Here is a 138,728-nt window from a genome sequence, read left to right as displayed (position 1 = left end):
CATTATGCTGTAGACTGAATTATTTTAAAACAAATCTATAAAACAGTTACGGCCCTCTGCTTTTCTAATTGGAATCTGTCCACGCAAAATTGATTTCCTCAGTACAAATCCCACAAGAAAACGTGTTCTTATTAGAAGAATTCAACAATTTAAAAAGAATTCTAAGCCTTTAAATTGATATTGATACCAAATATTGATGTTCTACCAGTAGTTAGTGTTTCTTCCTGTTTGAAGCTGCTGCTGCTTCAAGCTTTAGAGGAGAGTTGAGAAGAGGCAGGTGAGAGTTGATACTCTGCCGTTTATTCATATATCATAAAGCTGAGGGGAGACTTGGTTTAAAGTTAGTGGTTTTCCACACACAACTTCTGTGTTTACTCACCAGTGATACTTACTGTCACACACACTGCTTTCTCCTGAAAATGTGACTGTTAATAGGGAATATTGTTACTAAAACAGAATACAGCAATGCTATTCCTTTGATATTGGGACAGTTTTACATTTTTGTGACTATAAAAAACTGTCTGTTAAAGTTAAAGACCAGAGAACTAAGTGTTCAAATCTGTTGTCAGCTGCTCACATGACAGTGAAGGAGCGGTTTCCTGGTGATTTAACGGGTTCAGGGGCGTAATTTTAGATTCATGACTGTTAGGATTACAAGGAAATAAAGCTATCATGGATGTAGAAACTGAAACGCGTCCATCACCCAGTTTGACAGTGGCACAGCTCCAGGTTTTCTTATTGCTTACGGTTGTGTTTTGAACACGGTTCTTCATGATTACAAATTGAACAGCTCAACATTATAGGAGTTACAGAAATTGTGTTTCAGTGTAGTTTTCTGCTTCATGTAGCTCAAACTTCAGAATGTGAACCCGTCTCATTTTGTCCTGTAATTGCTCTCTTGTTTCTTCCATTAAAACCCTTTCTTCTCTAAAAAATGAGTTTTTTGAGTTTTGTCAACAACAATTTCAGCCAGCGATACTGACTACAGTATATTAACATGCAGGCCACAAGTGGTTTACCCACTCAGCTGAACTGAAAAGTATTCAAAATGTCGCATTGAATTAAGTCACATTTGTTTGTGAAGCAGTTTTAACAGGTTTGCCCCAAATTGCTTACAAAGGACACAAATACAGACAAAAACAACAAGAACAAGCACAACTCAAACTCCGATATGGTGCCAGAACTTGAGTACTTGAGAGTGTGTGTGTGTTTATGGCTGTTACATTCCTTCTTTTGGAGCCCATCTATTCTATTCTAAAATTACAATAGTGACTAGTAGCTGACAGAAAAGTTACTGGTGAGGAAAAGATGATTACAAACAAATTTTTAGTGTCTAGTACTTTTTACAGAATAAAAGACAAAAGGGCAGCCATAGTAAACTATGTGAATGAATGCATAAACGTCTCTCTACATTGGTAACAGTAGTAGGGTTTCACTCTGAGTGGATTTTCCTGGTGAGCTCTGGAGCTGCTTTCCTGCTGGTTACAGTGGTTTGGTTTCTCCTATGTGCAGGCTGATGTTACCAAAAAAGTGATGTAGTGGTAACTATGGAGGGTAAACTATGACTACCAATATAACCACCAATATAAACAAAAAACAATCACATTTTCAGAAAAGTACTTTATTTTTTCCTCTTAAATACCCTATTTTCAGGTAACTTAAATAAGTTTGATCTCACTTACAATGATGTACACTAAGAATTCATACCATCAAGATTTTTGTGAGGCTAAAACGCAGCTAAACTGATTTCAGGTGGGTTTACCCTCCACTACATCCCCAGTTAAAATATCCAGACATACAAAAACGACTACACTGGGCACAATTACAGAGCGACACTCCTGTCTGGGTGTGATGATGTTGTGATAACACCAGACAGGACGTCCTGTACTATGATTCTGGGTAATGACGGAGGTGATACAGCGATTAAGTAGCATTTAAGTGACCATGATCACAGTGAGGAATGTCTTCTCTGATTTATACAATGGTTACCAATGCACTGCCTGAAAAAAAAAGCAATGTCCATACATAAAAATAAAAACTAAGAGAAAACAAAGAGGATCGCCAACTAGCTCCTACTAGCACTATTTACCTGATTAACACAGTATTATGAAGTATGGGTACAGGATAGTTGAAAGTTGTAGGAAAGTTAAACAGACTTGCAGTAGATGTTGAACATATTTTTTATGAGCAGAAGGCAGAACACAGTCTTACTCTGATACTGTCCTGTACATTCACACTGTCTGACGGATTCAGCTGCAGGATTGCCTGTCTTGTCATCAGCTGGTTGAACACATGAACTCTAACTCTAAATAAGGTCTAACAGTGAACGTGTAAAGCTTGCATGTAAACCTCACATCTGCAAAACTCAATAGTCATAGTCATTATACATCTGTTTTTCAACTTTTCTACACTTTAGGCGACTTTGAGCTCCTGAAAAATATGAAAACACAAGCTCATCAACACAGTGCGAACTCTCTGGGTCTGTTAGATGTTGCAGATCCTGTCCTGCACATTTCAAACACCCTACAGCTGCCCAAAGTGCCTGTTTACACATCATTAAGCATCACTTATGATAACTGCGCCAAACATCTTTTTTTTTTTGTTTTTTTACTCCCCAGCATGGAGAACTCGTCCTCTTTCTAGCCTCCAGCCCCTTAAAGTCCTCAAACCCCAACAGTATTCAGCTCCTACCATCTACCAAACTCCCAGTGGGTTTGCTGTTGTACATCTTTCTATGCTACACATAAATATTAATGTGTTTGTGTGTGAATGAGAAAAAGAGAGCAGACACTAAGTATAGAAATATTCAGAAAAATAGATGATTTACCCAAACAAACCCATATTTGGACTAAATGCGTTGGGGACAGTGTGTTTCTCCACAGAAGAAATGTGATAATCAGCTAAAGTTTGGTCAGAAATGGAAATTGGAATTAAACTTTAATTTGGAGGAAAGTTTCTGAAATGTCCAAAAAGTTTATGATGGAACTTTAGCGCTGAATTGAATTAAGTCTTTCCAGAGAAAACCTGGATCCCTGGAGGGCTTTTTGAAGCTTTTTCTGTGCTGCTCCTAAACTCATTTCACATTCACAAAACAATAAAACATATTCTTGGCTCCATGTTGGTTCTAGTTGCTTCAAATGGTTATTTATTGGATATGTGATGAATTTTGAAGCATTTGAAGGTAATACACAAATCCTTTTTTCTTTGCAAAACTGCACATTGCAGCTTGAATTTGTCTGGCATGTTTGCGCCGGGAAGAATACTAAGCTCCATTCAAGTATAAATCCATGTAATGTAACAACCGTTTTTCTCCCTGAAACAAATGAGAGATTATCCGTATGAATGATTTGGTGCGGAAAACCAATTATGTGCAATTACAGGAGAAATCATGATGAGAGATAGCGAGGTGGGAGAGTTTAAAAGAAACCAGCAGAGATAAGAGCCGCAGAAAAACACTGTTCTCTCTGAGCCAGGAGAGGTTTGCTGTTAAACACCATGTAATCTAATATGTAATCTAACAACATTTTTATCTTAAATCAGCACTAAAGGACCAAAAGAATAAGGAAGTTACTTTTCTATTTCCTGAGGTGATTAGAAACAGTATAAATAGCTTCTTAGATGGAAGGAAACTCTTGATGTACACTACAGGTCATGAAAATGTTCTCTCATAATGTTCCATGCAGCTGCTGCTTTTACCCACAGCAAACTACAGCGCAATAAACGCATCAATATGTTGCGTGGGCGGACTCAGAGGGAACTGAAGACTTTCTGTAGGGAGAGTGATGATGAATATTCATGAGGCTCCGTTCGGCTGATGCTTTGCCCACAGCGAACTGCAGCAGCAAGAAGACATGAACACATATTTGATGTTTTGTAATAAGAATGGTGAAGAAGTTCAGACTCAGCATCACATGATGGGCTGCAGGGTAGAGAGGCCGTCCCGTAACTCAGCGGTTCTCAACCTTTTTGGCTTGTGACCCTTAAAACAAAGTGATGCTCGTGACCCCCCCGACACAGGTGAAGAGTTCAAAGAATGATTTCCCCAAGCTGTTTCATTTGATTCATTATCAGAAGAGGCCTAGAGCCTTAAAACTATTCAGTATTTCACAAGAAAAAAAAAACAAAAATTAGAGAAAAATCAGACAAAATAGACATGATGATAAATTTGTATAGTAGAAATATGTTGTTTTCCTATCTTCTAAATCATCTCGCAACCCTGCAAAAATTATCTCGTGACCCCCTGGGGTGTCCCGAGCCCCAGTTTGAGAACCACTGCTGTTACTGAAAGGCCGCAGGTTTGAAGTCTTCAACAGCTGGTGCGTTCGGTCGAAATGTTCTTCAACAAAACCCTGAACCCTGAACAATAAACAAGAACATCAGCTAATCAGACTGATCCATACAGACCAGAGGGAACATCAAGGACTGAATTCAAGGTCCACATGTCAACTGTTCATTTAAAAAGGTAGTAATTAGACTGCTTGTCCAAACACATACACGTTAACACGAGTCAAATATATACATAGCAGTAGATGCCGTGCTACATGCTGGTGGGCTGGAGGTCTGGCCTGTGTGTGTGTGTGTGTGTGGGGGGGGGGGTTGCTAGCTGCAGGTCTGCACAGACAATGACCTTATCAACACACACATTAATTAATTAGTAATGTAATGAGTTGAGCTGTCATCATTCAGAAAGACAGACAATGTTGATGTTTCAATCTTTAATTTAATCTCCTGACAGACTGAGTGTGTTCGGCCCTGATAAAGATATTGATGAAGACCTGAGGGCCCAGAACCTTCTGGCCATCATCAGATTAAACTAAATATTGAAATATATTGTCTTTGTCAAGTGCGACCTCATGCCTTTGAATAAATGTTGTGCAGAAGGGCAACACACTGACTGAGTGCAGAGGCTTTTTCACAAATTTACTCAGACAGACAGAGAGGAAAAAGTACTCAAATCCTTAAATACTGTAATAGAAGAATACTGCATTAAAAGTAAAAAGTTCTGGATTCGAAAATGTACTTAAGTAAAACTATGGAAGTATTAGCAGTAAAATGTACTTCAGTATCAAAAGTCATTCTGAAGAACGGTCCCTTTCAGAGTGTTAAATTATTGATGCATTTTGTTGGTCTAACTGCTCCATTGGGGACTTTAAACTAACAATGCATCATATTTTATGAGCTTATTGTATGTTTTGCATGTAAAACCTTATTCTGCAAAGTAACTAGTAACTCCAGCCACCAGATAAATGTAGTGGAGGAAAAATAGAAAGTCTCACAAAATGGAAATACTCCAGTAAAGTGTCAGTACCTCAAAATTGTACTTAAGCGCAGCACTTAAGTAAATATACTTAGTTACTTTCCACTGTCCCCAGTCCAAACAGCTGCTGGTTTAGTGGATCCTCTGCTCACTATTACAACAATGCTTCCTCCAAGTGAAAGAAATGTATGAATAATGCAGCAGTATTATAACTCCATTTGGTGTTTGGTATGCAATGTTCAGGCAGGCAGCATGAAATTGTCTCTGCTGTACTGGAAAAACTGCTACAACAAATTTTGGTGTTTTTCTGTTTTTTCTTACTTGAATTTAAAGTTTGAGTGAGTTTCATGACTCTTAAAAAATATTGCATTCTTTTCTTCATTCCAGTAAAACTTTTCAGATAGGTGGTTTTGGTCCGACAACAACAAAGTGCTCATCATGTTTGGATCGGAGGGGCTGGAGGCTGTTCAGCAGGTAGAACACCACCGAAGAAGACTTTCACACCAAACACATCCACTAAAAGGCTCTGAATTCACACAACAGAAGTCTGAATCTGAAGCTTGGTGAGTCTATGCTGCCGTTATTTCTGCCTCATGCATCCAACTGATGAACAGATGAAGAAGAGGAGAACAGATGAAGAAGAGGAGAACAGAGTGAAGTGAGAGAACAGCGATCTGCTCCGACTTCTGTCTGTCTGTACTTTCAACTTTAGCTCACTCACCACTTCCATAGTACGATTACCTTGGTCAAAATTATCTCGATGTACGATATTATCCCAATAAACAATAAGATGAAAACCTTAAAAACAGTACTGTGACATCCTTCATTACTTAAAAACTAATTTATCATATGAAAGACATTTCTCTTTTTAAACATGTTTTAATGTTAAGACTGTAGGACATATGTAAAATATTTATGTAAAATGTTGACTTTTTGTGTTTGTTATTCAGCTTCCCAACAAGTCAGCGGTTAGCATGTTTTTTTTACTGCGATATTTACTAAAAACTGTTATTGTCCCTACTCACCACTATAGGTTACTACATGAATAAATACTGATCATCTTTAAAGATGAAGGAATAGAAAGCACAGAATGTCAAATATGTACCGAATCAGTTATTTTTATTGATACGATAAAGTTTTAAAAACCCACCTTCAGGACGACACATTTTCATCTGATCCACAAACCGGACGAGTCGATGTCTGCCGGAGCAAAACGAAGCACAAACAGCGACAGAACTGTAATAACGGAGTAATTAAAGATCATTTCACGCCCCTGCGGTTTGTGATGCAGCAGACGCAGAGAGCTATTAGTCAAAATTAGCCGGGATGCTCAGAGGCTCGTCAGACCTGTCAATCAACAGACGACCTTTCTGGTCGCTGATTGGCCCCGCTGATCAGCAATACTGATGCTGATGAAGGCTGGGTAGATGAAACAAGTTGATTGTGACTGCTGCTTAAAGACATAGTTCTTTTTTGTTTGGTTTTTTAACCGTACCTTTTTTTTTTTTTTTTTAACTCCTATTCTTGTGTCCCTGTATGATGTTTGGTTATGATTTTCTGTTACTGGCTGTCTTTTTCACTGTGTTTAAAGAGTAAATCAGAGTCACGTCACAATAGCTGGTGACATCACCTAGTACCAAAGATCAGCCAATAGCAGATGACAATTTCAGCATGCTTTTTACCATTAGATGTCAGGCTTTACATATATTTGAATTTGGGGTTTTAGTTGCTCTTTAACCAGATTTGTTAAGCACATTGTTGAATGAAATGTGCTATAAAAGTCAAATTTGAATTGATTTTTTTTTTTTTTTTTTTTTGGAGTGCTGGTTAATATTTCAGTTTTTGCAGGTTTTCACCTTACTTTTCTTTGGGTTGGGTTGAGCACCTCCAGCCTCTATTTGTATTGGCCCCTGATGGTCTCTGATGGCCCTTGATTTGGCCCCCATGTGTCTGTCAGCTGTGTCTATCCAGCCTCGGCCCTACGTTCACACATTATGTCAGATTGTTGTCTGGAAGAAATCATCATTTGGATGGGAGCGGACAACAGTTGCTGCTCATCTAGAGTTAGTAGGAAGAGTTGAGAGTATGGTCTGTCAGTCACACATCACAGAAATAAAAGACCAGATGGGTAGTCTGCCCCCCCCCCCCCTTTTTATTGTACCTTTTTCAGCACTGCCTGGCTCCAGCTTCCCAGTATGTTAAATGCCTTGCCCAATGTTGAGGGAGGGGAGAATGTTACTCATACACTTTATCTACCGAAATTTTCCCACTTGGTCTACACAGTTGAACCAGCAAACTTCCAGTCACAAGCCTTCCACTACAAACATGTATTGAAGGAAGACACTAAATAATAACTGGAGTCACCCTTCCTGCTCCTGGCCCGGCCTTGACCTCTGACCCCCTCTGATGAATGTGTATGTGTGTCTGAGAGGGATACGCAAAGAGACAAATGACTCCACACACTGTGGAGTTGAAGTGATATATTGAAGTGCTCTAAATTCCTGAAATCCTTCATTGTGATTAACACAGACGCTTCTCAGTCTCCTGAGGCGCCGGCCGGCGGTGAGAAGTCTGTTTAAGATGCCAGACAGCAGACAGACAGAGAGACGGAGGAGGATCCATCAGAGAAGAGTGAAAGCTCTTCATCTGTCAGACTGAGTGCGATCCTCATCAGTCATCCAGAGAGAAGAGAGTAATTACACAAAGCTGATCTGTCAGCTGAGTGCTGACTGTGGTCTGGACTAATAGAAAGTCAGCCCACTGAGGTTTAACTCAACCAATGAGATTATTTCTGCCTCCAGAGCAGCTCTGCCTCTGAGAAATGTTTGTGAAACTAAAATCTGCACATTGAGCTACACAGGATCACATCAGGGCTGACTGTCTGTCTTTAGTATTCCTGCTGTACAGCTCCATGTTGATTTGTTGTTGAAAGGTTCGTTCAGTCCAATAAAGCATAAAGCTCCATTTCATCCCTGAGTGAGAAACCTGAATGGTGTATTGACTGGATGGACATTAGAGGGGAAGAAACAAGATGGACATGACCTGCCTCTCTCTCTCTGTTTCTTTCTCCCCCACTTCTCTCTCATACCTGGCAAAAAAAAACGTCTCTAAAATTAGTTTAGTGAAATGACCTATGCTTCTCTCCATCTCCTTTCCTCCCTCTCATTTTTTCTCTCTATCTCATTCTCCATCTCATGCCTTTTCTCTATTTTTTCTTTTATTATGAACCGCTGACCTTTCATTCACACCTCTAATCAGAGGCAGGAAGATGGACTTTCTGCCTCTGTATAGATAATCCTCTCTGTTTTTATATCTCTGCAGTATTTTTCCCATTTGAAGACAACAGTAGAGTTGTATATTTTCCAGCAGGGAGCGGTGTTAGTGTGTGTGTGTGTGTGTGTGTGTGTGTGTGTGTGTGTGACGGCAGATGCCTGCTGAGGTTTGTCCCAGTGATTTGTTTGTCCTGCAGAATGAGTTTGCTGCCTGTCATTAAAGCAGCCAAACAGGGAGAAACCATCTGTCTGTCACACACCGCTCTGTGGCTGATCGGAGTTCAGCTCTCCCCCGGTTCTCTCTTTCTCTGGCTGTGTCTCTATCTGTCTGTGTTTGTCTTTGTCCGTCTCTCTCCGGTCGCCTCATCCATCACACTGCAGACAGCATCTTTCCATCTACATTTCAGGCATTTAGCTGATGCTCTCATCCACAGCAGCTTGTAAGCGCACCAGTGGAATCGGGGCTTAAATTCCTATTTCTCCAACTTTACAAGCAGCCAATACTGCAAGGAGTGCAAGGATCGAAACAGCAAAACAAAAGGTCAAAACGAATGATCTGTCCAAAGTGCTAGTGCAGCAGTTCTGTAAAGGGGCAATAAGTAAGACTTTTACTGTCCAATAGCACAAAATGACCACAATATATCTGTAGAGGGTTGATAAGGTCGCTGATCAATACCAATGACTCAACGATTACTCAATGACTCATTTTCTGGCCTTCAAAACTCACTTTCAAGCATATACACTCCTGTTTTGGAACCAAAACCTGCTTAAATTACTTAATGTTGTTTTTTATTATTATTTAGCGCTCATTGCTGTGGTGTTTCTGCACTGCATTTCCCAGAGATCAACTGTCAATCAAACAGTGTGGGCGGCACTTGGATTTTCTGTTGATGCAGCCATGGTGGCTATCGCTGCTCATGCTCATATATAAACTATATATATATATTTACTGCTCTATCTATATGGATCCTCAGCATTGTCTTTATCCAAATAGGCAGATAGTAGAAAAGCCACATCAACACACAGCGCTGCCTCAAACCGGTGACAGATTACTCATGCTGGTGTGAGAATGTGTTGGTGTGTGTGCGTGTGTCTAAGCGGACATGTATCCCTATGTGTGAGAGTGTGTGTGTCTGTTATTCCCCATTATCTGAGGCTCCCAGCTCTCCAGACATTTCATTTACAGTATATATGGATCATTGTCTGACAGCCCAGTCTATATTAAACCTGTTTATTTCCATCCGTCTCTCTGAATAATCCCTGAGCTGCAGCCACATCCTCACAGTCTCCTCTTCCATACATTTCCAGTGTAATGCTCTTTTCTTTTTATGGATGAGATGAGATCTGGGAACTTGTCTGCCATCCTGCAAAGCTAATCAAACTGGCTGTCTCTCTCTCTGTCTGTCTGTCTGTCTATCTGTCTGTCTGTCTGTCTTTTGCATTGCTGGTTTGGCAGGGTCTAAAATCAATTTCACGACAATTGCAGCAGGACAGTAAAAACAGCAGCAGATTGCTTTGCAGCCAACACCCAAAGAAATGAAATTCACCCACAACCATCAAGCCGATATTCTTCTCCTCTCCAGGAGAAAGAAGTGGAGATACTAGGAAGGAGAGGTCAGTGTTGACTCTTCATTTTGTACAAACTAATGCAACTCAGAGCACATAGCGCAAGAATACAAATGCCACAGAATAGTATGATATATAATGTAGGCTATTTTAAAAATTTCTGTACTTAGCCAAGACATTTAAGATATCAAGATACCACATGTGAATTCAAAGCACATGTGCTCTTTGGACACATGTTGGTTTTCATATGTGAGCAATTTTTCATCACATGGGGAAATTTTTACTTTTATTTCAGATGTGAAAATTTCAGTTCACAGGCGAAAAGCATTTTTCTACATGTGAACAGTTTTTTCATGTTTTCACCTGCGATGACATGACAATATTTGTTTTACATGTGAAAACTTAATTTTGCATGTTGACAGTTCACAGGTGAAAATGTCATTTTCACATGGGAAACTCGAAATTTCACATGTTCACATATGAAAAAAAATTACATGTGCCCAAAAAGCACATGTAATTCCAATTCACATGTGGGTTTTCACATGACTTTTTTGTAAGTGTAGTCTATTTAAAAGCCCAACTAGGGACTATAGGGTTGGAAATTAGCAGTAGCTACAAAATCCATGTGCGCAGATTTTTTATATTTCAGTTGAGAAGTGTAATTATGTTAACTGCACTGTCCCTATCAATTAAACTACTAAATAAATACATAAAAAATAGTGACATTATCCTGCATGCATCATACCCACCAGCGGTTTGTCTGTTTAGATGCAGCAGTGTGTTCAGTCTTTGTCCCTCCCAAGGACATTAGTGAAATTATTTGAATGGTACAAAATAGTGAAAACATTTCCAGAGGCTTATCTGTTTGGCTACAGTCGCATGAATCGTCTTTGTCCTTTACAAGGCGTCGAAAAAACACCCTTGAACCAGGACTGTGAGGCAGAAAAGGAGCGGATGTGCAAAGTTTCACGCTTTAAGACGATTTGAAGCGTTTTCGAAAGCAAAGCCTCCATTAGTATGCGTGGCAGCAAACTGTTTATTAGCCAATAAATGTTATTTAGAGGAGGCACAGGGGTAGAAAAATGGATCGCTGAGGAATAAAAAAAAAAAGAGGCTTGTCGCTTGTACTTTACAGATGGAGGGATTAAGCAGGGTGAGGAGCCGGAGTCTTGTAATAGCTCCCACTGGGCACAGGGCCTCGATTTGACCGAAGAGACAGAGGTCTTACTGTAGAATAGAAGGCTAGTTCTGACCAAATACATTATAGATTTTCACTGTGGGATACAGGGCCAGCCAGCTGTACAGCTTGATCCCAAATCTAAAGAATAAGGTAGAGTCAAAGGCTTCGTTACGCAGAGAGAGAGAGGATTAAAAACCTTAAAGAAACGGAGAGAGAGACCGGTACAGAGAGAAAGACAGGGCAAGAGAGAAATAGAAAGAGAAATATAGATCCATGTAGAATCAAAGGCAGCAATATTTCCTCCAATAGAGAGAGAGAGAGACAGAGAGAGAGGGGGGTTGGGAGAAACCACAGACAGAATCAGGCAGAATCAAAGCTTTCACCAGGTGTTTGGGAGTCAGCTAGGTGGGCAGAAGCTCCTAAGTTCCTGGGTGAAACATTATGCAGATACAAACCAGAACGGTGTGGAATAGTCCAGCGGAGCCGCCACCATCTCCACCGCCAGCAGCCCAGAGAGGGAAGCAGAGGAAGATAATTAAAGAGGTTTTGTTGCAGCGCTGCAGTGAAAACAGCCTCAGGTCGGTACACATGCTGCCGCCGCCACAGGGAGGCTTCAGCCAGCAGGGAGGAAGAGGAGGGAAGACCGACTGGAAGATAATCACATTATGATACCTACATCTGGATGAGCATGAGCACAGACTTTACAGGCTGAAGATCTGAAAGTTTTTTTTAACTTTCTTCTTAACTTTTTCTTATTTGACTGGCCTCAGGTCTGACTACTGTGAGCCGGGTGTGAAAGCCTCCACCCCCCCCCCCCGATCTGAACATGATTAATACTCTTTTAAAGCTTCATTAAACTGCATATGGCTTTTGTCGGACCGAAACTATAAGGGCTGTATAAAATGAAGTTGATTGACTTCAAAGCAAATAAATGTCATTAGTAAAAGTAATTACTAAGAGATGTAAGTAGTCTTTATTAAAAGTTTTCATTTAATATAACTCTTTAGTAATGGTTATAGGAAAAAGTCATTAATTTTAGTGCAAGACTTTAGCAGAAGTTAGAAGTAACCTCCATCTGATGCAATAATTTCACTTCAGTTGGGAAAAAGCTTCCTGAGGGTTTCATTTTCAAAGAGCCCGGTCTCCCAAAGTTTCATGGAATGAGCACAATTGTCTCTGAATGCAACTGAAGTGCTTTGTGCATGAAAAGTGAGAGAAATACATTTCCCACCACGAAAGGATTAACTGAAGGAGACATGACTAGAAACAGGAATGAAATGAGAGTGAAATAAAGCATCAGAGATTATGAGGATGAAGGTCGGGTTGGCGGATGGGCGGATACATTTGCCTTCAACTCCCACAACCAAGGTTCAGTTCCCAACTGATACCAATAAGTTTTTTTAATGTAAATTTTTCTTATTTAACCACGACCAACGCAACGCCTTACCCGAACCTTACCTTATTTGTTGCAGTGGCCTAACCTTAAAGTGATGTTGAACTTTGGCAGTACCTTGGGTTAAACCTTTCAGTGTAACACCGAAATATTTCTGCCCGGATTTCGGTGTTACACTTGTTGGTTTAATAACAAAAAGAAAGCAATTCACTTAAAAAATCAGCAGAGTGAGTAGTTTTTCCCACGGTGCAGCCGAGGGCATCATGAGGCAAATTCAGGTCATGCAGCCAGTCAGGCAGTCAGTCTCTGTAACGCTTAGTGAGACGTCGCTTCGTGAGATGGCCTCTAGAGGGCGTCTTTGACTAAGAGATGGCCTATAGGCTAAATGCCACATTCAGTCCCATACACTGATAATGCCGTATTGGATCTCACACAGAGCCACACTCTGCGCTGTCAATTTACAGACATCCACATCTTCTGCTGTCCTGCAAACCTTAACGGTAGGCGACGTTATTACCTGTGGTATGCGACGTTGGTGGAATAGGTCATTTAAAGGAATAGTTCACCCAAAAATGAAAATTCTGTCATCATCTACTCACCCTCATGCTAAATGAAACACAGGTGAAATTTGTTAGTCCATATAACACACAGGGAGGCTGCCAGCACAACTTGGTAGCAGCCTTCTCCAAAACAACTGAAGTCAATGGGGACCGGTTCTTTAGAGTTCCAAAACAAAAACAGCCAAACAATCACACTGAATAGAAAGACCTATACACCATTATTTGTTGCAAATCAATCAGCTGTAGTTAAGATTTGCACTAAATTATGGTGTAAATATACTGTAGGTCTTTTTGGAACTCTAAAGAACTGGTCCCCACTGACTTCAGTTGTTTTGGAGAAGGCTGCTATGGAGTTGTGCTGGCAACCTCCCTGTGTGTTATATGGACAAACTGGCATGAGGGTGAGTAGATGACAGAATTTTCATTTTTGGGTGAACTATTCCTTTAACCAATAAACATGTCGCGCTTGCCGAGCATTGCTCCCACACACAGTGAGCCCCACTCTCTGCCGTTAATTTACATACATCCTTGTCTTCCGTTGCCCTGTAAACTTTAATGTTAGGTAACGTTATTACCTGTGGTATCTAAGTGATGTTAGTGGAATTATTTAACCGGTAACCGTGTTGTTATGCTTCAGTGCATTGAATTGAACACACGCGCCGTGGGTCTGTACAGGATCATCTCTTTAACCAAAGTTCTTATACTTGCCTAAACTTAACCGTTAGCTAACTTTTTCACATGACAAACAGGTGAAAATGCCGTGTCCAGTTTGTGCTGTTGTCACATAATCCATATCGTGGTGGAGGAAGCTAATGTTCGCATTATTTTTGTCCACAGCACATAATCTGTGTTGGGTTCAAATGTGATTTTTATGCGTTGCACCAGACTTCCTCCTGCAAGTCCCCATCCATCAAATGCTTTCTGGATTCTTTCCCTCTGTCACTTTCTGACTCCGTCCCTCTTCATCCTTCATTTCCTTCCCACAACTCTTCTGCCTTCCTCCCTCCCAATCTCCATCCCTTGCATTCTTCTCTCCCTCCCACTCCCTCCCTCCCGCTCCTTGCCACTTGTATTTCCTCCAGTAGAATGATGATGAGTTGGCTCGGCTCCATCTCATTTTCCATGTCCTGCAGCCGTCAAACAGTAAGTCGGTCCTGTAAAGCGCTTGGTGTCTTAGTGTAATCCTCCATCCGCTCCCAGTGTTCGCTGTCACAGTTTGGCTTCTAACCGAAGGAAACGTCCAGGGTTTTTATTTTTAGAAATAGGAGTCAAACATTCTAGCGTCTGTTGTTTCAGTCTGTCGTTAAAGGGAAACTTCTCTGGGTTTTGTAACCAAAGTGAAAGTTGAGTGCTTTTTAGAGGAGAGTTGGATTATTTTAATATTCACCAGAACTCCCAACCTGTCTTTTACCTAGAGAGAAAGATTGATTGTGAATTAAATTCCTCCTCAACTCATCTTGTGATTAAAAGGTAAAGCTTAGTGCTTGTTAGGAGAGAGGATTAAAAATGTTCACTGTGTTATTCTGCCTTTTAACCGGAGGCAGAGTTTGTTTTTTAGAACAATGTATTGAATATTACAATGAAGCCTGAGGCAAGAGGAGAGAAGAGAGTGGAAAAGGTGGGAGAGCGATTTCTGGGGTTATAATGGACCTAAATCTAAGTTTAATAAGCATCACTGGTTCTGTAATTGAAAACAAGTAAAGACACGTTTTTTCTCCTCCCTGCTTTCCAACTGAACAATGAGGGGTTGAAATGATTTGGGCTTTTGGAGCCGAGCAAACACACACTTCAAAAGATGAGGAAAGAGAAGGGAAACAGCCTGACAGGGAGGAGGATGAGACAGAGGTCAGTCTGTATCTAAAAGCAGCATGGAGGGTCCAGAGTTGGTTTGTGGACAGAAAATCTCCTTTCCTTCCTCTCAGGGAGTCCAACCCCTGTTCTTCACCCTGGGAGACCCTGTCGATCACCGTCAGCTGGACCTGACAGCACTTCACCAGGTCAGAAACATGGCTGACTGGAAGTTCTTCTACAGGCCAAACATGGAGGAGAGAAAGACCTCAGACTGAAGACCTTTCCACCAGCCCAGACACTGTTGAGGAAAAGTCTTCTCAAGTCCTCTTCCTTAATTTTCACTGAAACACAATTGAGCTAAAGCTCTTCTCTAGCCCTCCCTTTGACCCTTCAGTGCCATTCCAGCACGTTAGGACGCTCTGTTGTTGAACCGTAGGAGGGAAATACAAACTACCATGCAACAGGCTGTAGCTTTACTTTTTTGACGAAAATGTCGAATTGGACAAGTGTGGAAATAAGCGAGATCCTCAGAGTCCGGGTGGACGGAGAGATTAGCCCGTCGTGTTTTCAAACAGCGACTCCGGCGGTTAAACGTAATTTCCGGGAAATGACAACAGTAGAATTTAACGGTATTGCCAGTATTGTGTGAATGGTAGCATTACGTTAAAAAGGCGGAAAGGCATGTCTTGTGTGAACAACAGAAACTGCCACCTTTACCGGAAAAATTAAAACGGCAATTTAACGGGTTTCATGTGTGTTGACACACTTACACAATTCGTGACGGCAGCTGGGAGAAATCGGAGCCCACAGAAAAGTCCTTTTTATCCTACTTGTAATTCCTACTAGGAGGCGGAGGTGAATGGGTTTTCCCAGTTGGCAGGTCGTACGGTAAATACAAAATGATATAAACAGCAGACCTGACCCAGCCAAATCACAGCTGAGATAAAAACCCTTCTCAACCTCAGACACCCCGGAGTGAGGAGGGTTCACAAGGAGACCCAGGCCTCGACCCCCCCTCAGCCTCCTCCATTACTCTGAGCTCCATCTCTCACCTCTGAACTGTCAATCACCTGCAGCTGCAGCCGTGGATCCAGCTGACCGCTCGCTCTGTTTTCCACCTCAGGCAGCAAAACCAATTAGAGTCTCTGACAGTCGGCCGCAGAGCCGCTCTGCTCCTGAAGTTTCCAAACTCTGTTGTTATTTTCTTCTCCCCGTGACCACGAAACAATCTCGTCCGTTGACCCTGTCAGCGCGGGTCGAGCAGAGAGGAGACGCTGCGTTTCCTTCGTCCCTGGACTGTCCACAGCAAACTGTTTGTCCTTGTTTGTGTTTTTAGAAAGGCTGTTCTGAGTCCCTCGTGTTGTTTAGTTTATCTGCACCTCTAAAGCATTTTCACATTCACTGACTTCATTTTCACACTGTAGCAGTCCCAGAGTGGGAATAACAATCACAGCAAAATTACCAACACAGTTTCTGTGAGCGTCCTAAATTGAGATGAGACCTGATACAAATGACCTTTGTGGAACTGCTAATTTCCTTTAGCTGCATGCGTCTGTTTTATTTGCATATGAAATGTGTTTTATTGTTCTCATGAGTCATTGGGCTCTTTGACATTTGGCAAACACAACGAGTTTCCATTTGGTTCCATTTGGCAAACACAACAGGACTAGCTGTCATTGTTCTCATTTGGAAAAGACAAAAGTGTTCAACTGTTTGTCTCCATTTAACAAATGTAGTAGTAACAATAAAGTATGGCAGCATCCATCACCTTTCTCTGAATCAACTCATCAGTGATTCCCACTCATCTTATTGTTGGGAAAACCAGTAATTAAGTTAAATCCATATCAGCGCTTTGTTGAAGCTTTTTAATAACAAAAGGCTGAGAGACGTCCTGCAGGGGTTTGTTCACTCAGAGTTTTGTTCTGAAACAAGATATCGACCCGCAAAGAAGTGATGGCTATGCAAACAGATTGCTAGGACAAAATTAAAACAAATTATGGTACTTTTTAAAGACTAGCAGGTAACTTAAAGTAATAATCTGCAAAATTTTTGTATAAATAAATGTCTGTTTTACTACACTATCTCTATACTCTATCTATTGATATAACACAATTGATAGAGTATTAAACCTATATCCAGTTCATGAAAACTAGAAAATCCAAGCTCCGCCCACACTGTTTGATTGACAGGTGATCTCTGGGAAGTGAAAAACACACAGTGATGAGCGCTTAGCAGCAAAGATGGAGACAAAATAAAAAAAACAAAACAAGGATCTTGCAGATTGCCTCTTAAACTCCCGGGCTGACAAAATGTTTTACAGACTGGATCCTCAAGGAATGATGAATTTCAGTCATTTAAAGGTTTTTTTTTTTCTAGATCAGATATGTACAGATTTGTGCCTCTTCATTTCTGCCATAATTTATCTCTCTGTCTCTACTTGACAGACTGGAGGTCCAGTTGAGCTGATTAATGAGAAGATGAATGGCCAATGCCTCTCAAGCAGCAGGAAAAAAAAGGAGGATTGGAGAAGATTCAGATATTATGAATCTCCTCCAATCCTCCTTTTTTTCCAAATGGTAGCTGAGCTGCTCTGCAGAATAATTACAGGCGTTCAGGGAGTCTGTTATCTTCTTGAATACGGTTAAACGTAACATTTGAAGTCTTAAATTCAGTTTTAGAAAATGAAAAATCTTGTGGTTTCTTGGTGCGTTGTTTTTCTGGCGAGAAATTAGCTCAGTCATGCAGATTATGTTCTGAAAAGTCTACAGTTGTTTTCATGTTCATATTATTTCAGTTGTGAAATTGGTCTTATAATTCATTCTACCTGGCATTAAACAGGTCTTAGAAAGAAAGAAAAATGTCATTTAAATTGATGAAACTTGCAAACACCCTGGTGATAACAGGTTTATGGTTAAAACAGGCAGTAACATTTACCAATACACAGGATCTGATGGAACTATGCACCGTGCTATTTGGAGTGAAAACCTACAAGCAATAACAGGTTTGTGGGAAGTAACAAAGTAAAAATACATTGTTACTGTACTTCAGTAAGATTCATGTGAACTTTACTGAAGTTTTTCTTTCACTTAAGACTTTTTACTTTTACTCACTCGATTTCAAAAAGAAAAATCTAAACTTTCTACTCACATTTTCAAAACAGACTTGGGAAATCAACTGATATTTGCACTTTTATTTGAGTAAAGAATTTGTCTACTTCTACCACCTCTGCATAATAACAGGTGATAACAGGCGATGACAGCTTCATGGTTTGGGAGTTTTCTGTGTGTCGTGACGGACAGATGAGTCACAGCGCCTGAGGAAGTTTGTTTCACCGAGGACAATCTATTTCTGACTAATCCTGCAGGAGGCATGAGATGGAGAGAGAAGAGGAGAGAGAGAGAGAGATGAATGCATCTAGCTGTCGGGGAAACGCTTCGTACGACTGCAGATTGGACTCTCTGATTGCATTGTACGTCGGCGAGGGAAATGACTAAAGAGAGACAAACAGCCAGAAAAAGAAAGAGAGAAAGGAAGAGAGGGAGGGGAGATACTGGCATGAGGCACAAACAGATAGGAGGACGCACCACACCCAGGCTCAGTTGGGATAAAGTGAACAATGTGGGCTTTCCAGCTTCTCCTCAGGCTTAAAATAAAAGCCGGATGAATCAGAAGGCTGAATCATCACCAGGGAATCTGTGTGTGATAGAGAGAGAGAGAGAGAGAGAGAGAGAGAGAGAGAGAGAGAGAGAGAGAGAGAGAGAGAGAGAGAGAGAGAGAGAGAGAGAGAGAGAGAGAGAGAGAGAGAGAGAGAGAGAGAGGTCCTCTAGGGAGCTAAAGGAAGGAAAAAGCAAATCTCTTCCTGTCAACTTTGTCTCCCTCCCTTCCTCTCTACTCTCTGTCTTCCACTTTCTTCAACTTCAACTCTTCCTCCTGTTTTCTCTCCTCTTCCTCACCTGCTTTTTTTCCATCCTTCCTCCTCCTCTGCCGTCTTGCCAGCTCTCCTCCTTTTCCATTTCTTTCCGCACAGAGATACATATAGACTGCCTCTCCAATAAAGACGGATTGTTGAAGATTTACTCAATCATGTTGCTGTAGCAGGAATATCGCTCTGTGTTTGTTTGTTGTTGTTTGTGTGTGTGTGCCTGTTTGTGGATGTGCATTTCTACATGGGTGTGTGTGTAATAAAGTGTTTAATTTGTGTATTTTAACAGCTCATTATCACAGTTACAGTCTCAAAGGGCTTCACAACGCCCGCGTTATGAAACAACAAATGAAAATGCTAAATGAAAACGACAGCCTCCAAACTCAGATGATCAATGAGAACAAAGAAAAACTCCCACGGGAATCCCAATTAGGGAAATAAAATGGAAGAAACCTTGAGAAGATACACAGAGAGAGGGATCTGGTAACATTTGGTAACATAGCATAAACAAAATAGACAAAATAAACAGAATAAGAGTGCTTTGGTGAAACGTCCCGGGTCTGGTGTGCACTTGAACATTAGGGATGGGACGATATATCAATGCAATACAAAAATGTGACAATACTTATCATGGGGCAGAAAATGAATGGTGATATTAGCTCCATTTTATTCTGCTGTAGTAATCACAAATGAGACGCTTGACCATCACAATTTCACAAGCTCTCCATCCAAATTCATTGTTTTCATCATCGAGGTCATCGCAGGAACGACAACAACTACCACCGGAGGAGAGAGAGAAAGAGAGAGAGATGAATGCATCTAGCTGTCGGGGGAAACGCTTTTTTTACGACTGCAGATTGGACTCTCTGATTGCACTGTACATCAGCGAGGGAAATGACAAAGAGGGAGAAACAGCCAGAAGAAGAAAGAAAGGAGGAGGGGAGTGAGATACAAAGACTGGTAAGAGGATTCAGCACCATGGACAGCAACACACACTAACTCTACCTCCTCCTTTTCTCCACTATCTCCTCCTTTCCTCCACTACCTCCTCCTTTTCTCCACTATCTCCTCCATTTCCACTCCCTTTCCTCCACTACCTCCTACTTTCCTCTATTTCCGTCTCCTTTCCTCCACTATCTCTTTCTTTCTTCCACCTCCTCCTCCTCTCCTCCACTACCTCCTCCTTTCCTCCACTACCTCCTCCTCTCCTCCACTACATCCTCCTTTCCTCCACTACCCCCTCCTCTCCTCCACTAGCGCCTCCTTTCCTTTACCACCTCCTTTCCTCCACTACCCCCTCCTCTCCTCCACTAGTGCCTCCTTTCCTTTACCTCCTCCTTTCCTCCACTACCTCCTCCTTTCCTCCACTTCCTCCTCCTCCTTTCCTCTATTCACTGTGGCCACACCTAGAAGGATGACATCATTCACAAAGACTTTAATAGCGGACTATTTAACCTATTGAAGACTGATTAAACCCCATTAACTGATGACTAAGAACAAGTAATTGACAAGTAACTACGACCAATTAACACATTTTTCTTCTAGAAGGGAAGCGTGGAGGATTTAAGTGATTGAAGTGTATTGCATTTGCTCCAGCAGAGCTGCTCAGTGGCCAACAGTAGTGTGGTTTTATTGTGCAGCACCCAGGTATGAATGTATTTAACTGTACAAATGTGAAGCAGAACGTGTTGCTGAAGAGGACCATGGAGCTCAGCTCTTTTTCCTGGATAAATAAGGTTAAAAAAACTCATGACTAAGACCAATTAACCGATGACAATGCAGACTTTTCTATTAGCTGTGTGAAAACAGAGAGCTGAGGAGAGCAGACCTTTCAGTTGGTTTACTCTTATTCTCTTTTAAAAACTATTTTAAGTCTTCTTATTTTGTCGTGAGTCCTAATTCTGCACAGCACTGCTCCAGATTGTGTCATTTGTAAGTGTGTGTGTATGTGTGTGTTTGTTTGTGCCTGAGTGTGTGCAGTAAAGTCAGACATCATCCCAGCTAATGTGCAGACAAACAGCTTTAGGCCATTGAACACAAGCCGCTCCACTCTCAGCTGCAACAGCGGCTTCCTGATGGATTCCCACTGAGGAGAAACAAGTCCAAAGCACCAAATACCAACTACCAGTCCAAACCTAATCAGCCGTTCAAACACCGATACACACACAGGAAGAAATGATTAATGGGACGCTGCTGTTTTCACTTGGAAATGTTTCACACCCCCAGACACACACAGTGAGAGAGTCAAAGTGAGAACGGTTAGAGGAAAAATTAAACGCATTATAGAAGTGAAAACAGTTTGTAGAAGAGGAGGAAGGGAGTCACACAGTGAGACGAGAAAAGATAAGCCGACAAAGAGAAACGCTGAAAGAAGGCATGGTGAGGATGGAGAGGAAGGATGAAAAGGAAGGGGATGGGAGGAGGAGGGGGGGTGACAGGAGAAAAGGAGGAGAGGTGAGGAGGAGGAAGAGGAGGAGAGACGCAGCTGGAAGTTCATTCATTCTTCTGTCAGCAGATAGAAACATCACAACTCTCTGCTCTCTGAATGAAGGACTGCTATCAGGCAGCTGCAGCTTGTTATGGGAGAGAGAGAGACAGACAGACAGACAGACAGACAGACAGACAGACAGACAGACAGAGAGAGAGTGACATATAGGGAAAGACAGCTTAAAAAAAAAGGAGAGAGAGAAACAGAGAAAAGAGAGAGAATGAGGGTCACACACTGGGTTCACCAACTTCAGGATCATTATGCAGATTGCAATGTTAAAATGCCTCCATTCTTTGAGTCTGACTCTTCTTCTACGGCCATATTGAGTGTAGAGACGATCCATTACAGGTTAGTAAAGAGCAGAGGGGTCAGCGCAATCAGATATCAATATCCGCCATTTAACACACACACACACACACACACACACACACACACACACACGTTCCTTTTTTTCTCCCATGCTTGAAAAGGGATATGGTGAACGGTGTGGTATATGGTAAACAAGCCCAAGGTCACACACACACACTCACACATATACAAATACTACTCACATTTCTCCTTATCTTAGTTTTACTGCGGTAGAAACTGTAATTTGAATCGTACTGGCTAATTAAAATCAGCATTTGCTCAAGCTTAAGGCAGTGTATCTGTGTACTAAATTAAATTATACTGATATGCAAAAGATTGTATACTTAATTTCTAAAGCTCTTTTCTGAGCAGCGTTCTACTTTACAGACAATAAAATAAAACAATGTGACTTTACTGTGTGGGAGTGAAATGAGCTGAACTGTAAAGAGGTCTGATGGGAATCTGGAAACTTTCTTTACCGCAGTAATCAAACGATATAGTGGGAAGTTGATGAATATTCAACAAAATATTTCAACCGCCAAGTATGATTTACAATTCTAATTAATAATCTCTGACTTGTTCCATATTACAGACAATATACTATACAGCTATACATACATGACTAATTTGCATATGTTTCATAATTAGAACAGAGGATGTCAGCACATGATATTTTTTCCTGCAATTACATGCATATCAATTAGCCAATTACAGTATAGTGAGTGGGCTGACAGGAAGGAGGATTCATGAGCAGAAAACCAAGAGAAGATTCTTTAACAGATGGATATACTGCAGGATGTTTACTGGAGGTTTTAACATTAAACCAATTCAAACGTGGCAAACTAATTAATAACACTTTCCATGCTGTCAGTGTGTCAGTGACAGGAACAACTTCTCCCAAACAGGAATACTAATTAGCCTGCATTTCCATATCATGATTATGGACACAAGGAAGAGGAGAGGAGAGGAGAGGAGGAGAGAAGGAGAGAGGAGAGAATGAGAGAGGAGCAGAGAGAAGGAGAGAGGAGAGGAAAGGACGAAAGGAGGAGATAAGGAGAGGAGAAGAGGAGAGAAGAGGAGAGGGGAGGACAGGAGAGAAGGAGAGGAGAGAAGGAGAGAGGAGGAGAGGAGAGAAGGAGAGGAGAGGAGATAGATTTTATTAATCCCAGAGGAAAATTCAGATGTGAAACCACAGCAAAGAGGTCAGAAAGTAACACGCTTCATACTAGGGTTTGACCAATATGGTATTTGAAGGCTGATACTGATATTTTTGTATTGAAGCTGCCGATTGCTGATATTTTGTGGCAATATTCAATATCTTAAAATCTGATTTTTTTCATCCACACAACTTCCAAGCATTCAGTGTTTCCTCCAGAATTGTATTCTTGTCAGGGTGGAAAAGCCTCTGAAACCGCATTTAGACTGTGGGACACTAAAACTCTCCACTGAAACCCAGACTGATGAAATTATTTTAGGGTTAGCAGCTCTTTAAGGCGGGGAGACCTAAACCACCTATTCAATGGTAGGGGAACTCTGGGATATATTACAGCTTTTAAATGAAGAATTCATTTCCGAAAAACATTATTTAACAATTGAATGAATAAATAAAATTTCATTGCCAGTTTTCCAGACTTGTTTTCATGTAGCTGTAGTCAGGGAGGAACCTGCATCATATCAGAGGTGGACAACATGACTAGCAGATATTTAATAAAAACCCAATATCGGCCTGATATATTGGGTCTACTCCTACTCCACACCAGTACACACAACCAGAAAAAACGACATCAAAAATTCCAACAAAAGCTGAAAAACTAACAACCATCACAAAAAAAAGCAAAGCGATTGTCCATATAATGTATGTATGTGTGTGTGTGTGTGTGTGTGTGTGTATGTGTGTGTGTGTGTTACAGGCTCACAGCTGAATCTCCTTCGGCGAATGAAAGTATTTGAAAGTATTTGATGTGTTCCCTCAGGAGGAGGTGAGGCATGAGAGCAGCAGGATGAAACAACAGAAACGTTGCTGGCAGCCTTTTTTACGACAGTATTGACTGACAGGCCGAACTGAGCTGATCAAATACTTCTTTTGACTTTTTTTTTCGGTCTTAACTGATCACACGCTTCTTTTGAACCTTCTGAGCCTCTGTAGCTCAATCTGTGGATGAAATCTATGAATCAGATCTAAGCCCGGCTGTTTGTACTCGTCTCTGTAGGATTCCTCTGAAGCCATCTTGTTGTGACACCGGACTCCCTGCATCTTTAAACAACTAATTGGCTTTTATTTTGTTTTTAATTGGTTTTGAGCAAGACACGCTCAAGGACACTTTGACAGGACATGTGGATATTGATCCAGACTTTGCTTGCTGCAGCGATCAAACCTTGTAACCTTTCAGTTACTCTGAAAATGTTTTCCATTACAGCTACTAGTTACCTCACACTCTCAGAAAATAAGGTGCAGAGTTGTACCTTTTGTTGCTGGGGCTTATTTTCTGACACTGCATCAAAATTGTAATGAACAACATCATCCTACTGATCACCCAAACTCACTAATGCATTCTGATTCCTTTCAGTTGCTTTCAGATTACTTTGTCATATCTGAGGTATAAAGGTGCGGATAAGAAAAAGTTACAAATGCAGGAGATTTATTTCAGGTTTGCATACACAAACGCAAAATTTTATTTTATTTCTGACGCATTTTATAAAGACCTAGAACACCTGGCACTGTTTAAACTTCCTTCTGAGTTTCTTGTTTTCATTTTAAAAGTATTCCCCCTATTGCAAATTTTTAACAAGTTGGGCCTCATTCACAAAAAACATGTATGATCATATGTACAATACGATACGACACAATAGATATAATAGATACGATACGATACAGTAGATATGATATGGTGCGATAGACTCGATATGATACGATAGACACAATATGACTCGATACGATAGATACAATATGATTCGATACTGTACGATAGATACGATATGATACGATAGAACTTTGTCAGATTTTGTCAAATTTATCATGCATCATAGCAGCAACACACATCATACACAGGGTGAACACACAATCACATTGCACATAAAACACATAGACACACTACATTCAATTACACATAAACATCAGAATAGCACAGGGATGTGATCTTAAAGGGTACTTACAGACGTTTCCATGAACATTTCAGCATTCATCATCCGGTACACCGGAGGTACGCACAAAATCGGAGGTCTCCACATGTTTCATGAATCCCATGGTGGTTTTTCGAAGGCACCTTTCTCAAGAACAAAAGAAGAATTTAAGAAAAGTTTTGTGAATAAGGCCCATTATTTTTAGGTAATATAACGGAATACAATTATATGTTTTTGTATTTAGATTGCTTACATCGTTACAAGTATTCCGTTCATTCCCAGCTCTGGTTACAGGACGGTCTGTATAGTCAGTCGGCCGTCCCGCCACCTCATATCTCAAATAACAATGAACCTTTTGAATTTGGATCCCACATCAGTACTGACAGGACACATTTCCTCCAGGAATCTCAGAAGATCTTGTGTGTGCAGCTGTTACAGGAAAAGAAGCGTTACCATGTTCATATCTGTTTTAATGTCGCTGCTAATTACCACATTCTGTATGGGTGACAATCTGATTGTGGAAAACACTTGGCTGAATTGATTAGCATCACTTCAGGCTGCTCAGATTCATTTGCACTCACAGCAGTATAAAGAGCCAATCTCCCTGTTTCTGCAGCATGCTTTGGGAGATTGGAAAGTGTTGATTGGATTCTCTCTCTCGAAATGTAATGTGGGTTTCAAAATTCAAGACATGAAGCAGACAGTGTGTGGAGTCAGGAGTCAGGACCGGCCTCAAAAACAAGAGTGTGGGCTTTTTAACACTGTGTGCTTTGTGATCCTGATGGAGGCTCTGTAATTAAAAGTCTAAATTTAACATTTTTAAAAGGACCTGACTCCTACACAATGAATGTGATTGACACAAATGTTGCTACACAAATCAGCTATCCTTATATTGATGGCCTAATGAGGGCGCTGTAATTAAAGGGCAAAATATTTAACTCTATCTTAGACACTACTGGTCCAATTTTGATCAAACTTGGAGAGATGATGCATTTTGTTCTTGTGTTTAAAAATTGCACTGATTGGCCTATAATTAAAGGTCAAAAATTCAAACTTTGAAAGGCCATAACTGCTATACCAGTGGTTTGATTCTGACAAAACTTGCTACCAAGAGCTACCTGCATGATTTGTTTGGGACAATATGTTTATTTGTTTTCTCCTGTTTTTTATATGTACACGTTTGAAGAGAATTTTCCAGACGGTGCCTGTGAGTTGGGAGCCGTGGTAGAAAACAACATTCATTCAAAAGAGTGTGAAAACACACACTTACATTGATGAGGTGCTGACAGTTGGGAAGTGAAACAGCATTGAAGGATATTGCCACACGCTCAACCGCACCGATGCAGATTATTTCTATATTTATATATCAAACCAAGACAACACTTCATCAGGGTGAAAGTGTGTGTGCAGTCTGGCTCCTTTTAAGCAGGTCATGCCAGGTGTCGACAATTACCATGATTGCGAAAGGCATTCAACATAGATACATACAATATAGGAACATCATAGAAATAGACGATGTAGAAAACCATCATTGAAAAATACATAGAAAAATACAAAATTCATGTAGGTAAAGTAGACAAAATTAGAAAGAAAAAATAAAAGACATAAATCTATGAAGAGAAATCACAGAAAGGGTCTGAGGTCATATTCTACATTGAGGAGAAAAGCCATTCATCACAACAGAACGCGCTCTCCAGTGTTAACGCTTCTGATCACCGGACCAGGAAGTGTTTGTTCGACGGCACACTGAGAAGACAACAGACTGAACCACAGCTTGGTTTCAGTCTCCTCAGTCCTTAAGACCTGGAGACATGGCAGTGCAATAATATGACAAATCAAACCTTGATATAATAAACATACAGCAGCTTGTTTATATCAGTCTGTGGCAGTGGATTCTCTGCACACTGCAGCAGAATCTGTATGGCTGAAGAAACACGTGATCAATTCATAATCAACTCTAAATAAACCGCATTTTAACAGCTTATTTGACTTAAGTTAAATTAGTTAAATCGTCTTTCTCACACTCACTTCAAAACCTCCTTAAGGAGTAATTATCATTAGGACAGTTATTTCCCCGCAGACTCCTGGCATGCTGCAGGCCTGCAAAGCGGTTTCTAATAACCATTTTGGCCAAATAGAGCAATGATTATGATATTAGCATTGTTCGCCCTGATTGTGAACACTTCATTAAGATTCAGTGGGAGCGGAGTTGAGTCTCGGCCAGCGAGGATGACAAATCAAAGGCCGGATAATGACACTTCTGTTTACACACAGACACTGGATGAAAGATTACCCATGAGCCTCTGGGGCCGGGCGGCTGTATGCAGACAGAGTCTCGGGCGGTCGGCGTGTCGACGCTGTAACAAGCTCTTAGCCAGCGGCCTGCTGGGAGGAGGCGGCCATGACAGACTGAGAGCTGAATGAGAAACAAACAGACACACTTTGCACTTTCACCTCATGATGAATGGCTGCTCATGGTGTTACAGCACTGGAAGAATGGAGGAGTAAATGGTATTATAGGAGTGGCATTATAACAAAACAGAGGAGAAGCTGGTATTATAGAGCAGAAAAATAACTGGCATTATAGGAGAGGTATTAGAGAAATAAATGGAGCTGCAGAATCATTTGTTGATCCATATGTTTTGGTATTGGGCAGCAGAGTAATGAGACGGCCTGAGAAACAGAACAGAAACGAGCCATAAGGGCCAAACCGGGGCGATGTGAGGCTCTGGGGAAATCAACATAATGAAACCTCCCTCACCCAAAAATATAGACTGCCAGGCCTCAGACTGATCGCCTTTCATTCTGGATCAGATGGAAAAATAAGCCAACGATGGTGCGGACAAACACAGAGGTTTCAGAGTGCGGAGGAATTCTCCTTTGGTTCAAATGGCTGTAAAGATCTGCCAATGTTATTATACAGTATGTATTATATTATGGCTGGTGACTTATGACTGTTCTGTTGCTCTCAGACAACAGAATAGACCCATATGTTGGGTATTGTACAGCGGAGTGACTGAAATAGACTTAAAAAAGGAGTAGAAATGACCCAACAAGGTTTATACTGGGGCAATGTGAGGCCCTGTCACTATAAATATAATGAAACAGCCATTTCCAACTAAATAAGGACATAAACTGAGTGACCAGGGTGTAGACCGGGTAGACTGGGCATAAAAACAGAGAAAACCAAGTAGCCGAACACAGAGGTTTGTTCCTGAGTTCCTGTCGGAGTTAAGTGGCTGATATAGATGACAGTCTGGCCCAGATCTAATATCCAGGTAATGGAATGACTTTTCACACATGATGAAAAGAGCCACCAATCTCCGACCGCTGCGAACGGGAGTAAACAACCAAATGATGTTGAAATGAATATGGATCAGATCTCATTACGGCTGCAGGTGCTTTCTTTCAGCCATGCGTGAATTTACTCCCTCTAATTAGCCTGTTGGGGAGGATGTGAGGAGATTCCAACTTGGTGTTAAATACATGACACTTTTCATCTGGGCAGAGAAAGTGGTTTGGTGTCAAACGCCTGGTGTTCCTGCTGAATATGATTATGAAATAATGTGCGTCCAGCCCTCTGCCATCTGCTCTGGTGGCTTCACTGGTTTTTATGGATCAGAGGAGGCAGAAATGAACCGAAGGATGAAAAATCGCGCTGTGGTCGAACCGCGTACGAGCGTGACTGCGGCGAGTCTGTGCATGCATGTGTGCACAGGCGCATGTGTTTGTCTTTGGGCGTATGAAAACAATGAATTCCCCTCCAAGCGGGCAATAAACTCTCTTCCTTCTTCTCAAAGGGAAGATGGACGAAGTAATTGAGGTAAAAGAACTGTAACAACTGCTACCTGGGGCTGCTCAGCGGCCAAAAGTAGAAGAGGTTGTGGTCGTACTGGGAAGCTCCCTGGTATGAACGTGTGACTGTGAAGCCGGGCGGTGCTGGAAATGAGCAGGTGTGTTCAGCAGGGCCGGACCTGGATCCTGGGGGGTCCTGAGCAGGATTTTGTTCAGGGGAACCTCTGACGATGAGTTTAGATGATGACTTGATTCAAGCTGTGCATTGCAGTTCTCTGGTTTCTAACTCTACACACAGAAAAATAAATGTGTGAACTGGAACTGAAAAATTCGGAGTGATGCCATATAAGAACCATTTCTGGTTCCACAAAGAACCTTTTCTGCACTCCTTTTATTTGTTTAGACACCTGCATTGTGTTTTTGATTATCTGCCCTTGTATAGCCTCATTTGCAATTGCACTATGGAGGGGTTTTTCCACATTTATGCCATCACCCACCATCTTGGATATGGTTCTTAAGTTTGTCTTGAAGTCACATATGGTTCTTTGGGGCATTAAAAGGTTCTTGGCCAGATTAGGTCAGTGAATGCATCATGGTGCCACCTTGCCAGAGGCCCTTCAGTGGCGGGCGGGGCCCTAAACAGCTGCGTATATTGCTTAATGGGTCGGGCCGACGCTGGTGCTCAGCCAACGCTCCCCCGATAAATAAAGGGGAAGAAACAGCTGAGTGCTTGTTGAATGTCACCGTCCTGCATCATCTGCCTGAGTCTAGCTTCAAGACAAACTCCTTCAACCACAGAAACACACCTGCCCTCTGCCTCTGACAGGGACTTTTGATTCATATCGAGCTCTATGTGTGTGTGTGTGTGTGTGTGTGTGTATTTCTATGTAAATGATCAATAAACTATCAGGAATTGTAGCATCTTTGCAGACGTTCTCCATCCTGTACTGTATTGCAGAGCTTTCCTTTAAGACAAGTTAGTGAAGTTAAAATCCCTTAACGTTTACAGCCATAAACTTTCTAGAAACCCGATATTCTTCCATTTCTGATCCTTGCAGTGGTTTTATGTTCGTATCAAACTGTTTTTAGAGCTGTGAAAAGCCCTGAGGAGCGCTGAGCGGTGCCAGCTCTCGTCAAAGCTCCTGAGACCGGCGTTGAAAACAACAAACCCAAACCGCAGCAAGGCCAGCGAACAAGGAGGCACGGTGGAGGTTGCCGTAACAAGCCGCTTTATTGTGTAGGTGTGTGTTCAGCCGAACCGTGACTGAACATAAAAAGCCCACAGCAAAACCAGGTTGTTGTTTTCCTTCCAAGGTGAATCCCCAGAGGTCTGAGACGCTCTTCACACAAAACAAGGCTGAACGGATGGTTATGTAGTTGAGAGCGAAGAGCAGCACAAACGAGAATCAAAGCGGATTTTCAGACATAACAAGGCTGAATTATTATTTAGTAATGAAAAAAGGGCAGCGCAGAGTAGAATCGCTATGGATGAGGTGCAGCAGCACTCCAGATATTCAACATCCTGAAGCGAACACTAAACGCGACCGTGAAATGTGAATGAAATGGGATTTACTATTCTTACACACCGAAGTCCCACTCATCAGCAGGCGGCGAGAGTTAAGACAATCCTGCTATTAGGTCAAAGCACCGCCTGTATTCCTGGAAACATCAAACAGTTCTAAATATGTTGTTCTTTAAAGTAATAATTCACAACTTTTTCATACAAATAAACGCCCGTTTTTCTACTCTTGCCGCCGATTGATACCATACAACAGTGATTCAACTTATAGTCAGTTCATAAAAGCTTTAACTTTTGCTGTTCTAAACACCAAACACTACCAGTCAAAAGTTTGGACACACCTGATTGAATGTACTATATTTTTCATTCTCTTAAAGCCATTTTGATCTAAAGGCTTATGCTTAAATGCTTGAAATGTGTTTCTTAGACAAATATAAATAGTGAACTTGATGCCCATGTATGAATTTCTTTCCAAAGCCTTTGCCTTTCCATCAAGTCTAAAAAGATGAAGCTAAAGGTTTAACACTTTTTTGGTCACTGCATAATTCCATTTGTGTTATTTCATAGTTTTGATGAAAAATAGTAAAAATAAAGAAAAATGTGGTGTGTCCAAACTTTTGACTGGTAGTGTATACTATGAATGTATGTCATAAAGATTTATGTCATCCTAAAAAGGAGGATAAACTGAGTTAAAGTGGGTTTACCCTCCACTACATTCTGCTTGTCTGTCATATATCTTGTCCTGTATGTGAGGTCCTGCTGGTCCTCCACCATACAGTATCTGTCAGCATGTCCAGTAAAACTCTGTAAGTTATCCATGTGTCTCTGCACCAGTGTCACCAAGACAAATCCCTCTACATTTGTTGACCATGCTGATCAAAGTGCTGCTGCTCCTGATCTGCTTCAGCTTCCCACTCAGGAAAACACACAGGCCATTTTTCATCCGGCCGCTCTGAGGCTTCACAGATCCCAGAGAAAACCGCCTTTCCTCGTTTTAGTGAAATCTGTCACTGTCTCACGCAGTTCAAAGCCTCGTAAACTAATAATCCATCACTGGGCTCTGACCTTGGGCCGTAAACGGCGTTACTGATGTGTTTCAGGAATAGAGACTGAATAATCACACAGAGGAGCGGAGGACCTTTAACACTCAGCCGGACCGGCCGCCCGCCCGCTGTCAGTCTGGATCCAGAGTGGGATTTGAATGTGGATGTGATTACAGTTGGGTTCCATGTAAAACCCAGTGTGGGTGGTGATCATGATGGAGCTGGGACTCTAAACTAGATTCACTGACGGATACACAGATACTCTGTCAGCGGTGTAGGTTTAACATGGTTTAATATGGTGCAGCCTGCTGTATATGGTGAATATGATTAAGAGAACAAATGAGATTACATGTAAATACACAGTGTGGGTGGTGACTATGATAGAGCTGGAACACAACAGACTGCTTTGATTACTGATACTGTAAGTAGATATCACTCTCGCTGATGACATCGATGTGTGGTTTAGTGAGGTAATGATTTTATAATCTTGTTTTTGGAGAATTTAATGCCATTAAACAATTTAAGAGTTTCATATTTTTTTCTGTGAGATGTAAAAACGCAGTGTGGGTGGAGCGGGGGCAAGATTAAATTAGATGGTTTCTGTTACTGATACACTGGTCAATGTCCCATCAGTGTATTGTGTATAATGAATAACAGGAATCATATTGGAAGAATCTTGTTGCTACAACTTGACACCATTTAAAATCAACTGTAAACGAACTGCAGCAGACATCACTTGCTTTTCGTTAGTAGACTTGATTGTATTACTATGACTACTTAACTATATAGATACCGTATTTCCTCTAATATTGGCCTGGGCCTTTATTTACCTCAACTGCAGAGGGTACCAGGCCTTTATTGGAAGCAGGCTTATATTAGAGACAGGCCTTTATTTCTAATTCCCTCTGTTTGATAAGTATATTTGCTCATATTTTAGTATGAAGTTTGATTTTCTGATCTGCTTCTGTTGGGGTACGTTAGGTAGCCATTTTTTTGTTACTGCAACGCATTACGATAATTCCGGTAATCGACGACAGCATGCTCCAGAGACTTCTGCCGGCCGAGCCATCTTGTGGCACTTGTACGTTACTACAAACTACAGTTACATGTATAACAGGCGCCAGGAGTTTACCGGTATCCACCGTTATTTGCATGTAAGCTGAAGCTAACTGAAGCTAACTGAAGCTAAAGTAGAATCTATACAATTATATCATATCGCCATTTATTAGGCACTGGCCGGTTCCGGCCAGTGCCAATAGCTGGGCGCCCGCCGAGATTTCGGCGGGGTCCCGACGCCGATGCGTCACCAGGTGTCCCCAATAGATACGGGCCGTGGGTGCGGTGGAGAGGACAGTGGCGGAGAGAGGAGACGGACACGGTCCAGCCATATACTAGGTTTTGACCTAGTCTTGTTTTCTTTGTTTTTTTCCCTGGCCTGTATTTGAGGCCGGCCTTTATTTGTTCGTGTCGACCACGCCCCCGGCCATTATCGGAGACCCGGCTTTTAATTGACTACAGGCCACTATTAAAGGAAATACGGCATTCACTGAAGTGTTTCTGCTTCTGCAATTCATGACGCTAAGTGGGAGATATCAGAGTCTACAAAAAATCCCATATTTCCTACTTGTACTTTGAGATTTTGAATGATATTTTTACAAAAACATCTTGCCTGGTGCAGCTTTAAACTCGCTATATACTGTATATCCTGCAAGTCAAGCCAATTTTATTTGTAGAGCCCTATAGGTGTCATTTACACTGGGGACACTGGGGACATGTCCCCACCACTTTTCAACACAAAGTGACTCCCTTGCCTACAGTTACAGTCTCAAAGGGCTTCACAACGCCCACATTATGAAACTATAAATGAAAACGATGCTTTCTAAAAAACCCTAATTTCAACAGGGCCAGAATCTGCCTGGTGGGGAAATTAAACTGTAGCTGTCAGCTCCGCCTCGGCTCTGCTGCTGCCTGTCTGAACAAACACAGCAAACCAATCTCGATTTAAATACATCCATTTGTAAATACATTATTCATGTTATCGTGGTAACCACTAACAAGTGTACTTCTCTTAACCGGCTCTATGTTTAATTCATTACCAGCAAATGTTTCTCTCGCCTCCTCACTGCTGGGTGAATTCGTTGCCCTTTTGCAGAGTTTTGTCCGATTGTCTCACACCGCTGGGCAGCGCTGGCTCTAATGATTCCTCCAGCGCTTCACCATCATCTACTTCACTGTACTGCAGGATGGACGGACGTATCCCACAGTCACAGCAGACAAATGTGTTTACTACAGCGGACGAAATCTGCGGCCGTATTGACAGAGCAGCTTCCCTCTGGAGCTTTAGCTTCATAAAACCGTTTTCTGAACGTCTTAGACGGCAACAAAACACACATCACAGGACAGATGTCACACTAATGCTGTATCCTCGACTTAATACACCGCCAAGCTACTGTCAAAGCATCTTTATGTTTGGTTCGTTATCACCGTCCCTCTGCTTTTCAGCCGGATTAAAGGTAAATTGAAGGTAAACTGAACAATATACACCGTTGTGCCTGGTATGAAGTGTCATTTTAATCTTTTTTAAGCGTTTTAATCTTGTGAAACTGGTGCACAAAAAAGAAAAAAGAAAAGTTGAAGAAGTTGAGAGTGTGAGAGAGACAGACAGCAAAAGACAGCGGTGCAGGAAAACAATACAGCAAATTGAAGATGGAAAAGACAGCGAAAAACAAGCAGAGACGGTAATTTGAGAGAGAATGAGACTGAAGCCCCCGCTGAGCAGAAAATAGCTTACTGTACCGTCTCTGTGTGTGAGATAACAACAAATAGGAGACTTATGTAAATGTCAGGCTGTAGGTGTATGTGATGGGAGGCGTGCCATGGGGTAAATGAGAGACTTCAGCGAGACAAAGCCTCTTGATATCGACCACAATGGGACAGCTTAGAGGGGACCTGGAGAAAAATAGAGCTTTCCTGCTGGGATAATTGTGTATAATTGAAAACACGGACGATTTTCATGTCTATGTTACGCACTCAAGTTCAGTTCGAGTTCAGCACACAGTGCATATGATCTCAGCACACAAGTCCACAACTCGTTTTGGCCTATTCTAGGACAAAGGAGATTGGCATAAGGGGAGGATATAAGTGATGGGAACTTTGTTATATTATCACAGAGCTGGAGGAGCTGATGGTTTAAAGAAGCTGAGGCTGCAAACAAGTAGGGGAACTTTGAAATGAGCTGGGGGTCCTGGAGGCAGAGTGGTGGTTTCTCTACGATAAAAAGTTTTCTTCATGTACGTGTAGTCCGTTAATAACGCTCACTCAGTCCTTTCCTCATTAGTGATGAGTCATTTTGCAGTTTTCCATCATAACCTTGCCATTGTTCTGCTGCTAGCTGGACAGCTAGCTTTGTTGTTGTTGTTGTTGTTGCACGTTGTTGTGGCATTTTGAAAGAGGTAACACACAAAGGAGAAGGAGCCAGCCAAAAACCGCCGGAGCCAATGAGAGGATTATCCAAGCGACCAACATCCGCTAAACTAGACTAGTACTCGAGTCTAATTTAACCTAGTTTAGACTAGCTCACTTGCTGTAGCAGACTCAACAAATTGTTCAGTCTCGTAGGTCATGACACATTTTGGTCAAAATGCACGGTGCAAATGTGAGCGATTTGTTAGTTCACTTAATGAACCAATTCTGTATATCAGTCAATGAGACAATTTAATTGACACGACAGCAAGCTGGTGATGGCCCTTGAATCAGACAGACCCCTAATTGGCCAAAGTGTCAAGTATGTACAGCTGTAAAGACATAGTTTACCAAATTTATCATAATTTTCCAGCCCAAAGTGCAGTGAAACTGTCAGGTGAATCAAATGACCCAGCCCTGAATCGATTTGCTGTCGGACAGCCGGAAATGTTTACTCTCAACTCTGTTGTGGAGCTAACAAATGATTAGATATTTTGACAAACCCCGTTTGGACTCATTGTTAGCAGCAAGAGGCCTAGCAACAGAGTTCGCTGACAGCTGACTCAATGTGGCCTGTTGTCTTCCTTTTCATTTTCCTCACATTTCGGTTCAGTATGTGTGTGATAGGATGGACTACTGCTAGGGCACCCAAACATAACTGGTACCCTTTGAAAGGATGCTGTCAGGGTTAAATGCTAGTTTTTGGACACTGCACTCATGCACATATAGGACTACTTTTACTCAGTATTACAGTGGAAAACCAAAGGGTGCTGATACTGTCCCATAACCTTAGCAGGGCCAATATAGGTGCTGGAAGGTACTGATACAAAGGAAAAATCCTATAACTGTTTGGAACATCAATAAAGATGAGGTGTGTCTGCCAGATCGCTGTTATTTATGGAGCCTCCTCTGCATAACGCTGAAGATGTAATCGGCACAGCAGCAAATCCAAATGATCTATGTCTCTCCTCCTATCAGATTTAAGTCTTTACCTGCTTATCAGCGGGGTTTAAAGCTGGCAGGGGGGGAGACAGAAACGTTGGTCTTAATTAATAGTCGAGGTCGTCTGGATGCCGCCGTGTCGAAGCCCTGCAGCCTCTTCCTCACAGCTATCTACCAGCCTGATAAGAGAATGCAGAGGTGATACTGAAAAATGTTTGGAGGAAATCAATTTATTATTGGATAGCCAGGCCCGAAGGTGGCTCGGCCGTGATAACCGATACGTATCAGGACGAACGCCGACTCCTCTTGGTGGAGGCAGACGGAGAGGAGACGCTTCAAATGTTTAGGAGAGAGCAGGTGAGGAGTGTGAGGATAATCCTTTAAAAGTACCTGTCGTCTCAAGGCAGCCATGTTTTAAAAGTTGTCCTCCACAGCTGTTATTTCTCCATCACAGATTAGCTCAGTGTTGTTTTTCCATTAGAGATTAGCCCACTGTTATCTGCTATTAAGAGGTAAAGGTAGTAGGAGTCAAGGTGCTCTCAAGCCAAGGTGGTGAGACTGTAGTGCAATCTGATAAATATTCCCCACAGACCCAGAAGATCTGCTCTATTAAACTTTCTCTTTACTTGTCTTCTCTCATTTCCTTTTGCTTTGTCCTACCTCCTCCTCTCCTGTCTTGTCTGGTCTTGTCTTCTCTGCTTGTCTCTTCTCTTCACCTCACATCTCTCTCTCTCTGTCTTCCATCTGTTTTAACGTTTTGAAGTGTAAGACCATGCAGAGATCCACTGAGAAGAAACAGCATGAAGGAAATAAAGCCGTCTTCAGTACATTTCAGACAGACATTTCTGACAAAGTCTTACAGGCATTTCACTGTAAACAGACTGTGTTGGTTTAGTCTTACTTCATAATAACCCCAAACTCTTGATAATCTCAAATCTCCCTGCAACTACATCTGGCGCCACCATGGGAGTCCAATTGGCTATGTGCAAATAATTGCTAAAAGTCTAACAACAGGATAGAAAAAGAGATATCTGAAAAAGTTTGTTGTGTTGTGGCTGTAGGTCAGTTCAGTAATGTTATTAGTAAAAGTGAAAGGTCCGAGGTGATTTGTTTCCAAATAAGGTTACTGTGACACAGTGAACTGTCTTGTCTTTAGCCCTAGTCTCTACTGAACAAACTGTTGGTTTTTGGCTTTGTTAGCTAGCTAACTTGCCAGCAGGCTAATTTAGCAAAGCAACCAATGTTGATGTTAAGTTAACATGCTACTACCCACTGCTAAAGTTAGCTTCTACTACATATGTTAGCTCTTGTGCAAATCAACAAGACAGTGATGATTATAGCTGACAAGATACTATCGTTAGCTATAACAAGCTGACATTATCTAAACACAAAATCGGTGTATCATAAGCAATGATGTTCCCAGTCAAAACCAGCACAGAAATGAACCATGTCTATTCAATTCTGTTGAGATGGCAAAGCCGTAAGGTATGCTACTTAAGAGCTGAGGACCTCCAAAATGTTACGTCACCTGAAAGCCCATTGTTGCAATATTTTTGTTTGTTAAACTGTACATTATTTTAAGTGTTTGCATACAGTAGAATGCATGATGTTACAATGTCTGTCAAACAATCATAAAGTCCCAAACTCCATAGCTTCAACTATAGCAGTTTTGATTGGTTACATCAATAGATTGTATGAACTTTAGTCACATTCAGATTAGTCCTCACCTCAGATGTCAGACTGCTGAATGTTAATTGACTGTAATGAGCTGCTCAGTCGAGGCAGGTGTCAGGTTTCCTGAGTGTTGTGAATTAACATGCTGACACATGAATGAAGTGCGCCTGTTAGATCTTCAGCAGATGAATGAAACAGGAGAGAGGAGAGGAGAGGGAACAGAGATGAGAGGAACAGAGGAACGAGGAGAGAAGGGGAGCGATAGTGGACTGACTCTGTTCTCCTCTCCTACATGCTGCGGGTGGGCTGGATAATTAGCAGGATAATTCCTGCGATCTAATCACTGATCTGATTGAATTCCAGCTCTACAATGAGAAACATCTCCCCAGCCCAGCAGATTATAAACAGTAGGTGGGCTGGTTAATCACCAGCGGCCTGCTGTGTGAGTCGAGATCTTTTCCTTCCAGCGGAGCGTCATGACAAAGAGTCCAGGACTGAACCAGAGAAAAGGCTCCGCTGTTCCTGTGACTGCTGTATAATGAGATGAGACCCTTCTTCATCCCACCTGGACAACCTCAGCCAATTTGTCATGAGCTAAAGTCAACTCTCTCGGAGTTCTGCGTGACTTTTGACCCCATGCCAGTGACTCCTTACGACCGCACTGGGCTCTGTCGTCATAGAAACAACACGAATCTACATCCTGTCAGCTCGTCTCTAACAGCGCTGACTGGTTCATTGGTGGGAGGGCAGGAGCTTGACGCCGACACAGTGAACAGTAGCAATCAAGAAGTCTTTTGGCATCAATAAATGTCGCATTGCATAACAGATAGGAGGCTGGAAAGCTTCTTTTGGTGAATGCAGACTGTGTCAGGCAAATTTTTCAGGTCTGGGAAAAATCGTTTGTCGTGAACGATGGTCGGCAGTCTTTGTTTGTTCAGTGTGACGAGGTCAAGGACAGACGATCCATGGAGTCTAAGGCTCTGACAAAGTTCTGGCAGTGTCAGAAATTTGGGCCCATATTCATGTAGTATGTCCTGTACCACCACAGTGACCAATGGAAGCACAGTAGGAGATTACAGCATATTAGCGTGCCAGCTGTATAAAATGTCAACAAAACCATGTCCACCTCAGAAAGAATGTGTGACGAAGGAACCAAAATCCATTGGGATATAATAAAAGAGGGTAGACTCCTCGAGGCAAAACATTGGCGTCATTACTGCCACCGTTTGCTGTTTCACCGACACCATTTTTAAATTCCCCTGGTTGCTTTTGTTCGCCGTCAGACAGGGTGTCAGAGCTCGGTCGGTGTGCCGTTCAACCAATCGCACAATATGACAGTAGAACGGCTTTAATTTGTACAGTTTGACAGGCTAATCAAGATTTTCCTTCTTTCCAATCGCACAGTCCGACATAAAGTGAATGCTAAAGACGTTCACAATCGCAGTCTGCAAACAGCTTTAGCTTGTGGTGTCAAAGATAGTAGGGTTGGGTGCTCTATGGAGAAAAAGGTCTTCTAGTCTGAAGGAAAAAGAGATCCAAAACACACCAAAATGGGATAAAAAGCCTTTATTCCATTATGAAAAGTGCAAGAACTGTGGCTAATGAAAATATATATGTTAAGATCACTTCCTCTTTGCGTGCCTCCTTACCCTTATGAAGGCCAAGGGGCCAAAATGCATTGAGCAGTCTTTAGACTCTTCATAATGAATAACCAACGAGAATAAAGGCATTTGAACATATTTGGAGTGCCTTGGATCTCTTTTTCCAAATGTCACGTTGACTTTCTGGATGATTAATATGGATCCAGTCTGGCGCGACACCAGAGGTCTGGGTGTCGTTTATTATCAGTTGGTTTGTGGAGCTGGTTAGCCATGTACTGCTGCAGTCCAATCTCATTACTATTCACATAGCAGGCCACTGGTAATTATGCAGCCCACCTACAGTATGCATGACAACACAGTACGACTAAATTAGCCAGTAACCCCCACCCACCTCATCCACTACACTGGTTGGCCAGGTTTCATCTCTCTGACAGGACAGCATCATCTCGCTCTCCTCTCATCCCTCCTGTTTCATCTATCCATCATCAGATGTGTTAATCAGTTCATGTGTGGGTCTGTTTATTCATAAAGCTTGACACCTGTCTTGACTGAGCAGCAGATTAAAATCAATCATTGGTAACACTTTAGATTAGGGAATACATTAACTATTTGCTAGTTGCTTATTAACATGCATATTAGTAGTGTATTGGTTCATTTTTAGTCATTACAAACCACTTATTAGCACCTTATTCTGCACTATTGTATTCTACAAGTATAGTCCATTAACTATAGCTTTTCCCTCAATAGTCTCCTAATTAGTGCTTATAGCAGTCAGTAAGGAAGTTATTGCACATGAATTGGGCTCTTAGTATGCTTTGCACTAAGCACTAATTAAGAGGCTAATACATTTTTGTAATGACTAATAATGAACCAATACACCACTAATAAGCATGTTAATAATCAACTTATTAATAGTTATTATGTGTTCCCTAATCATCATTCTACAGCGAGCTTTAGATGCATACTGTATCCCCACCTGTACGTAAGAACTAATCATGATCTGTGGAGTTATTATAGTCATGTTGAATCGTGTAACCTCGAAAATTATACCTTGATGGTAATAGCTATTGACAAATAAATCAAATGACAGTGAGTGTAAAGGAGGCTTTGACACACAGTAAATCAGGCTCTGAGGGGCCCACAGATGAAATCAGTGAAGCCAAGACCTTCGGATTTCTATTAGACCTTACAATACCCTGTTAGTGTTCTAGAGAAGAGAATCACTTCTAACAGTAATATCATTGAAACAGGAGAACTGAATTGAGCGGTAACATGTTTTGAATACACAGAGGTCTGCTCCCTCTCCGCAGACTGGGTTAAATTTGTATCTGGGATATATTAAATAATAACAACCTTAGAGAGTGTGCTGTAGCAGCGTGATGCTCAACATCCCTCCATGTCAAGAATCTATTTATTTTTTTCATTCAGTGCCGCTAGAGCAGTTGCCCTGAAGATACTGCGATGTAAAATAGTGATGTAGCAGTGTAATTTAAAAAGAAAATGTAAGATATTGCACATTATCATATGCAATATTATTACAGCACCAGCGGCTGTATGCCGCGTTTCAAAACACTTCACTGTAATTCTCAAGTTTTCTGCTCAGTTTACGATCTTATTTCTTCTTCAAACACACTGAATGAAAAACAGATTTTAATCTTTGAAGGAAAACGTGTGATACTGCACATTATTCACAGAAATATTACAGCAGCAGTGGTCAAAGTATTCATTGAGTTTTCTTCTCTGAACTCACTGAGCGGTACAACAGAAGATCTTCATCTTTAAATTATCATCATTTCTATGAATTTAATACATAGTAAGCCTCAAATGAAACCTGTAGAGGCAGCGACTGGTTGTCAGTCTGCAGGAGTCGTCTGTTCCTCCTGTTTCCCCCCTGAGGAGCTGCTGATGAGAGGCTTGGGTTCCTCCTGCTGGGTGAACCAGCACCCGTCACCTGCATCACCTGATGGAGAGCAGTGGGAGAGAGAGAGAGAGAGAGAGAGAGAGAGATGGAGAGAGCTTCGACTGCTCTCATAAACATGCCGGTCTGTCCTGGTAAAACCACAGTCTCCTCTCAGTCATCTGAACAGCCACTGCTGCAGCTGGTTACAGCAGTAATGTTTGGTTTCACAGCTGCTGTTTACACTGCTGTGGAGGAGTGGAGGTGAATAATGAAGGGATAGAAGTCAACAAAATGGTAGACAACATGCCGACTGGAGGCTGAATCAGTAGCAATCTGTAGTGTAATGAGAGAGGAGGAGAAAGAAAGGATGAAGCTTTCACTGCTGTGACTTATAGATGGAGTTGATGCAATGAGTAGATTTTCAACTAGATTGGACATAGATAGATAGATAGATAGATGGATAGAGAGAGAGGGAGAGAGAGAGAGAGATAGAGAAGGCAGACTCCAAAAAAGCAACCTTGCAGCTCCACATGTATCAAAAAGAATCAAAGGAATGAGAAGAACTCTGCTATGCATGTAATCCTGTAACCCCGACCGAGGCTATCGCATCCGAAACACGTTGGTTAATATTAAAACTTGGTCAAATTATTCCCCATGAGTAGCTGAATTTATTTTCCCCCATTCCTTTCATCTCAGCAGGGTGCCGGCCTGGTTCGCTCAGGTTCAGCGGTGTGAACATCAGAGTTGTGGACATCAGGATCCATCGTGGCTGCTGCCTTGTAGATGGAGCTGATCTGTCATATTCAAGGAGAAGATTTACAACTAGAAACTGAAACTCATCAGCTGACAGCGGAGTGGAAGAGATGAGGCTGCATCCCAGTGGCATTTATCAACCTAATCAAACATGTAGAGTAGAGCTGTATACTGTCCTGCTGAAAGATGGGATTGAATCTGTATCTCATTTAAATTCTGGTTCGCAACAGAGATTAGTTGATCCTAATGATGCTGGAGTCGACTTTGCTGTTTTGATCTCACCACTGATGCTGAAGTTGTCAGTCATCGGCCTCAGATCTCGTCTCTGATCACAACCAATAAGAGGAGATCTAATTGAATCAAGCGGGGATCAGTGATCTCAGGCTGTTGAATCAGCTTGTAACCTCGGGCGCTGGCTGTTTAAACTGGAAGAAAGGCTAAGTGAGTCTTCAAAGAGAATCAGTCTGACATCTGCAGCTCCTGGATGCTTCACAGCTTTACATATTTCCTTTATCTCCGGACCGCAGACAGACGCACATTACCAGCCGTCAGAAATGTCAAAAAGAAAAAGAAACTCTCCCACAGAAAGTTGTGAAGGAGCAACAATAGTAGATGTAAATTTATGTTAATTATACCTGCTGTTTAGAGGAAATCCTTTGTATCAGCTCCATTTAACAGAGAAACAAAAGAGCTCAGTGGTTTCTAAATGCAATTGTTCTGCTAAATTAGTGAATTTTCCTCTCCACTTTCACTATATGTCAGCTTTCCATAAAAATATATAAGTACAAATAAGTATGTAAATTTAAATGAATAACACACTGGTTCATAAGCTCCAACTGTAGAGCGTGTCCGTCCTCTTAACATTCATTCATTCACTGATTCATCTCTAAAGGAAGGAAAAATCCTCCAACTAAAATGAAGATCATACTCAATCTCTGAAAAAAGCATCATTTTTTATTTTCATACAACAGGATTTTGTCGGTAACCAAACAACCTGAATATAGTTAAAATATGTATATTTTTTTTATGGCATGTCACTCAAACTCACTAACATGACTGTTATTCACCAATCACCAATACCGTAAATACCATTACATTATCATAGTTACACTGATAACTGTTCAGTTCAACTCCAAAACGGGTGCATTGTCAGAAAAGAAACCAAACCACTGTCAGCCAAAATACTGACTCCTCAAATTTAAGATTCAACATGATGTTCAGTATTCAAGAAGGCAGAAGCAGGGACAAATACAAAACGGTTGTGATATTCTTCTTCTGTCTACTGATAATGGTTTGACAGATGACAGGCCTCCATCACAGTAACACTGGGTTGAGCCTGGACTGTCACCATAACTAAAAGTCTGTTTTGTCCACTGGTTTGCCTTCATGTCAGACGGATTTCATCAGAAGTTCAACTTCATACATTTCATGCATCAGTAAATTGCTGCTAACCTGGTGCTCCACCGTCAAGGGAAACTGTCTGAAAAGTTTTGATTTTTTTTTCTCTTTTTAGTCACATGGTATGACCTGGTTGACTGAGACACAAGTTTTCTCTTACTCTTCAGATGAAGCTGTCAGAGGTTTGCATACATCGCTAGATACGTCAGTGATTTACTGCTCCACTGTCTGGGGAAATTGTCTAAAAAAAAATCAAACGTTCTTCTCTTTTTAGCCATAAAATGCAGGGTATGATCTGGCTGATTGAGACGCAATTTTCTTTTGCTGTATTCATACCATACGCAGCGGCCTCCAGCTGTGCTCAGTTTGCAAGATTATCTGGCTGGCAAGGTTACCTGTTGAGTTCCACTTTAAAATGTTTGAGGAGCAATCAGCCGCTGCAGCACTGCTGCAGGATCGAGGACAGCCACTGCTTGTTCACCAACTCTTTGGAGACAAGGCTGTGAGGGGAACAAAGAAAAGAATGACTGGCTTCAGCTGTGGTGAAGTAAAAAAAAAAAAAAAATAGAAAACACACAAACAAAGAGATGAATAATGCACTTTGAAGTTTTTGCAACTTTTCTCATTAAAATCCCATCTGTGCTTTGGGGTCTAGCAGAGAGACAGTGGTGTGTGTTTGATAAACAGCTGCTGTCGATCCTCTTCCTGCTCCTCATCCTCTCTCTATCAGCAGCACTGTTTACGGATGAGCAGAATGAAGACATGCAGGGATTTGCTTTATTTTCAAGTATTAATATCAGAGAGGCTGTTTTTCATCATATCCATGTCTCTGATTATCTCTCTTTCGATTTCGGATCATCTCTCTGCTTCCAGTGAATCACAGTCTACCTGTCAGACCAACGCAGATTAGCATTTCTAAAACTCATTAAATGCCTCAGTGTGGAGAGAAGGAGGTGACAGACAGTCAGTGTTACAGAGTCGCTGCTGCCGTCTGTGTTAAAGGCTTTACTGTTCAGAGACGTTTAGAGAGCTGCTGGAGGAAACTCCCAGCAGGGAGGAGAAAAGTTTTCTAATAGAGTGAACCACATGTGCTTTTGGAGGGAACTTTGTGAACTATAGAAAACTAGAAACATTCAGTGCTCATGGATGTGTTTTGGTTCCCTGCTTTTCCTGTGCTTTCGGTGCAAAGAAAGAAAGAAAGAATGAAGGAAAGAAAGAAAGAAAGCAATTCCTATGTCAGTCCACCATCATGGATTTGGTTCCCTGCTTTTCCTGTGCTTTCGTGTTTCAAAAGAAAGAAAGAAAGAAAGAAAGAAAGAAAGAAAGAAAGAAAGAAAGAAAATCAATTCCTATGTCAGTCCACCTCCACCAGTAGCTGCCAGACTGAACTGTACCATTTCTCAAACAGAGAAAGTGTGCTAGCTGCTCAGGGTCACAAGTAAGAGAATCACTGAACAAAATATTTAATTCATGTGTTGACTCTGCCACTACAGTCAGAAAATCATACTACCGTACTGCCTGGTGTACGAGCGCACACTGGATTTCCCTTATACATGGCTCTTGGGGCTCTGCGTAAAAACAGTGCATACTGTAATTCCCCTAAGCGTTAGACACAAACAAACGCACAAACCTCCCAAGCACCTAATAGTTATGGCTCAGATGTGTCGACTTTCAACGAAACAAACTTTCATCATCCTCATAGAAAAGTGCATCAGCCAAATGAACCACGACTCCAAGCACCCAGATCCACTGGAACAACGTTGTGTTTGAATCCTCCATGAAAAATAGCAATTCCTCCTAGAATTATTTCTAACATTTTCAATATGACAGAGTGACATTAGCCAGAGATTGTTATAAAGACATGAATTCAACATTTACATTTTTTGAATATTTACAGTTTCTGAAAGTATCAACACCTTATAAGTCCAACACTTTTGTTCGTTTGCAGCAGTATTTACAGTATTTACAGTAAAGCGACCGAAAGACAAAACGGTGTGAATAGTTCTTGTTCCTGTGGAGCCTCTGCTGCCAGCTGAGTGTGTGAGCGGCTCAGAGTGCAGAGTGAAGTCCTGAGGCGGGAGGCGGCGGGACGCTCCCGTCCGTCTCCTCGGCTCCCGCGCCGCCGGCTCGTCCGGAGGACCGGGGCTCCGCTTAAATGAAATACTCCTTCGGGTTTTCACCGGAGACGTTGTGGGAGTCGGCCTGGCTGCTGGTGAAGGGGAACTCGGGGCTTTCGTCGGGTTTCACTCCCTTCACTTCCTGGTTCTGATACGTCTCTTTCCTCCGGTAGAGGAATCTGGCCGTTATCGCCAGGACAGACACGATCACAAAGATCACCACCGCTATCACACCTGGGAGGCAGAGCAAGTTTAAAATAAAAAGATAGCAGAAAATTGTCTTTGAAAAAACAACAATTACCTGATTAATTGTTAGAACAGAAAAGAACAGAAAATTGATGTGAAAATGCTTTGAACTGTTGTGACAACCAACTAAGCTGCGTCCATGTTGTATCTCAGCTGTGACATTTGATGCGTTTTAATCTTGTGGAACACTGGAGAGCCTCGTCGCTCGCTGACATTGATTTTCAATAAACTAAATGTACCACAGTGGAATTTGTCTGAGAGGTTTGTGAAACTACTATGAAGTCAGAACATGATTTGTACCCGTCTCTCTGTCATTTCTGTTGCCTTGCAGTCTGGCCGTCCTACTAATCTAACTTTAAAGCGCACCGAACAGCATTTCACATCGTCCGACTCGACTGGACTCTTCTGTTCAGCAAATTTCATTTCATTATCCCGCAGAAAGTTTAATCTAATTGGAATTCCAAAAATACTCCTGGAATCAATTTAATACTACATTTCATTGCTTTTAAAATGTCCATGCATTTGAAGATAACAGCAAGAAAAGTTTCTCCATCAGCAAGTCATTTCTGCAGAGGTTTAATTAGCTGAGCTGTCCTTTGTGCGCTGAGACACAGAGTCAGGCCGATTTAATGGACAGTTTTCAATGAATTCCGACTCTCTCTCACTTTTTCTATCTACACTCTTTTATAGAAGCCATTCAGTCTTCACTTTGAATCAATCTGACCTGGCAGCAGAGCAAAAAATTTTAATTTAGCTTTAATGGAACTATTGCATAACACGTCACCTTGGCTGGCTTTGAGCACCGTATGTCTCTCACCATTAAAGGAATAGTTCACCTCAAAAATGAAAATGTTGTCATTATCTACTCACCCCTCATGTCAGCTGAAACACGGGTGAAGTTTCCATGCCAGCTTCTCCAGAACAACTGAAGAGAATGGTGACAGCTTCTTTAGAGATCCAAAAAGGGAAAGGAAAGCGTTTGAAAGCGCTCTTGCCTACGTCTCGCATGTTCACGCTCTGCTAGCTTCTGACTAAAGGTCAGGCTGAGCTGCTTCGTCCGTCTGTCTGAGTTCCTCTTCCGTATATTCAGGTTCAATTAAATAAAGCTGGGCAAAGAACTGCTGTTTCTTCTTTGTTTTAATGTCTGATAAGCAAGGGGTTAGTGTTGTGACTCACGTGGAGCAGACTTCTTTCAGTTTGTGTAACGTAGTACTCTTGGAAAACAACTGCTTCAGTGAAGATTTGGTGTAAATATTGGTCTTTTCAACTCTCAGTGCAATCGTTTGGCTTCAGCACACTTGGTTTATGCTGCATGAGCTGTAAGGAGTCAATTTATGGTCATTTCTTGCCGTTTTTGGACCTCTAAAGAAGCTGTCACCATTCACTTAAGTTGTTTTGGAGAAGGCTGAAATGAAGCTGTGCCAGCTAACTCGCTGTGTGTTATATATCGACATACAAAATTCACCAGCGTTTCAACTGACATGAGGGTGAGTAGATAATGACATTTTTGGGTGAGCTATTCCTTTAAAGATTGTGCGTACTCTTTGACTTTATCTTTGTAACGCTGCTGAGAAAAGTGCTATACAATTGTAGTTATTGTTTTCTTTTATTATCAAGTGTTTAATAAACGCAGCATCGTCCACAAAATGTGTAAAGTAAACAAGAAATAGTGGTAGTAGTAAGAACTAAAAGCATGATTATCTGTTGCAATTATCAATCGTTCCGGTATTATGACAGTGGAGCAGTGTTAGAGTGTGGTGACCAAAAGACTTATGGCAATAAAACATGGTGAAACAGATCAGTACCTCCAATCAGAGCCGAGTCAGTCTTGATGGCATTGACTAAAGGTTGACCTGAACCCACTGAACCAGACTGGTCTACAGCAGAGAAAGAGAAGGAGGAGGAGGTGAAGGAGAAATGGAGAGGAGAAAGAGGAAAGAGCAGACATGAAGGGAAGGAGGAAAAGGGGAAAGGAAAGAGAGAAACAGAGGCAAGTATAGGAGAACGGTGAGAAAGAAAGGTAAAAAAAAGAGAGGAGAAATGAAGTAGAAGAGAGGTTGGGGGCAGAGAAATGAATAGAAAAGTGAGAAAAGAATGAGAGAAAATGAAAGAAAGATAAACAGAGTAGAGTGGAAAGAGAGAGACAGGAGAGAAACCCAGAGACAAGATCATAGCATCATCATTCAGAGCAGATGGGGCCCATTGAATACCACAGCACCTCTCCAAAAGACTATTACAGCAGCGTGGAGCTGCATGAGGACGGCCCTCGAGGAAAGATATGCCAGTGGAAACTCTCTGGTCCAAATTAATTAACTCATCGGCCACGTTGTCATTAGTCTCCTTAACAAGGTGTGCGTACTTAATGAGCCCGTCATAAAGTTGGAAAAGCAGCTGTGACCCAGAATAGAGAAATAGAAAAAAAAACAAAAAAACAGGAAATTGCATACTACACTCATAGATTCCTATCCAAACTATATAGCGAGCCAAATCTAAATATCTCTATTTTGTATTTTTGTTAACCTGTTATGATGTTAGTCATACCAGCTATTACACATTTGGCTTTCCAATTGAAAGTTTCGAAAATGCACAAAAAAAGGCAAAAAAAAAAGCCCTTGATAATTGGGAGCCCCCTTTTCTGCATTTCACACTGTTCAAACATTCACGTATGAATATGACTATACTGTCCCCCATGGGCCACTGTAGGTGATTCCTGGGAGCCAACGACTGGGTGATTTTTTCCAGCGCGTTCTGGGCGAGAAAAATTGAGTGGTTTTTGATCAGAAAACAGCCGAGTATGCAGCCTGAAGCAGTAGAATATGTTGGCACTATTCAGCCAGCAGTAGAAGAAAATGCTGACTCCACACCTGCCACTGCATCAACAAAAGATAAAACAACCAATATTGTAAAAACTCAACAATCAAACATTTATCACCCATCTGTTGGGGATAGAGCGGGAAAAACAGCACCATCCTCTTCTGTAAAACCTGCTGACAGTTTCCAGCAGGTAAAACAAATCTTTGCAAATTGAGTGTTTATTTGCCAATATGCAATACAAATGTATTACTTGAATAAAATTGCCCCTGAATGGACAAAAATGACAAAAAATCAGATCAAGCAGGCAGAAAATGCCCCTGGGAAAAAGGTTTTTTTTTTTTTTACTGGGTAAGAATTAATAACTTTATAATGCTAACCAGCATAAAGAGAGACTGGTATCATCACTCAAGAGTTAGCTGTAACTTAGCTGTAACTTCTCCAGTGGAATTTAGCAGCAGGACAAAAACAAGAGGCACTTGAGCTGCCTAATGTCCCGCCATAATGACCAAGTTATATTAAACATAAGCAGCTACGCTATTTGGGTCATTAATTAAGGTAATTAATGCATTAATTAGCAAATATTTTTGTTCACATAAAACATGGGCAGTATTAAAATGAACTTATCTTAAACCATTAAGGAATTATAGTTGTTTTTCCTCATTAATATGCAAATGTATGCAGCAAGAAAGCTCCAAAATCTAATGAGATCATCAACTCTACAGGGGAAACCTGTGGTGCAAGGATGAAGTTTCTATCATGTATTGTTCTTAGAGTTGCTCTGTTCACAAGGATGTGTCTACAGACAGACAGACAGACAGACAGACAGACAGACAGACAGACAGACAGACAGACAGACAGGCAGGCAGACAGACAGGCAGACAGGCAGACAGGCAGACAGACAGACAGGCAGACAGGCAGACAGACAGACAGACAGGCAGGCAGACAGACAGACAGACGGGCAGGCAGGCAGGCAGACAGACAGACAGACAGGCAGACAGACAGACAGGCAGGCAGGCAGACAGACAGACAGACGGGCAGGCAGGCAGGCAGACAGACAGACAGACAGACAGACAGACAGACAGACAGGCAGACAGGCAGACAGACAGACAGACAGACGGGCAGGCAGGCAGACAGACAGACAGACAGACAGACAGACAGACAGACAGACAGGCAGACAGGCAGACAGACAGACAGACAGACGGGCAGGCAGGCAGGCAGACAGACAGACAGACAGACAGACAGACAGGCAGGCAGGCAGGCAGGCAGGCAGGCAGGCAGACAGACAGACAGACAGACAGACAGACAGACAGACAGACAGACACAGACAGACAGACGGGCAGGCAGGCAGGCAGACAGACAGACAGCCAGGCAGACAGACAGACAGACAGACAGACAGGCAGGCAGGCAGACAGAGACAGGCAGGCAGGCAGACAGACAGACAGACAGGCAGGCAGGCAGACAGAGACAGGCAGGCAGGCAGACAGACAGACAGACAGGCAGGCAGACAGACAGACAGATGCCAACATGAAACACTAAATACTAGGAACCCTTTTTTTCTGCACTGCCTATACAACTTGATCTTTATTCTCTTTTTTGGTTTTTAATTATTTATTTATTCTCTCTTCTTATACACTTTATTAGCTCTTTTTTATTTGTTTTTATTTATCTTATCCTATATTTATCTAATGTCATATATACCTTGTGTTAAGTACTTTGAATTGCCAAATACTCAGATCTCTTCCTGCAGCCACATGATAAACCTAAAACTCCTTACAAAATATATAACCAAAAAAACCAACCAACCCAGTACAAAGTCAATTTTAAATGTATTGTAGCCCATTCCCACTAATATTGCTATATTATTTTTGACATGTCATGCCAATAAAGCATCTTCAAATTTGAATTTGTAACCTAACCAACTGACCTGACTCCTCCCCTCTTACCTGATAGGTGGTGTGTGTTTTCTGCTGCGTAGGGATTGGCTGGAGCGGAGGAGCCGCAGTTGGACTGGACCAGCGGGCCGGTGATGAGGACAGGACTGCTGTCCGGGTGGAGCAGAGCCGCTTTCAGAGGACTGATGGAGTTAAACTGAACCACTGACAGACAGCCTGCAAAACCTAGAGAGGACAACCGGGCCAGATCTGGATCCAACTCATCAGAGTCTGGAGGGAGGGAGGGAGGGAGAGAGAGAGAGAGAGAGAGAGAGAGAGAGAGAGAGAGAGAAAGAGAGAAAGAAAATGAGGGACATCTGCTGTATATTCCCTGAAACGAGGCAGTTTTAGTTCTACAAACAATTCTCAGAGGCAGAGCTGCTCTGGAGGAAGAAATAATCTGATTGGTTGAGTTAAACCTCAGTGAGCTAACTGGCAAACTAATGGCAAAGAAGAAATTCTGGTCAAAAATAAATATAAAAAATATAGATGGCAATAACTTCTTTTCATTCATGATCATGGCATTCATGATGTTGGAAGGTCAGCAGCTAGCTAACTAGCTTACCTAGATAGCTATAGGCTAGTAGGCAATGGCTGGTTTGAATTTGGAAGGTCAGCTAGCTAACTAGCTAACTGATAACTTAGAATGGCTAGATTGCATTTTTTCAGTTAGTAGCAGAGTGTTAGGATTCCTAAAATTAGCTGCCTTCCTCCTCTCTTACCTCTTACTTTTTTTGGCTGCATGCTGGGTATCAAACCTGTGATCTTTGGGTTACAGGACAATCTCTTGAACCACTAGTCCACCCCACCACAACCTAGCTCAATAAATAACCATGACATAAATTAGCAGGTTTATTGACTCTGCTACAGATTCCCCTATTATCCCTCAGACTGGGACAGTAGTGGCAGTAGATTGACTTCCATCGATTAAGCCTCCAGCCTGTGTGTCTGACAAGTACACACACACACACACGCACACACACACACACATGTACACACACACACACAAACACACCACGATACATTCATTATGCTGAGTGAAACCCATTCATTATACTGTATATCTCTGTTCTAGATTTCTTTATTTCCTTATTATTTCCTTATTATTTAAGATGTCCTTTTCCTTATTACTGACCCCCCTTACTGAGCAGGACAGTAGTAGTACTCACCATGAACACACACACACCCTCATTACTGTAGACTGGCTGTCATTGATTCAGCCTCCAGTCTGTGTCTATCACTCCACAAGACAGATGCTTACACTCGTTCCTATCTGTTCATTTTATTGGCTTACATCCCTTCATTATTCACCTCTACTCCTCCACAGCAGTGTAAACAGCAGCTGTGAAACCAAACATTACTGCTGTAAGCAGCTGCAGCAGTGGCTGTTCAGAAGACTGAGAGGAGGCTGTTGATTTACCAGGACAGACCTGCAGCTCCCTGTATCTCTCTCTCTCTCTCTCTCTGAACCTCTCTCTCTCTCTCTGAACCTCTCTCTCTCTCTCTCTGAACCTCTCTCTCTCTCTGCATCTCTCTCTCTCTCTCTGTATTCCTTCCAGCTCCATTAGTTAGTCTGATGGATGACAGGCTTGGCACCGAACGACAGAAAATCCACTTTCCTGCAGTTTTTCTGCTCCTGATCTGACTCTGCGTCTCCTCTGGTTTGACAGAGTGGAGGACGGGTCACATGCTGACATGACCCGGGTCCAGATACACTGAGTTACACTATGCTGTGTTACACCATGCTGCAGCTTTACACCAAAAAAACATGAGGAAACTACTTGCATCAGCTTCTGCGTAAGATGTTTTTTGTGTATGCCTGACATGAAACATTTTCGACTTTGTCTATTTATACCATAATGGAAATGACAAGTACCAGGAAATATACTACACTATAGAAATACACTACAATATGATACACTAGCTATAATTCACAATACCACATAACACTACACTGCAATGTGCTATACTGCAGTACACTAAAATGAAACACCACCAGCAAAAACGCCACTAACATCACTTAAACAGAAATGCTTTGCGTCAAAATGTATTGTGTACCGTTTTGGGTTTTGTCTGATTGTTACTTAATATTACATGCTGGATGTCTAAGCTGATGCAAATTGTCAGACTAAATTTTTACTAAGAGGAGTTAGCGTTTCCTTTTAAAATGACACTGCAGTCTCTGTAAGTGTCCCTGGTCAGGGAGTTGAGCCTGCAGCCTCGGGCCGCTCAGCCCCTCATGTTATTAACAACTTATATTTCAGTCTGACTCTCTGATGACGCTGTTCAAAGAGAGCATGAATAAGTCATAACAGAGCCAATTACAGCGTCGCCCTGACTCTGTTACAGGTCCCTATGCAGTACTACAGAGCTCAGTGGGTAAAGCGTTTAACCCTCCCAGAGTTAACGGTTAAGAGTTGTGCTTAAAATGTGTGCAGGCGCTCCAGAGTAAAGCATCTTCCTGGTTTAACACACTGTCCACACTAACTGAGGCTGACCATATCCACACTTTCTAAGGCTTCTGGGTCATTATGCAATCCTGCAGGGTGCTGCCTCCAAAATACTAAGTTATTTTTCTATCTCTTCTTGTCACCATAGAAATTGGAAGGTCCTATACGTGATATTCATGTAGTGCAAAAAAATACATATCAAGCACTTGCAGGTTCTTTTTGACCTCTAACTTGAAACTGGTGTAAGTTTACATGGAGCAAAAAACTACAAAATGTTGTATTTGGGGGTGCAAAGGAGAGGTTTTTGAGGGAAAATTCATCAGGATTCTTTTGGTTTCCATTAAGATACCGGTAGTCGGAGCAGGCAAAAAAAACAAAGAGGCCTGGGTGAAAATATTATAGTGGGAAGAGGACCTGGAGCAATAAAATGCTCCTGCTGGTCCGATAAGCTTGCTGTAGAGGCTGATTCACGCTGCAGTTAGGAAAGACTGGCAGCCATCAAATCATTATCGTGTAGACACTTTGTCACAAGTAGCCTAAGTAGACAATTTACTTATTTTCCTCACAGACTGTAGCTAAGAGGAACGTAGCTACGTTGGCTATGTCTGCTTTAGCCATTCTATTGGTGTTAGCTACGACTCACGTAAGCATGTTAACCGAATTCCGCCTAATCTAATTTTTTATAGCTGACTAAACTTAATATTTAGCCGTCCATCTAGGTGATGAACACATATAAAAATGTACCAACACTTTTCAACACTTAATGATAACTTATCAGGCTGGATCCACCTTTACTTTGCGCTAAATTAGTTCTCTGTTTTTATCTTGCCTCAGGGCTAAAATACTCTCTTTGTGATGATTCAAATCATATTTTCATCTTTGTCCTAACAGCTCCAGCTCTTATATTTCCTGAGAAAGCACTAGCTGGTTGTCAGATGAGGTCAAACATCGCAGCGCTGTTATTCAAATGAGCCTGTCTAAGTGCTGTGTAACTAGAAAGGCCTTGACTCTGCTTTTACTGCCTCCTCACTCACCTTGCACTCTGCCCAGAACCAGCGACTTGATGGCGTTGAATTCTCCATCAGATGTCAGGTTGAAGTCTTCTCTGGCGTTTTGGTCGATCTGAAAGAACACAGAGTTTTATTCCAAAATTAATTTATAGGGAAAACACTGTTGCCTGGGGTTTGTTCATTTGTTTCAAAAAATACAGCTGATTATATAAGCTAAAGGGTTATTATATTGCAAGAAAATGTCTCAGCACAACCAGTAACTTAGGTAATAATCTCTGGTGAGTTTTACTTTAATGCAAGTAATTATTCTGTCAAAGCAGCAGACACATTTTTCACTTGGTGGATATTTCATTTTGAAACAAAGATCTACCCATGCAGAGCGGCTCTGTAAACACTGGGAACAATTCAGCAGGAGAAAGTAGAGAGAGAGACTCCAAACTTTCAATATAAATGTTTTCTTTCCCTGATGTACGATATCTTTTGGTATTTTATGGTATTTGTGAGGGATTCCAACGCATATTTGAAGAGTTTCAGTCCAAAATGAGATATCTACCATTTGAAGAAACTGAGAAATATTCTTCCAAATTCATCGCTGTCAAGAAAGTAAAGCATTATGGATAACTACTAAAGTTATGAGACATCTTAAGACTTCTGCTTATATAACAGTTCTGTTTTTGAGGATAGAAGCGTTTGTTGTTTTTGAAATACTGACTGATGAATTCCAGGTATACATTTTTTTTAAATGTATGTGTAGTTGTTTTGGAATTAAACCCTTCATGGAGTATTATTTAACCTTTCACACCCCTAACAGAATGACTATATACAGCTTCACATACAGGCAGTAGCAGTGCTTAATCTATTTTACATATTGTTCTTTCTACAGACATTTAATACTCTGACAAAGGTCTAACTGAACCAACATGTTGGGTTTAATTTCAAAACGCTATATATCAATTTTTTTTACTTAATGTTCACCTGTATTACACCCTGTAAAATGTTACAATAGATCTCAAGCTAGTCTCTTCAAAAATATGCAATAGTGAGTTTTACCTTCATGCCAGTAATCATTTTGCCCAAAAAAGAGGATATTTAAATTTGGAACTTTCTTCAAATGTTGAATTGAAAGAGTAGTATTGGAGAGTTTCCCTTCATGTTTGATCTCATCAGCTCAGCGGGAGAAACGAGAGTCAGAATCCACACTTTCAATGACAAGCCTTTAGTGATCTAGAGTGAAATTCTCCCCATGAGATTATTTTAATGAGAGCTGCTCTGAAGAGAGACTCGGCACGCGGCTGAGGAGAAGAAAGCAGGCGGTTAAACAGAGAGAGGAAAGCCAGTCAGACCCTGAACTGAGGTTCCAAAATATTAAAGTGTCTGCGAGATCCTCTTTTTATTTTTATTTTGGCAACATGCTTGGTTTTTGCACTTCACTTCCCAGAGATCATCTTGTCAGTCAAACAGTACTGTGATGTCTTTTTCCTTGGATTTTCTGTTAATAAAATTTTAGTTTCTGTAGGTGGCGCTCTTTTCTTTGTCTGTTCAGCTACCCAGTTCTTCTTCTTCTGTTTATTCCAAACAAACTGGAAATGTAAAAGACATCACTTCCTGTGTGCCAGAGGAATTGAGTGTGAAAAAAAATGGGTTTTACAGTTTAAAAGTTAGAGGTTGACCCTGTGGATCCGTAAGTGAAACATTTTAGGTGAAATTTCACTTAAAAACGGCAAATAAGGAGTTTCTTTTAAAATGGAGATGTCCACCGTTTGAAAAGCGACACCTAATGTACAAATTATGGTACATTTGAGAAGACAGTCAAGAAGTAATTAAGGTAAAGTAAGTCACTGTCTGACAAACACTTGAAGACTGGATCATCTATATTTTAGAAATATGGAGTGATACATTTTAGGGAATACTTGTTTTCCAAAATAGATATATATGGCATTTTGGAATAGATTTCTTTATGTTGTTATGATCTCCCTGAGTGCTTTTCCTCCAATGTCTGAGCACAGTGGACTAACTGGAGCATATTGTGAGATGAAGAAGAAGAAGATGAAGGCCTTGGAGGAAAACACCGCGGACACAGTGTATTGGTGGCCCACAGGGATTTGGGTTTCAGTTAAGTCATTTTTCAATGGGACATCTGCTAATGGGAGTAGATGATGTTGTCCACTCTGGGACTAGTGTGGATACGCCTCACATAGAGAAATAAACAGTAGCCTGAAGACAAAAAGGCCACTGACTTTAGCGGACAGTTTCATTCTATGTATCACAGTTCTGTTGCTCAATATGGATTGGGATGGTGTAGCTTATAAGTGAATATATATAAATAGGATGTCTGAATATCAGTAAATACCTTTGCCTATGTTGCAGTTGTTATTATGACATACTTCAGTTGTTAAATGTATATATTAGGGTCTGAAATTTAACACCCACCAAGCGTCAGAAGCTTGTAAAACTTGTCTTTACGTAAATGTTTTCATACTGATAACTGACATAAAACTTGGATTTTCTGCCATGTTGTGAATGTTGGCAATCAAAATGATTCTGGTCTGTCTAACTGTGCTGTAATGAAGTACTTAAGTACTTAAAAAATCCAGTTGAGGTTCACCTCATGCCATTAGAGTTTGTTGCTGAGAATACAGTGAATCAGGAGGCTAGATCCACACAAGATGAGGTCACCTTGTATTTCACCCGAGGCTGCTGATAATTACACAGTCAGTCAGGCTGCTGGATCCAGGTTAGATGAGGTTTCGTCTCATACATCATCTGAGGCCGTTGTTAACAGGATAGAGATTCAGTAGATCCAAATAAGATTAAGACACCTCATATTTCATCCAGGGCTGGTTGCTGTTGCTGTGTGTAGTTTGTCCCTGCTGCCCTGCCGTAGCTGCATCCAGGACAGCAGCTGCTGGTGGCTGAGGTGAGAGGGAAGTGCTGACTGAGGCTTTATTATGGCTGAGAGGAACAGCACAGTACTGTACCATGCTGCACACAGGGAGGGGTGTGTGTGTGTGTGTGTGTGTGTGTGTGTGTGTGTGTGTGTATACTCATATTCCATGCAGATTGAGGACTAATGTGAGTTTTAAACTATCAGAGTGAGGGCATTTTTGTCAAGTGAGGACATTTTAGCCGGTCCTCACTTCTTCAAAGGGCAATTTGAGGGTTAGGACTTGGTTTTAGGGTTGAGGTTACAATTAGGATTAGGCTAAGATTAGGGTTAGGGTTATGGGATAGGGAATGAATGTAGTCAATGGATAGTCCTCCTGAGGATAGAAGTGTGTGTGTTTGTGTGATTTTTTATCAATAAATAGCAGAGAAAAGTGTTTATCCTTGAGAAAGGTTGCTCATTTGATCAAGGACTCCACTGGAACAGACAAGCACTGGTGTATCTTGGGTATTTCTGTAATCTGATGGTTCAGATATTTGGCAGCCTTGGACTCATTCTCAAGCTTACAGACTGCACACCTTTCCCAAAAAAGACCCAAAAGCCAGCAAAGTCTCCGTAGTAATCGGTAGTGAGGCTGTATAATGTGTGTATATATAGTGTGTGTGTGTGTGTGTGTGTGTGTGTGTTACCTGGACAGAGACAGTGTCTGCCAGTCTCCTGATGGTAACAGTGTGTAGCTGTCCGTTGGCCAGACTCCTCACTCTGCTCCTCAACACCTCAGCATCTCTGCTGCTGTCCAGCTTGTATCTGACCTCCAGCTTATCTTCACACACACACACACACACACACACACACACACACACACACACACAAAAACACATCAAAACAGGCTGTTACTTTATGGGACCTACTCACAGAAAAAGGCAGAATAACGTTCCAAACTAAATCTTCCCAAAGAAAGATTTAAGCTTGAAACATTGCTGCCATTACAAACATGTTAAGATTTAGGTAATTATTTTCATTTTCTTTTCCTGAAAACGTCCTTGTCCTCTGCTACAATCTTGACTAACAGGGTAAACATATATTTAATCCTTCAAAGATAAATCTGCATGTAGCTGAGTTGATAAAGCTTTCAATATTAAGAGGATTAGTGCTAATTCTCCATCAATAACACCACTCTAATTAATTTCCCTAATATTCAGAGCATTAAGTGTAGATTTGATGAAAGCCCTGTGATGTCTTCAGACTTTATAGATGAAAGGGAGGGATAAGAAATCACGCATCGTCCTTCAAAAACATTTATTATTTTGCTCTACATGCAAATTATCACTTCAATCAAAAATATAATACTTAATCCCATATAAAAACCTCACATTTACAACTCTTTCTACCTCTTTTTCCCACAGAGGCACACAGACTAAGATTGAATAACTATTTGGTTTAATAGCTCATCTAGCGACTGATTCTGATAATTAATGTATGAAATCTTGAAGTGATTGGCGGAGAGTTTCAGTGTTTGGGCTGAAGAGGGGGAACTGCATCAGAGGGAATGAGGAAGAAGAAATAAGCCAACAAGAGAAAGCTCTCAGGGATTTAATTAGACACTTCGGTATAAGTGCACTTACCTTGCGACTACTCGATCAGCGTGGCAACCCTAATGCCCGGCTGTCCGTCAGCTTTCTCTGAGTCATTAAGACCAGGAAAATCCATTTACAGCTAATCTAGCTGCAAAGTGCTACTTCCATTAAGTTTCACTGCTGAAAATGTCATTTTAGATTCAAATTACCTCCTACTACTCTTAAAAGCTGACCTCACGCTGTTTTATTCGGCAGTACACTGACTTGCCACCCATTTGCAGAAACCTTTGTTCGATCCTGAGGTCCTGATAAGACCAGCGAACAGTTTCTTTCAGCCTGAGACAAGACATAATAGCCGGCCTGGCTGGACGGATCGAGAGGCAGCAGAGGCTGACGGGCCGAATCCAGAGAGAGTAAGAATCTGACTAATCCTAATGGATCTGGTAAAGCTGCAGAGCAGAGGAGAGGAGGAGGAGGGGAGGAAGAGGAGGAAAAGGGAATCAGAGGGAAAAGGGGAGGAGAGATCAGATGAAGTGAGGAGAGATGGTGCTGAAAGAGTAGAAGAAGAGAGCCAAGTAATTGGAGAAAGTTGTGAGAGGAAGAGGGAGCGTGGTGTAAAAGAAAATTAGATGAATGGCGGAGCGAGGACAAAAAAGTTGAAAAAAGGAGAAGAGGAGGCGAGGCAAAGGGATGTAATTATAGGGAAGAGGAGGGATAGGACAAGATGAGGAGAGCAAGAATTGGAGAAAGAGATGTATAGAAGGTGGATAAGGAGTGGGGAACTAAAGGAAAACAAGGCGTATAAGCAGCTGTAAATAAAAAAAGACACTTAACCTCAAGCTTGAACAATCTTGTTAAAAAAGCATTTAAATAAATTAAACCTGAAAAGGAGAAATGGGAAGGGAGGAGAGGAGGTCAATGAAGAGAGAGGGGAGGTGCATGAAAAGATTTAAATAAAAACTAAACACTCAACCTCATGTTTGAAGGAGAGGAGAGGAGAGGAGAGGAGAGGAGAGGAGAGGAACAGGAAGAGGAGAGAGGAATCAGAGGAAAAGGGAAAGAGAGATAAGATTAAGTGAGTAGATATGGTGTGGAAAAAGAGGAGAGGAGAAGAGAGAGGAGGAGAGGAAAGAGGGTCAACCAAGAGGAGAGGTGTATAAGTCCTCCATTATAAATAATAGAGGACACTCAACCTCATGTTTGAACAACCTGAGGAGGAGGAGGGCAGGAGAGGAGAGGAGAGGAGAGGAGAGGGAGAGGAGAGGGAGAGGAGAGGAGAGGAAAGGAGAGGGTGGGGGAGAGGAGAGGAGAGGAGAGGAGAGGGAGAGAGAGGAGAGGAGAGAGAGTGGAGAGGAGAGGGAGAGAGAGAGGAGAGGAGAGGGAGAGAAGAGGAGAGGAGAGGAGAGGAGAGGAGAGAGGAGGAGATATAAGAGGAGGTCAGCGAAGAGGGAGGAGATGTGTAGAAGAAGATTTAAATAAAAACAAGACACTCAACCTCAAGCTTGAACAACCTTGTGGAAAAACTCCTTCAAAATAAAAGCCCTCCCCCCCTGCTCACCGTGCTTGTTGATGAGCAGGGCCAGGTATTCTCTGTAGTAGGAGCCGACATAGAGCAGCAGAGCCGGACTCTGGCCCGTCCTGAAGCTCAGGGAGATGTTTTCTCCTCTCAGCGTCATGTCAGAGTAGATGGAGGAGGGCAGAGCGCTGCTGTTCCTGCTCAACTCGTACGGCTCCTTGAAGGTGTAGCTGACCGACGTCTCCGACTTGAAGCTGGCTGAAACCTCTGAGGGAAGAGAGGCGGCAACAGAGAGTCTCATTACAAACTGGAGGTAGTTGTATCATCTGCATTGGTTTTTAATAAAATAAAAAAATATGTATTCTGAAGCTGGCTGACATCTCTGGATGGGGGGAGGCGGCAACAGAGAGGTTTATTACAAACTGTAGGTCTCATTTGTTGCTGATGAACGCAGCTTTTTACGCATGTAGCTGACAATCATATCCAGACCGACTTATAATGAATGGTTGAGCAGGTAGAGGTTCAGTTACTAAAAGACACTTTGACAGGACAAAGGATTGTTGATAATGTGTACATCTTGGCTGTTGTGGGAATCGAACTTGTGGCCATCTGGTTACAGTCTTTCTAACAATGAGATGACCCTCTCACCTATCTAGTACTTCATAGTGCTATAGATTTTAGTCATATTTTGAGGCATGAAATGGCATTGTAAGATTTTCAAACCGTTAGATTCAACTCGATGTATGATTTTCTACTTGTTTATTTGCATTTGTATGAAGTCAAGTTCATTTCTACAGGCTTTTATCACAAAGCCTGTCTCAAAGGATTTTACAGAGAACAAGCCTACCTAGATCTAACTAATCGACAATCAATCACAAAGCAAAATGATGCAAAACGGTACGCAACAAAATAAAACACAAGGAAACACAAAAATAACATTTTACCCAACCTACCTAGCCTAACCTAGCACCAACCTTAGACCCTAAGTGATTCCATACAATAATGATTGCATATTGCATAGACTATATCATTTTAAAACTGGCACTGTACTTGAGGAATTCATACCAGTCACATTACTGGAGTATTTTCAATCAGACCCAGTCGTGTTTGTATCAAAAAAGCTCTCTGTGTACATCTTGTTCCTGTTTTTTCCTGGAAAATGGGTCCCGTTGAGTTTTTATCCGGCATGAACGCATTCCACTTTGAAACACATTTATATTATTCCTGCATTAGACAAGGTGCTAAATATTGCCAGCGCGTGAATAATTAAGTTCCCAGGCACAGCACAATACATATATTTACAGTATCTTTGCACTGTTTCCAAACTCTAATTAACTTCCCAGGGAGACTGTAGCTCAATAAGATATATTTACAGCATCTAGTTAGCAAGAGGAAACAAAGCTGTCCTCAAAAAACAGACAGGCGAGAAAAAAATATATGAAACCTGGAAACAAAAAATTACAGAAAACAGTCTTTTAGAGCTGTAAGAGTCGTCTCTGTGATTCTCCAGCAGGAAACAGAGCTGAACTTGTTAAATATTGAACACAGGTATAGTGCATCACAGAGCTGAAGTATTCATATGATGATTCACTAAGACATCAAACAGACTTAAACACACTTTCTGTGCATCAAGCCCTTGATGTAGTATGATGCGGCCGATAAGTACAGTAGATATCTATAATAGATGGGAAGAGGGCTAAGAGGGTTTTGAGAGGGATTGCTGAACTCACATATTGAACCCACATATAAAGCCCTGCTGATGTGTCGGCTCAATGTGATGACTCATTGTTACTGTGATGACTGAAACATCAAACAGAATGGCTAAAATACACTCAAATACACATCAAATAGACACTCAGTACTAAAATAGACTCTCTTTGCATCAAACCCTTGATGTCACATGACAGCTTTAGGTGCTTGTTGATGTGTTAAGGGCAGTAAGAGGATTCTCTGGAATAATCTAGATTCTTAACTTTTAGACAGCAGCAGATAAATATATGAACCCATGCACGCGCGCGCACACACACAAACACACAAGCTCTGGCCCCATCTCTTGGAGTTTGTGAATAACTCGTTCTGTCTCGTTCTTATTTTCCCTTGTTTCATTATCTGCAGTTTTTATGTGTATTTGCGTCCTTTGAGGTCTGTAAAGAACTTTGTGAGAATCTTCTGTATTAAAATCCCTGTATAGATAAATCTGACTTGCCTTGACAAGAAGCTCACACTGTAAATGACTGTTTAGAAGTCATCTTTATAGAGAAACAGAGGTTCAGGGTCGATCTAATAAGGAGCCGTGGGCCGACAGATAATATCCAAACAGCTTTAACCTTGGTTGAGGAGATATATGAGCCGGCTAAATGCAAAGCAGCGGGGGGTGGATGGTGAGGCGTGATGTGACACAGTGCGGCGTGTTGTAAAGCGGTTCGACAGCTCTCCTGCAGAGAGGTCAAGGCATGTGGCATCATTAGTCAACACCATGTTGTCTGAGGGAAAGGGAAATAAATTATGGGATAAGCCCTTTAAATGGATTCAACTTTTTAAGGTCTTTGCTGAGTTTCCACACAGAACTAAAACTCTTAGACACTGCAGCTTACTGCGGTCTGCTTGTACAACATGGATGTGGTGCTGAGTGTAGAAGCTGGACAGGAAAGTCACTTTTTCATCCAGCGTCTTTCAATATTTTCCCTGCCATGTTGCAACAGCCATTGTAATAACTTTCCTTTAACATAATAAACCATTAACACAGTAACAATTTGCAGTGTGTGTGTGTGTGTGTGTGTACCTCTGTGGCAGAAGGCTCCAGTGTAGGCTGACAGGCCACAGTCGCAGTAGAAGCCGCTGGCTCTCTCCACACAGCGGCCCTGGTTGTGGCAGAGCGAGCCGTAGCTGCTGCAGTGTCCCGGGCAGCCGGGCCGAACCCCGGGGGTGATCTGAGCCCGCTGCTCCAGGTCCAGGGTGACGCCGTTCAGCTGCAGGGAGCGGATACAACCCCGAAAACCCTTCTGCCGGGACGCCGTGCCTCCTGACAACGTAAAGACATCACATGACATTCACATTACATTTACGTTTTGGGCATTCAGCTGAATGAGGCTGCTGGCTAGTTAGCTAGCTAACAGTTTGTTCAGGTTAACTGAGCTGACTCATCTCCAGCTATAACTCAGAGTGTTTTTGAGTAGAGACTAGGGCTAAAGACAAGATTTACTGTCACAGTAACCTACATTTGGAAACAAATCCACCTTATCACACTATTCACTCTTAGTTATAATGGGACTGAATGGATCTACACACAACTATATTTTCAGGCACCTCTCTTTTTCTTGCATCATTATATACTTAACCATTATTTGCTCACAATTACTTCTACTATGGACAACTACAAAGTCTCTATATTGGCACCATTACAAATAATCAATACTAAGGAGTGTAAGGACCAACTCTACAGCTCCAAGGCAACAGATGTAATATTCCTGTCTTAAGCTCACTCAGACATTACTTTAAAACACCGACACACACTCCATCTTCTCTAACCCTCTCTCTCTATTTCTTTGTGTGTACAAGTCTCTGTCTGCGCTATGGATTCTCTCTGTCTAGTTTTTCATTTCTCTTCCTCCTGTCATCCATTGCAGATCCACGTTGCCTCTGCAGCCCCAGAAGCACGACATTGTCAACACCCTTTGTATGAAATGACAGGCTGATGAAACAGCAATGAGGCAGGAAGTTGTCGGTGGAAAATACTTTCGGGGAGCTAACTTTTATCAGCTGTCTGTCTGACTATCTGTCTGGCATCACTCTGGCTGTTGACTGGATAACTGGGTGGTTGGATACTTGTCTGTCTGCCTGTACAGCTGTCTGATCTACTGGAACAGCAAAACATACTGTATATCCTCACTTTACTCTACAGAACTTCAGCTACAAATCTTCACAGAGTTCAAGCTCTGTATTCAGCATTGTGTTTTTTCTCTGAGATGTAACATGGCCACCTGCTATTGTTCACAATATTGTACTTCAAACCTGACAACCTCCTATTTCTGCAGAGATCACAGATCGAAATTCTCATTGTGCTCGGAGTTCAGACTTGGCAACGCTTTGCTCTCAGAGTTTGAACCTGACAACTTCCTATTGTTCAGCAGCAGCAGCTTTTCACACCAATAAATCACTGAGCTTTGTAACACTCTATTCCAGTCCCCTCTCTGTGATTCCAGCAGTATAAATTATTGAGCTAGGCAACACAGTGGGGCCACTAAGACAGATATGAAAACTCATATTACAGTTATATTCTACTGAAAGTTCTCTGTCCAATATTGGAGTGTTGATTTTGGGGAAACTATCAGATGTTAATGACTGTAATTCAGTGTTGAGAAACTGTTCTCCTGGGAATTAATCATTTTTAAATAACTATTCGTGGGAGTGAGACCATGACTGCCAATGAATATGTTTATATGCATAGTAATAATTTGATTTTAAACAGATTAAGAAAATATTCTGACGACTGAAACTGTCATTTAAACGCCTTTATCTGATTATCTTAATTGGGGTAAGATCATAATCAGAGCGATCATAACCCGGTTAACACACCTAGATTTCTGCTCAAACTTTTGATTTATTAGGGCATGTAAACACCTGTCAGATTTCATTTTGTTTTTTCAAACTGCGCATGTTGGTCACCGGATGCAGTATTGTTGATTTACAAAGCAAACAACATGTTTGCAATGGAGTGACAAGCAGTAGACCGATTATTAAATTAATTAATGTAATCAGAAATTAGACGTGGTTGCGTTACTTCCAACCATGTTAACATTGTGATTTTAAATATTGCCTTAAGCTGATTCCCAGTAATTGGGGTATTGATGTGCATGTAAACGTACTCACTGACTCCAACAGGGACCGAAGACAGATCCCTGAGGAACACCACCTCTACCTGAAGGCTGTGAGAGAACAAACCCTCCTAACAGGGAAGTTATCAGCAGAACCTTCGAGAGAGTTTCAGCCACATACCCAGCAGCACAACTTCAGCTCTATCAAGACAAATTACAGTCTCTCAACATGAGGTGAAGACACTGCTTACAAAAAACACTTGAGACCATATGACCGTCTATGAAAAGCATAATGAGGGACTTGTAAAACGGAGATCAAAGCAAACATCAAAGAGTCAAAATGTAGATTAACTCCACCTCTGACCAAGGGAGCAAAGTTATCAGTGGAACGTTCTAGAGCAGTGAGAGTTTCAACCACATATCCAGCAGCACAACCTCAGCTCTAACGAGACGATTACAGTCTCCCAACGTGAGACTGTGAACTAAAACACATATGAAACCACATGAAAGAGTATGGAAAACAATACTTGAGATTAGTGAAGTGGAGATCAAAGCAATCATCAAAGGCAGTGAGTGTGTGTAACTCAAAATGCGGAGAAACTCGACCGCAGAGCAAGAAAGCAAAACAAGGGAGGAGAGACCAAACTCGAAGCAGGGAAGTTATCAGTAGAAACCTCCGGAGCAGTGAGGGCTTCAACCACATATCCAGCAGCACAGCCTCGGCTCTGAGAAGAGGATTACGGTCTCTCAACATGAGATCAGGATATTGTGTGATAAAACACATATGGGACCACCTGACAGTGCAGCAAAAGGCAATTCTGTAGCAGAGATTTGTGTAGTGGAGATCAAACCAGTCATCAAAGTGCCGTGTGGAGCGACAAAACGAATCACCATATGTTTGCTGATGCTGCACACAGGAAAAGGGAAGAAGCATATCTGTACGTTAATCTGGTTTGTCAGGAAGCTGCTTACATTACGTACAATAGGACGATTTGATGTCGATTCCACTGCGATTTGAAGGATTTGTGAAGTGGAGATCAAAGGAATCATCAAAATCCTCATACACTAGGGTGTTTCGTCAAACTGTGTGTTTATATTTTTCATGGCACTGCACACAGGGGCAGAGAATATGTACATATCAGTCAGTGGATAGCAATACAGCACCAATAAACTACAGCTTAACCATCCAAACAAAGCAATACAACAGCTTATGAGCCACACAGCGACTGATGTTTGCATTCATTACAAGCTCACTCCAAATTGCTGCGTATGGATATTTAACACCTGCAGTATAAATGGCAATAAAGGAATCAGAAAATGAACAATGCCGCGCCGTATAAATCCACGCAAGGCAATAATATGGCTTATTAATCAAAACAATGGAATTCATTGCCTTATAAAGCAAGGCAGCATTACGGCTCATAAATACACTGTACATTGAAATATGGCTCATGAATTCATACAAACCAACACTGTGGCTTATTAATTCAAACAATGGAATATTTCGCCATATAAATCCGTACATGGCTCATCAATACAGCGCACATGGTAATACGGTTTATGAATTCAAACAATCCAATGCTTATGAATCCAAATAATGGAATATTTTGGCTTGCACATCTGTAGAAGGCAGGATCTCGTCAATAAACCGTACATAGTAAGATAGCTTGTGAGCGATCAGCATTCAGCCCTGTGCATCGTGCATCTGCCCGGTCAAATATCCACCGAGTCGAGAGATCCTAACAGTTACTCATTGTACGACTATAAAAAATAACTGAGATACTATGGAAATATTTATGAGAGAGCTAATTTACAATTAAATTACAAATTGATCTGCTGTACATGCATGGTCCTTGGTGCTTATGAATGAATATTATGTTTACGATTGCGCAGAAGCCAAGACAACTTTATGACTTACAATAAAATCACTACATACACATACTGACAAACAGATAGTGTGCCTTACTTTTACATTTTAGACGTTTAGCTGACATTCAGCAGGTACAGCAGGGGGTTCGGTTTCTCGCTCAGGGACACTTTAACAGAACATATTGCTGCTGAGGAACACATTGGCTGTTACAGACACCAAACCTGTGACTGTCGTTTGGTTTTTCCAACCACTAGACCAAACTCCTCACAAAACACAAGCAGGGTGGAAACTCTGAACTGAACACTTGATGCATTCCTGTACATCAAATCAAAAACAGCCAAGTCAAATACTCTCGTACAAACATCCGTTCCCAAGCCAATCTAGTAAATAACACCAGCACATCTCCATTCAAACACATAAATCCATCTGCATTATTCCAGCGTGCTGATAAGTCTGAGGTAAACATATACGGGTTTAGGCTGACGGTCAAAACCTGCCGGCTGTTCAGAGCGGATTATTGGCTAAACACATTCAGCCAATCAGTATTCACCTCTATTTCCCTGCCGCTGCCTCCGTCCAATCTCATCAGTGTTTGCTGGTTCATTTTCCCTCCAGAATGTGTGTTTACTGATATGAAGTGACATCCATAATATTTGCAGAATGATAAGGCCTGATAATAAAGGATGGATTTTCAGTTTTTTTTCTTCTCCCTCAGTCTGCAGGCAGAGTGAGAGGTTAAACAGAGAATCAGAGAAGCCTGTAGTATTGAACTGATGCAGTCGAGATAAACAGAGTTAAACAGGACTGTAGTATTGATTAACTTTATATGAATCAGAGAGGTTCTTAACTAACTGATGTGTAACTAATGAATACAGGTTTAGGTTTGTTTACAGATTAACTACAGATAGCTGCAAGAAAACACACCACACACAAACAAAGAACTCTGCATGATGCATGCTATTACTGTTCCCTGATGCATGGTGATTTATTGACTGTGATTATTGTTCAGTGGTCAGAAACCATCGACTCAGCTCCTCCATATCCAATACTGCTGAGCAGCTGATGGCATTCAGCCAATAGCAGCTTAGCACATGTAAAATAGCCACAATATTTCTTTCCTTTTTTCCAAGGAGTCAATCCCAGCCTAACAGGCTATATATAGGACTCTGGATGAAGAGGTGTCAGACCTACTATACTGTCTTGGGCCTTGGATCCCAGTCTATCAGGAGTAAACACTGTGGAGGAAGAGGTGTTAGACCCCCTGTAGAATAGATATGTCGACTCAGCTCCTCCATATCCAATACTGCTGAGCAGACGGTGGGATTTAACCAATAGCAGCTTAGCCCAGAATATTTTTAGCCCTTTTCTAAGGATTCAACCCCAGCATAACGGAGATAAATTTAGGACTCTGGACCTACTACACTACCTTCTACAGATTACCAAACTTTCCTTTATCTGGGGATTCACTTCCAGTCTATCAGGAGGAAGAGGAGCAGTATTAGACCCACTGTAGAATAAATGTGTCGACTCAGCTCCATATCCAACACAGCTCAGTGGCAGGAGGGAATTAGTCAATAACAGATTAGCACATGTGGAATAGCCAGAATATTTTTTCCAATCCCTGTCTAATAGGGTTTATAGGCAGAGGAGGAAGAGGCATTAGACCTCCAACTATACTGCAGTAACTGTATAAGTGATGAAAGTGATGATATCCTTTAGTAGCCTTTACAGGTAGCATTTTTATTAATATTAAATCTAAACCCTAGTCATCACCCTTGGCCGTTACTGCAGCCTGCTTTTATAGGGAATACACTCCATTGGCTCCTGTGTAGATGAACTGTTCTGTACCAAAGTCCTGAATAACAGAAGCAGCGCTGCACAGTTCAATGTTTCATATGAAACCGTCTGATGTGAACTACAGTGGGAAGCAGAGAGAAAAAACTCAGCCAACTAAAAGCTTAAACTTCTGTGATCAGCTGCTGATTTGAGGAGGAGCTGCAGACACAAACACTGAGCTACTGCTGAGATAAGAGATGGGGAAAGTATGTGTGTGTGTGTGGGTGTGCATTTGCATGCGTGTGTGTGTGTGTGAGAGATAGAGAGAGAGAGAGAGAGAGAGAGAGAGAGAGAGAGAGATTTTGATGTTGTTCCAGTCCTCAGAGGTTCTGAGTGAAAAGAGGGGAAAGGACCTCACAGCCGCTCACCAGCACTGCTACTCATGAGGGAAATTCATACACACTCAGTCACACACTCAGTCACACACACACACATACACACACACACACACACACACACACACACACTACCAAAAGCAGCGGCAGGTTGAAATGAAGATGTGAATTGAAAGTGATTGCTAAGTACTCTATCTACTCAGCCCCAACATACACACACACACACACACACGCACACACACACGCACACACACACTCGCTCCCCACCTATGAACAGCTGGCTGTTGAGCTGCAGGTGGAAGTGTCCGTCGGCAGGAGCCTCCTGCGTGACGGCGGGAAGTTCGTCGAGGCGGAGCGACGCCTCCTTCACGTTCCGCTCGGCTCGGACTCGATGCCACCGGTCGTCGTTCAGCGGGACGCTCGACGCCACGCGAACCTCCAGAGGCCCGTTACCCACATCGAAGGAGAAGAGCACCTCAGTGGAAGCTGGGGGAGGGGGGGGGGGGGGGTTGATGGAGAGGAGGAGGAGGAAACGGGGAAAAGGGAAGGAGAGATGACAGGAGGGGAAAACAGAATTACTGTGTGAGTCAGGGTTGGCTGAGGAGATGATTGCCATTGGCTGCTTGCTGTCTTTCTACTCTGTTTTAATAACCTTCTCCGTCTGTTTTATGTACTTTTTAATATACTGCTATGTACCTTCTTCTTTTATTGTTTGTTCTATATAACCAACTTGGTTTTGAACTTTGTTTTATCTGTCTGTTATATTGTTTTTATGTTGTTTTTACTGGTTGTGAAGCACTTGTTTTATGAAAGCTGTATACTGCTATATAAATAAAATCATCATTAAGATTATACTAGTAGAGTGTGTTAGACATTTTGGCTTTGGCATGAAAATGATAAAATTTTAAAATATGGAATATCAGCAAAAAATATCAGCTATCAGCAGCTTCAATACAAAATGATTCATTATCGGTATTGGTGTCAGCCTTCAAAAACCCAATTGTGACCATTCTGCTGATATCACCTCTCCATGTTTAGACCTCCTGATTGGCTGATTGAAAGCTTTGAGGACACTTTTCTCTAACCCGAGGCTGCTGAGTGAAACTTATTGAAGAAAGATGTTAAGCAGTCATATTGATAATGATGTAAAGCAGTGTTACTGCAGGGTTAGGCTTAATTATCAGCATGGCTAGAACACATCTATGTCAAATCAGATCATTTGGCTGAAGCTACCTATTTTATGAAGTGCAGCGAATCTGTGGAAATTGAGTGGAAGCACACTAATGATTCTGATAAGGCGGCGTTCACATGAGCATTTGTGAGTTGTCAAAAAACTGACAATATCCCATGTATTTCAATGAGATCTATGCGTTGAAGGAGCGCAGTTTGTGAAAATATCGCAACCCAGTCCCAGAAAAGTTGAAATTAGTTGAACTTTTGACAAAGTGCAGCTAAACGTCATTTGCTAACGGACTTCATCAGCCAATGACATGTGTACAGACTGCTTCAAACTGTGTACAGACTGCTTCAAACTGTGTACAGACTGCTTCAAACGCCCACAATGCAGCCTAGCTGGTTTCAATTTGACAGATACCAAATGTCCCATGTGAACGCCGCCTAACTCTGAGCAGCAACTGAACAATCCAACACAACTTTCAAATTGTTTTTTCCCCTTTCAGTCTGCTCAGCTCGCAACATCCTCATCCTGTTCACTTCACCAACAGCAGAGGATTTAGGAGAGCGAAACAACCCCTCATCCTTCATGCTGTGGCGGTGCAATGTGAGGATGTATTACCATGGGAGTACAGAGCCAGATGAAACAATATCCCAGCATCCTACAGGAACTTCATTTAGAAACCGCTCTCAGGCCGAGCCACGCTGCTACAGAGCGATCTGAACCGGTCGGCGTCAGAACAGCCGTATTCTGCACCGTGCTGGAGCTAAAACAACCAGACTGGCAATGATTTCCCTGAGGAGAGCGAGGAGGCTGTTGGAGCAGCAGCGTCTCTGGATTAGATGCTGTGTGTGTCGCTTCAAATCCTATTTGGAAACGTTGTAGCCTACCGAAAAAAAAAAACACAACACAAAAAGGAGCCACCTAAACCAAACTAAACTGATGTAGTGGGGTGAAAGAGCTTCAAAAATGCAACCATGGATTCAAAGCATAATACACCATAAATGAGTGCCAATAAATGTTCGCCTCATACCTTGCTGCATTACTGTCACACCCATAAGCACAAGGATGCCCTCTTGGGTATTACTGCTATATTTTAAATGACACACACTGTGATTGCACATAAATATACACCTCCAACCCAGCCACAACACCATGGCACCCATAAACTACAAAACACCCTCTAGGGTATCATTATCATATTCTAAATGACACACACCATGGGTGCTTTTTTCTGCTGACCAAAAAGTAGACAAGCCAAACAGAAAACAGGGAGCTCAAACAGAAAGAATTGTCCAAGCAAACAAAGTAGAAACCCAAAGTGGAGTGAAGAGAGTAGAGCCATGCGTTCTCTCGCTCCAAACAGTAAAACTCCTCTTGAAGTGCTGTGCAGTAGAGCAAAACAAACCCCACCAGTCATTACAGGTATTCAGCGTTCTCTAAAAAGAGTTGAACTCTGCAGTAAGCACCGAATCCTCATATGAAGCTAGGATTAAAGGTTAGGGTTACAGCTTTATTCTCTCAACAACAGAAAATGTTGCTGTCAGTCTTTGTGTGACGATCACATTTAAATGAGTCAGGACAGGGAGGGAAACACCAACGCAGTGCTGCTGAGCTCAATCCAGAGTAAATATTTAACCTCCAGTCTTTACTTACAGCTCAGTTTGATCTGGATTAAGCCTTTAACCTCCAGGTTTTATTTACAGCTCAGTTCAATCCAGATTAAGCCCATAAACTCCAGGTTTTACTGTCTTTACAGCTCAGTTTGATCTGGATTAAATCTTCGACCTGCAGGTTTCACTCACAGCTCAGTTCGATCCGGATGAAGTCTCTGATGCCCAGGTTTTCCAGGAAGACGCCGGAGGAGGCGGTGGTTTTAAACAGGAAGGAGATATCTGCGCTCAGCTCTCCGTGGAAGGTGGGGAAGTGGAGGTACGACGTCTCCTTGTCGAAAAACGCAGCGTTCCAGAAGTTCTCTGCATGGGAGACACAAAAAGAAAACTCACTGTAAAGAGCTTTGAATGAAAATCACGTAGCAAACAAATGAGCCGACCGTTCAGCTAATTAAGTTACACAAGGGTATGATTTCTGTTGAGCTGTATCATTTGATTAATCATGCTGAGCATTTATTTATCTCTCCGCTCGGGCAGCAAAAGAAGGGCTGTAATTACGAATAAATGAAAGGAGAAACAAGAAGCGTGTCGCTTTGATTTGTCCTGTAATATAGCAGATTAGAGCAAGTATCTGAGTGATGAAACTTAAAAGGAATAATGTTTTATCAACAGTTGTGCTAATGGTAATTAGCTGCTCGATGTGGAAGTGCCCAGAAGACTTTATTAATCAGGTAACTGGCAGTTGGAATGAGAACCTTAAAGGCACAATGCTTTATTTCCATATCTGCATTACATTTGAAAAAATTACTTGCTCAGAAATAACTTGATTCTGAGGCAGCTGCTTGACAAAAACTGAAGGCTGATTGGTTGGATGTGGTTTTAACAGCAGGTCAGCGGTGCAGCTGGACAGAACCAGGAAGAAGTGACAGTATTTTCCATAACAGGAAGATTCATGTCATCTCAGCATCGACCGGACTTACTGTCTCCATGGCAACGGAGGGGTCCCACCCTGTAGGCGGCCTCTGACCCCGGCCTCTGGATGTCACCCAGCACCACAGACCGGACTGGGAGGCTCTCCTTATGGGTGAGCAGGCCCGAGTCATTAGCCCTGGAGGAGAAAGAGAATAAGAAGACGCAGAAGAAGAAGAAGAAGAAGAAGAAGAAGAAGAAGAAGAAGAAGAAGAAGAAGGAGGAGGACGTGGAGGAGGAGGAAAAAGAAGATGAAGAAGGGTCAGGAGGAGAAGAAGGAGGAAGAGGAGGAGATGAAAAAATAGAAGAAGAAGCAAAAGCAGGAGGAAGAGGAGAAGATAAAGAAGAAGAAAAAGAAGAAGAAGGAGGAGGAAAAAGAAGATAGAGGCATCAGGAGGAGAAGAAGGAGGAAGAGGAGTAGGTGAACAAATAGTAGAAGAAAAAGAAGAAGGAAGAGGAAGAGGAGCAGGAGAAGGAGAAAGAGAAGATAAAGAAGGGGCATGATGAGGAGAAGTAGTAGGAGGAAGAGAAGGAGATGAAGAAATAGAAGAAGAAAAAGAAGGAGGAGGAAGAAGCGGAGGAGAAACAGAAGAAGGAGGAGGATCAGGAACAGAGGAGGAAAGAGAAGAAGGAATAGGAGGAGATGAGAATAAAACACATTACCACAACAAAGAAGAGGGATTAATCATAAAGACCCAAAATAAACCTGGTCTCTCCGCATCAAGAACACTTTTAATTAGATTGAGAATTGGAACATAAATACGTAGATAAATATACGAATCACAAACCACAGACTGTGCTCATTTACTTGCATAGATTCACTAGCAGAATACACAAATATTATAATAAGCTGACACAACCTGTGCATTGTATCGGCCAATTTTATAGGGAGCCAGATCGTATCACGGCCATCCTGACACTCAATCTATGCCAGTTTTTGGAACAGCCATTTCCAAAAGAACATAACAGACATCTGAGTGAGCGCCTCCTGTCCGTTTACACCCATGTTCAGCTTTATGTACTTTTGATTATCTGCATGTCAGTCTTGTTGCTGGGGGAAATTACATCCAAGGACTTGAAGCGAGTGGAGTACACAGCACTTTGTGAATATGATGAAATATTGAGGGGCAGGAGAAGCTCCAGTCTGTAAAAATAGAGTAGGTGTTCAGTTTGGACTGGGAGATGATAGAAGGACAGAAGTGAGGCATGACTGTTGGTTACAACATGAGGAAGAGTTAAAATAGTTTTTTTCCTCTCCTCATTTTTGCCCAGTTGATTTGTTTTTCACTGAAAGCTCAAACCTTAAGGAGAGCCAGTTATGCCTTAAATTCAGTGTCGATGATGGTAGAAAGCGGGTCCTTGTATAAAAAAACAGATAATTGTTATTTATATAATTCTTATTTATAAAAGAGTACACTAGAATAAAAAATGTCATTTTTTCTTAGATGTTGACATATTTGTTTTGATAGCTAGAGATGCACATCTTTTTCAACCTGTAAATCTGTCAGCAAAGATGCTCTATCTTGATTACTTTGCTGTATTATTTTCAATGCTTTTGATTGCTGTAATAATTCCGCTGTAATTACTTGTTTTTATCATCTTCAGTACTCACTATTTCTCTATATCTAATCATATTCATTGTAGTTAAACACCAAAAATACCATCAAATTTGGCTGACACCCTGTGCTCTTCTGTCACCCCCAACAACGACACAAACAAGAGATAAACTAAATACTACTATTCATTGGTGATGATAATAAACACGTCTCTGGGTTAATAAGGTTCAGTACCACTCCATGCGGTCGGCGTCACAGTTGCAGTAGTGCTGTGGGTCCAGACAGTTTCCCTGCAGGCCGCAGGAACACTGCTGGCTGTCTGGCAGCGCTCCGCCCCAATAAGTCTGGAGACGACCAGGACCTGGACCACCCAGCCACCAGCTGAACGGAGAGCCCTCTGGAACACACACACACATACACACACACACACACACACACAAGCAAACAACCCCTTATCTTCAACATGTCCAACAAGGTACCACTGTTATATCTGTGGAAACATTAGTTCACTCTGTTTCAGCCTTTAACACGAACACAGAGGATCTACTTGAAGAAACTGTGCTAACAGTGTGAAGAATTTGTCTCTAATCTTTTGAACTAACCATGTGTTCACACTGCGAGCAACATGATCAACAAGTCACCAGAAGTCCATTTATTTCCTATAGAGCTGAGCGACAAGGGAAGCTCGGCCGACGTGTGGACGATCAACAAGCTTGTCTGCCGAGGAAAGCTGGCTGAACTTCTTGCAGCCAATCAGATTTCCCTTACTGATGGGAGTTCTTTTCATCTTTTCATGTTTCAGTTTTGCACTTGCCAGTTCTGCCTGGCAAGAGCAAAACAGATGAGCAGTTGATTAGAGACATTCAAAGCTGCCCAGTTCAGCTTTTATTTGAAAGACTACAGGAATTAAAGTCTCAAAAGCGACGCTTGGAGAACGTTTGCATCCACTGCTAGAGTTGATGCTAAGCTCTTGAGTAATAATATAATTTTTTTTCTATTCATTTAAAATGATTGCTTCTTAAATAGCGCTTGCTAGCTAGCTATGTTAACTCAAAATGATATAACGTTATGAAAGGTAATACCAAAGTAGCGAAAAATACAGCTGAAAAACGCAAAAAAAAGCTTATTTTTCTTGGTCACTTTGTAGCTACACAAGACCATTATATAGATTCAATCAGAGACTCTTGCACTGTCCACAAGCAGTCAGAATAGAGCGATCAATCATCCAAGTTGCTTGCAGTGTGTACAAGCAGTTACACAGATACACTCTCTTTGGAAACAAGACACAGAGATGTGCACTAAGATGAATTGGGTTGTGAGAAAATAGCTGAGTGCTGCTTGGGAAGTTGTTTTTTTTTTGTCGAGTCACCATCTCTCAGCCTCTCCCCCCCAAGATGAAGCCAAATATCTCTGAAGCAGATTGAACTAGATGTTTCCAACCTCTTACCCCGACACTGAATACATTGTTTTTGGACGGAGGGCGTTGATGCTATACAATGAAAAATGGATTTCACAACAATGCCAGAGTCAGTAATTGGAGAGGGGATTGAGAGAGGGTGATTGGAAAGGTCTCTGTTGAGTCAGCGCTTTATTTTCCCACAGAGGAGGATGGATAGAGCAAATAATGATCTTTCTATTTCTCTGTCCATTCCTCCCTTTCTCCCATGTCCCCTCTTTCCATCTCTATTACCCCCCCAAAGCTCTTGTTTTTATTTATTTTCCTAGAATTTCTCTCTCACATAATTGTTATATGTCTACAGGAATATAGTGGCTTTGCAGTTGCGTCACAAATCACCTTGCTAGTGCCATCATGGAGGGCCAGTGGATAAATGGATGGGCAGAAATAATGTCCAAATATTAACAGGGCAAGAAAAAATGATGTGCCTGAAAAAGATAGCTGTGATGTAACTGTAGACACACACACACACACACACACGCTTTTGTTTGTGTTCCACCACAATGTTGCACAGGGTGAAGAACAATTTAGTAGAAATTTTTTGTTGGTAAATGGGAAATGTTTGTGTTGCATGTCTGCATACTCAGACCCACAAACAAGGAAGTAATTTTGGTGATTTTTGTGTAGTTTGACTTGACCATTTTATGCAGGAATATTGCGGTGATTGGATAAAACTGCAAGCTCTCGCAAATTTCGAGGGGATTGGTTGAATTTGGGTTAGTTATTGCGAAATTGCAAAATCCTGGAGGGACTGTAAAATGTTAATCTATTCATCCATCTACATATTGATCAATCCTTTGATCCCTCCCCTCCTCTATGCTTCCCTCCCTTCTTTCCTCCATCCATCTACTGTCTGATCCCATCTATCTGTCTATCTCCTGTCTATGTGTCTGGATTTCAACACAGACAGGTGCTGCTGTCTGTCTCTCTCACTGCTCTTGGTTGGAAATGTTCCCTCACTCAGTTTCCCTGCTGTGTCTCTCTGCAGAAACCAGACAGATGATGGACAGTCTGCTGTCTCAGACTGAAGCTGTATGAGTCTCCTGCTCACTCACAGACCTCAGAGAGTCCTATTAAGACTAATGAAGAATGAAGATTATAAAGCATGAGTATAATAATGAATGAAGATTAACGATCGGCCGATGCCCCACTGGTCACTCACTACACTTTTCTCTACAGCTGCAACAATATTGTATACCACACTGCTTGAACACATGAAGCTATTAAAAACTGAGTGTTGAATGTATGTATGTCCATCATATGTACTGTGAAAGCATAATTTGTTGAACCAATGCCACCAAGACAAATTCCTCACCGCCTTTGGGTCGATACAAGCACAAGAAAACACTTGACTAAACAAAGACATACTAATCTGAATCAATAGCCATTCGAAAAGGAGGAGGCCTTAAACAAATCCTAAACGATCCATTTGTCAGGCTCATTGGTAAATAGGAAGAAAATCTGTGGAACCTGAACAAGTTTGCAGTAAAGAGCGTAATAATCAGTTTGTTCTGTCTGAAAAGCTTTCTTTAACCTGTATTTAACCAGGCAAATCAATTAAGAACAAATTATTATTTACAATGACAGCCTGCCTCTTGAATTGGGGGAAAATGGGAGGGAAAACTGAATTGATGAGTTTTGTTCCAAAATGAGATTTCAGTCCAACACAGTTTCCCTGCTGTCTCTCTCTGCTGAAATCAGACAGATGATGGACAGTCGCTCATGTTTGAAAAAAGGGAGACTTGCTATTAAACTATAACATTACACTCAACGATAGCACAGAATTTAAACTTAAATTATGATACATTTGAATGGGTACTAGATAATTCAAGTCCTTTGTTGATAAAATTATAGATTTTCAGAGATATTGAATGACAAACTTCAGGTAATGATTTGTTGAATCAAAAATGAACTCATTTACAGACTGTGTTGATCTTTTTCTTCCACTGAAAGACAATGTAACAGACAAGATCTTAGAGCTGAGATAAAAATCCACAGAACATATGAGGATATATGCAGCAAACCTTCTCTGGATAAATAAAGGTTAAAAACAACTAACGGGCCTCACCTGGTGTGTTGAGGAGGCGGGACTTCCTGCAGTGGTAGGACAGTTCCTGTTCGCAGTAATCTGATTGGCTGATGGCGGCCAATAGCTGCTTGTCTTCAGATGAGTAGTCAAAGTGGGCTGAATGCTGGTTTCCGCCCGGCGACGGTCGAACTCTGGTCAGATCTGTGTTGTTGTGCTGGATCACCATCCAGGTCTGCTCCTCTGGTGGAGAGAGAGAGAGAGAGAGGGGGAGAGGGAGAGAGAGAGAGAGAGAGAGAGAGGCAGAGAGAGAGAGAGAGAGAGAGAGAGAGAGAGAGGCAGAGAGAGAACAGTAGAAACAGTCTTTTAACCTACATTTAGGTCCCTTAATGTTATATATGTGTACTGTAAAAGTACATAAAGGTATAATCTTACAAGATGCATAGAGCTTCTCACATGAATGTATTTATACAAACATACTACATGTACAACACATAAACATAGTACTATATTGTACGGTACATAATGTTATCTTTAGCATATCTTTTATGTTCAGTTTTTATACTTTACTTTTACTGTCATTGCCAGATTTTATTATAGCCATTCTCTTTCTTTTTCCTTCAACTACTATTTTCCCCTCTATATGCTTTGGCAACACAAATGTGTTTACATGTCATCCCAATAAAGCAAGTTGAAACTGAAACTGAGAGAGACAAAGGGAGCAAGACAGGGAAGAGAGAAGAGGAGGAGAGGAAGAGATTATCATGACCATTCATATTTATACAATTATGCAAATGATGTAAAGCAGTGAGACATAGACAGACAGCAAGAGACAGACAAAAAGATATATAGAGAGAAGAGAGAGAGAGAGAGAGAGAAGTGAAACAGACGAGAGAAAAGGAAGAGATAAGAACAGAAGGAAGAGAGTATCATCATCATATTTATACAATTATAGAAATGATGGGAAGCACGAAGACAGACAGAAAGAGAGATAGAGAGAGAGAGAGAGAGAAAGAGAGAGAGAGAGAGGAAAAGGGGGATGAAGTGACGGGAGAGAGCGGTGGGGGAAGAGAGGAACATCATCATTCACAATTATGTAAATGTTAATGATGCAAAGTGCTGAGTGATGATGGGAGGATGAGAGAGAAGAAGGAGTGAAGGAGGAATAAATGTTTGTAATAGGGAACTCCTCCTGTCCTCCAGTGTGTGTGTGTGTGTGTGTGTGTGTGTGTGTGTGTGCTACCGGTCATGTTGCAGTAGACTAGCTGTGGTTTGATTGGTCCGCTGCCGTCCACGTCGATATAATAATGTCCTGATGTGTTTCCTTTGTGTTTGTACGCCTCACAGGACTGCTGGTACACAGCTGGGACGAAATAATGAGATCAATAATAATAATCAATAATAACAACATCAACAAATCAGCTGACAGACATTATACAATGTTTTACTGCTTCATACATTTTTTTGACGCATTGTATCTCCGTCTCATATCCTCCAGGGTTTTATTACTACAGCAACATCCATAAAGTAAAGATCAATTGAACTGTTTCCTACAGGAATACTGTATTCCTGCAATGTGTTATACATTATACACAGACTCAATAAATAAAAACACAGTATATATACCTTTACTGCTCCCCCCTCGCCCTTTCTACCTCCAGTCTCTCGCTCTATCACACACACACACACACACACACACACACATACACACACCACTGCATCCTCCTCTGCAGTCAAAGCATCAAGCGCTTAAAGTCAAATCCATATCCAAAGGAAAAACAAACGTTCCCACACTCTATTCAGCTGTTTATTTTTCTTATTCTCCACAGCGTTCCTCAACACATTCCCTCAACGTGGACACAGACGATTTTTCACAGAAACATCAGCAATAAAAATAAGAAACAAGTCCAGAGGTGAACGATTAGGGAATCTCTAATGATCTCTAATGATGATTGCTATGGTTAACACTTTGGTAGTAATGTACTATCCAAGTTAAATCCCCAATTAAGCACTTGATTCTTCTTTATATTCTATTTTTTTCTTTCCTGTAGCCTATTATCATTTGCTGCTGCAACGACCCAATTTCTCCACTGGGATTATTAAAGTTTCATATTATCTTACCTTTCAATACCTATCTCCATTTGATCAGCCTCTTAGCTGAAATCAAATTATGTAGAAGGAAATATCTGCCTTCATTGCTCTATTTCTCTCACACTCTGCCTCTCAATCATTACTTTTTCATTTCTATTTCATCTGTTTCCTATCTCTTCTCTCTCTCCCTCTCTCTACATGTCTCTCGCCCCTCTGTTCAGTGGTCATGTGACGCTGTTTGACTGACAGGTGACTTACAGCTGTGGCAGGTCGCTCCGCTGTAGCCGCTGTCAGAGCAGTTACAGTGGAAGACGGTCCAGGACTGACTGCAGCTGCCGCCATGTTCACAGTGACTGGGAGAACACCTGAGAGAGAGAGGGAGAGAGAGAGAGAGAGAGAGAGAGAGAGAGAGAGGGACAGAGAGAGAGAGAGAGAGAGAGAGAGAGAGAGAGGGACAGAGAGAGAGAGAGAGTGAGAGAGAGAGAGAGAGGGACAGAGAGAGGGAGAGAGACAGAGAGAGGGACAGAGAGAGAGAGAGAGAGACAGAGAGAGAGAAACATGCAGAGAGAGACAGAGAGAGGGAGAGAGAGAGAGAGAGAGACAGAGAGAGAGAAACATGCAGAGAGAGACAGAGAGAGAGGGCGAGAGAGAGAGAGAGAGAGAGAGAGAGGGACAGAGAGAGAGACAGAGAGAGAGAGAGAAACATGCAGAGAGAGACAGAGAGAGGGGAGAGAGAGAGAGGGACAGAGAGAGACAGACAGAGAGAGAGAGGGACAGAGAGAGACAGAGAGAGAGAGAGAGAGAGAGAGAGAGAGAGAGAGAGAGAGAGAGAGAGAGACAGAGAGAGAGAGAGAGAGAGAGAGAGAGAGAGAGAGAGACAGAGAGAGAGAGAATGCACTTAGTCTTTCAAAAGTGAATCAAAGTGTCTCAAGGATGTTATTTCAATCTCAATCAACAGTCCTTCAGCACCGAATATTCTGATGGACAGGAGTGAAAGAGACTGGAATAAAAATAAGACTTGAAGCGAAAAAAAAAATAGATTTAATTTAACTGTCAAGAGGAGCATTAATTGAGTGAATTGAAAAAGTGTATTCTGAGAGGGCTGATTTGAAAAATCAATTTGTTTGGTGCAGCAGCTTGAACATTTGGAAACAATTCTCCTGGATCTGCTGCTTTAAAAACTCGGCTCCAAAGAGTCCTTTCATCTGTTAGTCAAGAGGAGTAAACATTTTATATGAAGAGGCAGCTGAAACATCATTTATATTTTAGCTTTTTCACTGGCACTCTTACAGTGAGTGAGCAGCTTCAGTGTTTTGAACCAAAGGACAGACGGCTGCTGATGAACACACTGGCTGCCACAGGATCAAACCTGTGACCTTTGGGTTACAGGACAGTCTTTCTAACCACCAGGCTCCTTCTGATGACACTGAGCACTGAAAGATGCTTTAGGGAGGAAAAAAAGCTCTCAAACTCCCACTCACCCATCAAAGAGAGAGAAAACTACTTCAAAATGACCGTATTTTTATGTTTAATTTTCCATTTCATGAAAGAAAAGCCTTTTACCGCATGTTTTCTCAAGGATGTTGTTTATTTCACGGCCATCAGCACACATTCATATTCTGCTAAACAGGAGCGTAGGAGGGTCAGGAGTAAAACAAGCACTGGAAACAAAAAGTCTTTTATTCTTAATGTCAGGAGGAGGAGCTCATAACATGTTGGAGGTTGTTGATTTGAAAAATATCTCTGAAACAACTCTATTCAGCTGAACGAAGGAAGATAAAAAAGAATCACTACTTCACAGCTTCCTTTCTTTGCATGTGTTTTTTTTTTATCATTTCATGCCATAAAAAGAGCAGGTTTTCCCCTGACAGATGGAGAACATCCTCTCTCTTCTCATCAGCACCAGATCTTCTCTGATGTTGAACCATGCTGCTGCTCTAAAGTGCTGTCAGACTGTTTGAAGAAGCTGCTCACATGAATCCATCTCCCAGGAGACTTCACTGAAGCTCTGTGTGTTGTTTATGTATATATGTATATATCATGGAGCTATAGCCATCCTGACACCTATTCTGTGTAGGAGGGAGGGAGCTGAAGAGTGATAGGGAGGCAGTGACTGTGAAAATATACCTTATTTAGAAAATGAGGTCAGTGAACCGTGACTTGAAAAAAAAAACAAAGAGAGAAACACTCCAGTGAGGCTTTGAATGTCGTGTTTTCCTATGTATAGTGTGGATCTGTAGTACACAGCAGAGGCACATGACGTGGACTCGAGTCAGACTTGAGTTAGACTCAAGTCACAATTTGAATTGCTTGAGACTTGACTTGATGCATGGAGAGAAGAGTTGAGTTGACTTGACTTGGGTTCTGGTGACTTGGGACTTGACTTTGACTTGTACTTTGATGACTTGAAAAGGTTTCTAAAGTCTTGACTTGAGATCTTGTGTTTGTGTAAATGACTCAGATTGAAAGTGATGAGATTTGTTCCAGCAGACGATTGAATTTAAATTCTGTTTTCTGGATTTGTATGGAATGATTGAATTTATTGAAGTTGAATCTGATTATAGAAGTCAAACTCATGATGCTCTTACCATGTTTTTATCCTATTAAAACCATATTGCATTGAAAAGTCCTAGATATTTACTATTGACTATTGACTATTGACTTGGTAATCTACATTTAGACTTGACTTGAGACTTGTGCCTCAAGACTGAAAACTGACTAGGGACTTTCGCAAAGTTTAAAGTTGAATGTCTGTATTTGTATGTGAGAGAGACAGAGGATGGAGGGAGAATAGAGATAGTTAGAAGGATTGAAGGGACAGTGGAAAGATGGGAAGGCCGTGACTGAGAAAATAAACTGTATTTAGATAGTGGAATGAGGTCAGGAGACTGTGACTTCAGAGACAGACAGATATATAGACAGTGAGAGACAGAGGGGGAAAAAAAGTTGGACAAACACAAACCTACAGTGGAGAGGGAACTGGACTCACACGGTTTATATCCTCTACAGGTATTTTTCTAGTTTAACTAAGGGTGTGTTCATACCAAGCCTGTTGAAGTGGTTTATTTAAACTCTGGAGCGTTCACTCCTTGAGTTCGGTTTGAACAATGCTGTTCAAACTCGCGTGGCACCAAATGACCAAGAGAACTGCAGTGTGGTTCGTTAGGAGTGAGAACGTAATCCAACCAACTACAGAAACAACCACAAAATTCAAGGTTTTATGTGTATAAGGAGAGTAATGTTGACATCTGATAGCCAGCAGTTCCTCCTGCTTGGAAATCCGAGCAGAACAAAATGAACCGAGGGCAAACTACAGTCTGGGCTGATGCTCATATTCAGCTATTTCTTCATGTGTTATTACCTTGTATGAAGACCAGAGATGGGAAATTATGGCAAAAAGGGCATACAAGTCCAACATGCTTAGTTAAATTTACAGAGACTGGAATCAGATTTGTTTTGACTCCCCTTCTCTAACCTGGCAGGATGACAGGTCACCAAAACTCTGTCCAAAATACGAGCTACTCCATGTGAGTAAGTCCATGTGACTTTTGTTTATTATGCCTAGTTTGCCTATAATTGGGCAGTGAGAACCAAAACAAACCAAATACAACAATGCAACAAAGGAAACTTTTCAATTATGGTTCAGACCAATGGAAGCTGACTGTAGGTGTGACTGCACCCTTAAAGTGAGCAATGTTAACAGTGTAATGTATCATAGCTTTTATAATAGGACTTATAATAGGAATCCAATTTCTCCAGGCTCTATTCATCTCTTGTTAAACTAACACAGCTCAGCTCCTGGTCTACAATGTTACTGGGAAAGGTAGAGCAACAGACAGACAGACAGACAGACAGACAGATAGACAGAGCGACAGACAGAGCGACAGACAGACAGACAGACAGACAGATAGACAGAGCGACAGAGAGACAGACAGACAGACAGACAGATAGACAGAGCGACAGAGAGACAGACAGACAGACAGACAGATAGACAGAGCGACAGACAGACAGACAGACAGACAGACAGACAGACAGAGCGACAGACAGACAGACAGACAGACAGACAGATAGACAGAGCAACAGACAGACAGACAGACAGACGGACACACAGGAGATGGTCAGAAAAGGTATTTTTATCCCACCTAGGTTGCTTTCCATCTGTTGCAGGACAGACTGGCACCTCCAGGAGGTTGGCATGACACACACACACACACACACACACACACACACAAACAATGCTAATACCCTGACTCCCTTCTCCATCCTCAGTTCACACATAAGCATGTGTGTGTGTGTGTGTGTGTGTGTGTGTGTGTATCCTCTCCTGTGCTCTGAGCCAAATCCCTGTGAGGGACAAACATTTTGCATCCCAGTGGTAGAGCCGCTGGCTGACAAGACGCAACATGGAGATATGACAAATAGATGTGTGTGTGTGTGTGTGTGTGTGTTGGTTTGCCATACTGGGAGTCTGCATGTGTATGTTTCTGTCTGTGTCTATATATTTAGAAATGCATGTTTTTGTGGGTGTGTGTATATATTTGTGTATAAGAAAAACCAGGCTGAAGAGAAAAGAGATGACTATACAGAATCTGCCCCTCCTTCAGATAAAACCCCTGACTCAGCAGCCTGTCTGCCTGCTACAGTGAGATTTTTACCTCCATTTATCTCTATATTGCTTTAATCTAAATGTAAGCTGGGGACTCGTAGATACAGAACTTATCATTCGCTTTAAATTCACATTATCATCCTAACCTGCCACTGCTTTTGGTATTAAGTGTGTGTGTGTGTGTGTGGTAGTGTTCTACGTGAAGGTTCAGGGAGAGTATTCCTCAAGTTCAGGGTTATGAGGGTTGATGTGATGAACTCCAGTGTGTCAGTCATCAGAAATATGAACAGATATGATCCTTGGTTTAGTCAGTGTCTGTCTGACTGCTGATGAGCTTCTATGTCAGTTCTGTCTGTCTATTCGACTAAATAAGTAGTCTTTCGAGTTGATGAAAGCAATGAAACACACGTTCAAACGCACTCACACCCTTTTGGGCCATTAGCTGACCAAGTGAGGTAGTATCAAGTGAGATACTGTACAGTGAGAAAGAAAAACTGTATGACCAGGATGGCCGAGTGGTTAAGGCGTTGCACTCAAGATGCAATGGACACAAGTCCTCGTGGGTTCAAGTCCCACTCCTGGTATTATGTCACATGGACCCACAGTTTCATCAACAGAGTTACAGCGAGGGAACATACAGGAGGATTTTCTGGGAAACGGCGGCAGGATTTTGTTGTTCTGTTCCAGTGAGCAGTCAGATCTGTGGAGGAACTTTATTCTGCTGAATAATAATCTGATGAATGTAGAAACAGGAAGAGATTTAATTAAAACCACTGGAGCAGATTCTCCCTCTTTGGTGAGGATATGTGGTTTGTTGAATGTGTGTGTGTAGCTGTGTATTTATATGTAGCTGTGTATATGTAGTAGGCCTATATGTGTGAGTGTGTGTGTGTGTGTGTGTGTGTGTGTGTGTGTGCTGGTTATGGTCTAGAGGAGAGTTTCTAATTGTTATAATTGTGCCATTAATTGTGCTGCGCTTTTAGTGTGACATTAAGTCAGCAAGCTATTGGTTCTGCTCCACATGTGTCTGTGTCTCTCTCTCTCTCTCTCTCTGAGATTACTGAAGTCAAGATGAAAATGGAGATGATAATAAACAATGACGAACCCAGTCTGTCTGTTTGTCTACCCCTCTCTCTCTCTGTCAGATATTACTAAAGTGGAGTTCATAATGATGATAATAAAATGGCAGAGAGGTAATATAGAAAGGTAAATGTTCCTGACCTTTTCTTCACTCGCACTCTTTCTATTAATATATCTTTGACTCTTTCTGTATTCCTCTCCCTCTCTCTCAGAGATTACTGGAGTAGAGATAATAATCAAATAATGTTAGGTATTTGGTTGACACTTTTATCCAAACAGTTACAGTACTACTTACAGTAGCATGAGTAAAATATGCAGCAGGAGTGGGAATCAAACCGCATACCCTGACATCATTAGCACCATGCTCTACCTACTGAGACACTAAGTGCTGAAACATCAGATAACTGTGATGAAGCTCATGATGACAGTGACAATAATGAGTTAATGATGGTGCCAATCGGATAAACCAGAATAAAACCTGTTACAATATGAACAGACCAAAGACCAAGAAGAAAAGTTGAGTTGGCAGCTATCAGTAAGAATAAAACAAACAGGACTGTCACAGCGGTTATTTCACACCTCTGGTCTCCACTGAACAATAATTCTGTATTTCATAAGGGAAATGCTGTGATTGTTTGTGTGTATTTGTGTGTGTCTCCTGGATGGTGCAATCTCTCCCCAACACCCGCTTCACCTCACAAATAAATTAACCTGCCAAAAAAGAAAAGCAAAGAAAAATCACATTTCAACAACAAGTTACGTCTCATATAGAGTTGGATGACAAAACAATCAAGGAAAAAAACATCTGCAAGTTCCACCAACACACTCCTGATTGACAGAATAACAGTGCTGCCATTGCTCTCTTTGTATCCAACCCGCTACTGTCAAATAACCCATTTATCACGAAAATGCTGTTAGAAAAGACTGTATAGAAAATGTCTTTGGAAGCCAGAAGAAAGGAGCTTTTTTGATTTGAATTTTGTTCCAAAATGAGATATCCTCTATTTGAAAAAAGTGACAACCACTGTTAGACCCCGACTGGAAACACAAAAATAAAACGAATTATGCTGTTTGACACAATGACAACACTTCTACATACAGTATTGGATCCTGTAAATTTTGGAATAATGAATGATGAACTGCAGGCAATGTTTACTTTTTCCTGAAATGGCTAAATAGTGTTTTGGAATTCAACTCCACTTGCAGAGGCCATACAACAGTGTTAATAATTAATGTGAAAAAATGTATATATACAACCTCTTGGCTTCCTCTGAGAATTAAGATCCAGTTGATTAATGATTTCTAAGTTTGGGTTCTCAATGTACCATGTAACAACGGAGAAAAATGCTCTTCAAAAAAATGCCTAAATGTCCAAAATTATGCAGCATAGAGTGTTCAGCAGACTATATTCTCCATGATAAACTTTAGAATTAGCTTTAATGTAAACAAATTTCAAGAATAGGCAACAACACAACATCCTCATCATAAACTGCACCAGGATGGACAAGTGATTCAGGTCCAATGGATATAGTATGTCGTTATGTGTTTAAACCTCATTTCTGGGAAACAATGGGGTTTGAAATGCATAGTGCTGTATCTTCACAGAATTGTTTTTTGAAGTCTCATATGTGAGGACCTTTCAAATAAAGACCATCATGTAACCAGGATGGCCGAGTGGTTAAGGCGTTGCACTCAAGATGCCCTCGTATGTCCTCGTGGGTTCAAGTCCCACTCCTGGTAGGTGAGTGGGAGTAAATGAACTTCTTGCTTCTATTTATACATTTACTGTATGAACCGGAAAGAAATGCTCTTCAAAAATCTTTGAAATGTAACAAGTGAAAGGTGTTTCTTTATTTGGCCTACGAATGGTGAACCAAGTAAAACCACCAAACAGAGAACTGCTCTTTAAACATGTTCTGAATGTCACAGGTACTCAAAAGATACAGCCTAGAGGTAGAGACTGTTCAGTGGGTCATTCTCTCTTCTTGTCTCTAATGTATGCTGACGTGTCCCAGAACCAGGCAATAACACATCGTCTTCATTAACTGCACCAGGATTTGTGAGTGGTTGGATCCAATAGACCAGCCCCCGCATGGTTTCAAACACCAGTCCTAGCAACCAAGCAAACAATCCAGAGTGTTTACTGAAATAAATGGTGGTTTCTGTGCTCTTGGCTTTAAAGTAAAATACAATATGTACGGCTTCATCTTTACTAACTTCTCATGTGACCAGGATGGCCGAGCGGTTAAGGTGTTGCACTCAAGATGCAATGGACTCATGTTCTCGTGGGTTAAAGTCCCACTCCTGATACAGTTTGTTCTCTTCTTTGGCCAACCAATGTGGTCCAAAACCATATCAAAGAGGCCGAAATGCTCTTCAACCAGTTATAGACTGTTCAGCGTGTCATTCTATGCTCTAGCTATACCAAGTCAAATTACTCTACAATGCTTTGTTTTCACAGAGAAGGTTTTGGTCCTTCAAGTTCAGGACTGCTGAGTGATTAAGTCATTGCACGTCAGCTGCAATGACATATGTCGTTGTGGGTTTGACTGCCAGGACCAATTACTTAGACTAATAAATGTTAAAAATGTGGCAAGTAACCAAAGGATATAGAGTAACAGTCATGGATTAAGCTTAGTCCTGTAGAGAGAAAGTTCCAACCGATGGAGGTCTCCACTGAAAGCAAACTCTTTCTTTAACCGCCTAATGGACTTTATTCATCCTCTCTGCTAACAGTAATTATTTCCAGTGTCTGTGGATCTATCTCAACAGTAGGCAATAATTTGACATATTTATTCATTCAATCCAGTGGACATGTATCCTTTCAGGTTAAGGTCTCAGTCCTTGTGTTCTTACTTGTTTTTTCCCTCTCAGCTCTTGATAAAGCAATCAGTCAGTAGCTTCAAAGACAAACAACAGCTGAACTCTTTATCTTCACAGGGTTGGTGTCTGACCTTTTAGGAATTACTTCCATCTAACCAGGATGGCCGAGTGGTTAAGGCGTTGCACTCAAGATGCAATGGACACATGTCCGCGTGGGTTCAAGTCCCACTCCTGGTAGTTGTGTTTTTCTTCCTTTCTTGGCCTTATCAATGTATCCTGGTGTCGACAACCTCTTTCCATATTTATTTTCACTTCTGTCCCAGGACAAATACCAATGTTGAGGTCATCATCGTCATCATCGTTAACAGCTTCACCTTTGACTTTTCATGCTGGACATTTCATGTAACTAGTAAGCCTGTGCGATTAAGGTGCTTGGATTTAAAATCAAAGTAACACGTACTATTCAGACCCTACTTTTGTTACAAAAATGATGGTTCCAGTTCACTTGTTTACTTGCTTCAATAAACAGCTGTTCCTATGCTCTTGAGTAGTTTCTTGGACAGATAACACAGCTGAGGAGTTTATCTTCACAGAATTGGTTTGTGACCTTTCAAACAAAGACCTTCATGTGACCAGGATGGCCGAGTGGTTAAGGCGTTGCACTCAAAATGCAATGGACACATGTCCGCGTGGGTTCAAATCCCACTCCTGGTAGGACAGTTTTGATTGCTGGGAGTAAGTAGAGGAAAATCTAATGTCAGAAGTTACTGAAGGATATACTGTACGTGTTGAATGTACTGTGAACATTGAGTCGAGTCTACAACAGGCAATACCACCAAGTGTCTGCAGCTTTTCATCCAACCAAAAACTACACCAGGTGATTTCACTGATTACCTGCTAAACAGTAAAATCACCTTCATCTATGACTGGAATACCATTATAAGTAAACTGAACTCTGTTACAAAGAGTGGCAGAATATTTCCCTATGTTGATGTGTCACAGTGGATGGTAGAGAGCATAAGGTTCGATTCAATGACCAACCAATCAGATGGGTTTTTTGGGGACTGACCTGTCGATGATGCCACACATGTCGAACTGCAGCTGGCTGTAGTTTCCCAGCAGCCTTTGCTGCACCATGATCAGGTCCACCGGTTGGTGGTCCAGAGTCAGGAGGCGCATGCAGCCCTGGAACACGTTAAAAGGGTTTCTGCACTCCTGACTGTCATCCTCTGCAGGACAACCTGGACAGGAGAGGGAGGACAGCAGTTAGCCAATCAAACAACAGATATGAGATCACATGACAAGAGCCTGCCAATAGAACAAGAGTTAGTGAGTTTATGGCACATGAAACGACAGATGTAGACGGGTACAAACAGGTGCTGCAATATCCACATCCATGAAAATATTTTTCAATGCTTTAGAAACTGGACTGAAATGGAAATTTAAAGGCAATTTAAAGGGAAGACAATATCTCATAGAAAACAATATCTCATAGATGATGTACATGATCTCATAGATGACACAACTAGCAGTGGATTACACCCCACTATGATTTACTATAAGGTTAAAACCCACTGTGGTTTTCTATAGGGGTTAAAGTGCAGCTATGGTGAATGTGTTCTACCACACAGAGAGTTGAGCTGTGATTTGTGGTGTGTTGTTTATTCCTGAGTGGAGGGAATAATGTAACTTACAGCCAAGCCTTGATCAAAGGAATACGGGGTACTTTCTTTCCTTTGTAGTCAATTTAATGTGGATGAGGAGATAGTGTGTGTGTGTGTGTGTGTGGCTGTGTGCGTGTACGCTCGCAGGCATACAAGCATGTGTGTGTTTGTGAGCGAGTGTGTACGTGCTGCAGGTTACAAAGCCTACAGTAGTTAAATAACATGCCTGGACTGCAGTATTGCTGAGCAGAGAGAGGACAGGAGAGATGAGATTAAAAAAAAAAAGAACAGAGGCAAGAGAGCCAGTGGAGAATGAAACACAGAGAGAGGAGAGGAGAGAAAGAAAGAAGAGAGAAGAAGAGAAAAGAGAGGAAACAAAGCAGGAGGGGAAAGAGGAGATAAAATAAGGGAGAGAGAAGAGAGGAGAGCAGCATGAGAAATGGAAAAAGTAATGAGAGGAGAGAGAGGCAGGAGTGGAAAGAAGGTAAGATAAAACAGACTTATAACTTTCATTATTAAATTACAGCCATGAGCTAGGTCTGAATTTTGTTCAGTGCATTCGCAGTCATAGAGGTAAGAACTGGCCACACACATATAAGATGTGGCAAATATTAACATGTTTCAGGGCAAATTCAACACACTGAAACTATACTGAATCAGAAACACGGACATGTCTAGTGTCATTTTGGGGTTGGTTTAGGTGATTGGTTAATTATTCCATTATTCGGCAAAATGTCACACAGCATTATGGGTAGCGTTGGGGAAGCTCCTTTGAAAGTATAGTTTTACGATCTACCAGTTAGAAGAAGAAATAGTTTTGTTAACTAAAATTACTTGCGTCAAACTACTTTTGTAGAAAAAATAAATGCAGCGAGCTTACTACTACAGTCGGTGGGTTGGATTCAGTGTGACTGCATTGTCTGGGCCTTTGTAGTCGTCAAGATGAAAGAAAAAATGGGGATCAAAGGAAGCTGAATCAAGACGTGAGAGGAAATGAAAGCAATGAAATAAATGAATGAATGAATAAATAAATAAATAAGAATGTATAAATAAATAAATAATTTCCCCCAATTAAATGCACTTCAAAATGATATAAAAAAACTATTAAACTACTAAAAACACTAACCAAATTTGAGTTTAGTTTAATTAACACCATGCTATGGCAAAATGTAGTTAAACTACTTACATTACATTTAGTGACACCACTCCTACACTAATTATGTTTACTCTGTGTTTCTCCTGTTTGTATTTCTCTAATGAATATCCAGTCAACATATCACCCAGGCATGTCCAGTAGTCAGCTCAATATACTGTAACAGCCTAGTGATCAGCAGCTTCTACAGTTTTCTGACACATGACAGAATTTAACTTGCTACCAAAGATGCTGTTGACAACATAGATGCTCCACTCTTACCACCAAAGAAGAGGCGACTTCCCGTGGTGACAGGGAATGAGGGGCTGGCGTGAGCGGTGCCTCCTTCCTCTTTGTCCACTGTGATGGTGAGACGACCTCGTCTGGAGTTCAGCTCCACCGAATGCCACTGACCGTCATTCAGACCAGAACCTGGGAAAACACACCCACAGACACACATTTGAAGTACATTTTCACCTTTTAACTGTTTGTAACCAAAGCCTGATCTGTTCTTCACTGTTAACATATGAAAAAACACCAAATCTGGGTCAGAAAACTGGATCAGAAATTTTGACTTTTGAATCCCTGGATCCTCTGTGAGACTGACCTGAGACCTGCCAGCCTTATGGATCTGTATGAGGTTAGGGGTTAGGGATTAGATGGTTTACGGGTTACGGGTAAGGGGTTTTAAGGGTTAAGGGTTAGGGGTTAAAGTTAGGGGTAAGTGATTAAGGATTAAAGATTAGGGGTAAAGTGTTCAGGTTTAAAGGAAAGGAGTTAGCGTTTAGTTGTTAAGGTTACGATAAGGGTTAAGGGTCAGGGGTGTTAGAGGTAATTTAAGGATTAAGGGGTTAGTGGGTTAACGTTTTTGTATTAGGGGTTAGACTGACCTGCACTGAGCTCCAGCAGCGCCCTGCCAGCCTTGTGGATCTGTAGGCGGAGCCTGGCCTCACTCAGGTACAGCCAGACCACGCCCCCTTGCTGGGGGAGGTCAAACGTGAGCAGCAGCCCCACCTTGTTCCACGTCCGGAACTGAAGCCCCACAGACACGCCCCCTGACGACGATGCTGTCGCCCCCGGCAACTGGAGGAAGCTCTGGGGGCCGGTGAACGTCACGGCAACGGAAACTGGCTCAGCACATGAAAAGGTCACATTGCCCTAAGAGAGAGAAAGAGAGAGAGAGAGAGAGAAATACAGAGTGGAGAGGGAAGAGGTGGGACAGAAAAATGATTACAAGAGAGATGAAACAAGATAAAACATGAATATTAATCAGTTGCAGAGGGTGTGTGGGTGTGACCCGATGTCACAGAGATCTCATCAGCAAGTCTCCTTAAAGAGGACACTCGTATTACCATAATGATAACAGCCAGGCTTAGAATAAGCACCAGGAAAGCAAACTGAAAATACCAATGTCACCCAGCAGCCTGGAGGTGAGAGAGAGAGAGAGAGCGAAGGGGGGATGTGTGAACAATACTACATAGACATTTCCGTTGCGGTCCATTGTTTTGAGTAGTGGTAATGACACCAGGCCCATTGCTGAGGCTGCAGTTGTAATACATTACAGTCCGGCTTCTCTGTAGGGAATACCAGCCTGCTATCTTTGTAATGGTCAGGAAACACACCAGCGCTATATGACATCTAAAAGCCCTTTGTAGAGCAGTTAAAGTGATATGCAATAATTCACGGTGGAGTGGGCAGATACTTTTGCAAAAAACACAAAGTAAAAAAGTGACCTTAAAAAGTCTAAAAAGCCACAAACTGACACACACACACACACACACACAAATATCAGAGGACTCCTTTGACTTTTTATGTTCTTTGTAATCATGGCCCCCTTTAACATTTAGTCTCTGTATTAAATCAGACTGTTCTCTTACAGCCTTTATTAATAATAATAATAATAATAATGATAATGATTTAAATATCTTTATTTGTATAGCATCTTTCATGCAGAGAAGCAACTCAAAGTGCTTTCCAGCAGACAGACAATCAACCTCACAAGAGGCAAAGCAATGATGAAACCACAAGATAAAAGAAAATAAAAATAATAGTGACAGTAATAAATAAATAAAACAGTAGTGACATCTTTACTTAATATAAGCAATAAAACAGTGAGAATAAAATTAAATATAAAAAAATAATATTTAAGCCACATACATATCTCTCTGTTCCTGTACTGCAATGAGACGCAGTTTATTAATACCTGCAGAAACGGTTCAAAGCTTCTCTGTACTGAGCTATCTCTCCTCTCTGTCACTGTAGAAACCTCTGAAGGTCCTAATAGGCAAGCTGAGGATGCATTAGTGGAGGTCTAACCACCATCTACACTCCTCTGTTGTCTCCTCACTCACTGTCCTCATCAAGGTCCTCGTTAGCTTCATTAACGAACTAGCAGCTCATTAGGAGCAGCATCAGGATAGAGACCCGGAGGGTCTGACTTCCCAAACACAGGTACAAACACACACACACACACACACACACACACACACACACACACACACACACACGCTGACCTGTGGTGTTTTATGTATGTGTGATGTGTTGAATAATTGGTTAGCATGGGAGTTGACAGTTGCTGTAGCCTAGAGGCGCCCAAACTTTTTGCCATGGAGGGACACTGATGATTTAGAAATGAAACCAGTCGGCACTGGATTCTTAGCTCCTATGTCCTCGTGGTGTTTGCTAGATGCCTTGTAATAAGCAAGTCACAAAAAAACATCAAACAGAATATCTTATGTCTGGAAGCCTTTGGAGGGATTTGGAGGAATTTCGTGGAGGGCCAAATTCATCCTGCAGGTCTTATTTTAGGTGGCCCCGCTCCAGCTACTGATGTATTCTCTCTCAGATATAAAGGCACAGAGCCTCGAGCTCAACTTGAAAAACACAAAGCTGTCGTTCTCTCCCTGACGGTAGTCTCACCACAAATATAACTCATTATATAAACTACAGACTAATTTTTGGAATGAAATTCCTAAAATCTAATATAAAAGGTATCATAACAATATATACCTAAACCACACATTCCATCAAAATAAGGGCAACCTGTGTAAGCTGATGGTCGTTCTGTTTAGCTAGGTCTATCAGGTTAGTATAGTTTTATAGCTATCAGCTAACTTAGCATTACAGTGACCTACTGCATAGTTCGAAGACTGTAAACACACCTTCCAGTAACTTGCTCTTCATTCTGTCATGTACAAGTATGAATTAACTTACAATTACAGGAACTTGGTGGTCGCTCTGTTTAGCTAGCTGAATAGTTACGGGTAAATTAACTTACAATTACAGTAAGTTTGTGGTTGTTCTGTTAAGCTAGGTCAATATTTAGGCTACCGGTATATTAACTGACCACCGAAAGTTGGTGGTCACTCTGTTTAGCTAGCATTAGGTCAATAGTTACCATTAAATTAACTTACCATTACAGTAACTTGGTGGTCGTTCTGTTTAGCTAGGTCAATAGTTAGCAGTATATTAACTTACCATTACAGTAACTTGGTGGTCGCTCTGTTTAGCCAGGTCAATAGTTAGCAGTATATTAATTTACCATTACAGTAACTTGGTGGTCGCTCTGTTTAGCCAGGTCTATCAGGTTGAGGCCGTTGTAAATCAGGTTTTCCAGGCAGCCATGGAAGTTCGTCTTGGAGATGACTGGTTTCTGAGAGCCAAGGGCTTGGACCGCCCCGACACTCAGCTGGATGGGGAAATAACACAGGAGGGTCACATGTACATGAAATGATACAAATACAATATAGCTGCAATTTTACAGTAATATAAGTAGCTAGTTTTGAATTGATTGTAAGTTGCTTATAGTTTCACCCCACCTGCTGGATGTGCCAGTGGCTGAACTCGGCTGGGATTTGAACCTGCTGGGTGTTTTTGTCCACAGTGAGGTTGAGGTGAGCGCTGAGCTGCTCCACTGCTACCTGGTGCCAGTGCTGGTCGTCCAGCAGACTGCCGAGGGAGACAAGACGCTGGACTTCAGAGGACAAACTCCTGCCTGGAACAGAGGAGGAGGAAGGAGAAGGAGGAGGAGGAGGAGGAGGAGGGGGAGGGGGAAGAAGAAGATGAGCGGGAAGAGAGGGTAAGGAGGTCGGTGAATGACAATTAGACTGTTATTAGACTATTAGACTGAATTTATCACATAGTGAGAAATGGAAATGATAACATTATGATATCATTAGGCAGCAAAGGGAGACTCGATTATCTTTTAATCAATGCACCATCACTGTTTAATCTGCAAAGTCTAAAAGATACTCTCAGCATTCATAGGAGGAAAAAATTAAACCTTGTGTATAAGATGAGATAAGATAAAAATGAAACTTTAATAATCCCTGTGGAGAAATTTAAATCAAATGAATGTGTTGGTCTGTTCTGTAACCTCAGCCTTCAGTAGACCAGTTCAGAGGCTTGGACTGGACACAAAGTATTAGTTTTCTCCTAATACGAAAAATATACAGTATGTTGTCTGTTTTCTACTAGTGACTGACCTGGTAAATTACGTGTTTTCTCCTAGTTATCTGACCTGGAAGTCTGTTTTCTCTTTAATATCTGATCTGCTGGTTTGTTTTCTATTACTTATCACACCTGGCAGTTTTACTTCTCTTTTATTTATGTGACCTGGCAGTCTGTTTTCTTTTTGTTAAGTGACCTGACAGTCTATTTTCTTTTAGTTAAGTGATCTGACAGTCTGTTTTCTTTTAGTTATGTGACCTGGCAGTCTGTTTTCTTTTTGTTAAGTGACCTGACAGTCTGTTTTCTTTTAGTTAAGTGATCTGACAGTCTGTTTTCTTTTAGTTATGTGACCTGACAGTCTGTTTTCTTTTTGTTAAGTGACCTGACAGTCTGTTTTCTTTTTGTTATGTGACCTGGCAAACTGTTTTCTTTTAGTTATCTGACATGCTAGTCTGTTTTTTCTTTGTTATCTGACCCATTGGTTTGTTTTCTCCTCATTTTCTGACCTGGTAGTCTGTTTTCTTTTCATTATCTGACCTGGGTGTCAAGGGAAAACCAGCCTAATGAAGGCTGCAACATCCCAGCCGCCTTATTGTGGCTGAATATTTTAATCTTCTCAGTATCCCACAGAGAGCAGCACACCGAGGTCACACTCTCTCATCTCATTAGGGACTACTGGATATCTGCATACCGGCACAGAGAACTGCAGCCAAATATGTGAAAATGTGCCTAATCCTAAAAACTGCCGAGAAAACATAGCGGGACATCATTAATGATAGATGAACACCAGCAGGTCCAAATTAGCAGATCCATTTCTGCATCCCCAAAAGTACTGGGAGAGAGACTTTCTGCTGAGAGAAGGAACTATAGAAGGAGCTGAACACAGCCAGTCATTAAAAATGTATTAGATATTCTTCAGAGAGAGACAATTCCAACTTCAGACAGAGAGACAAGAGACGGAGAGAGAAAAACAAGAGACAGAGAGGGAGATTATGAACAATATGATAAATGTCTGTTTGGTATTTCAACCCATTTGGTGAGATGAAACATTTGATCACAGCTTGGATGAGAGAAACAACTTCATCCAGAGAGAGAAAGCAGGAGTGTGGAGCTTATGACAGAGGGAATGTGTGTCCCGTAAACACATTTATTGTGATGAGTTATTTGATTACAGTCTGGATGAGTGGAAAGAGACAGGGGCAATCAATATGAGAGGTTGGATTGGATGGTGAGACTTAAAAACAAATAAGACCACTTTATTGGGATGGATTAATGGAACAATATTATTTAGAGAGAGAGAGAGAGAGAGAGAGAGAGAGAAAGAGAGAGAGAGAGGACTTTAAGACAAAGTGTTTCATGGGATGGATGATTTGATTCCAGCTCGAATGACTGGAAAGATAAATCTAGAATCGATATGAGAGGTCTGAGGGCAAACAAATAGAAAATCACTCTATTGATCGTCCCCCCCCCCCCCCCCCCCCCCCTCTCTCGTTGGAGGTGAGGTCATCTCCAGTCTCAGGACAGATGACAAGGAGGAAACTCTGGTGGAGTTTCAGTCTAGTAGTGTCAGACTGGAAGGTTTGAATACTTGGAACAGCTGGAAAAATCTATTATTTTTTATATATATTTATACTTTTTACAGTTTTTAAAGGTGAATTTAGAAAGGTTTTTACTGCCCCATAGCACAAAATGACCGTAATATATCTGCAGGTGATTGATAGGGGTTGTTGGTCAATGCCAGTGACTCAACGATTATTTCACCAGGTGCTGAGATTTCTGCCTTTCAAGGGTCACTTTCATTCTGTACTCTGTTTTAGATGAAAAACTCCCCACCCAATTTGAATTCCTAACTGTTGGATCTGTGCTCTAATTAGCTAGCATACTTGTCTCTATTGTGAAAATGTAACTTCATCATTTATGTCAATTACAGGCTACCATAAGCATACTCTTGTTTTTGTGTCCTTATGATGTTGGTTACCTTGTTTCTGTTTCCTTTATTATGACCCTGACTTAAAGTACTTTGGGTTACACTGTTGTATGACATGCTATATAAATACAGTTTGATTTGATTTGAACTACTGTTGATGTGCCCTTGAGCAAGGTACTCAGCACATTAATTGGACCAGTAGAGTTCTACAGTGACCAACAGAAGCAGACTGGTTGGACCGGGCAGCTCTCATGGAGTGAATATGTGAATCTGTATGAGTCAGGCTGCTGCTGAACAAGAGCAAGCATGCTCAGCAAAACCCCTGGATAAATAAGGGCTAAAAAAAAAAATAGCTTAAATTGCTAATAACTACAGCATTTTTTATTCATGTTGAGGGGGTCAGATTGGATGTGCTTGTTTTAACATTGCAGAGTCAGTGCTGAATATTACTTTCCAGCATTTTATCAATCTAGACATTCTAGCTTCTCAAGACAGTATAACCTTATCATATCCTGTCTGCTTTTCCATTATGTCTGCTCACTGTGACACTAAATCTGATTATGGAGGAAGACAATGGCAGCTGTTATCAGGAAACAGACTGGTGTATATTACTGGTGTAAAGTGTTTCAGCATTTCATTTTCACATAGCACTATGCCTGTCAGCATAACCAGGCCGACACATAATAGACAAATTCTGAACTAATTCACAACTTGAGTCACAGAGTGAGAAGTTTTACCTCATCATTTTGAAGTAATGAAGGATTTTAGCCCACTGAGTTTGTAGCGGGAATATTGCAGCCTTTTCTAAGGTTTTTTTTCCCCATTGTAATGATAGGTGAGGGAACTTTTGAATTAACCACATCCACCTTTCTATTGTTTGTATGTAGCTTCTCAAATTGTCACTGAGTGAAACATTTTCTCAGTGTGTCTGCATGAGTCTGCGTTCTGGAATATTCTGTGCATTTCAGTATTTTCTGGGTATTCCAGAATATTTTATGTGCTCTAAAACATTGCCTGTGTGTTCTAGAACGTTTGACATGTTCTAAATGTTCCAGGTGTAGAATATTTGTGGATATTCTAGAATGTTTGAGGTGTTGTAGAATGTTGTCTGTGAGGTCTAGAATGTGTTGTGTGTTCTAGAATGTTGTCTATGAGTTACAGAATTCTGTGTGTATACTAGAATGTGCCAGGTATTCAGGAATATTGTGGATGTTCTTGCATTTTAAGGTGTTTTGGGTGATCTAAAAAGTTCTGTGTCTTCTCAGTGGCTCTACCAGGACAGAAGGCCCATGGTGCCATTGGGCTGCAGTCAGAGTTACATAATGTCTGCCTCTCTGACGCCACCTTAAAATAAGTCAGCAACACTCAAACACACCTTTCCCAGAATGCACAGGACCCTTCCTAAATCTATCCCACTGACAGGAAAGAATTGGGCTGAATTATGAGTCAGTGGGTTACAATCTACTAAACCGACATGTTGATGAATGTAAAGCAGAGAGGAGATGGGATGGTTCTGGATAGCAGGCATAAATCTTAATCAGCCAGCCTGTTTATTCCAGCTGTTTGGACAGCGACAGGCAGACAGAGTGGAGCGAACTGTCTGCTGTTAGGAGCTGCTGGTTGCAGGGCTGAACTTCCTGAAAACATCATCTAAGGTCATCTAACTAAGATCATTTAGGTTTAGGTTAAATGTATCCACACAAATGATAAAACAAGGGGAAAAGAAATACCAACTGTGCGGGTGAGACAAAGAAAGAGATGGGGAAAATGACAAAATGACAAACAATGACACAAATAAAAACTCAAAAGGCTGAGCATGGTACAAAACACAAAATGTAATTAAAAAAAATCGCCCTGATGCAGAAACTAAAAATGCTATCATAGGGAAAGTGAAAGTGAGAGTGCGGTGTTGATTTTGTGTGTGTGTGTGTGTGTGTGTGTGTGTGTAAACCACTCAACACTGTAACAAGATGGTTACAGTGTGTTGCCTCATAGCCTGGCGACTGAACTTTATGAAACTCAAATTCCAGTTACACTCACATGACAGCTTACATGACAAAGCTGAACTGAACAGGAGTTTGGAAATGACAAAACCAAATCAATATACCATCATTATTTTAACGACATTTTTTTTTCCATGAACTAGGACAGTTCTGCTATTTGTGTCCATGGCTGTTACAGAGAGTTGCCTCATAAAGCGAACTCCATCTGCTCGGGGTCAGGCCTGGGTCTGTTAGTACAGCAGAACGGACCATGCTGGGGCTCAGGATCGATGCTCAAAGCTATTGACCTAAATTACACAATCTGTACCCTGCAAAACCCAAGGAGAGAGAGAGGGAATTATACAGAGAGGGCGAGAGAGAAAGGAAAAAATGCGAGTTAGAAAGTTGAAGGGTATCGAATTGGAAAAAGGCTTATGACCGCCTCTGAAAAAAACATAAGAACAAAAGTAGGCAAAGAATTGCAGTGGCATATCCGAAAGTCTGAGATACATAACAATGAGGAAAGAGGAAAACAGAAAAGAGGGGATAAGAAAGAGAAGGGGTGGGAGAGGGGGGCAGAGAGATAGAGAGAGAGAGGAGATAGAAAGATGAAGAGCATGCAGCTGAAAAAGGCAAATGGCCTCTTCTGATATGGAAACAATGCAGGAGGAAGAGATGTGGGGAGACAAACCGTGACAAATAACAGTAATAACAATAGAAAAGGAGGAAAATAGAAAAGGAGTCAGGCGAGGAAAGACAGAGAAGTAGAGGGAAGAAAGGAAGGAGAGAAAGAAACAGAAGTATGACTGCTTGTTGTTTTTAGTGTTGATCTCCAGCAGCATTAGCAGAGCGCCTCCCAATCTCTGTTCCATCATTACAATGGATGGTTTTAATTTCCTTTTTCTGAGCCACAGTCTTCTTTAAGGTGACACAGTCTTTCTGTAAGGTGACACAGTCTCCATTTAAGGTGACACAGTCTTTCTGTAAGGTGACGCAGTCTCCATTTAAGGTGACAGTCTTTCTTTAAGGTGACAGACTCTCTTTAAGGCGACAGTCTCTCTTTAAGGTGACAGTCTTTCTTTAAGGTGACACAGTCTTTCTTCAAGGTGACAGTCTTTCTTTAAGGTGACACAGTCTCTGTTTAAGGTGACACAGTCTTTCTTCAAGGTGACAGTCTTTCTTTAAGGTGACACAGTCTCTGTTTAAGGTGACACAGTCTTTCTTTAAGGTGACAGTCTTTCTTTAAGGTGACACAGTCTCTGTTTAAGGTGACAGTGTTTCTTTAAGGTGACAGTGTTTCTTTAAGGTGACAGTCTTTCTTTAAGGTGACAGTCTTTCTTTAAGGTGACAGTCTCTCTTTATGGTGACAGTCTCTCTTTAAGGTGACAGTCTTTCTTTAAGATGATGCAGTCTGTCTTTAAGGTGACAGTCTTTCTTTAAGATGATGCAGTCTGTCTTTAAGGTGACAGTCTTTCTTTAAGGTGACACAGTCTGTCTTTAAGGTGACACTCTTTCTTTAAGGTGACACAGTCTGTCTTTAAGGTGACACTCTTTCTTTAAGGTGACACAGTCTGTCTTTAAGGTGACACTCTTTCTTTAAGATGACGCAGTCTGTCTTCAAGGTGACACTCTTTCTTTAAGGTGACACAGTCTTTCTTTAAGGTGACACAGTCTTTCTTTAAGGTGACACAGTCTCTGTTTAAGGTGACACAGTCTTTCTTTAAGGTGACACAGTCTTTCTTTAAGGTGACAGTCTCTCTTTATGGTGACAGTCTCTCTTTAAGGTGACAGTCTTTCTTTAAGGTGACGCAGTCTGTCTTTAAGGTGACAGTCTTTCTTTAAGGTGACAGTCTCTCTTTAAGGTGACACAGTCTGTCTTTAAGGTGACACTCTTTCTTTAAGATGACGCAGTCTGTCTTTAAGGTGACACTCTTTCTTTAAGGTGACACAGTCTTTCTTTAAGGTGACAGTCTCTCTTTATGGTGACAGTCTCTCTTTAAGGTGACAGTCTTTCTTTAAGGTGACGCAGTCTGTCTTTAAGGTGACAGTCTTTCTTTAAGGTGACAGTCTCTCTTTAAGGTGACACAGTCTGTCTTTAAGGTGACACTCTTTCTTTAAGATGACGCAGTCTGTCTTTAAGGTGACACTCTTTCTTTAAGGTGACACAGTCTTTCTTTAAGGTGACAGTCTCTCTTTATGGTGACAGTCTCTCTTTAAGGTGCCACAGTCTGTCTTTAAGGTGACACAGTCTCTGTTTAAGATGATGCAGTCTAAGATGACATTGACTCTCTTTAAGGTAATCCAATGTTTAAGCACTGACACTTTAAGGGAAAACTGTCTTCTATGAAGATGACAGTTTGTCTTTAAGGAGACAGTTTTTTTTTTGTTTTTTTTTAAGGTGACGCAGACTTACTTCAAGGTGACACATTCGTTCTTTACAGGGACCCAGTGTTTGAGGACACAGTCTGTCTTTAAGAGGGTCTGTTAAGGTGTTACAGTTTCTTTACGGGGACAGTCTTTCCTCGAGGTGAAACAGTTTCACAACTTTACATTCTGGGAGAGCAGATGGAGGAGAAAGACAGAGAGAGAAGGAAGAGGAAGGTGAGAGAAATGGTAGAATAGTGGTAGTGAGAGAGGGATGGATGAAGGAAGATAAGGATGCAGGGATGGAGAGCGTTTGTGAGAAGCAGCTGACAGTGAGGCAGAGAGAGGGAAAGGTGAAAAGAGGAAGAGGAGGGGATGGAGGAAGGAGTGTTTAGGGAGATGTGAAATGGAGCGAGAGAGAGAGAGAGAGAGAGGGAGGAGGAGAAAGAGAGAGGGAGGGAAAGATGGAAGGAGTCAGAGAGAGGGATGAAAAGGAGGGAGGAATAGATAGATGGATGGAGGTAGAGAGAGAGGTAGAGTGCTTCAGCAGCCAGATGGGATGTCTGATGAGAGCTGAGCCATATGGAGATGATTCAGCATGGCAGCCTGACAACACCTCTGGTTTAACCCCCTTTACACACACACACACACACACACACACACACACACACACACACACACACACACACATACACACACAGCTACGCTCTCCACAGAGTGTAGGCCATGCATCAAGCTTTACAGAGTCCAGCCCTAACACATGCTATAGTGAATGGGAACCATCCATCAGAGGTGTAACTAGAGATGCAGCAGTGTAGTGTGAGCCAAGATTTAAACCAATTTAGTTGCGGTGTGTGTGCCGGCCATCTCACCCAACCAAAACCAATCTAAAGTTATTTCAGAGGCTTTTATATTGTTGCAGACCTTAAATAGGGTTTACAAAGATGCTTTGTACCAATATGCCCATAAAGTGCTGCACAAATCCAATGATAGGAAAAGCTGATAATGCTTTTTTGACAGGGAGATTTCAGCAGAACGTTTTCACCAGATGACAGGAAAAGTGTCAGCTGGCTGATACAGATGGAGAGACATCATGTTCCCTGTCAGATGAATGTGTTAGAAATGTGCCACATTTTCATTTTAACAGGAGATGTCTACATACTGAAGATTATTCACAAATACATTAATAAAAGAATCTTGGTTTTGGACTCAACCATTAAACAGGATAGTAACGCAATCAGCTGTTCACAGCCACTGTTACCCAAGAGCTGAGGACCTCCAATATGGCCGCCTGAGAGTGCATTACATCTGCTGAAAGCCCTCTATTAGTAGATATCAATACCTATTAGTATATATCAGCATCTACTAGTGGATATCAGTATCTTTTAGTAGATATCAGCATCTATCAGGAAATATCAGTTTCTATCAGCATCTATCAGTAGATATCAATATCTATTAGTAGATATCAGTATCTATCAGTAGATATCAGTCTCCATCAGTATCTATCAGTAGATATCAGTATCTATCAGTAGATATTTGTATCTAGCATGTGTTGTACCTTGTCTGAGCAGCAGCAGCAGCTTCCCTCTCTCTAACTCCAGAGTGAGGCTGAGTCCTGCCTGTCCCTCTGCATGCAGCAGTATCCCAGAATTCCTCAGGGTTTTAAACTTCAGAGAGACGATCTGTCTGGACGTCCGCCTCGGCCCGGGACTCAACCTGTAGAGCAGACCGCTGCTGCCGCCGTCGAAGCTCGCCACATCAGAGGCTGAAAAACACAACAGAGGGATGGTAGTCAAATAAGAATGATGCACTTTACTGTGGAGCCAGAAACACAGATCTAAACAACATGGGAAATAAAGATCAGAAAATACTTTTGGTGTTAAACAATACAGTCAGTATGTATAAGTCACGTTAGCACTGAAATTGATCAAATTTGACCTTTGGCAAAGAAAGCAAAGTGATCATCATTCGTTCACCCTAACCTTAACTGCACTTGCTTTACTTTTCACGTGACAAAAATTTGTGGCCATTTCACAAAATGTTGTGAGACTGTGTTGTCTGTGTTGCTAAATGTTATTGAGGTTTACAGTAAACACTGTTGGTCCTTAAATTACCTCCCCGCCTCCACCAACACAAACACACACACTCACCCACATCCAGGCTATCGATATTCTGGTTGCATCAGAACTTGTTTGTTGAACTGATATTGAGCGAGAAACCTCTCAGCGTGGACTGAATCTGTATTCTGTTTAGACCGTTACATCAATAAGTAGCAGCAGCACCTTAGCTCCGGTCGGGGATTTGGGAAGAGGAGAGGAGCAGAGGGCCGAGGTGAGGAGAGGTGAGGAGGGGTGAGGAGAGGTGAGGAGGGGTGAGGAGAGGTGAGGAGGGGTGAGGAGGGGTGAGGAGAGGTGAGGAGAGGTAAAGAGAGGTGAGGAGAGGTGAGGAGGGGTGAGGAGGGGTGAGGAGGGGTGAGGAGAGGTGAGGAGGGGTGAGGAGGGGTGAGGAGAGGTGAGGAGAGGTAAAGAGAGGTGAGGAGAGGTGAGGAGGGGTGAGGAGGGGTGAGGAGGGGTGAGGAGAGGTGAGGAGAGGAGAGGAGAGGAGGGGTGAGGTGAGGTGAGGTGAGGTGAGATGAGGAGAGGTGAGGAGAGGTGAGTTAAAGACTAAAATACTAAATACTAAACTATTTGAAAAGAGCAGCAGCTGAGTTCAGCATCAATTTCCTTTTCAGCTGGACAACTAATTCCTCTGAACGCTTTTTAATGAGCTTAACAAGCCTTTGACTCCCTAATGCCAAGCCACACACACACACACACACACACACACTCCAAGCCACTTCAACCAGTGCATTAGTACATTGTGTTGTTCCTGCTGATGATTGCAGAGCGGCAGGTCGAGACTCAGAGGCTCTAAGTCGACCTCCATGTGTGAAGCTGAGAACTTTAATATATCAGTCCATTCTGGTGAAGTCTCTGTTTCTCCATCTGGTTTACCTGCCAGGATTCTGCTGTACATGCTTCACTACACTTTTGGTTCTCATACTGTACAGTTTATCACTTAAGTCCATTCGAGAGAGTGTGTGTGTTACTGTATGTGTGTTAGCTACATTTGTGTATACTTGCACACCTACACACATAGGTGTGTTACCAGTGTGTTTTCACTAAATCACAGGCATGTAACAGTCACACTGGGTGGTGAAAATATCACACAAAAGTGTTTTCTTGTGTCCTTGGATAACTTGAGAATATTTCCAAACCACCAGAGGCTATTTATCAAAAACAAGTCATTTGAATATTTCTCCTAATCCATCTTCTTCCAGAGGGGACAACATGCTATTATGGGATGCAAAAAAATGGTTTCATCATAAATCATCTCTCCACTTGGTGGACTGATGGAAAACAAACGATTAGAGAATATTCTGGACTCCAGTGCAAGCAGTAAGAGAGAAATCCAGACAGAATGGACACATAAAACACTTTCCACAGGCACCGGCAGCCTTGTGGTGAGAGTGTTTTAAATTCAATGCAATCCAACTTCATCGTGACACACACTGTACTTTGACTAATTTTCTATACCACTAGACAGTCTGCTTCCACTGCAAATAATGTCCAACCAGGCCGGTCAGTTAGTATCCTATTCAGGTTTAAAATGTTGTTTTCCTTAAAACAAACGGAAAAAAATCAGCCAATAGAGTGAGATACTTTCACTTGTTTCCATTGAGTTTCAAGAGAAACAAGCTGAAATACGCCAGATCACTACTCAGTATCAAAATAATGACACATGAATTATTGTTGACTTGTATTGCAAACAAATGAACTTGTCTTACTCCACTGGTCGATTTTTTTCCTTTGTTTCATAAAACTCAAAACTTGACTAGTGACTTGTTAAGATAGATATTTTTTAGTGTACTAGCAAGCCATCCACAACACTCGATGCTCCTTTTATTTTCAAAACCTCCAGTCTGACTGAAGACTAATAGATGAATTCAGAACCACAGTGTGGAAACCAATAGATGAGGATAGAAACCCAGAGCCTCCAGAAACTCTATACTCTATTTGCATATCAATAAATATGGCAGTTTGATAACTATATTTCAACATATGCACATATACAGTATGTGCAGCTTTGATATTCATGAGTATGTTGTTCTTTCCATAGGGGAAAATATAGTATAAACTAACAGATATGGAGAGAAATCGAGGCAAAGACACAGTCGGACACTAATGCAGAGCGTTAAACATGAACAACACCTGCTCCTTCAATGAGATGGAGATGATTCCAGGTGAAAGATACGATCTGTATTGATTTCATCTTTTAAATCCTCTTCAGTCATGAAGAGCAGAGGCAGATGAAGAGGAGTCATATTCAGTGAAGGTGTAATGTGTGTGAGAGACGCTCATCCTAAACTCTTCTGACAAGAGCGGAGAGGAAAACAACGCTGAGCAAATTAAACTGACAGCACAACATGTTTTTATGGCTAAAAGAAGAAGAGGTGTGATATGTGTTGATTTTCACTGTCAGAGCAGAAAGTGAACAAATGAAACTGATCACTCAATAGGTTTTATGGCTAAAACTTGTGACGTGTCCATTTTCACAGTTTTGATGCCAAAGTTATATTATATACCTCTAATAAACAGAAGCTGAACAAATTGAAAAATATGTTTTGTGGCTAAAAACAAAACAAAAAAAAAACAGGCGTGGTATGTGTGAGTTGTGATACTGATACTGCAAATCTGTTGTGTCATTTCAAAATGGAAGTTGAACAAATTAAACTGTTAACACAATATGTTTTGTGGCTGAAAGAAGAAGTGTGATAAGTGTTCACTTCACTGCTGTGATAACGAGGTGACAGTGTGAATCAGCTGTGAAAGATGAAAATATAGAAGGTGTGACAAGAAAATGTTGCCAGCAAGCCTTTGTGTTATGTTTCTTAGTGTCTGTGGTCTATTAGGAAAAACACACATAAATTGAACTGTTACCACGTAGCGAAATTATGTATGTGATGTGTTTATTTCTGTTGTAACCCTAACTCTAACCCTAACAAATTAAACCGATAACACAGCATGTGTATCACAAAGTATATCCATTGTCAAATATGAAAAAAATAGATGATTCATTGACGATAACATGTACATCACTCTGCTTTAGTGGTGGTGGAAACAGTCTGGAAACCAAGCTCAAATCATCCACAAGCCACAACATAAAGCAGAAAGTCCCTGGACACTCACACACACACACACACACACACACACACACACACACACACACATACACACACACATAAAACACACATTCAACTGCCCTGGTCTCCCTCTTAGAGAGCAGTTTGAGCTGATGCCCTTTAGAGCTCTAATCTCCAGAGTAAAGGCACCAGAGACTCATTTATCCCCACTGCAATTACACTGTTGAATTTGTGAATGAAATGTTGTAGCTTAATAACTTGCACTGCATCGAGCTGCTGATTCCCTCTCTGCTCATCAACTGAAGTTTTGTCTATATGGTATAGGATGCAGTGATTTGTTATGTGTTTGTATTTTAAAACCTCTCTGTAAACCAACTTTCCCTTATAGCACAATAACAAACTGAACTGATAAAGGGCCACAAGCGTCTTCAGCATCTTTCCAAGTGATTCCAGCAGCAGTGGAAGCCTCAGTCTTGAATCTGGAAGAAAAGCCTGCAGAGTCCAGCGAGGCCGGTGATGAAGACGGGACTTACTGTAAGGACAGCCGTAGGTCTCCAGTCTGAGTCCGATCCGCCCGCTGGGATTCCAGTCCAGAGGAATGAGGCGGAGGAAGCGAGCGATCACCGGCTGCTGCAGCTTGTACTGAACCACACTGTCTGCATTACTGTTACCTGGAAAGACCTGGAACACACAGACACACAGAAACATGTTAACACTCTGTCTGTCTGCATTACTGTTACCTGGAAAGACCTGGAACACACAAACACATAGAAACATGTTAACACTCTGTCTGCATTACTGTTACCTGGAAAGACCTGGAACACACAAACACATAGAAACATGTTAACACTCTGTCTGTCTGCATTACTGTTACCTGGAAAGACCTGGAACACACAGACACATAGAAACATGTTAACACTCTGTCTGTCTGCATTACTGTTACCTGGAAAGACCTGGAACACACAGAAACATAGAAACATGTTAACACTCTGTCTGCATTACTGTTACCTGGAAAGACCTCTATCTATCTATCTATCTATCTATCTATCTATCTATCTATCTATCTATCTATCTATCTATCTATCTATCTATCCAGCAGACATGAATATGGAGTCTATTTTGTTTCTTGGTGTATAATCAAGCTGAGTCAACTTGTTCCCCTCTACCTTCTTATTGAAGTTACACTGCATTCCTAGAGGCCAACAGCTACTGGAAGCAGAGCATGCTGGGTAGAAAGAGCCGTGTTTCCTCGATCAGATGGGAAATGAGAGAGTTGGAGCTCTTGCTTTTTTTTTTTTTATATATATATATATATCTTTTTTGTTGCTCTGTGGAGATTTTCACTCATTAACCTCCTTTATCTTTTCTGCAAAATTTGGAGCATGAAGAGGGAATTGAACGTAATGTCAGTCTCTTTCTGTCTGGGCTGAATGCCTGATGGGTCTCTCTCTCTCTCTCTCTCTCTCTCTCTCTCCCTCTCCATCTCTCTTCCTCTCTCTCCCATCTGTCTATCTATCCTAATTACATCCTTCCTTTGAAGTTGACATGCAGGTTAACTGGCGCTCCCACTGCAGCATAAAGCTTAAACACATAATTAACTTATTAATTCCTCTGTAGTCTTCAGAGAGCGGAGCTGGATCTCCTGAAATGACGGAGAGACGCCTTGTGTTTGACTGAGAGACGAGGATATCGTCGCTGTCGGGTGAAAACCTTGTAATGGAAACCATGTAAAAGGATTTCATGAGAAAGTTCTACGACTCTTGGTCAGATGAAACTCTTTGAAACCCTGAATACATGGCTGTATATGCATGTGCCTGTGTATGTGTATAGGCATGAGTACAATGTATGTGTATGTGCATAAGCATGTGCATATGTACATGTAGTATGTGTTCATGTGTCTACAGTATGTGCATGTATGTGTGTGTGTTCAACAGTGTGTGTTATAGTGCCTGTATAAACATGACAAGTGTGTCTGTGTGAATAATCTGTCTAAGTGTGACATTGCATGTGTGTGTGTGTGTGTGTGTGTGTTCCTCCTGCAGAGTGAAAGCAGCTGATGCTGAGCGGAGCGTTGAGCTCAACAAAGCGTTCTGTTTCCTGCTGAGGACAGAGCTGCATCTCATTTACTGTTAGAAAGATGAACTGAGTCAAGGTGGAGAATGTTTCAACAGAGAGAGAGAGAGAGAGAGAGAGAGGGAGAGAGAGAGAGAGCGAGAGAGAGAGAAATCAACAGTGAATGGGCAGAGGGAGAAAAGGAGAGAGGCAATGAGAGAGAAAGAAGAAGAGAGAGAATGGTGGACAGAGAGACAGTAGAGATAATCAAATTGAAACGAGGAGCAGAGAAAGAGAAAGAGAGAAAGGTTAAAAAAAAAGAGGAAATAAAGGGAGAGGAAAAATTTGATGTGGAAAAACGGGAAAAGTGACAAAAGAGAGTAACACTCATCCTCACCCCTTAAGCTGGGAGGAGAGAGATAGAAAGAAAGAGAATGAAGAGAAGATGAGAGCAACATTTCCCCGAATCCTCAGGCTTTAAGATGAAAGGAGAGACAGAAAGAGAGAGAGAATAAAGAGAAAACCGAACGAGAGAGTCGTGCTATTCCTCCCCTCATCCTTGGCCCTCTAAGTTGAGGAGAGAGACAGAAAGAATAAGAGAAGACAGACAGAGAGTCATCCTCCTTCCCTGCTCTTCAGCGCTCTAAGCTGAGAAGAAAGATATAGAAAGAGAGAATAAAAAAGAGACAGATGAGAGAGTGAGACGGAAAGAAAAAGAGAGGAAAAACAGAGTCGTCCTCCTTCCCTGCTCTTCTCCTCCACTAGACGTTGAGACTGATCCAGCGGCTCTGACATCGACTTTCTTCTCCGACCGACCCGCTAAGCTGAGCTGACTAATACATGGAAGTTCAGCAGCACTTTGAAATGAGACTCGGCTTCAGCTCGGCTGATGCAGAGCGTCAAATCAACAAGTTTTTAAGCTGCGAGGAGTCAGTGACGAGCCTCGGTACTGAGATTAGCCGGATTCCTCTCCTCAGCTTCTAATCAGCGGCTCTTCTTCTGCACCGCTACTGTAACTAATGTGTTTTCACCCCGGATAAGAGTCCGTGCCCACACTGGCAAAGTTTACTGTGTTTTTCTGTTTGTTGTTTTGGTATTAGATCCAGCAGAAGCGAGCAGGTGAGGCGCCCAAACATATTTGGCAGCGGCTCACTTTGCCGGCAGGATGTAGGCGTTGTGTTTGCTTCCGACACAAACAAGACCAAAACTACTTAGTATTCCAGAGGCTGTGAACCAAACCGTGTCCCACAGCCAGAGGAGGACAAGTACAGGTCCGACACGACACAAAACAGTGAAGGGAAGTGTTGTGTCTGCAGGAGGGAGGAGGTGAAGCCTGACCAGCTGACTGCTTCTCCACTAAACTCAACTGAGACTTACGCTTCACCTCCTCAAAGTCTGACTCAGGTACCAAGTTTCTGCAATGACCAATTTCATCCCCTTGCTCTCCTGTCTTTCTCATCACTCTCCACTGGCTATTAAAGAAGCCCTATTATAGGAATTCTAATTTTCCTTTATACATATATTATCAAAGATGTTTAATGTCGACAAAGATCAAATTGGATTTTGTTACAGTGGTTAAAGTTATTACATTTTTAAAGATCCATCCTTTTTTCACAGGCAGGGGCTAACTCAAGTACGCAACCCGCATGGACTCAGTCATGATTGGCTCCCCTCGTTAAACTAATGCTAAAATCCTTCCAGTCAGGCCAGTTTCCAGCATTTGAAGTGACAACCAGAGTAAATGCCACAAAAACAGCAAATCAGCAATTTTTTTTGAGCTGTAAACATGGTTATATGGCTTCTATATAGTGACGAGCATTAATCCTGTACTTAGTTTCAGAATTAAGTCCTGCATCCGCTTTTAGGGGCAGAAAATCGTTGATGCACTGATCTCTGTGGCTGAAACTTCTGGCCAAACCTCAACACTGCAAAACAAGCTGTCCAGTGATTTTAAATTGTTTCCAGACCTATCAAGCTTATTTCATGATATTTTTTGTCAGATTATCTCACTGCACTGGCAGATAATATTGCTGGTTTCAATAAATTTCACTTGTTGCATGCCAAAATGACTTCTTTCAAGAAATCATAAAACAATGAAGAAAATAAACTTTCTCCAAGACAGTTTCACTTTTACCAAGTAAAAGTCAAATTTGTTGAAACCGGTAAAATTATTTGCCAGTGAAGCAAGATGATTTCACTAAAAAAAAAATCCTGGAAAAAAGTCTGGATACAAGATAAAATGACTTAACAAGTATGTATGTCAGTTTTTGCAGTGAATCAGTGATGTCAAGACAGCTATTTCACATTTAGCAGTCAAATGGTTTGCGATAAAAAAAATGTTACTACCTACAAATAGAGCTGGGTGATCTGTTATCACAGACACATACCTCTTATTCAGTCTCGTTCCCCACTTCACTTTTTTGCATCTTTCAAAATTGTGTACTAGATGGAGCTGAAATCAGTGTTTACGCACTCTTTAAAAAGCGAAAAAGAAAAGGCAGAGAGGGTCTCAGACACAGAGAAAAGTGCCACAGCTGTGACTTTGCCTCCTCTGACACATGGAAGGATTCCCTCATGGATGTCAGTGTCAGACCGCACCGCACGGTCTCAGCCGGCGGAGCGACGCTCGGCCGCCTCTCCGTCTCCATCGGTGTCTGGCAGCCGCTCCGTCCAGTCAGCAGCTCTGTCCAACTTCCTCTCATCGCTCCATCCATTATTAATGAAGAGTGGAAGGCTCCTGATGACTGTGTTTATGTCTGCAGGCTGGACGGCTCCCTGCAGACCGCACACTGCTCAACACTGAGTCACAGTCATGAGCAGAGGAATTAGATACGATGGATTTTATTGATCCCTGAGGGGAAACCAGCTCATTGCAACAGCAAAGAATAGAGGTGTATGCATAAAAAAGCAATAAAGGGTATTGATAAAATGTAATAATAAAAAGTACTGTATTGTTGATACTGTTTATTACAGCGCACTAAAACCTACACTGTTTTACTACCAGCAACAGTGATGATTCTGGTACTGTTGCTGCAGGCTCATCCTTACACTGTCGTCCTTCCAGCACTGTTTTGGAACTGTTTATTCCAAGAGGCTCACCCTTATTTCCACGAGTACTGATTCCAACAGTACTATTAATGGTATTGTTTTGGGTACTGTTTATTACAGTAGGGTTAGGGTTAGTAATGTTTCTAACGGTACTGTTAGTAAAGGTACTGATGTGGTACTGTTTATTCCAGTAGATTCACCCCTTAAGGCCGCGGCCACACTGATAGATTTCTGTCCATTGGGTTGTTTTGGAACGTCAACGTGTTCGCTGATTTAAAAGAAAGTAGGAAGGCCTCTGATTTGCTAAACGGACGGTGACGAAGCCGTCCGTCCAGAAAAAGTTCAACTGTGTTGAACTTTCTGTCCGTCAAAACGGATGGAAATCTGACGGAAATGGGTGCGTCATCAGCGCTGCCCGGACAACAGACAGCTCATTGAAAATGAATTGAAATGAATGGAGACGGACAGACACAACGGATCAGTGTGGCCGCAGCTTAAGAGTCTTCCTGCTGGTACTGTTTTAATGGTACTGTTTATTCCAGCAAATTCATCTCACCCCTTACTGTCTTCCTGCAGTTTCTAATGGTACTGGGTATGACGGTACTGTTTATTCTGCTAGATTTACCCCTATACGTCCTGCTGGTACTGTTTTAATGGTACAGATTATTACAGTGGACTCACTCCTTTATTGTCATGCTGCCGATACTGTGTTAACGGTATAGTTTTAACAGTAACATTTTGGTACTGTTTATTCCAGTAAACTGCTCCTTTACTGTCGTCCTGCTGGTACAGTTTCAACCGTACTGTTTTGGTACTGTTTATTCCTGTGGATTCCCTTTCTGCTTGTACTGTATCTAAAGGTAATGTTCATAAAAGTACTGTTTTGGTACTGTTTTTTGCAGAAGACTCAGGCCCCTACGCTCTTACCAGTACTGTTTATTTCAGCAGTCTCACCCCTATACTGTCTTCCTGCTGGTACTGTTTTAATGGTGCTGTGTTGGTACTGTTTACTCCAGCAGACTCACCCCTATACTGTCTTCCTGTCGGTACTGTTTCCAGTTGTGTCCCGTGTCGCTGAACATCAGCAGGTAGCCCGTCAGCCAATCAGAGCTGCCGTAGCGACCCTGCGTGGCGACCGCGGTGATTCGGATCCGCCCGCCCAGGTCCACCTCCAACCACTGATACCTGTCTGAGGAGAGAGGAGACCAACCTCCAGCTCCTGGAGAGAGAGAGAGAGAGAGAGAGAGAGAGAGAGAGAGGGAGAGAGAGAGAGAGAGAGAGAGAGAGAGAGAGAGAGAGAGATTGTTTGATTGATTGATTGAACCATACAGAACAGCTTTAAATCCATTTTCATGCTCAGATTCCATGATGGAGAAAGAAGAGGGAAATGTTTTGGGATTGGGTGCTAAATTAGCAGCAACTGCCGGGTTCGGTTCGGGTCTAAACGTCTCACATACAGGTCAGGCTTAAATTTCAGGCCAATACCTGCTTTTTTATAACAAATTTATGTGTTTTAGGGTGGATTTTTCCGTTAAAAGTGGGCTAATGTATATTATACACCTTCTAACAACAAGCATCTTCATGGCAAGATCTGAGATTGAGTTCCTGACCAGGAAAACAGCACAGAACAGCACAGTGGAAGCTTCAGCCTACACACCGACTGTGTATTGATCAGCTATAAAGCATGTCAGCAGGTTGATATCATTTCCCATGCAAAATATCATCAATAAGGGGTTGCGGTGTAATGCATCGATTAGTTTTACAGCATGTCAGAAGGTTTGTATCCTTTCCCATAAAAAGGAGCATCAGTAAGAGGTTTCGGTGTAATGCATTGATTAGTTTTACAGTATGCCCTCAGGTAGGTATCCATTCCCATATAAATGATCATTGATAAAGGGCTGTGTTGCAACTTATTGATTAGTTGTACTCTGGGTCAGTAGGTTGAGATCCTTTCTCATAGCAAATAAAAGTGGGTGTGGTAAAACATATTGATTAGTTATAAACAAACACAGAATCTCAAGTACATTATCAGTTGGTTGGTATCCTTTCCTATACAAAATGCCATTAATAAGGGACTATTACACAATGTACTAACAGCTTGTACAGTATGACAATAAGATTGTGCCTTACTCCATACTAAATATCATTAATAAAGGACTGCAAGTTATTGATTAGCTGGAGACAAGCTCAGTGGCAGTAGGTTTGTATGTGTTTCAAGATACAAAGACAACTAGGAAGAGAGAGAGATAGAGTGTGTGTGTGTGAGTGCGTGTGTGTGTGTGTGTGTGAGAGAGAGAGAGAGAGAGAGAAACAAAGAGAGCATGCATGCACATATGTGTGTTTATAGGGGAGGGGGAGTCCGTCCGCAACATTGGAGGTGATGGAATGGGTTGCTGCACAATGAAGACACTTGAATACTGAAAAGAGCAGGAGGTGCGTGTGTGTGTGTTGTGTGTGTGTGTGTGTGGAAAGTGCTGTGTCAGGCCAAAGCGACGCCTCAGAGCTCTAACACCAGATGGACGGACTCTGAAGGAAGAGGCTGCTGACCAGTCTCCAACAGAGAGCACAGATACACACACACACACACACACACACACACACACACACACAGATACACACAAACAGTTAGCTAGCCCTATAAACAACAAGCACAGAAACAGCCAACAAAACACCACTTGACATTACATTGCTGATGCTTTCTTGTCTGGTCTTTGTTTCAACAGAAGGAAACCAACATTTTTTTGTCCACCAGCCACAACGGACCTTGTTCCCATGGCAGCCATCTTGAATTTATGTCACACTCGGGGTGGGAATCTACAGAGCAAGTACAGCCCAGCTCTACTGTTGTGTACCAAGAGCACAAACACACACACACACACACACATACACACACACACACAAATGAATGGATCTCAAGAATCTGCAGCGATCTAGGTTCCCCCTGTTAAATTCAAGCAGTCGTTGTAGTTGTCGTTCCTTTTACATTACATTAGATTGCATCATTTAGCAGACGTATTTGTCCAAATAAGCGATATAAGTGCATTTTGTTAAAAGTAGTCAAACCGACCGTAGGCTGTACCACAGTCTTCATCAGCTAAGCCTTCAAAAAAGAATAAGTAGCATTCGTAGAATCAGAGAGATTCCTAAGACTGCTAGCTAATTTGATAACTGAAGTCTATCTGAAGTCCTCACTTATGTGTTGAAGTAATGCTAGTTTTATGTGCCGATCTTCTGGGTAGAGTTTCCCGGAGTGTGCCGTACGTTCAAAATGGCCGCAGTGGGAATAAGGTCAACGGCTTCCAAATCACTTTCATTTTGTTACCAGTTAAATCTGACTGAATGATGGCTGGTTACCTGCCACAGCGGCTGGCAGAGCAGAAACACCCAGCAGCCACAGTGAAACTGCATCAGGATTTGTGTGACTGCTGGAGCCTGATCTTTAGAAGAGCTAAAGGCCAAAGCTAATTAAGTATGGGACTAGCAGACACGTCCGCTGACAGCAGAACAGAAGAGAGCAGACACACTGACCTTTACTCATTAAGATCAGACTGGAGAGGAAAAGAGAAGAGATCAGAGAGGAACGACAGAGAAACCAAGAGGCGTTACAAAGATTTACTGTGTCCACCCTGTCAGACAGAATTGAGTCTGAGGTGAAGTGATGGCTGATCGTCTCAACACTTTCTGTCACGGCTGTCACTTTGAATCAAGCAGCTCTCCCTGTTTTCTCTCTCCTGGTGTCTCTCATGAAACATATCTGACTCCCCACTGAGGAAGGTGCAGGTTAATGACAGGTCAGGTGTGACATCACTGCTCTGCCGGCCAATCAGTGGACCAAATTATCATTCTGGCTTAACCAATCAGGGAACAGTGAGACAGTCACTCATGTGCTCATGTGGGAATGTAAATGTACAAATTCAAGTGAGGCCACTAACATATTGCCCATACTTTCAGATAAATAAAATAAAAGAAACAGGGATTTTTGTTGCTTTTCATTTGTAATATTTAGTCAAATTGTGTAATAGATCATACCTTAAATATCCCATCCTTAATATATATTACAAAATTAATATTACATTAATTTGATAGTACTTAGTATTTTGTATACATTGAATTAAACTGAAAACTAAAATTAGGTGGGTTTTTCCATCCACTACATCCCTGATACCTTGGTAATCCTCTCTCCACCTTGCTCATGTTTTTATTTCCTTCCACTAATGCCTGTCACAAACCAAATTAGAAGGCTCCGGATTTGTTTTCTATGTTGTTTGGAACTGGATGAGCCCGAGCGGTGTGGCAAGACCGATTTAAAAATATCTTTAATCGTGCCTGCATGTAAAAACTGTCACAATTATCATTAAAGGGATGGAAAATGTAAAAGAAAATGAGCAAAAACTCAAACCACACCCAAGACGCAGCCTCCTTCAGATGAAGTCAGCTTTCCTCTCTCTGGAACAGTCATGACAGCAGTAATACCGGAGAGGGTGTTATGGGTACGATGGTGATGGTAAAAGATACGAGGTGCAGCCAAGTACCGTCGGCAGCACTGGTCTGTCTGTCTGTCTGAAAACCAGCAGTAAAGGCCTGCAGCATCAAAAACATGATCTGCTTTACTGTTGAAGGGAAACAGAGCCTGACATGAGGCCGGTCTGCTCAGCAGCATCACTATAAGCAGTAGATGAATAGATAACTAAAGAAAACACTGTTGGATCATCAATAATGTACTGATATTCCACCTGGCAGCTCCAGAGAGACAGACAGGCAGGGAGAAAGAGAGAGAGAGAGACAGGTAGAGGGACAAGAAGGGACAGTCAGACAGGCAGAAAGGAAAGTAAAGGGCCAGCCAAGCAGAGGAAGAGACAAGCCGTTACAGAGAGAGACAGGCAGTTACTGAGGAAGGTGGGTGGTGGAAAAAGAGAGACAGACAGTTAGAAAAGGCAGATAGGCAGTAAGACAGACAGGCAGCTTAAAGGAATGGAAAGGCAGATGGACAGACAGGTAACAGGCAGACTGTTATGGTGCGAGGCCTGCAGTGAGCGCGGATCATTTGCATGAGAATACGGAGCCTGGCTGGTAATTTCAGCAGCCTGATAACATGTCAGACGGACAGAGAGGCCTAACAAGAAGCTAATGGGCCCAAAGCAGCGCTGACAGCAGCAGCAGGCTGCAGGACGCTGCCTGTGTCCTGCAGGTGAAGCACGACAGATTTCCAATAGTGTTTACAGGCTTTTTAGGTGGAGCAACAGTTACACAGCTGAACTCTGAGGAAGCCATGGAGGACGACTGAACACATGGATCAATACCTGATTAGTTGGCAGTCTTTATACAGTCGGACCCAACTAACAGGTTCCAATTAAACTTTAATTCCACCTTCACATCTAATTCTTTTAGAAAGTGATTACTGAGGCACAATTATTCTTTTACAGTCTATTTCAGCATAATTGCAGCGGCTTCACTGAAAAAAAGAAATCGTTTAAACGCTGAAGACCGCTATTAACATTTGGCTGGAAAATGCAGCCGGCTAAATGAGTTCTTACCAATGCAAATGTGACTGGAGAGAGAGTGAAACTAATGATTACAAGCACACACACTCCACTGAAGAACAGGAGACTGACAGGGAAATTATGAGCGAGGGAGGGTGGAGGCGGAGAAGAGGAAGAGACAGATGAAAAAGAAAAGAAAAAGAGGGATAGTAAGAGGATGAGAAGAAGGTGGGAGGGAGAGAGAGCGGCAGGGGAGAAATGAAGGATGAAAAGTGAGAAAGGGGAAAGCAAAATGATGAAAAAGAAAGAGGATAAAAAGAGAGCGACAGGGAGACGGAAATTGAGAGTCATTCATCCTCCAGGTTCCTGCTGAAAGGATTCATTCATCTCCAATCAATAGCCTATCAGGGCTTTTCATCCACATCTGGTGTCGGACTCAGTGCCATCAAGCCTCCATTGTGATCAGCTAGATCAGGTTAGAGTTGTCTGGTCCTCTGGTCTCACTACAGAGAGGAGCTGGACCACAGGTAAGACCAGCTAGAGAAGGCTGAAATAGTTTATCGTTTCTCTTATAAGCAGAGCTGCACTGCAAAAATTTCAATCTTACAATCTTCTTATTAGTCAGCAAATCAATGCAATTTGTATTGAAACAAGTGGAAAGAATCTGATATAATTTCACTGGTGTCCATGGACTTCTGAGAATATCTTTAACCCCTTGCATCCTGATTATCCCCTTAAATTTCCTATTAAAAGTTCAAAGTTAGAAATTTTTTTTTTTCCATATTGTACATCCATATTCTGTATCTGCGTGTTCCAACACTTCATTGAAGCTATAGCTGCTTACATTCAAAGATATATTCAAACCCAAGGTGCCATTTTTTTATGGCTGCGCCATTTCATCAAATGGAAAAAATCTAGATGTTTGTGCATAATTTTATAGACATTTCCCTGTAATTCAGCATGACATATTTGGTATCTTTGGAAACCTTGGGATCTTGACTAGAATTTAAAATAAAGTTCTGTGGGTTTGAACAAAGCTTGGCTGCATAACGTGTTTGTAATGATACGGTATGATAGGGTATGAAATAAGGCTGATCACTCCACTTTTACCTCATGTCACTTGACAAAAGTTGTATCAAAGCCGGAGAGTGTTTTACCTGCTTAAACAAAAAGAGGATATTAAGACTGGCTGCAAGATGAACTGCCTTGTTAAGCTGCGTTGTGTAGGTGGTATTGCAGGACTCTGATAAACCTCTGTTCATTTAGTAGGTAAATTAAATCAGAGCGAAGCGGCTCCTCTGAGAACAACTAGAGGAGGCAGAGCGTTAGCAGCAGCAGGAGATGGAAATGAGATGGAGCCTTTCATTTATTCATCGATTTCTTCAGCAAACAGCTGGGATCGTGTCGGTTTTGCACCGTTAATATAGCTGGGGAGGCAATCTGACGCACACAGCTATCCTGATCTACCAGCTAGCTACCAGAATACAGCTAGATTTGAAGAATACAGTGGTTGTAAAGTGTTATGTTGTTGTTAACTTAAAGGGAAAATCCACCCTCAGATCCTCTTCCACTGTTACATATCATCAATCATTAATGTTCAATGCATTCCAGGAGCTATTTTGTGATAAAGTGTTGTAATTTACTTTTTTGGTGAACCCACTTTCTCTCAACCTGCCTCATCTACTTCTACTTCAGTTAGTGATTTCCTACATTTCCCAGAATGCCATTCAACAACCCCCCAGAGAGCAGACCTGTGGACTTGTTGCATCCAGCTGGGTTTTACTTGTAGGTGCAGAGCAACAGCAATAGTGAGAGCGGTTTCCAGTCAAAAAAAGAAAAGCGTGAGTCGTACCCCGTTCTCAAAACACAACGTGTCTTGTGGCTGCATTGCATTCTGGTCTATTTTCTGCTACTGTCAGAGGAGAAATTGGTCTCTCTCCTCTTCTACGATGGATTTCTCCCTGTATGATTGTTGAACGTCTCTTGGTGCAAAATGGCGGCTCTAGAAAGAAACCCTCGCTCTTTGATTCTGAGGGACTGACACCAAAACCTGACGTTTACCGCTGATGTTTTACATCCTGAAACATTTTCTGCAATCAAACTCCACTGTAGCTGTTGGAAATATCATGACATGTCATCACGTCATCTATGTTTGGCCAGTTATCCACAGGAATAAAATAAATACACCACCAAACGGCAAAATGGAATGCAAGATACATCGCCAATAGCTGCTTTTTTAACAGTGTTAAAGTGTTTTTGGGTGGATTTTTCCTTTAAGAGTGTCTTGATAATTAAAATAGATTTATTAGATTGAGTATAGACTGTAATAATAATATATTAATATTAAGATCACATAATAAAAGCTAAGGAGAGGGATAGATTATTATTAAAGATAGACAGAGATAGAGCAATTACAGAGTAGAAAAGAGAGGATATTAAATGTGATGTGAACTTCCTGATCAGAAATAGAAGTGAATATATGGAAAAATGGTTAAAGGTCATAGTTTTCATTATAGAGTTGTAAGTGTGGGTGCTTACATATCTTTGATATCTTATCATATCTTTGTCAGCCTCGGCTTAAGCCTGCCTTTTCCCTAGAGACATTTAATAGAAGACGAAGAAATTTCATTACAGCAGCAGAGTAGCAGGCTGGTTTTGTAACCACTCAAGTGTCAGAGAGCAATTTTCTCATGATAATTAGTTCTTATACATTCTTCACTACCTCACCTACCGCTGTGACCTCTGACCCCTGCACTCTTTACTATTGGTCGCTTGTAGTGTTGTCGATCTAGGAATTAAAGCTCTGGATAAGAGAATCAGCTAAATGCCTAAAATCTATACTGTCAGTGTAAATTAATTATGCCCCAGTTTTCACTATCAAACTAATAAACTATGCATACTCATCAGATGTACTTAGACAGAAGTACACAATGTGTTAACAGAGCATATACTGTAAATACTGTTACAACATACTCAGTACTCAGAGCCAGTCAATCCTCTGCTCCCCAAATCGAAGTGAGATCAGCAAACAGAGAGAGCAGCGCAGCAGCAGAAAGTGTGTTTGCTTCCAGCCTGGACCATCAAACACTCCTCCTTAGTCTCCCAGGTGGTGCGAGTCGCTCAGATCCACATTAAAGCCGTCCCACACTCCCAGCTGCTTCTGGGCTTTGATGTTGGGATAAAGCAGCAAAGCCCGTTCCCTCCAGAAAGCTCTGAAACAAACCTGATCGTCATTTTGTCGAAGCCTCACATCAGCATCCAGCACAGGAATCCCTGCTGTATTTTCATGGTGGACGACCAATCAGCATTCACATATATTCTACTGGAATAAACCTCCAATACATACAGAACCTATAGGGAATGCAGAAACTATTGCTTTTTTTTACTCTTATTTTGTCTGTCTCTCACAAATTATTCTGTTACCCTCTCTCTCTCTCTCTCTCTCTCTCTCCCCCTCTCTCTCTCTCTCTCTCTCTCCACAGTCACCAGTGAGTTATCTGTCTGTCTTTGTGAATCCGGTAGAGACTTTCTCCTGTGTTTGATGTTTTGTGCTGTGCGTCCTGAGCTAAACTGCCGCAGAGCAGCTCCTCAGGAACAGAGGAGAGATTTGGCACATTTCACCGGCCTGAAGGAGGAGAGCGCTTTTCCTCCTGAAAATAACATTACAAGCAGACAAAATGATGCCAAAAGTTATTTATATTAGGTCTAATCCACATTTATCTTACATGCATAATTCCCTGCAGTGGTAACAAGAACGCCTGCATGTATCTGCATAGTATAGCCTGTACTACAGTATAGTATTCAGCCCAGTCAAATATTCCATCCAATCCTCCTTAAACCCAACCTCATCCAGTCTAATGTCAGCAGCAGGAAGTCTTCCTCACCTTCTCTCCTGTTGAGCTTGGCGAAGCCCGGCCCGTGGCTGTTGGACAGCTGGGAGGAGCTTCTGAAGGACGACGGCGGCAGATTGGACACCAGCGGGCTGTCGCACACCTCTGTCAGCCAATCACAAAGCAGAAAAAGACACAAGGGGTTAGAGTTTACAGTCATAGTATATTCCTGAACTGTTTGACAATTATATCTTCTGTAAATTCAGTTGCTCAAAGTGCCAGCAAAGGGCTAAATGAGGAGGAAGGAAAATGATTGGACGGGTCTTTTCCTAATCAAGGATCAATCAAGGATTTGTGCTGCAGAAGCTTCATTAGAGCAAACTGGAAATGAAGTCTTCAGAATTTACATAAGGAAAATCTTTATAGGCTGTGAAAGATAAAAGGGTTTTCTGACACAGCATTTTTCTATCATACATGCTCATTCTAGAGTCAGGAAGATTTTGTTATATATTGCTGTTATCATGTCAAAACCTTGTAACTCTATATGTCTTTTCACATAAGCATTACATCTATTACATCTTCTATTGGTTGGGAAAACTCTCACAACCGTTGGGCTTTTGAAACCCTTTAAATTCCACATTAGATAAACTCTAAAATACACGGTGATCAAATGAAAAACAAGGCGGTTTTTCTCCCAGAAATGTTCCTGTAAAGTTGACATTTTGGAGACACGATATGTTTCAGAAACTTCTACCAAATTAAACTTCCTTCTCCTGGTCAGGATGTGACTCTGATCAGCTGACCATAGCTGCTTTTATCAGGCCTTAGTGAAGCAAAACATCACTGGCTCACAAGGTCAAATGATACACCTCACTATGTGCTGCATCACTGTGTTGTTTTATCAACAGACAGCCACAGTATACCCACAGCACTCATTATAAATTGACCATCAAGTGTCAATATTTCAGCCATTTCACACATTTGACAAGTGAAACAACAAACTACTTGGGCTGCAGACATTTTGGGTTAAGCTTCCACATCAGGGATGAAGTGGACAGACTGCTGTATGGAGAGAAAACCACACAGCAGCATCCAAACATTTTACCTGAGTGAAAAAAAAGCTTTGAGAGGTTGAGAATAGCAGAGATAGTTGGACAGGAGTATAACACTCATCCTGAGTGATATAGCACTTAGTGGTTCAGAAGAGCAGAAGAGCAGAAATAATTGGGCAGAAGCATCACATCTCTTAGCCTCAGTAAAAACCACTGAGCGGCAGACAGGAGGAGTGGAGTCTTCTGTTTCAGCAGCAGCTTTAACGTTAACCTGCTGAAAACAGGCCTTTTAATACATTTGGTTCCAGTCTCTTAGTGGATGTTGAGAGGTTCACAGCAGCATGTTGATACAGGAACGTCTCCTCTCTCAAGAGTAAAAACATTACTGTGGATCAAAATCATAAAAGCGGTTGTGCAGAAGCATCCCAACTCTTACCCTGAGTGAAAAATAAAACAGGAGAGTGTTTCAGAGAGCAGAGATCAATAGCAACTTCTCCTCTAGTGGCCTCAGTAAAAACACGTTGAGAGGTTGAAATATCACAATATCACAGAGAGATGGAGAAGAGTTCAACATCTTTTAACCTGAGTGGAAAACTCTTAAATTGTTCAAAACAACAGTTTATCCTCTTAGCTTCAGTAGAAACCTGTTGAGTGTTTCAGAGTATTAGATTATGAGTGGGAGTGGAGTCTAATGGTTCAGAAGGTCTCATGCTTCCCAGGTGGAAACAGGTCTTTTAGCTGTAATGACGCCATATTAGATGAATGAATGGTATAATAACGTCCAGTAGGATGGATGAATGGTATAATAATGTCCAGTTGGCTAAATGAATGGTGTAATGATTTCCTATTGGGGGCATGAATGGCGTCCTGACTGGCAGGCTCATTAATAAGACAAGCAGGAGTCACATGGAGGGGAATCAGTGTTGTGAGAGGAAACCTTTACATGTTTCACACTTTGATGGTTGTGGATGCAAAAAAATACAGTAATTATCTTTAATTGGCCTTGTTTTAATTGGTTTCTCTCTCTCACACACGTAAACACGTACATACACACACATATTAAAGCAAGAATACATTTTTTGTTTTTTATTGATGCACTGCAGCTGTATTGCCGCAGCTATTTCTGTTATTTGTTTGTTTAAATTGCATTACATGGGGAAATGATAACACTAAACAGTAAATAGACGAGCTGTAGGAATTGATGTTTGTTTTATGAGACGGTCTACGGTCTGAGCAGCATAATTGTATCCCACACAGAAATCGTCAACTTGATAAATATTCATAGTTTCCCTCCTGAGCTCCAAACTGTAAGCTAAAGCCAAACTAATGCAGCCTCCAACTAAAGCCTCTGTGTTAATGGATGTTGTTCTCCACCGCTGAGACAAGAGCCAATTACTGTGATTCACATTCCAGTCAGCTGTTGGCGATCCGGCCCACGACTCCGACAACAAGGCTTTAGCTTAGATTACTCTGTCAGCATTAGAGCACTTCTTCTCCACCGGCTCCTCTTGATATCAACCAGCCTGATGGGAGTTTTTAAAGAGGAACAGCACTCCATTTAACAAGTCACTTATTTTATTTTACTTATTTATTTTTAATTGTTTAATTCTTTGGAATGAAGTTAAAGGAGCTTCATGTAGCATTTTAAACATCAATATATTTGTCAGATTAACTGTGATACCTTGATATATTTACTGTAAACAAATGAGACCATGGTTGAGATGATTAGTAGGCTCTATCTCACTCCAGTTGTATTGTTAGTGCAAGTGTGTACATTTCCCATAAAACCCTTTGCTTCCTGTCACAAAGAGGAAAGAGCTTCTTCAGTCAAAGGTTTTCTCTGTGGCTTTACTGAAGAGGATAAACATGTTGGAAGTAATTTTCCCATTTTTCACTCCTTCCACCATCTGCTGCCAGAAACAGCGAAAGAACAGCGCCCTCTTCCTGTTTTGTGCCATAAAGCAATCCAGCAGATTTCCCTCCAAATCCGACACAATGTAAAAAACATTGTAGAGGCTGCTAGAGGCTGGCAGTCTTCTCGTTGATGGTCTTGTTTGTTTACGGTAATTATACTAGCGTCTCAAAATCAAGTTGGTAATGATTTATTGATGTTAAAATGCTGCACACAGCATCTTTAAAGGTTTTAATATTAAGAGTTTTAAAGTCTCGAACATTCAGTCCAGCTACTTGATAATCACCAGAAGGCCTCCAGCCTGTCAATCCTCTGAGTTTCTCTTTGATGATGAAATTATTTGGCATAAAGTGGTTTAGGACAGTTTGATAGAGGGCTAATCATAGAGCATCCTGATGTAAAGTCACATTACACAGACTCTGTAATGGCACTTTATAGTTAATCTTTAATAATTCAATTGTTAGGAATAGAGTGGTTTTGAACTCCCTGCATATTTAATCCCAGCACTTGACAGTCGGTGGTTTTAAATGCAGTTCAGCTACTTGATAATCATCAGAAGGCCTCCGGCTCATCGCTCCTCTAAACCGTCTTTATCCCTCCAGGCCTTGGGCTGACAGACTCCTGCTAGACTGTGGGTGGAGGCCGAGCCCTCGGTGTGAAAAGCAACTGAATTACAGTAGTCTGGAGAGGTGAAATGAGAGGGAGTGTAATCCCTGAGGAGATAATGTGTGCTGAGGTAACACTTGATAGAGAGAGCAGAGGAGTTTGAAGACACAAGGCTGCTTTTCCTCGGTGGAGCTTTGGCATTTAAAAGCCATCGTCCCTGACGGTGCGACCGGCGGAGCAAAACACAGACGGCTCAGAGGAAAACGGAGCTAAATGTTGAATACCTGCTGGACTCCAAGCTACTGAACCTCAACACCGACCTGGCTGTGCTGGAAAGAGATTTCTGGAATATTAAGATACTGTACCGCCCTCGAACAAACTGATACTGGTCTGAAACCAACACACTGCTCCTTTCTCTGTCTAATTATTGTTTCGCCGCATCGGCCTCAGTGTCTAATAAAGGTTAAAATCATAGAAACCAGTTTACTCATTAGATTACATTTACATTTTAGACATTCAGGTTATGCTCTTATTAATACAACAGCAGAATACGCTGAAATTGCAAGATAACCAACATTAGAAACAGCCAATAGTAAGGAGTTCAAGTTCAAGAGCCATGCTGCACTGACAATAGATGTGACAAAATATTCCTATAATGCCAGAATGATCATGCATGATGGAAAAGCTTGGAGAATGAGAGATGTGGAGAGAAGTTTAACTTCAAGATAAGTGCACATTGGAGCAAGAAGAGGAAGATATGGGAGAAGGAGATGTGACTCAGGAGAAGAGGGGAACGTGAAGTATTGACTTTTTGGCCTACAATGGATTATAGGGAGCGACTGTTGTCTTAACTCTACTATAATGTAGAATATCAGTATTAACTGATCCAATACTGACCCAAAACCAACGCTGTTTCTCCCTCAGGTGAAACAGTAAAATGAGCGAAGTCACACTGTGAAGCAGAACTCCTCCAACAAGGACAGGAAGCCATTATGTTGACATTTTAGTGATGGAATATGGCTTTTCATCTCGATAAAACATCCTCCTTGACACCCATCAAATGAATGTTTAATCACTGGACTGATACTTGAAGAAGACAGAGAGAGGGAGAGAGAGACAGAGAGAGAGAGAGAGAGAGAGAGAGAGAGAGAGAGTCACACCTCTCTCCTCCAGCTCATCCATCCATCCACAGTGTCAGGTTTATCATTCTGCTGAAATAACAGTGTCTGTGAATTTGACAGCAGTAAAAAGCCTCCGACGATTAAAAGAAAAACCCTCTAGAGTGTCAGAGGCCTTGGCAACATCAAATGTATTTAATCACCACTGACACGGCAGATGAATACTTGGCACAGGAGAGAGAGAGAGAGAGAGAGAGAAAGAGAGAGAGAGAGAGAGGCAGCGCAGCTCGTTCATCTACATTGTCCACTTTACCACTTTGCTGAAATAACAAAGTGTCCGCAGAGTTCATGATGGAGGTGGAGAGCCTGAATACCGATGAGCTCCATCCATCAGCTGAACAAACAGCAGTAAACTGAAGGTGCAGCAGTTCAGACGTTCAGTTGAGCTTCTCAGTGAGTCCAGCTGAGTCATTTAACCATTCAGAGCATGCAGCGGTAAGCAGGATAATGAGGCTCCGGTGATGCTTATTTTCACTGCAGACCGCTAACAATCATCCTCAAGCAGAAAACCTCAATGTTCATTTTACTAATCCGCACAACTTCTAGCTCCAGTTTGACCTGAAGGGCCTCAGCCTGCTCCTCCCTGGATGTACAGAGCAGTAAAAACAGCATAATGAGAGTTTTGTGTTTGGTTTGTTCTTTACTTGGTAGAACGCAGCTGGTTTTCTCAACAAATCAATAAAAACGGTAGACTCAATATTCTATAATAGGAGCTAGCATCACTTCATACAGTCTAGCCGGGCAAGCTAGCTAAATCATTGACGTACAGAGCGTTATACTGGTCTAGTTAACTAAATAATAAAAGAAAAAAGGTTTATTTGTATTGGTCTGGACAGGCAAATAAATATGAAACCTCACTCTATCTGTGAGGACAATATGCATCACCTTTAGATGTATATAGTAGGATTAGACTCATATATTGGGCCGGTACTGGCCTTTATTGTATTGGATATTGCTTTTAAGATTTGATTAATATTATTTTATTAAATATCGGCCAGTCAGTCATCCACTGCCGATATAATGGAGGTTCTTCCCTGATCACAGCTGCATAAAAGTCTGTAAAACCTGAATTGAAATTATATTTTCTTTGCTTAATTGTTCAATAAAAATAAACTAATTCTTCATTTAAAGGCAGTGATGTATCACAGACCTTCCCTACAATTTAATAGGTGTGGTGGGTCACCCTGACTTCAGCTGATAACCCACCTAAAAGAATACAATCAATCTGTTTCAATGGAGAGTTTTAGTGTCCCATGATGGTCTAAATGCTGTTTCAAAGACTTCCCACACAGATAAGGCAAAAAGTCAGGGTTAAACCAAAATCCTTGTCATTTTTGCTATTAAAATAATCAAATTTCAAGTTTCAGTACAAAAATATAAGTATTTGGATAGGTCTTCAAAAACCCATATCAGTCGAACCCTAACCCTAATAAAAACTATTATTATTTTGTGTTTTGTATGCTCACTGTATAATATAACATGTTGGATTTAGGGTTGAATGTCCCCCAACGTTGAGGAACTAGTTTGGTTGATATATGAATATCATATCGTATTTCAGTATCTCAGTCTCCTCCTCTTCCTCCCTGCCAGCAGAAACCTCTGTCTGGAGAATCAGTCTGTCTGTCTGACAGCTGCTGACCTGTGAAGCTCAGCAGTTTCCAGTCTGGCTGCTAACAGTGACACAAATGTTTGTTCTTCATTTCCAGCCCTTCATCTAGCTGCTGAACACTCCTGGCATGATGCTGATCCCTCTGCCTTCAGGCCTTCAAGCCTGATCCAGCTGGAAAATGCCAGATAATCGCTCATTGTATAAACAGCACATACATGCATGTATCCAGCCCACATATCCACATAAAGAGCATCCCTATGCATACACCACTCTCCACAACACGCCGATCTGCCACTGTCTTTGAAACGATACAACAATCATCCTTCTCATTCAGGTTCGTCACACTAACTGAGTGGCAGAGCGGGTGGCTGTGTGGGAGACAGACATCAAGCCAATGAAGTGATCAGAAGAGCGACATGCCACAACACAGCAGCGTTCAAAACCTCTTCATCCTAAATCTGCTAGGTTCAACTCACATAAACACACAGACAGAGAGCTGAAACACACAGCTGAGAAACAACTTTCACTGGAGTTTAAACGCTGCTGAAATGAGAGTAAATCCAAAAACATTCACTGTGAATTATAATGCAGGACTTATGCAGATTTGGAGGGAATGCTGCAGGCTACATCACTTGTACTAATAGCTCCGGGGGGAGATATGTATAATAAAATATCTACTAATTTCACCAGCTGCAGTAAGTAAATGATTTGAATATATTTGCCTGTAAACAGCAGACCAACACATCTCCATGTTAAAAAAAAAAAAAAAACATTTTGGCACAAAATGTCATTTGGTTCTGTCATCCAGACAAAATGCATGGCACGAGGATATTCACATCATCCAGGCACCTCGGCAAAACTAATTTATTTCAGAAGTGAGACGTTGAATTGAATGGGACACTGGGGATTTATAAAATTGAAAACTCTGCATTGTGCCAATGGAGGGGCTTATACTGCAGAATATTTCTATGCAAATCAATGCCAGAAGAGCATACTGCATCTTTTTTCTGTTTAACAGCAGAGTGGACAGTCCACTGCCCTCAGTGTTTTAGGTGTTTGGGATGGAGCAGCTTGGTAAGAGCTGGGCTGTGTGTGTTCTTCAGCTGTGGGTGCGTCCATGAGGATGTACAATTTACAATTTCACATTTGGCAGACGCTTTTATCCAAAGCGACGTACATATGAGATTTTAATACAACACAAGCAAGGATCTAGTCAGGAGAGAACAACGAGAGTAAGTGCCATAAAGCTAAGTTCTGGTTCGACAGGACATAGGTGCTACGAGGCAGCGCATAGAGGCAATGCATAGAGTGCATAGAGTGCATAGAGGCAGATAAATATTTTTTTTTTTTTTTTTTTTTATAGATTACACAGTCCATCAGGTGAGAAGGTGTTCACTAAAGAGCTGGGTCTTTAGCCTTTTCTTAAAGATTGAGAGGGACTCTGCGGATCGAATGGAGTTTGGTAACTCGTTCCACCACCGAGGAACCACAGAAGAAGAGTCCGGCTAGAGACTTAGGGCCTTGTTGTGGTGGCAGCACCAGGCGCCGCTCCTTGGCAGAGCGTAATGGGCGGGAGGGAGCGTAGACCTGAATGAGGGAGTTCAGGTAGGTGGGAGCCGTTTTGGTTGCTGCTTTGTAGGCGAGCATCAAGGACTTGAACTTGATGCGGGCAGCAGCTGGGAGCCAGTGGAGGGATATGAACAGCGGAGTGACATGTGCTCTTTTGGGCTGGCTGAAGACCAGACGCGCCGCTGCGTTCTGGATCATCTGCAGAGGTTTGACACACAGGATTGGCTCTAATGAGACGCTACATGGCGTTGATGTGTGAGCATGTCTATATTTACTGTTGTTCTATGCCACGCCAATGTATTCCTCCCGAGCGCCTGACCAGCACCAGTACACTTGCTTATTTATTGCGACAGTAGGTTCTGATGGGATTTGATCCTCAGCCAGCAGAGCTCCATGTGAGTCTGAACCACAACACCATCACGAGGCCCCATACTCTACTTCACTTCTTTACCTCTTCTATATAGAGGATTTGCAGTTGTGTGACGTATTTAGCAACCACTGCTGGCACCATTATGGTCCACTGGAGAACTGGCTGTGCACAAATAATATATAACAAATGTATAACAACTGGGCTAGAAAAAGAGAGATATCTGGAAAATATAGTTGTGGAGTGGGTGTAGGTCAGCTGAGCTGAGCACGGATTACAATGGTATGGAGATGGAGCTGGAGCGTGAAAATGTATTATTGCTCATGCAACATTATTCAGATTTCTTCATTTGCATGAGTGAGCTTTGGGCTATTTACTCACAAAAGAGTTACCAATGCACCATGACCACATACACAGCGGTCTCACATGTAGCTTCCTATGGTTTGATCTACAGTTGAGAGTCGAGGAGTTGATTCCCACAATTAAAATCAGTGTCCGAATGTTTTCTAGAAATTTGTCTCATGCCCCGCGATGAGACGGCCAAGCTGTACGTTTAGAAACACAATCAGTGGCTCACAGCCACTATTGCCAAAGAGCTGAGGACCTCAGATGTGTTATGTCATCTGAAAGTCGGTAGTTTTTCGATGTCAGTATACATCATGATATGGCTCACGTATGCAAAATCACATGTTAAATAATGAAATTGATGTACATCCCATTGAACCTAATGGAAATGTTAGGTGTGATGTGAAACAAAACTGACATTTCCAAATAATATTCCTACCATACCTCATTTTGTCAAAGTTTGTAAATAAAATTTGCTTTAGACAGCAGAGTTGTGTGTCACAATATCACAAAATCACCATATCATCACAATATCATTACAATATGCCCAACATGTTTCCTCTAACCTGAAGCTAGGCCAGGACATGGAGAACACACACCACACCACCTCTCACTAACACTTACATTTTATATAAGACTGGATGTGGTGACCGGGCATCTGGAGCTCTCTCTCCGTGTGTGTGTGTGTGTGTGTGTGTGAGCATGTGTGTGTACCACCTCTTCACACATTCACTGAGCCACAACTGAAGTGCAGCCGCAGCATCTACTTTGTTTTACTTCACAGCCGTCCTCCCTCAGGAGACATTAAAAGATAAGTGCTCTTTAAAAAGTTCTCCACAGATAATTAGATGTTCTCCGTTTTGTTTCCCCTGCCTCTCTAACACATAGAGCTCGGCTTTCCTAAGGCTGGAAACACAAAGGGTTCTTACAGATTCCCCAAACTAACTTATTGGAGAGTTGCTTTCCTTTCCATAAGATCAATGTGCAGTAAGAAAGTTGTTGAGACAAGCTTTGGTGCAGAACTTTTACTCTGAACGACACACTTTTGTAGGACAGTGTAATTGCGGTAAAAATCCTGACTAGACCCCAATTAGGCCATTGCTCACAAATTGAGGATTTGGTGGTGAATATCTCCTCATATATATAATTATATATCTATACAGTTTTGGTCACATCCATCAAAGATGTTGAAAACGCTGGCTGGAATGGAAATTTTGGTACATAATTAGATCAAGAAATCTCAATTCCCAAGATGTTAGTTCTGAATTGCATGAATAAAATCTTTTGTAATTTGAAATCCTGAATCTACCGGTCCTGAGCTGCAGAGGAAGCTTTTCAGCTCAGAGGAATAAAAGAGAAGCACACAACCTTTAGACCAATCAACACATAAAAGTGATAAACCATGCTCTTCACACCAAACAGACACTCCATTCCCCACTCAGTGTGAGTGCTGCTGGTAGAGCTGGTGGTTAGGGAGCAGAGGGTTGTAGGTGGCATTGCTTCACACCAATATTACACACATTTGTTCTCAGCCTGCCTCCGATGTAATCTTCTGCTGATGCTCCACTTCCTCAAGTTGAAGTGTTTTATCTCCGTGTTGCTAATGCACTTCACAGTAATCCAATTTTTTTGGTAGTTTGGTGTGCAGGGAGAGAGGAGTTTACAGTGCTCCTGTGATGTGATTGGTCCAGAGCTGAAAACCTCCTGCAGCCACAGTCTGGTCCCTGAGGAACACCATCACTTCAAGAGAGCTGCAACAGACGCTCTGACAGTCTGTTAACATCAGGTCACACGTGTTGTAACGGTCTGTCTGGCTCTCTTTCTGACACTCCTTCTGAAATTACAGTGGAGTGCAGGCCAGCTTTCTACAAAGCAGTGTTTTAATGATGTCAATGTACATTTATGTAATGTAAATGTTATTGATCCCTGTAGGGAAATTCTCTTTTCACTTGCCCCCCTCGGGGTCAGCTACAGAAGAGCAGCCCTCGAGCTGAGGGATTTATATTTTACACAGTTAGCATACGGTTCACTTCCTAGATCAGCAACTTTACAAGCAACCAATAGTAAAGAGTGTAATGGTCAGAGACACAGTGGCCTGACAATGTTCTTGTGATAATAGAGTGATGATGTGGGAAGTGCTAAGAAAAGGAATAAAATAACAGACAGAAGTGATTTTTTTTTTTTTTTAGATAAACTAGCGTAAGTAGAGGAGACAGGTTTTGGCAGATTGGAGTTTTAGGGTAAGCTAACTGGAAAACTTGAATGGCAAAGAGGGAACTCTGATCAAAATGTAAATAAAACATGTAGGCTAGAATGGCAATGACTTATTTTTTTCATTCATTCATGATGTTGGAAGGTCAGCAGCTAGCTAACTAGCTTACCAAGATAGCTATAGGCTAGTATGGCTAATTTGAATTTGGAAGGTGAGCTAGGCTAACTAGCTAACCTAGATAAGTTTGTATGGCTAGACGTTAAGTTTTCAGTTAGTAGCAGAGCATCAGGCTTCATAATATTAGCTTCCTCCTCTCTTACCTCTTGTCTTTTTCACTGGGCTTCAGTCTAACATTACTTAGCCAGTGGTTCTTTGGCTCCGCCCACTGAGGTTTAAATCAACCAATGAGATAATTTCTGCCTCCAAAGTTCTGTATTTACTTTACTTATTTAAGGTGATGTTCATATCGTGTTTAATTGATTCAGGTATCAGCAATGACAACAACAGAGGTACAGCGAAGATACCGGCAAGATAGGCAGAAGCTGTTCCTTCGAACTCTCAGAATCACTTTTGGGTAAGCATTAATATTTATACCGGTGCAGTCTAGCAAAGCCTAGTACTCTCGAGGCTCTGCAAAGGAGAGGGCTGAGCATGAACACACACACACATTCATGCACACACACTCCCTTAAAACCCAGTGGGGGGTGAAATGGCAGAAGCAGTTGAGAATGTCACAGCAGAGAAACAGAGGGAGGAAACTGCTAGCTACACACTCTTTCTCCTCATTCCTCCCTTCACTCCCATCCTTTCACATTCGTCTAGTTTCCCCTCCTTATGTCCTTTCTCTCTCCTCACTCCTCCTTCCTCTTCCTCCTCCTCAGCCTCCTGCTCCGTCTTGCAAAGCCAAATCGTCTCAAAGTTGTGAGTCGGTGCATCCAGAAGGCAGAAGGTTTCCCATACACACACACTGGAAACTCAGTGAGGGATAAAATGTGAAAGGGAGTGGAAAATGTCACTGCAGTTCAGGGAAACATGGAGGGAATACTACTACTAGAGAGACAAGATACTCTGACCCCTAAAACTTTCTTCTTTCTTCTTCCACCTCCTTCACTCCTCTTCCTTTCCTCCTCCTGCATCCTGCTCTCCTGCCTCCGTTCATCCTCCTCCTCCCTCTCCTCTGTTTCACCTCAAAGGTTTTGGCTTTTCAGCTCCGTCCTGCAGTGTAGAAATTCAGCTTTACCCTTCAGTTTTTAACGGCCACCGACTCAGCTCTGCCCTTCTCTCTAATACAAACCAACAGCTACAGAATATCAGAGCGGCTGTCTGCAGGATTGGGTTCTTGAAAAATATTCACCAGAGACAACATTAAACTGTGATCAGCATCTACTTCAGTGTGTAAAGAGCAGCATTAGAGCCTGGACAGTGGCAATGCATATAAATGATGTGGACACTTTTCTGTGGACATGTGTGGAATGTGGATTTTCATTTTTTGCTTTACTTTTTCTCAGCATATCTAGGATTTTATTTTATTTTTTATTTTTTTTTAAAGATGTACAAAAATGCTTTTTTCACCTGATCTCCAATAACTTGAACTGGCTAGCTTCATGCATGCTAATGCACTTTTTGTCCTGTCACTGGATGTTGAAGGGTTTGACACAGAGCTGCTTTAAAGGCTAAGCTACTTCTCTGTCTATCCAGAGAAAAACTTCTTCACTAATATTTTTGCATTTAGAAAGGCATATATCCTGTTTATTCCTTATTTTCGTTTTGGACTTGAATAGGACTCAATTTGTTCAGGACTCAGGCTTGACTTGGTCTCCATGTCTTTTGGACTTGGTCTTGACTCAAACTCGATTAGACCTGGTCTTGGACTTGACTTGGACTCGATTATGGTCATCTTGACTACAGACCTGGGTTCACAGTGGAAGCTAATGACTAGGCTAACTAACTCATTACTAACTTTATGTCTAGTGATGTAAACTGTTTAAGCCACAGTGGATATAGCTTGTTATTTTAATCTGCAGCAATATTTTAGTCAATAACATAGTTTCATAAATAGAATAATAACTACTGAAGGTATAGCTGGTTAACTTGATGACTAGTAATATTTTAGTCAATAATTTCAAGACCTTATCGTCTCAGAGAGGAGCAGAGTATCATGACCTTGACAATTACTGCAGGTAAAGCTGGTTAGCTTAAAGTCCGATAATGTTTTATTTAGTATTTTAGTTCATAAGTGGAGGAAAAACTACTGTATGTATAGATAATTAGTTTAATGGCCACAATGTCCACAATATTTTAGCCACTAGTGACCAGATCATAATGAATGTATTAATTACTGTAAGTAGAACTGGTTAGCTTAATGTCCAGCAATGTTTTATTCAATAATGACCAGTTTTTAGAGGAATAAGGTATAACTGTTTAATTTAATGTCTAATAATGTTTTATCCCTGCTGCCTCAAAGTGACCGAGCATCAGTTCAGAGTGACAGAGCATCATGACCTTGGTAACGACAGCACATAGAGCTGCTAAGTGTAAAACCCAGTGATTGTCTCAGAGTGACAGAGTGTCATGACCTCAGCACAGGAAGGCAGATATCTGAAGCGACAACAAGTCATCTGAGATGACGACACGTCCGTTTGATGAATGGCTCCATTTTTGGGCAGCCAGACTTCTTCTGGGGAACCGGAACCTTGAGCCGATACAGAATCCAGCAGGTCCGATATCAGATGGATGGACCGCGGTCCTCTGTCAGGTCCTCACTTAACTTCTTGTCCCTGGGTTAATAAATCTAGATTCATGACTGGCAGCTCCAAGATCGCTCTGTAACCTTGACTTCATCAGATCCATTCATGGCTCCACTTCTCCTGCACACATTTTCATAAATGGCATTAAAGAAGAAATATGAGGGGGATTTATCCTCAGCTACTTTCCCCTCTCCTCCTCCTGGCTGCTGCTGACACCTCCCTCTCCTGAGTCATAAAGCACCGGGGGCTTTCACACCCAACGGATTATACTCAGAAGTTTATGTTCTTCTCAATGCAAACAACCAGTTCATTGAAAAGGAATAAATTCCCTTGAGACTGGGCTGAGCCATATATGGAATAAACTGCTGAACTCAGATTTAAACCATCTGCATCCTCAGCATTTTCTTCACCAGATTAATCCGCATCTTGGAAGAGATGAGGGAGACTTCCAGAGCTCAGAGATTAAATCAAACGCCCCTAATGTTCACCTGGAGCCTCCGAGCTTAAATCATCAAACCTGTCTAAAGGCACCAACAGCCTTCATTAGGTGAATAATCACACTCCTAAATTTACCATTCATCCTCTGGCATCTCAATAAATCAGCTCACATTAAATTACTCCACAGCTTCCAGCAGCTGAATAATCAAACCTTCCCTTCAGCATCAACCATCTGAATAATCAAACCCAACAGATCTTTAATTTGATGTAATTAGCTGAAACACTGGTTGGCAAGATCAAGGCAAGGAAACCATGATTACCTGTCCATCATGTCTCATGTGCTGCAATTAGTTTGTTTATGAATTAGTTTTACCTTAATTTACCCAGCAGTCTCTACCAGTCTCTACCAGTTTAGCAAAATCAGTGTCATCTTTTAAGTCACTTCTTAAAACTGTAAAGGCCTTTTCATAGTGTTTATTTCAACTTATTTTATTCTAACTTATTTTATTTCATTCTATTATTCATAGTATTCCATTTTATTGTATTGTATTCCTTCTTTTAGATGCTGTTCTTAAGTCCTTTATCTCATGATATGATGTTTTATTGACTTTTTAAACTTTTTTTCTTGTTGTAAAGCACTTTGTAACTCAGTTTTGAAAAGTGCTACATAAAGTTTGTTATTATTATTATTCCCAGTACTTGACAACACACCTGACTCTCAAACAGCTTTTCAAACCCATACAGCTGACTGTGAAGCAGGACAGGAGCCTCTCTTTCTCTCTGCAGGCAGAAGGAAACAAACTATTGATATCAGCTCTAAGTTTTAAACTTCTCTCCTTGAGGGAAACTGGTGACTCAGAGGAACCAGTGAGTCAGCAGCATCCAAACACACATGGACTAGGATGAAAACACAAATCAGCATATACACATGCACACACACGCACACACACACACACACACACACACAGTAGGGGTGTAGTGGTATTATCTGTCATTAGGCGAGGATTAAAGTAATTTAGTGTTTTTCATATTATCTGTCATTAGGCTAAGATTAGAGCACACACTCCACTGGCGCTAAATCGGCTCAGAGGAGAGATATCAACCTTAAGGAAGACTGATGAGACCGAGAGAGAGAGAGAGAGAGAGAGAGAGAGAGAGAGAAAAGAGAGAGAGAGAGACAAAGAGAGATGATGACTGGGAATAATAGCAACCTAACCTCCATGTGTGGATCATGAATGAAATGATTAGCACTATTAGACTAAAAACATTTGATTCCTTCAGCAACAAAATCTGATAGAGGAGACATCTAAGTGGGTAACATTCATGTGGCTGTGGCTGTTTCTACTTCTACATGCCTGGAGGTGATGGATGTGCACTCCCTCCCTCATCCATCCCTTCACTACAACCCCAACTTGCCCTTCACTTGCCCCCAACTTGTCCCATTTTCTCCTCATTATTACCCTGCCCTCCATCTTCTGTCATGGGAACAGGACAGATGCATGCAAGTCCCTATTGCAGCAGCAAGCTACAGCTAACTAACGCTGCTAGTTAACCTGATCTTGGAGACTTTAGAGAATTGAAGAGTTTGGTTCCAAAATGTGATTTATTTCCACCTTTGCAACAACTGTGACACCTCTTACAAAATTACTGGTAGCACAAAATGAATAGAAATTACAGCGGTTTTAAAGGATACTAGGTAACTTAAGTCCTTTGCTGACAAAATGAAAACACTTTTACAGACTTGATCAGACTTGATGTCATTGATATTGAATGATGAACTTCAGATAGGGATTTTTTCTAAAATGGATATGTAGTGTTTTGGAATAAAACTCTTTAATTGCTCTCCTTCAGACAGTGGCTCAAAATGACAGCGAGAGGTAACGGCTTGAAATTGAAGGACTTCAATACCCAGAAATCCTGTAAGGTGAGGTCAGTAAACTGCACACAGCACACTCATGTTTAGAAACCCAGCTGGTCTGTGATGCTTTATATCAAAGGAAACCAAAGAGACAAGAGAGGAAAAGATCTGCTGTTTAGGAGACAGTTTGGATTTCACTCTGAAGTTTTGATTCGTCACTCCCTGTGGTTGGAGAAGTGACCATACCAGACACTAGTGATACATTTGGGCAAATAAGGCCAATCTACAGTGTCTCAATCAGTGGGGATGGGACGCTTTTCTCTTTTTCAGCCCCACTTAGTGATTTACGCTGATTCAAGTTGTATTTTTACAGTAAAATATTGCCCGCCGCAGCTTTTAAGCAGTGAAACAAGAGGTACAGTATGCAGTTTGAATGCTGTGCTGAATTATTGTGAGTGAAGAAACACAAATATCTCACCTCTCTCAGCCCCTTTCCTTCACTCTGATAAACAGCTGCAGCCAGACTTTGCCCCTGGCTCTGGCAGGGCACTAAAACAAATGAAATGTGGAGAGAAGTCGGCCCGGGCGATTATTAAGTGAATGATGTACTATATGTTCGCTCTCTAAGGAGTAAACGGCTGAAGGACAACTTATTGTTTTGAGAGAGCTGCAATTTCTTTCTTTGTCTTCTGCTTATGGCTTTTAAATGGCAGCTGCTCCTCTGAGTCCAGAAGCGTTTCCTTCGAGGCGATAAAGTCTTTCATCCTGTTTGGTTTTAATTTGGATCTCTGCAGCCTATAATGTCAATACTTCTCTTTCCAACAGCTGCAGTCTGTCAAACACAAGATGAAAGGATCAATACAAATGGGATATGGTGGTGTGTCTGTCTTTTAATCTGTCCATCACTCCTCTTCATTCATCTGTCCATCCCTCCTCTCTCTCCAATCCCTCAACGGCAATTTACTTTCTTAGATGCTGTAACATGTCTGGCTTGTTAATTCTATCTATCTATCTATCTATCTATCTATCTGTTTATCCGCCCATCCCTCACTTTCTAGAAGTTCCTGTTAATCTCCTGTGTATTGATTCATCCTGAATCCCTCTATTTACTGTCAAGTTTCAGTTTAAATCTAACAGTTTTTTAACCCTTATTTACCAAACCAGACATGCTGACTACAAACACAATCTGAGACAGCCATGATAATGTCTTTTAATGTAACATCCATCCCTCCTGTTCATTCATCTGTCCATCTTAAATATGAAATCTGCCAATATAGTCAACATAGTGAGAATTTCTTCAAGCCAACAGCAGCTCTGTCTTTGCTTGATGAAGACGCTGCATCCTCATCTTCAATACGTCCTATTTGTATCAATAAGTATGAATTATTTTGTTCTCATCTCTATCCCTCTATCACTTTTCTGTTGCTGTTTCCCCACGGGGAACATTAAAGTTTCATTTCTTCTCATCTCGTCTCATCCCTCCAATTTCACAGAGAGACCACACTAGTCGTCTCTGTATTGATCTGTCCTGAATCCTCCTGTGTCAATATACACTGTGAAGAATTCAATGTACATCCACTGTTTCTTTTAACCCTTATTGTACTTAAAGAAAAACCCACCCTAAAACATTTAAACAATTATTCAAAACAGCTATTTTGCATTTTTGGGTCACACAGACGTCACATTGAGATATTTCCGGCAGCTACAATGTAGTTTGATAGCAGAAAATGTTTCAGCGATCTAAAACATCAGCGGTAAACGTCAGGTTTTGGTGTCAGTCCCTCAGAATCAAAGAGCGAGGGCTTCTTTCTAGAGCCGCCATTTTGCACCAAGAGACGTTCAACAATCATACAGGGAGAAATCCATTGTAGAAGAGGAGAGAGACCAATTTCTCCACCCACAGTAGCCTCAATAGACCAGAATGCAATGCAGCCACAGATTGCATCA

General features: G+C 41.6%; 1 protein-coding gene and 4 non-coding genes across 5 annotated transcripts; 4 read left to right on the top strand and 1 right to left on the bottom strand.

The window, feature by feature from the left end:
• Positions 1-45,135: 45,135 nt before the first annotated feature.
• On the bottom strand, positions 45,136-112,675 carry LOC139911270 (contactin-associated protein-like 4). Its single transcript, XM_078287531.1, has 22 exons — positions 112,604-112,675; positions 107,012-107,159; positions 102,855-103,061; positions 94,393-94,568; positions 94,116-94,262; positions 91,465-91,732; positions 90,857-91,006; positions 88,848-89,019; positions 79,528-79,634; positions 78,422-78,541; positions 77,221-77,421; positions 73,931-74,093; positions 72,152-72,279; positions 71,364-71,534; positions 68,652-68,870; positions 62,312-62,551; positions 59,572-59,796; positions 57,126-57,259; positions 53,577-53,664; positions 50,105-50,323; positions 47,153-47,224; positions 45,136-45,335 (listed from the first exon to the last, which is right to left on the bottom strand). The coding sequence occupies exons 1-22, from the start codon at positions 112,658-112,660 to the stop codon at positions 45,136-45,138; spliced, it is 3,612 nt and encodes a 1,203-aa protein (XP_078143657.1). The 5' UTR covers positions 112,661-112,675.
• trnal-caa (transfer RNA leucine (anticodon CAA)) lies at positions 84,377-84,459 on the top strand. Its single transcript has one exon. It is a non-coding gene; the product is annotated as a tRNA-Leu (tRNA).
• On the top strand, positions 87,183-87,265 carry trnal-caa (transfer RNA leucine (anticodon CAA)). The gene has a single exon. It is a non-coding gene; the product is annotated as a tRNA-Leu (tRNA).
• trnal-caa (transfer RNA leucine (anticodon CAA)) lies at positions 87,933-88,015 on the top strand. Its single transcript has one exon. It is a non-coding gene; the product is annotated as a tRNA-Leu (tRNA).
• Positions 88,410-88,492, top strand: trnal-caa (transfer RNA leucine (anticodon CAA)). The gene has a single exon. It is a non-coding gene; the product is annotated as a tRNA-Leu (tRNA).
• Positions 112,676-138,728: the final 26,053 nt, after the last annotated feature.

This window comes from Centroberyx gerrardi, chromosome 13 (assembly GCF_048128805.1).
Source record: "Centroberyx gerrardi isolate f3 chromosome 13, fCenGer3.hap1.cur.20231027, whole genome shotgun sequence".
Taxonomy (NCBI): domain Eukaryota; kingdom Metazoa; phylum Chordata; class Actinopteri; order Beryciformes; family Berycidae; genus Centroberyx; species Centroberyx gerrardi.
Note: the sequence above shows the minus strand (reverse complement) of the source record. Positions and strands in the feature narration are given on the sequence as shown.

Coding starts and splice junctions, on each gene's coding strand:
- LOC139911270 (XM_078287531.1), bottom strand. CDS start 112,660: ATGTTCAGCGACACGGGACACAACTGGAAACAGTACCGACAGGAAGAC. Junction 94,263..94,392: donor GCCACTGGCACATCCAGCAG/GTGGGGTGAAAC, acceptor TTCCCCATCCAG/CTGAGTGTCGGGGCGGTCCA. Junction 57,260..59,571: donor CCTGCTCATCAACAAGCACG/GTGAGCAGGGGG, acceptor GTGTGTGTGAAG/ATAAGCTGGAGGTCAGATAC.